Here is a 144179-nt window from a genome sequence, read left to right as displayed (position 1 = left end):
TGGGCGCGATCCCTGCTGGGTCGGCCGGACTCCTGATTCACCGTTTTTGGTGATGCCCTTCGGACTTACCAATGCTCCAGCGACCTTCGTCATGCTTATGAACGATTTACTACGTCCGTATATCGGAAAGTTCGTAGTACATTTTATTGACGATATCTTGATATTTAGTAAAAGTATTACTGAGCATCGTGAACACTTAAGGATAGTGTTCAGTACTTTGAGGAAAGCCAGTCTTTATGTGAATAAAAAGAAAACTATACTGCGTATGGTTAGGCTTGAGTATCTAGGGTTCATAATTACTCCACAGGGGGTAGAAATGGATCCGAAGAAAGTGGCTGCGATACTAACTTGGCCAATCCCTCAGAGTCTGACCGCGTTGCGATCATTCTTGGGATTTGTCCAGTTTTATAGAAGGCATATCAAAGGATATTCCGAAATAGTATCGCCATTGACTGATCTGACCTCATATAAAGTACCTTTTATTTGGGGACAGAATCAACAGGAAAGTTTTAACACCATAAAACAAGCTGTGGTCTCAGGACCGGTGTTAAAAATAGTTGATCCCCAGAAACTGTTGTTCCTAGAAACCGATGCAAGTGGCATTGCGGTAGGAGCAATCCTCCTTCAAGAGGGAAGGCCAGTAGCCTTTGAAAGCAAGAAGCTTTCTCCCTCTCAAAGGAATTAGCCAACTCATGAATTGGAGTTGTATGCAGTTCTCTGAAACATTTTTGTAAACAACCTGACTTGAGGGGCCGCCAAGCTAGGTGGGCAGAGCTCATGCAGGAGTTTAATTTAACGATTCGGTACCGAAGAGGAAAAGACAATAAGGTTGCTGATGCGTTGTCTCGCATTATGCACAATCTGAGTTTCACGGTATTAGAGAGTGCTCTAATGACCGAGATCAAAGAAACTCAGAAGGTGGACGAGTTTGTCCAGAGCTTATGGCCTAAAGCTCGTGTGTTAAAACCCGGGGAAAATGAAAAGGATGACCTGGCATCCAGAAAGGGCCAAACTTATGCAAGATATACCATAAGGGATGGTATGCTAGTTAGAAATGGCAAGGTTGTAGTACCTGGTCAGAATGATCTCAGGCAGAGAGTCATTCGACAATGCCATGATAGCCCGTGTGCGGGACATCCAGGTGTCGAGAAGACATATGATCTCGTGAAGCGAGATTTCTTTTGGCCAAAGATGAAAAAGCATATTCATGAATATGTGACACGGTGTTTCTCGTGTCAAGTAAGTAAGGCCGAGCGGGTGAAGCCACCCGGACTTTTACAGCCCTTGGAAATACCACTAAGTAAGTGGGAGAGCATTTCCATGGACTTTATTGTAGGGTTACCTGCAACACAAGGAGGGTATAATTCTATCCTTGTGGTGGTTGATCGTCTAACCAAGATGGCTCACTTCATTCCGACTAGAGAGTCTATTAGTGCCCCGCAAGTAGCGGATTTGTTTATTAGACATATATTTCGTCTGCATGGATTTGCCTAGATCCATAGTGTCAGACAGAGATGTCAGGTTTACCGGTCACTTTTGGACAGCGGTATTTGAGACACTAAGGACTGAGTTGGGAATGAGTAGTGGGGATCATCCTGAGACGGATGGTCAGACGGAGAGAGTCAACCAGACTTTAGAGGATATGCTGAGGGCATATGTGTCATTGAGGCAACATACATGGGACAAGTGGTTGCCATTGTTGGAGTTTGCCTACAATGATAGAAAACATTCATCTACTGGGTTCAGTCCGTTTGAACTGAACTATGGTTATAGACCAGCCAATCCGACTATAGTTGGAGTACCTCAGAAAGTGCCTAGTGCCGCGAACTTTATAGTTCAGATGCGGGAGATGCTAGCACTTGCGAGAGCTAACATCCGCCAGGCTATGGATAGAGCCAAGGTGTATGCGGATGAAAATCGGTCTATAAGAGTATTTGAAGAAGGAGAAAAAGTTTTTCTCAGAATTCCTTCGCACTCGAAGTCGTTGACTTCAGGAGAGTGTGCTAAGTTATCACCTCGATACTGTGGGCCGTGGTTAATTCTGAAAAGAATAGGCAGTGTAGCCTATAAATTAGAATTGCCACAGGGGTGTAAGGTGCACCCGGTTTTTCATGTTTCACGTTTAAAGAAATTTTTACATACTGGTGACTCACTAATCGAAGGTGTGGTTTTGTTTCAGGAGATAGAGGATATTGCAAGGCGCAAACCAACAAGAATCCTGGACCGAGGAACAATGCAAATACGAAATCGGAAGATACCCACGGTGTTGGTTGCATGGCATGGTCAGCCTCTATCCGAAGCTACTTGGGAATCCGTATATCAGTTGCGGAGAGTGTTCCCAGACTTTATCATCGAGGACGCTGATGTCTGAAGAGGGAAGGAATGTTACGCTCTAGCCGAGGTAGCATGACCTCGGAAGAATCAGTCGACATTTCCCTTATAGGATCTATCTTTGTAATATGTGTGTTTGCGCTTTATGTAAATGATCGGGAGGGATTAATGTCAAGGTCCTAGGTGAGGGCTGATAGCACCAGACTAGATAGATCTGAGACCAAGGGCCTAGTGCAAAGATTGTGCCTAGGGGCAAGGAATTAAATGCATCCCAAGAGAGGGGTGAAATGTTGCATTAGGAAGGCCCTATATGGATGACATGTGGCATCTAGATCTATCTAGGGATTTGGGGTCTGTCAAGGCTAGTGAGAGAAGATAAGGATGTGGATTTTTACGTGATTTTTGTACAGCTCCGTCTCTCTCTTGCTTAGCAGTCTTGGCAGAGTTGGCTGGGAGGAATATGAAGGTGCTACTCCCGTGATTAGGCAGGGGAGAACAGAGGGGAAGAAGAAACGGTGTTACATAATGGAGCGCAGATGCTTTTTGAGATAGACTTAAAGTGTGCATAGCATCATATTCAGCACCGCGAAATAGATTTTGATAGAGAGGTGCAGTATGAATTCATGATCATGCCTTGTGGTTTCAGAGGTGCACGGGCCAGTTTTAATGATGTCATGGGTGTTCAAGAATCCCATCGGCAAATGATCTCTGTGTTTCTTGATGACACTATTATTTCAAAAGATCCCACTTAACATGAGCATCACCTTAGGCAGGTCCTCTAGCTCTTGGAAGAAAATCAGCTGTATATCAATTCCAAGAAGTCCAATTTCGTTTTGGAGGAAGTACACTATTTCTATTATTAGTCTCTCTGGTATCCAGTTAGACATTGTCAAGGTCAAGGACATTGTGAAATGGGAGGTTCCCACCAGGGCACAAGGGTACGCATGTTTATTGGTATTTGCCAGGCCTACCGAAGCATATCGAGGACTTGGCAAAACTTGCAGTGCCTATACTAACCTGCTGAGGAGCGACGGCCAGGAAAGCAGCCCATCTGCTTCACTCCAGAAGCACTTATGGCCTTCAATTTATTGAGGGAAGAAGTAACCACACCCCATGCTTGGCTTTGGCTCAGTGGGATTAGCCATTTGATGTGATGACCTATGGTAGCGACTATGCCTCCTGAGCATTACTCGAGCAACATGGTCATCCCATCATGTTTAAAGGATGCAAGTTGATACCAGCCGAAACTTCTTTTTTATTCATATCCTTAAAACATGGAAGCATTTCTTGTTTGCAGAGAGAGAGAGAGAGAGAGAGTTTATAAATGCATTACTGTTATGCAGAAGCTAGAGGAGGACGAAGATGACTCGCATACAAACTCTTCATGGTCTGACCCTAAGGCTCTAAAATGTCAGTTTCAGGGCACGTCTTGCATACGCTACAAATGAAGACAGGAGTGAATTTCTCAAGGTAACAATACCCATGACATGCCTTAAAACTATTATAAATTGGACTGTTGTTTGTAGACTTTTATGTTGGAAGCCAGAGCACATTCTATTATACGATTGGATAGAGTTGAGTACTTATTTCCTCTCTATCTCTTTTTTCTCTCTTTTCCCCTCTCTTCTCTTATTTCCTCTCTATCTCTAGCATATATCTTGAGAGGCTCGAGTGACTGAAAACTAGCATCTACAGTAATGAATCACTGTTTACAATATGCTGGTCTATTTCACTTTTTACAAATTTGGTCCAAGTTACCTGTTCATGTCTACTCTTATTGCTATAGTTCACGACTGCATTTGATCAATGCGGATGTTTGTACAGATGACCTCTTCATATGTCTCATCAAACAGTTGGTTAAAAATTAAACCTGGTGAACAAAAGAGGCTATATTCGTCTCATCAAATAGTTAATCAGAAAGAACATGGTGAACAAAGATGCTCATATTTGTACTTGGTCTCCCTATGGCATCAGATGGTTTTTTTTCACTTTCTTAACGCTGTAGGGCGACTCCAGTGCTTGCTAGAGCCCTTCAGTACTTCTGAACTTGCCTTTCTTTATAAAGGAAAAACTAGTCTAATTTGGAGTAGCTGATACGATCATAACAATGCAGCAGCAGCAGCAGTGTTACTTATGAGGCATGGTTTTTGACTCACAAAGCCCCCGTCTTGCTTGAAACTTTCAGTTGACCTGTAAGATGCCCAAGGAGGTGTTTATATCCAAAAAAACCTTACCAAACTATGTTTTGTCATTTATGAGTGAATATGTCGTTCATATGATAGTAGATAAATTTTCATATTTAATGAGAGTACTTTTGAGCTATTTTTATTGTCAGTAAGGCAGGCAGCATGTCTCCTCAAACCTATTCCAAGAAAAAGAGCTAGGTTTTCCGAAGTTACAAGTCTTAAATTTTTCTCTTTGTAGGGGACCTCCACAAGAGATAAGCTGCCTTTCTCAAACTGAAAACCCTATAACGATACATTGAAAATTTTCCGTGACTTTAAGTAGAGTATGAGCTGCTGTTAAATGTTCAGTAACTGGATGGAAAATAGCTACCTTTCACAAGTGCAAGTTGTATATCCAGATTTTAGTATGGACTTTCCACCAACAAAGCTATGTGAACTGTTTGTCTTCTCAAAGAGAACGTGTACAGTTAACTATATGTTGAGGTTTCAAATACATGTGTCATTGATGCAATCCTGGTCTCCACACAGCTTGAGACATGCATTTTCATAACTTGTTGAGAATTTGTAAGGTATATCTTCCAACGAATTGCTTGAACTGCCGTGATCCTTACTCCTTTTGCTTAATTTGATTTTGTTATAAAGTCCGATCAAAGCAAGCAAGATCTAGTGAGAGCAATAGTTTGCCAGCAGTCCCTAAGTTATGCTTAGACCATTGTTATATTTTCATTTCTAACAGTGTGTTCTTTGTGTTAAGACAAGAGGGTGAGGTTGCATGCATGAAAGCATGAAAACTTATCGAAACTTGCTAGTGATCTTGACAGTGGTAATTGTATGAGTGTAGCACGTGAAAAAACTTGCATAAGTTAATTTTGCCTTAAAGTTGTAATGAATATTGTCAGGAGTTCTATTGCAATGTGCTTCCGAACATTTTAAAGGTATATAGCTTGCTGATTATGTATGTTTTCAAGAATAGAAATGAGAATAAACCATTATATGAAAAAAAACAAAATGGTTTGATAGAAACCATTGAAAAACGTGAAATGAGCCTTCAGTTGCTTGGAGAAAACCATTGTGATATGGAAGCTACTATAACAATTATATGCAAAAAGCCACAATGGCTTTGATAGAAGCCATTAGAATATGAAGATGGAGAAAGCCATTAGAATGAAGACGGATAGTAATTTGAGTGCCGTGGGGCGAAAGTAATGTGAGTTGGGAGTTATCCTCTTCTTTTGAAATATATGTATGCAAGTGTGTGGATAATTCCAAGTTGATGTTATGCATGACATCCATTCATTACTTTATTGGTTGCCTTCAAACTTACACTTATTTTATTGGAACACCATGAGGGGCCTTGAGGTATCGTCTAGTGATTTTGATGACATTTAAGAATCACTTGAGAGTTTTGTCAACCTTTGGTGTGGCCACGAAAATTGGTGTTTGACTATTAAGGAAGGGCATGTGCTAAAGCAAATGGGCAAATAAATATTATCCATAGCATACAATCAACTTGGCTAGGGGGTTGAGACAATTCGTTGTTACTTTACACGAAATTGGTTATTGCATCCTAGGGAGTTGTAGCATGGTTCTCCTAGATCCCTGTCCAGGTTCATGCTACAAATAGCTTGAACACTCATTTACTTTAAGAATAGCTTGTCGCATTCCCCCCAAGGTGCGGATGTGGCTTGTTGTGATGTTGCATGGATGGCCCATATAGAAGGGTGGAGATGTTGTAAGAAGGGTGAAGGCCCTTATGTCAAAGTTCGACCTTTAAACATTGTGCCTCTTTGATGGTGATGTTAGTTGATCAGGTCAGTTTAATATTTCTTGTAGTGTGGCCAAATGCAATTGAAACACATCACTGCTATTGATGAATCGTAGGAAAGACTAGCAGATATCATCTTCATGTGCCTTGTTGAGTACTCATCCTATTGTACAATGGAGGTGTCATTATGGTTTTCAACCTTGTGAGTGACTATCATGAGATTGAAACTGCACTATGTTGTGTTTTTAGAGGTTGAGTTTGGGAATGTTCCTAGATTCATCTAGGTATATGTCATTAAGTGCGAGTGTGGAGGAGGAAGAGTTTAAGTACTCGTACTTTTGGGTTGAGGGTCCAGTCCATGCCAAAAAGGCCCACTACTTTGATCCTCTGTCACTCGAGCAAGTCCAAAGCCCCATCCAACTCTGGTTACCATTTGTCTTTGGCTGTAGAGGCCTCCTAGCTTCTCTTTCTAGTGCTTGGAATGGAAGGATCCATTGGCATGGTGCAGATATTGAATCCTCAAGGACAGCCTTGTCAGCCTAGAGAACTATCTATACCAACAGCGATTAAGACCTTGTGCAAACTCTTCATGCAGACTCAGGGATGGTGGAGTATATCTCTAGTGTCCACGTGCGTACCCCCCTCAGATGGGTGAGGGCTTGTGCTCATGCCTTTGTCCAATGGAGAGAGGGCTCCATGTTATGAACTATCTAGCTTGGCTACTATCCCATTACACCCAACCAACGTGTGTTCGTTGCCTTAGCATGAAGCCCTTCTGATCTCGAACTTGTGGATGTAATAAGAGGGCTACCGCTCAAACTCCTCACAACACTTGAGGGCTGGCCCAAATAAGTCTCCTAGAGAAACGCAGTCAAACGCTACCTAGGCTCCTCATTAGTGGTGAGCCCTTCCTTGTGAGGGGGGCTCTAAGAAGATCCATTGATGAGACTGTTGCCATTGGCCTCTTCTGCGGGGGGGGGTGTTCCAAAGAATCCCTCTCTGATGTAGGAGCTTCTAAGGCTCCAAACTTGGGGTGAGACCTAGCACTACCAGCTTGACCAAAAGGGCTCTACTTTGCATCTCTAGGTCTATGATACCAAGTCCTCCCTCACTTGGGGCAAGATCTCCATCTGCTAGGCAACCTTGACTCTAGTGTTCCTCATGATATCTGATCCTGTCCACAAGAAATTGTGCACCAAGAACCTGAGCTGTTCCATGCATCCCTTTTGAAAACACTAGCACAAGGCTACGTACCAAGCCATGGCCAAGAGGACTTGGTTGGTCATCAGGGCCCTCCTTACAAGGGGGAGTTTCATCAAGCTCCAATACAAAATCTTGCACCGCACACTATCTAGCAATAGGATCCACCGAAAGACAAGAGTGGCCCCTCAGTCCAAGATTTCTTGAACCTCCTTAATTGTTGTCACAGAGTTGGCGAATTTGGTCCAATTGATCTTAGCCCCAAATGCGAAACAATACTCCTCGGACTCCCTCTAGACCCTATGCCATGACCTCGACAAGAAGTGTCATGTCATCTGCAAACTCCGAGTGCAATAGCTCCTCCTAGTGGATTGAGAGCCGCATCCCAATGAGGCCAGCCACCTAGGAGTGTAGGAAATAGCCCAAAGCCTTTGGAGGAAAGGAGCAAGAGGGAGGCCTTGATGTACAGAATGGGAAAGGGAGAAGGCCCCTCTGGTGTAACCGCCAATAAGCATCTGGTTCACACTCCCAATATACAAGGCAAAGACACTCCAAATCCATCTATCTGAGAAACTCATCTGTCGCATGGTGCCCTCCAAACAAGGCCACTCTACACCTTTCGTAAGCCTTCTCAAAATCCAAGAGAAAGGCTATGATAGGTTAAGACTCCTCTCCGGGCCAATCCACAAAACTCTCAAAAGGTGTATATGTTGCCCATCACATTGTGTTCATGAACAAAACTTGTTTGAATGTCATGAATGATGTTATCAAGATGGGGCCCCGGCCCAGACTCAAAATCTTGGCTAAGATCTTGTAGGTTGTATCTAGCAAGGTGATTGGGTGCCATGATAGAATCTCTTGATCTACTACTCCCTCTCGAGATTAAACAAATACAATCTTGACACAAAGATGAGGGAATTGAGCCAAAGTCGAAGATCTCCTGAAAGACTAGATGGAAGGGTGCACTCCTAGAAGCACCTAAAGAAAGTGTCGATCTATCCTCATCAAAAAAAATTTACAGAGGGAGAGAACATGAGCTCACATCAACCGCCGCTGGACCTGATGACAGTTTATTCGACTTCTGGATGTTTGTGCATGCAAGTACGACTAGTAGGTGTCTACAACAACCCTCCTCCTTGAATTTGTCATCCACAATCAATGCAATCCGCTTGGTCCATACAATCCACATCATGGTTAATCGACATTGTGATGATGGTGACCTTGACCTTAAAGTAGATGGATATTTTTTATATAACTATTGCACCACTTCATCAACAAATTAGCATTGTTCAACAAGGACATCACCAATTGGACAATTTTAGCATCATGACAAAATGAGAGAAATGGAATCTTCATCCTTATGTACCATAAGCTCATGCCAAGTTTAATTCAACTGATTTGGTGGTACCAAACTATAGTTCAAGGAACTCATGCAAGTCAATTGACCATTCAATTGACACTTTAAGAATTTTGACAATCCATTATGAAAAAATTGACAAGCTATTACCTTGGCTATCATGATTGGGTCAAAGGTCAACTAGTATTGAATACAATCCTGGTACTTCATAACCCTCTTACAAGAGAAATCCCCAAATAGTGTAAAAGCTCACAACGGGACCCATATGGAATTAGATTCCAGAAGACGACCCCCAATACATAGAATCTATGTATACCAACAATACAAGGGACCAAGTCAATCCCACCAACATTTGGCAGGCAACATGATCCCCTTGCATATATGCCTATGTTCTCATGCCTAGGTCATCCTAAAGAATTTATTACCTCGTTTGAGAAAAAATGGTTCGAAGACACCTTAACTTTCAAGATAGGAGCAAGATTATCTAGTACTTCCACAAGCTCTCATGGGAGAAACATTTGATTAGTACCTCAAAATGGGTTTGGCAATACAAAACTCATGGCCAATGCTACGATAATACTTTATACTACACTTTGTAGAACGTAATGTGCCATCCACAAATTTTGACAATCTTCAAAGGTCAAACTACAAGATTCAAAAATTGGCATTGCTAGGGGTAGTTCAAAGAATGGGTACATAGTGGCAAATTATTTTAACAAGCTAGAAATTGCTATCACAGAGAGAAACTTTTCTCCAACAGAGAACTAGTTAAATAAAAAATTTGTCAAAGAAATGCATGAAGAATTAGCAAGCAAATGGATCACTATAGTTGCAAAACTATAACAGAGATATGTGATGTTGCAATGGTGATTGAAGAATCAGTCATGAAAGATTGAGAAATGTCTGAAGAAGAATTGGAACGATAGGTTTTTAAACCTAGATGTGATACAAGTGGAACCATTTCTAAATCTCTAACACGCATAGATCAAAGCCTATAGAATCATTAAAGGCATTGAATAGTACTGCGAATACTCTACCAATGTGTTCAAAAGAATCACCTATCAACTAACATGTGCTCAATGACCAACAATATTTTAAAAAAATAAGAAGGAAGGAGCTAAGAAACATACTATGAATGTATAGTCACTTGATGACTGTGAACTGTGCACACCTAACACAAGTAGATTGCACAAATGGGGATGCAACCCAAAGGGGAGCACCATAAGGTTCTAACACATATTTGTCCACGGATGCAAAAACCGCATGTGGCATTGAAGAACATCTCTACCACCTAGGCTTTTCGAATACAATGCTTTTGCATGAAAATGATATTGGAAGTATTCTCTTGGATAAGTCTCAAATATGGATGCCAGCCATGGAAGAGGAGGTACATCTTGCCCATATAATAGAGGATTTACTAAGGCTAAATACAAAGATAGAATAGTTAGAAGCACTCTCTTATCAACATCCTTGATTACCAACTCTTGACACATTGTTGTAGAAAGGAGAACAAAGGGGAATAGAACAATTACAAAATCTACAAAAATTCAAGGATGTCTTCCACGAGCAAGTACACCTAACGCATGAATTCCAAAATTGTTAGCAACATCAATTGACATAGCTCACGCAACAACAGGAGCGGGATCTAAAGGAAAAACAAACTTCATGCCATGAGAGCAAAACAATGAGGTACAAGATGTAAAATAGAAGCTCATTAAATTCAAACAAATGCTAGCAATTGACACAAACCCATATCAAAGAACTACATCATTTTTCAAAATTCAGAATAGAGAGTAAACAATAGCAAGATGACAAGGAGACATGCAATTCAAGATCTATTCAATAGGCATCAAAGAGGACTCCAAAGAAAACCACTCAAGAAAATGGAAACCCAACAAAATATTGACAAATGGGAAAGGAAATGCTCATTCAGCAACAATGAGTATTCATACAATCGAATGCAATCCAAACAATAAGGCTGAAATCTATCTCAATACAAAAGAGATATGTGCATTGCTTTGTACCCACCAATAGACATCCACACTTGGATAAAAGATTAATGTGGGAACAGATCCCCAAAAGATGCAATTGAGAACCCCCCTGCACCAACAAAACTTTGTAGCTATTGATAGACCATGAAATGATCTAAAAGAAATATGGTCATCTTGATGGCGATATGCAAAACCTTAAAAGAGTGACTCGATAACCACAAAAATGGAACATAACCAAGCAATTTTTCCAAATGCATATCCACATACGAACTCAAGCATCCACTCTATATACTATTCTAGCTTATCCACATGCCTATCGACTCAATTACAAGACTAGAAATGCTTCAAGAAAATCCAAATGCCAACATGAAAGAAGTTTCTCCATGAACCATTTTCCCAATGTTGATCTCGGTCAGTGAAAAGAGAAAAGATAAAAACAAATAAAGAAGTGGCACTTGTTAAAACTCGATTTGGGGACAACACACAAATAATAACATGGTTTCTCAACCATTGTACCAATGAATGAGATTTGCACAAAAGACTCTCTCAAATCATACAACTCCATAAGTCCATCATACCTAGAGACATAGGTTAGGTCCACCGAAACACACAAGCTTTTTCACTTTAGACATGATATCAGCTAGATGCATAAATAAAACCCCATTGAATAGGGAAGGGCACCAACATGGCAAGCACTCAATATCAAAATTAAGGCATACCCTCAAATTCCATAGGAGAATAGATGATCATATTGAATATCTACTTTAGGCTGCACAAGACACACACATAGCTCCAACTATGCACTCTAACAATCTCTAGGTGAAAATAGAAAGTTGTTAAGAGTAAAATACGACAACAATAGAAATCAATACAAGAGGAAGGTACATTGAACTCAAATTTATTGACATTGTCAATACCACAAATCCACCCATGCCTTCCAAAGATATGCATACAACTTCTAAGCCTCATCATCAACTACCTCATCTCTTGATAAGATTCCTCTTGACAAACAATGCATCATGATCAAAATGCACAATCTAGCACACATGGGATTCATTACTCTCAACAAAAAGTACCTAACATAGTGCCACATCATCAATTAATAACTTCTTCTTTTTTATGTCTACAAAACAAGAGAAGCTCTAGAAGCACTCAACAACAAGGCAAAGACTAATGTGACACAAAAATTTCCATGGAACAAGCATAGTTTAAAATATTCATAAATCTGTGATCACAATAATCCATAACTTGAGGACAAGTAATGAAATTGACTCGGGGGAATGATAACGGTGTGTTAAGGAGGACTCGGTAACCTATGTCAACTATGTATGTAGAGTAGTAGCAATGCTCCGCTTGTAATTGTGTGTGCCTACGAGCATTTTAAAAAGATCTAATAGGATCGGCACAATCAAAACTCTCTCTAAGAAATATCTAAGCATTCTTTTATAAAATCTAATTCTATAGAGAAAGAGACTAAGTCTAGTGAGAGAAAAGTGCTCACTATGAGGCTAATATCTCAAACTCTCAAAAGGACTCTACGAATACTCTCTGATAAATCTCTTTTACAAAACCCACTTAAAATTCGATAGAGAAATTCATATGACCCCTTTGTGGGGGAGGGGCCTTGTACTGAAGGAGGAGAAGGTGTGAAGGTTAGAAGGGGATTGAAGGGAGTAAATATATGTCAGCAGGAAACAATCACTCCAAGAACCATGGCTAAGACGAGCAAAGCGATTAAACAAAGAAGTGCATGGGTAGTGCATATGTTATGAAGGAACAAAGGAGTCCATGGGTGGTGAACATGTTATGAAAGGGAGGGTTGTGGGGATGGCGGGTGATTGTTGAGTGTGTATTTTGGCGGCTAAAAAATAGTGTAAATAGTGATTGCCTTAAGAGGAGGAGTTACACCTTAGATGCTATGAGCACAATAGTGCAAGATTCTATTAAGTCAAGTAATGAATAGAAGTATTGCAAAGAGCTAATGTGTATATAAAGGAGGTAGAGAGGTAAGAACTTTCGAATCACACGTATGTGGGCGGTGGTGCCATGCACAAAGAGAGGTTGATAGTGCTTATAGGAAAGAGTAGTAAGAGGGTATAAAGAGCGAATAATTACTTACGAGATACTATGTGAAGGGAGGTGGGGTACAAATACTGGGAATTTGTGTATGTGTGTGCATGTGTGTGTGAGAGAGGGAGGAAGACATAACAAGGGTTATTGTAATTAAAGAAGAAGAAATAAGCAACTAATTAAAAAGTGACTTATCAATTAGCAATGAAGAATTTATCTAAATTTTGAAAAGGAGGAAAGGGGGGGGGTAAGGGGGGATAATGAAACTCTCTAGTACTTAACCATATTCAATGGTTCATATTAGAAGCAGATATCACTGTTACCCCCAAATTGAACAGTCTCAAGTTTGAGGGTTCATTTGAAGCTAAAGATAAAAGCTTTGAGAGGGCTTTCAAAGGAAAATTGAAGCTCTTACTAAGCACTATTTCCAAGAGAGAGGAATGGCAAAATTGCATGTTGTGTCACCGTGGAGAGATGTGCTTATTCCGACTGGTTTTTTCACATTTTTTCCTCACTCTAGCAAGAATTGGTTCTCAAACTTCATCAGCACCTTTCTTGTACTATCACCCACTTGTATCTAAGAGGAACTGAGTAATGGCTACTCCTACAAGCCGAATTACACAAAAGTTTATCGGATAGAGAAGCTGTCGGCATGCACGACTAGAGCAGTATTTCCTTAATTCCTTGGACTTGAAGATTTGCCCTAACCTAAGGAAGCTATAGGTTAGAGGGCTTGGGAAATGATTGTTTATATAGGGAGAACAAGCACTTGGAAAAATTGGGGAAAGAGGTGGAAGAAAGCATGAAGGAGGAGAGAGATGGAAAAGATGATGACATGGCAGTTTTGGAAGCTCTAGATGCTCATGGAGGTCAGAGTGGCTCTGATACCAAATGTTGGAACTTGGGGAGATAGGATAGCTTCATCATGGAGGTGAGTGAGAACACATGAGATATTCAAATGGGTGTTCTATTCATTGTGAGAGGGAAGTCCCTCTTTTATAGAAATGGAGAGAGGGTGGCCTAAATCAATGGTACCTCTCGTACATCAATGGAGGTAACTCCTAAATCATAGGAACTCCACAATCATAGGCACCACCCTGCCTTTGCATTACATCATCACGTGTGTCATGGCCTATGGCTCTAAGTCTACCTCTTCTACACGCGCACACACACAACCATATGACTCCTAGTGAATGCACACATGCACCTAGCAAGCCCTTGATCACACATATCCCAATAGTGACCATGCGATGTCCGTTCCAATCTTTGAGAGCATGTCAAATGGTGGTTGTTTGTGTGTGTATGTGTGTGTTTAGGGAAAATAGAGCGTTAAGTAAGAAGAGGGGTAAAGCAAGCGGGTCGTGCCAATGATGGCACTGCAGTCATTTAGGGTACAAAAGGGAGGGAAGGACATAGCTATATATATATATTAGTTCCTTATTTTGAGTTTTTAAGGTGCAAATTTACTTTTAATCAATCTTGTTTTCTAAAATGCCGAGGGAACAGAGTTATTGGGAACTACAATTTGAGTTTTAGGGTGTGTAGGGGTATACTTTGTAATAATTCATATAAAAGCTTTTTAAAAAATAAAATAGGGTAGGGGGGGAAATAATAGTTCAATTTAAATAAATTTGTGTGTATGGGTGTGTGTATGTCTATGTGTGTGTGTATGTGAGTGTTTGTAAAGTATAAAAAATGTGTGTGTGTGCGTGTGTGTGTGTGTGCGCGCATGTGCATGTGTGTGTGTGTGCGCATGTGTGTGCGTGTGCATGTGCATGTGCGTGGGCATGGGCATGGGCATGGGCGTGTGCATGTGCGTGCACGTGTACGTGTGCATGTGCATGTGCGTGTGTGTGTGCGTGTGCATGTGGCCCACCCCCAACCCAGAGGGTAAGACCACATGGTGGGGAATAAGCCCACCATATGGAACTTACTCCCCACCTAGGAGTGTGTAGAGAAAAAATGGATCATTATGATAAGTGTCAAAAAGTGATGTCACTAGTATAAGCATATCCCAGTTCCATATTACCTTGTTTCTGCACATAAAAAGTAATAATTAGTTCTCAAATTAAATGGAATCAAAACATTACCTATTGAAAAATTTTCATCTCAAGCCAAAAATTATCCAGTGATAACATGACTACAAACTATACATAATAAAGAGTTATCCAATCAATGTGAATTAACTGTATAGCACTAGCCCGCCGACCAAAGGCTAGTTGGGAAATCAGTGTGTGTGTTTAGATTTAATAGTCCCATCAATAAATGAGCCATACAATTAATTCCACTATTTGGATAAAAAGTTATATATGAGGCAAGTACAAAAATATATTTACGACAGCTAAGTTGGGAATTGCAAAAAATTGAGAGTTTGCCAAAATTCTGACAAAATTGAGAATTCATAATCATATTGAGTTTGAAATAAGAACACAAGATTGGAAAAGGGTGTCGAATCCATCAAGTAGTCTAAGTTTCAAGGTCAGGGTCTACTTACCTCTGCCACCATCCAAACCAACCAGTTGTAAGAATAATGAATTTGAATTTAGGTAGACAGGTAATGCCTGTATCCCCTGGCTTGTTATCACTTTACAAAAGACCATGAACAAACCTTTCAGAATTCTAAGAAAAAAAAGGAAGCCCTAAAGGAATTTAAGAACATGGAGGTTTACATCCTAAGGAATTTTGATAAAGTGAAAAAACTCTTGAGGGGGAGGTGAGAACCTCTTTGCTAACCCTAATTAAAGAGAAGGGAGCAAAAATGGGAACTAGATAATTTGAATCAAAGAATTTTGCAAATTGAGAAGACATTAATTTATTATATAAGTTGCAAGGAGCAATAAGACACCTACAATATGATACAAGAGCACTACCTTTAGAAAAGTTATGAGTTCTAAATAAACAAAAAAATGTGAATTTTTAACTATTGTAGGGGGGTAATCCACATCCCAACGAAGACGTAAAGGACTAACCGAATTAAATGAGTTAGATCATGGGCTAAGTCCACATCCATGCTTGGCAATTAAAGAAATTCTTAAATGGTGCAGAGCGTTATCCATGTCCCTGAATGCCAAATTAAGGCCCAATCAATTTCCATGGGGGGTATCCTACCATCCAGAGCTACAACCTTTGGGGGGGCATAAGAGAAGAAAAGGTTTTAAGTACGTTATACCAATAATAACATCAAATGAACCTTATAAGATATTTAAAAAGGGGTTAATAAATGATGAAATAAAGCTTTATGACACCGTTAAAGGCAAAGAACATTAGAAATTATATATCATCCCAAAATTTTAAGGCATAAAGAAAATTTTTTTTTTTTAGAATAAATTTGAGAAGAAAAGTATAGAAAAAACTGTTTTTCTTAACAATCTTGTCGAGTTTTGGAAGAGTGAAAAGAAAAGCTACCACCTAGTGAAGAAACAAAGTCAAAAATTAAAAACCATATGTAGTTTAAAGGTAAAGCTAAGATCAAGTATAAAGGACAATGAATCCATAAATAGAAAATAAATTAAGTAAATGAAATTCCAATCTTTGAGAGCATGTGAAATGGCGATTGATTGTGTGTGTGTGTGTAGGGAAAATAGGCCGTTAAGTAAGAAGAGGGGTAAAGAAAGCGATCGTGCAAATGATGGCACTAAAACTGTTTAGGGTACAAAAGGGAGGGAAGGACCTAGCTATATATATATATATTAGTTCCTTATTTTGAGTTTTTGAGCTACAAAATCACCTTTAATCAATCTTGTCTTTTAAAATGCCGAGAGGACAGAGTTACTGGGAAGTACAATTTGAGTTTAGTGTGTGTGGGCTTATAATTTGTAATAATTTGCATAAAAACTTTTAAAAAAACAAGATAGGGTGGGCGGGGGAAATAATAGTTCAATTTAAATAAATTATATATTATGAATGAAAGAATAAGCATAGGGTTAAAGAAATTTTTAAGGGTTAGTGATGATAATAAGAAGCTTTCAAGTGGGGTGGCTCATTTAGTGTAAATCATAAGTGGGAAGTGAGGGCGAGGGCATGAGGACCAATAATTTAGGGGTAAAAATTGTGCCAAAGAAAGGGAGTTTGTCTGTATGGGTGTGTGTATGTGTGTGTGTGGTCATGTATGTGTTTTTAAACTTAAAAAAATGTGTGTGTGTGTGTGTGTGTGTGCGTGTGCGTGAGCGTGAGCGTGCATGTGTGTGTGTGTGTGTATGTGTGGCCCACACCCAACCCAAAGGGTAAGACCACAGGGTGGGGAATAAGCCCACCATGTGGAACTCACTCCCCACCTAGTAGTGTGTAGAAAAAAAATGGATCATTATGATAAGTGTCAAAAAGTGATGTCACTAGCATAAGTGTATCCTAGTTTTATATTACCTTGTTTTCGCACATAAAAAGTAATAACTAGTACTCAAATTAAATGGAATCAAAACATTACCTATTAAAAAATATTTATCTCAACCCAAAAATTATCCAATGATAACATGACTACAAACTATGCATAATAAAGAGTTATCCAATCAATGTGAATTAATTGTATGGCACTAGCCCCAACCAAAGGCTAGTTGTGAAATCAGTGTGTGTGTTTATATTTAATACTCTTATCAATAAATGAGCCATACAATTAATTCCACCATTTGGATAAAAAGTTATATATGAGACAAGTACAAAAATATATTTACAACACCTAAGTTGGGAATTGCAAAAAATTGAGAGTTTGCAAAAATTCTAACAAAATTGAGAATTGATACTCATATTGAGTTTGAAATAGTAATACAAGATTGGAAAAGGCTGTCGAATCCATCAGGTAGTCCTCCAAGGTCAAGGTCTACTTACCTACCACTATCCAAACCAACGAGTTGTTCAAACAATGAAGTTGAATTGGGGTAGACAGGTAATGCTTGTATCCTCTGGCTTGTTATCACTTTACCAAAGAACATGAACAAACCTTTTAGAATTCTAAGAAAAAAAGGGAAGCCCTAAAGGAATTTAAAACATAGTGGAGGTTTACATTTTAAAGAATTTTGATAAAGTGAAAAAAATCTTAAGGGGGAGGTGGACAACCTCTTTGCTAACCCTAATTAAAGAGAAGGGAGAAAAGATCGGAACTAGATAATTTGAATCAAAAATTTTTAAAAATTGAGGAGAAATTAATTAATTATATAAGTAGTAAGGAGCATTAAGACACCTACAATATGATACAAGAACAATGCCTTTAGAAAAGTTATGAGTTCTAAATAAACAAAAAAATGTGAATTTTTAACTATCGTAGGGGGGTAATCCACATCCCAACAAAGACTTAAAGGACTAACCAAATTAAATGAATTAGGTGTGTGTGTGTGTGTGTGTGTGTGTGTGTGTGTGAAAAAAACCTAAAAACAAATAAAGAGCCAAAAAAGGATAAATAAAGAGCCAACTAAGCCAAAGTCAACAAGAAGTTGACTCGACAAAAACAAGAGACTGTCATGCAGGTAACGCGACAACTTACAAGAAGTGTCACGGTACCTAAGCTTGAAGAAAGACCGGAAGGGGTCTCCTAGAAGTCAAGAAACCTCAAGTAAGAGCTGAGGCAATCGGCCCTGGAAGAGGCAAACAAAGGCAAATGAAGAGGCTTCCATGCAATTGGCAACCCGGTAATCACAAAAGGTGGTAAGGTTTGAATAGATAAGGGAGGAAAAGAAAAATGAAGGCTAAGAACCGCAATATGCAAGATTGTCAACTACAGATCATAGTCACGTAACTAAAGCACTAGAGGCAAACCAAGCATAAAGTCGACCACCATGGAACAATAATGTAGTCCATAGGACCACTTGGCAAAAGTAGTAAAGCTCACCACATTGATAAGAGCCACTAAACAACTAACTCCTCAAGTGAGAAGGTGAGATAGAGTGTTGAAGGCAAACCTGCGAGAGAGGGTTGGAAACAAAGGCATAAATGAAGATTAAGGTGCAAAAGGTGAAGGCACTAAAGCAAACAAAGAGATCCATCAGAATTGAAAGGTATCCAAGGAAAGGCACGCTATGAATGTAAAGGCGAAAAGGTTAAGAACAAGGTGAGCGAAGGCCGTGACCATGCGACGTCCGTTCCAATCTTTGAGAGCATGTTAAATGGCAGTTGTTTGTGTGTGTGTGTCTAGGGAAAATAGGCCATTAAGCAAGAAGAGGGGTAAAGCAAGCGGGTCGTGCCAATAAGGGTGTTGATGCCATTAGGATACAAAAGGGAGGGAAGGACCTAGCTATATATATATATATATATATATTAGTGCCTTATTTTGAGTTTTTAAGGTGCAAAATCACTTTTAATCAATCTTGTTTCACAGAATGCCGAGGGCACAGAGTTATTGGGAGGTACAATTTGAGTTTTAGTATGTCTAGGGGTATAATTTGTAATAATTCGTAAAAAAGCTTTTTAAAAAACAAGGTAGGGCATGGGGGGGGAATAATAGTTCAATTTAAATAAATTATATATTCTGAATGAAAGAATAGGCATAGGGTTAAAGGAATTTTTAAGGGTTAGTAGTAATAATAAGAAGCTTTTAAGTGGGGTGGTTTAGTTAGTGTAAATCATAAGTGGGGGGTGAGGGCGGGGGCGTGAGGACCAATAATTTAGGGGTACAAATTCTTCCAAAGAAAGGGAGTTTGTGTGTATTGTATGGGTGTGTGTATGTGTGTCTGTGCATGAGTGTGTTTGTAAAGTATAGAAAATGTGTGTGTGCGTGTGTGTAGCCCATCCCCAACCCAAAGGGTAAGACCACATGGTGGGGAGTAAGCCCACCATGTGGAACTTACTCCCCACCTAGTATTGTGTAGAGAAAAAATGGATCATTATGATAAGTGTTAAAAAGTGATGTCACTAGTATAAGTGTATCCCAGTTCCATACTACCATGTTTCTGCACATAAGAAGTAATAACTAGTACTCAAATTAAATGGAATCAAAGCATTACCTATTGAAAAATATTTTTCTCAAGCCAAAAATTATCCAATGATAACATGACTACAAAATATACATAATAAAGAGTTATCCAATCAATGTGAATTAACTGTATGGCACTAGCCCGGACCAAAGGCTAGTTGGGAAATCAGTGTGCATTTAGCTTTAATAGTCCCATCAATAAATGAGCCATATAATTAATTCCACCATTTGGATAAAAAGTTATATATGAGACAAGTACAAAAATATATTTACGACAGCTAAGTTGGGAATTGCAAAAATTTGAGAGTTTGCAAAAATTCTAACAAAATTGAGAATTTATAATCATATTGAGTTTGAAATAGGAACACAAGATTGGAAAAGGGTGTCGAATCCATCAATTAGTCCAAGCTCCAAGGTCAAGGTCTACTTACCTACCACCATCCAAGCCAACCAATTGTTAGAACAATGAAGTTGAATTTAGGTAGATAGGTAATGCATGTATCCTCTGGCTTGTTATCACTTTACCAAAGAACATGAACAAACCTTTCAGAATTCTAAGAAAAAAAAGGAAGCCCTAAAGGAATTTAAGAACATAGTGGAGGTTTACATTCTAAAGAATTTAGATAAAGGGAAAAAATTCTAAAGGGGGAGATGGAGAGCCTCTTTGCTAACCCGGATTAAAGAGAAGGGAGAAAAGATGGAAACTAGATAATTTGAATCTAAATTTTTGAAAAGTGAGAAGAAATTAATTAATTATATAAGTAGCAAGGACCATTAAGACACCTACAATATGATACAAGAGCACTGCCTTTAGAAAAGTTATGAATTCTAATAAAACAAAAAAAATGTGAATTTTTAACTATCGTAGGGGGGTAATCCACATCCCAACGAAGACTTAAAGGGCTAACCAAATTAAATGAATTAGATTAAGGGGTAAGTCCACATCCATTCTTGGCAATTAAAGAAATACTTAAATGGTGCAAGAGTTATCCATGTCCCTGAATGCCAAATTAAGGCCCAATCAATTTCCATGGGGGGTATTCTACCATCAAGAGCTACAATTTTTGGGGGTGAATAAGGGAAGAAAAGGTTTTAAGTACGTTATACCAATAATAACCCAATAATACCATCAAATGTACCTAATAAGATATTTTAAAAGGGGTTAATAAATGATGAAATAAAGCTTTATGACACCGTTAAAGGCAAAGAACATTAGAAATTATATATCATCCCAAAATTTTAAAGCGTAAGGAAACATAATTTTTTTTTTTAAGGAGAAATTTGAGAAGGAAAATATAAATAATTTTTCTAAACAACCTTGTCTAGTTTTGGAAGAGTAAAAGAAACAAGCTACCACCTACCAAAGAAACAAAGTCAAAAATTAAAAAGCATAAAAAAGTGGTTTAAAGGTGAATCTAAGATCAAGCATAAAGGATAATGAATCCATAAAGAGAAAATAAATTGAGTAAATGAAAATGAGAAAATATAAAATAAGGAATGACCAAAGAAGAATAAATTGAATAAATCAATTCCAAATTATCTACCTAAAGAACTAGCAAAGGGAAAGATAGTCATTTAATTACATAAATAGATTTTAATAAGCAATAGTTTTTAATGAAATAAATAAGTTTAACTTGTAAGAGTGTGTGTGTGTGTGTGTGTGTGTGTGTGTGTGTGTGTGTGTGTGTGTGTGTGTGTGTGTGTGTGTGTGTGTGTGTGAAAAAGCTAAAAACAAATAAAGAGCCAAACAAAGGATAAATAAAGAGCCAATCAAATAAAGAGCAAGCCAAAGTCAACCAAATAGTTGACTTGACAAAAAGCAAGAGACTGTCATGCAGGTAACGCGACAACTCAGAAGAAGTGTCAGGGCACTTGAGCTTGAAGAAAGGCTAGAGCAAAGCAACACGAGTTTTTAAAACGACAGTTTATCTTGTAAGTGTGTGTGTGTGTGTGTGTGTGTGTGTGTTTGTGTGTGAAAAAAAGCTAAAAACAAATAAAGAGCCAAACAAAGGATAAATAAAGAGCAAGCCAAAGTCCAGCCAAATAGTTGACTCGACAAAAACAAGAGACTATCATGCAGGTAACGCGACAACTCAAAAGAAACATCGTGCACCCTGAGCTTCAAGAAAGGCCAGAAGTAAAGAAATACGGGGTTTCCTAGAAGTGAAGAAACCTCCAATAAGAGATGAGGCAATTGGCCCAGGAAGAGGCCAAAAAAGGCAAAGGAAGAGGCTTCCATGCAGTTGGTGACCCGGTAATCACAAAAGGTGGTAAGTTTTAAATAGCGAAGGGAGTAAAAGAAAAATGAAGGCAAAGAACCGCAATATGCAAGATTGTTAGCTATAGATCGTAGTCACATAACTAAAGCACTAGAGGCAAACCAAGCATAAAGTCAACCACCATGGAACAAGAAGCTAGTCCACGGGACAACTTGGCAAAAGTAGTAAAGGTCACCAGGTTGATAAGAGCCACTAAACAACCAACTCCTCAAGTGAGAAGGTGAGGGACAGTGTTGAAGGTGAACCTGGGAGAGAGGGTTGGCAATAAGGGCATAAATAAAGATGAAGGCACAAAAGATGAAGGCACAAAAGGTGAAGGCACGAGAGTAGACAAGGAGATCCATTAGAATTGAAAGGTATCCAAGGAAGGCATGCTGTGAACATAAAGGCAGAAAGATTTATAACAAGATGAGCGAAGGTGGTGACCATGCGATGTCCATTCCAATCTTTGAGAGCATGTGAAATGGCGGTTGTTTGTGTGTGTTTGTCTAGGGAAAATAGGCCATTAAGCAAGAAGAGGGATAAAGCAAGTGGGTCATGCCAATGATGGCGCTGAAGCCATTTAGAGTACAAAAGTGAGGGAAGGACCTAGCTATATATATGTTCCTTATTTTGAGTTTTTAAGGTGCAAAATCACTTTTAATCAATCTTGTTTCTAAAATGCCAGGGGGACAGAGTTATTGGGAAGTACAATTTGAGTTTTAGTGTGTGTGGGGGTATAATTTGTAATAATTCATATAAAAGCTTTTTAAAAAACAAGGTAGGGCAAGGGGGGGAAATAATGGTTCAATTTAAATAAATTATATATTTTAAATGAAAGAATAAGCATAGGGTTAAAGAAATTTCTCACACCAATAATTTAGGGGTACAAATTTTGCCAAAGAAAGGGATTTTGTGTGTATGGGTGTGTGTATGTTTATGTGTTGCATGTGTGTGTTTGTAAAGTATAGAAAATGTGTGTGTATGTGTGTGTGTGTGTGTGCATGTGTGTGTGTGTGGCCCACCCCCAACCTAGAGGGTAAGACCACATGGTGGGGAATAATCCCACCATGTGGAACTTACTCCCCACCTATAAGTGTGTAGAGAAAAAATGGATCATTATGATAAGTGTCAAAAAGTGATGTCACTAGTATAAGTGTATCCCAGTTCCATATTACCTTGTTTTTTAACATAAAAAGTAATAATTAGTGCTCAAATTAAATGGAATCAAAGACAAGGAGATCCATCAAAATTGAAAGGTATCCAAGGAAAGGCACGTTGAATGTAAAGGCAGAAAGGTTAATAACAAGGTGAGTGAAGGCAGTGACCATGCGACGTCCGTTCCAATCTTTGAGAGCATGTGAAATGGCGGTTGTTTGTGTGTGTGTGTGTGTGTGTGTGTAGGAAAAATAGGCCTTTAAGCAAGAAGAGGGGTAAAGCAAGCGGGTCGTGCCAATGATGGCACTGAAGTCGTTTAGGGTACAAAAGGGAGGGAAGGACCTAGCTAAATATATATATAAATTAGTGCCTTATTTTGAGCTTTTAAGGTGCAAAATCACTTTTAATCAATCTTGTTTCATAAAATGCTGGAGAGACAGAGTTATTGGGAAGTAAAATTTGATTTTTAGTGTGTGCTGGGGTATAATTTGTAATAATTCATTAAAAATATTTTTAAAAAACAAGGTAGGGCAGGGGGAAAATAATAGTTCAATATAAATAAATTATATATTCAAAATGAAAGAATAGGCATAGGGTTAAAGAAATTTTTAAGGGTTAGTAGTAATAATAAGAAGCTTTCAAGTGGGGGTAGTTGATTTAGTGTAAATCATAAGTGGGGAGTGAGGGCAAGGGCATGAGGACCAATAATTTAGGAAGAAAGGGAGTTTGTGTGTATGTGTATCGTGTGTGGGTGTGTGTGCATGTGTGTTTGTAAAGTATAGAAAATGTGTGTGTGTGTATGTGTGGCCCACCCCAACCCAAAGGGTAAGACCACATGGTGGGGAGTAATCCCACCATGTGGAATTTACTTATCACCTATTGATAATGAGTAAGAATAAAAGTGGATCTTTATGATAAGTGTTAAAATGAAAAAAGAATGCCAATAGTAAATGCATAAAACACTTCTGCAAAATAGACACAAAAGTTAGTAAAAAATAAGGTGGATCACAAAATGACTAGGGATTATCTATGCTAAAGAATTATCCAATGGATTTGAATTAATGTTATGGCACTAGCCCGACGAAAGGCTAGTTGGGAAGTTAAAGTGTGTGTTTGGAATAAAATGTCCCATGAATTAGAGAGCCATACAATTAATTCCATCGATTGGATAAAAAGTTTTTAAAAAAAGGAGAACATATAAGGAAAAAATGTTTGAGGCAAAAATGCAACAACTAGAGTTCGCAAAAAAATCCACCAAAATTAAGAATTTTTAATAATATTGAGTTTGACAAACACAATACTGAAAAAAGATGTCGAATCCTCAATCACAGTGCAGGTTCTGAGGTCAAGGTCCACTTACCTACCACCATCCCAACAAACTAGGTGTTTAGTTATGTTTGGGTAGATAGGTAATGCCTATTTTCCTCGGCTTGTTATCACTTTACCTAGGAATATAGACAACCATATGGATTCTTAGATTATTTATGTATTTTTATTTTAAAAAAAAGTTTAAGTCAAAGTAAGAGTGAGTGCATGGGTTAAGAAGGGATTAGTGGAGGTATGGGAGGATTAGTGTGCATGGTTTGTGGGGTAGTAAAAAAGAGAGTGTAAAGGGGAGATTTCATGGGGGGTACATAAAAGAATAACTCATAGTTGGGGAAGTGTGTGTGTGTGTGTGTGTGCGTGCACGCATGGGCACACACACACACACACACAAGGATCAAATTCTTTGAAGTGGCAATCCTCAAGATTATTTTTGGTTGGGTTTACAAGGACCACATTCTTTGAAGGTTTATATTGTTGCATGATGTCCCTAATATCATCAAGGAAGTGCATGTGATAATGTGAGGTGGCCATCCATCTTATAATATAATAGCAAGTAATAAGAAGTAACAAGAAAAGAAGACATTGGGTCTTTAAACAAGGTGATTATATTTTTTTACAAATTGAGAAAAGGAGACTAAAGTCCATTGAGAAATGGGTATTATCAAGATGGTGTTAACACTTTTATGGACCATTCAATGTTATTTAAAAGATAAATGATCTTATTATAGATATGAATTACCAAATCATCGGAAAATCCATAACACATCACCATCTTATATGTGAAGTACATGGATGAGGGAGGAGGTTGGGATGATAGTGCTAGAGGAGAGGATGCCAAGACTGAGAATTATAATAAGATACCAAAATGATTGATAGAGGGATCATGTCTCATTGAACTTGGATTGTCCCCATGATTATTTACTTTGCCATTTATGGAGTATATTTTATAATACATCTACCCATCTCTCATTAGTGTTAGCAACTATTGTATGCTCTATTTTGCACTAAATGTCATACTTGTGTCTAAGATGGACTAGAATGGCTAGTTTTTCCATCACTTTTGGGGGCTCAAATTAATAGGAATATGGGTTTTTGCCTAGAGCTAACCATCTCCCATGTTTGCCTTTTAAGTTTTCTATGCACATAAGAGAAGCATTTTAAAATTATTGATAAGCCAATTGCTCTAGTCGAGATAATGTTTTACATATGGCCATATTGTAATAGCCTGTATGCTTAGCAAAATTTTATCCCAACGTTGCAAATTTTGAGTATGTACATTAATTTTAACTCATGTTACCTTTGATATGTTTCATGGTCCCTGCACAAGAAAATATAGGACCTTGGATTGTAATTAGCACCGTTGAAAGTGAGTCACTAATGCATTGCTCAATCAAGTGTGATCTTATTAAGGGTTAGATTGTTGTGAGTAGCTCTAGAAAGAGAAGATATATAACCTATTGGAATTTACAAATGTGATGTCTACAAAGTAATTTTTAGTGGACATACACTTGTTGTAAGCATAAGTTAGTTCACTTAACACATGTGAATCTCTCACTACAATAATCAAACTTTGATAGCATGGTCTAATCTCTATATGTATTCTTGTTTCACATGCCTTTTCAATTATCACACCCAACACTTTGCCTAGCCATGTTGTAGTTTGCACATGATGATAATATAGGAAGTGGGAAGTTATATGTAGTAGGTGAAACCCTACTAAATACTTAAACAGCCCCGCAAAGTGCCACTTCAAAATTAGAAAAGCAAACACAATATCATAGACATGGTAACAAAGGCCATATATACTCTCCTTTGGCTCTAGATAAGTGGCTCATGCTTCCCCATTTAAAGTATTTATAATACTTTACTAAGCACCAAATATAATGACAAGATATCTCCCTTTGTCTACAAACACAAGCGATACACATAGAGCTCAAATTACAAAAGGATTTAATCCCTCTCAACAAAATATTACACATGTCATAAAAATATGATACAATTACAAAAACTAGCCCACTGCATTTTAAAAACATTTTTAAAAAATATATGCACAACCCCTTACATTACTAAAGAATTATGGTTGCACAAGGCTCCCCCCTTTACCCTAGGCTTTTATGCCTTGTCTGGTACATTCTAAGCATTGTTCCTGGTAAATGACTACAATGTCTTATACTTTTCATGCCATCAAAGTATCTTCAGTAGGCAAACATTTATTTCTACTCATCCATCGTGTCATCTTCAGTAGTGTGCATTAGTAGGAAGCATCTAAAAAGCAACTGAGTTTCTTTACTTCTCCTTAGACTACAAAACCATGTGAAAAGATTACAACAACATTCAAAGGCTCAACGCTTCTCTCAACTCAACACATTGACATTTTCCTAAGGCTAGAGCCCTAGAGCTTAGACATTTGCTAGAGAAACAATTCTTTGTTCAACTCTCCAACAAAAGTTATTTTTTCCTTTCTAGAAGTTTTACTTCATCCGCTTACTTTTAAATTGTGTTTACTTTAAAAATAATTCTTGAGAAAGGGTACATTACATACTAAGTAGATTGAGGATATCCCCCATAAAGGTAGCTCCAATTTCTTATTGCACCCTCAAAAAATATAGCCTTGTTTGTAATTCTTTACTAGCTACTCAATTTTCACCCCATGCTCAGTTTATGAATGCACACAATTAAGCATTCTCTTTTACAACATTTCCACAATGAAAAAATATTCAACATCATTCTATTGATAGAGCCTCTCAATGACATAGACTGGGTAAGTATCCATTTCAAATGGTAGTTTTAGTAATGATATCTAGTCATGAAACCACAAGAAATTTGTGCTTGGAAAGAGCAACGATGGTAAAAAATTTATGTGAAAGATTATAGAGTCATCCACTATACAAAATTGACTTAGTCTTCACTGCAATAATGCCTATTGAAGTAGCCTACATTTTAGAAATCTTTGACAACCATGATGATGAACAACCATTACATGCTTGATGATTTAGGCTTCATCTTTGACCATGTTGATTTGCATGTAGTACGTCATTTTTAGGTCCTTCAATTTCCTAAAGATTTTAAAGATTCATGCCATGGTGCATCCACCTTCCAAGCTAAATTATTCTTGCATATCCCTAATTTCTTCACCTCTTTTTTCAAGCATTTTACATTCTTATATTTAGTTTCCTATTCCACTCTAGATCAGCAAATTATTACTCAACATTAGGACATTTTAGCATCATTGTAGTCCTATCGTAACATGGTTAATATTATCTATCAATCTATCAAAACCATTTAAGGGATCTTTACCTACATGTCCTATTTATGAAGAAGCACCAATCATATTTGATGAAGAGGAAATAGTTGCCCAAATGTATTGTGGATCTTCAACAAATTGCTAAATGAACAAGAAATGTATATGTCAAATATTTACTATCCATAATGCATTTTATATCATCTATTGAAACCATTTTAGGGACCTATTTATGAAGAGGCACTACTCATAGTTGATGAATCAAAAATACTTGAACCGAATATATTTTGGATCATCAACAAATTACTGTGTGAATAGAAAATATATGTCAAAACTTTTTTGAAACTCAAAAATCAATCAAGGGAGGATGCTTAGGAGATGGGTAATATATTTTTTTTGGGCTATTACTACAAAACTCACGAACTCCTATAATCAAACACACAACTGAGGTTATAAGCTAGAGGGGTGCTACATAATTTCTATTACTTACTTAAGATAATTACAATGATATCCTTGCTTAGGTATGACCCACAATGGGAGACTATGGCAAGTAATCCATGCTCAAGCCATGGAAGCACACCAACATGGCAATAGTTTTGGATGATGCTATGTGAGGTTAAGTTAGGTATGCCTAACTAATCCCATGTTTTGCCACGCTAGATGATCAATATTTTGGATGATTGCATGTATTAATATGTCAATTGTATTTTGTTTGATTATTGTATATCAAGTGTGACACACTAGGATTGATTGATTTGGTTGTTTATTCAATTTATTGTTAATAATGCAATTGATTCTTTGCATCTAGGTGATGGAATATATTATGAAAATTAGAATTAATACAAGGGATTGGGTATAGGAATTACATGAATAACCATAGAAAGAGAATATATTTTATTTAATTTTTTAAGAGAGAAAAAATGAGCTTGGTGAAAAACTTAAGTACCCACTACCAAAGGCATTATTGGGCCACTACTATGCCACATGTTGACTGACTAAATTTTTTAGAAGAGCTACACACATAATTATATTTGACCTTTTTCATGCCTCTTTATTGGGTCTTACCATGGAGTAAAAAGGGTGGCTACTAACATTTTAGAGGCACTCACCTCTTTACTAGCCCCTTTACTTTATAAGTTAAAGAGGATCTAGGGCAAATTTACAAGACATGGTGGGCTTGAAATCCAAGAGGCATTATCAAAGTTGAATTTGGAAGACACATGATAGCCTAACACAATATGTCATGTGAGTCAGAGCACACTATAAAGAAGAATCATTCAAGAAACAGGATTCCAGTGATAAGTTAATGGATCTCAACTATAGTTTGAGTCTATGGCTAGAATTAGAGGCTAAAAATGGGCTTACAATATGGAGAGAGCTCAACAAGACCCTTTCGGTATTTTGAAACAAAGTCCATAGAGGGAAAGTTTCATACATCGAGACTTGAATAGTGGAGATGAAGCAAACTATCAAATCTATGCCAAGAAGAGTGTAGCTATAGGATAAGAATATAATCAAAGAATTTGGGTTTCAACTAGGAGATAGCTGGGATTACATTAGAAGTGAAAATTGTGAATTGATACTCTTCATTGAATGTCGGGAATCTTGTGCATCAAATTATGTAGACATGGCAGTAGGCTCAAATTACTAATGTGTAGTGTGATGACTACATCAAAATGGTAGTGTGTATTAGAATGTGCACCAAATGTGTTGATGGTGGCACTAGAAGTTTTGGTGAAATGGAATGTAGCATGTGTAATTGGAAGTTGAGATCTAGGTATGATGACATGGATCAAGCTCCAAATGCACTAATGTGGAACTAAAGTTTAGAGTTTTGAAATGAGGCTAGAATTGAAGATCTAAGACTGTTCCTCTAGATTTGAAAATTGAAAACAAAGGTCAAAAAGTTGATGTGGAATTAGAGTTTAGGATTCAAGTATGATGTGGAATCTAGGATCCAAGAGCTAAGGTAATCTAGGATTCAAATTAAATGAATCTTGAGAATTGAAATAAATGCCTCCAAATCAAGAAACTAAAAATTTGGTAACGTGCCTTTGGAATGTTTGAAAACTCATGCCAAATATGTGCCAAGGACTCAATTGAATCAAGAATGTGTGTGCCAAACTAGATTTTGAATATGCATAATATTGGAAAGGAATCTTAAAATATATATAAACTGTGATCTAGAAGCTATGCTAGGATCAGAGCAAAAGACAATCCAATAGCCTAAGTTCGAGGAATAATCTGGTCATTCAAAAAATAAAATTGAAATCAACATTTAAGAGCCATGCCAAGATCTAGATGATGAATAAACCACAAAGAGAATTACCCTTGGGATGTGATTCAAGGTCAATGATTTGATTATTAATTTGGCATTTGTATTACTGGTAATGCAATTGGAGAAGAGGATCCAAATAGATTATGGGATCCAAACTAATGGCCTTGATTATGTGTACCATCAAAAGGGACTTGATATGGCAATGTCACTTTGATGATGTGGTCGCATTTGCAAATAGAGATGTCAAAACAAATAATTCTCTGTGTTAAAATCTTGGTTGAATTTAGTAGGATATCATAGAATTAGAACCAAAAATTGTGTATTAGTAGAACTATGTTGTATTTCAAAATGGACAAGGATTCTAAGCTGTGGCTATGGGTAAACAACCAATAAACTATTGTAATAACTATGAATAGAATAGGAAATGGATTTTTAAACTTGCAAATGGAACATTAATAGAATGAAAATGTTATTTTGAATATGCAAGCTTTGTTGAATAATTAGATAATATTACTATCACATGTGTAGCAATGGAATTGATCTCGAGTGTAAGTCACTAAGGAATAGAATGCTTTTGGGGAGTGTGCCAATAGAAAATGAAGTTTAAGATCTAGATATGGAATCGATGTTTTGTAAAAAATGGATTTGTGTTGAAACCTTGGTTGCTTTAGCAAGATATGAAGCTCTGCTAGAACTTACAATGCTATATGACTTCAATCTATAGCTAATTATTGAATTGTGGTAGAACAAGAAGGATATCTGGTACCTCGAGTCTATGCCAAATAACCTTGTACTTGAATGGAATTAGATTCTATTATTTGGCTAGATTGAGGACAATGTTGTGTAGAGCATTTAAATGTGGGAAAAAGATAAGGCATTGAATTACTCTCTTTCATATCATGGATACATAGCATCATTTATGGATGGAAAGGCCTCAACTTGGCTAGAAACATTCACAAAGAATTCCTCATCCTCTCAAATGTTAAATTTTAGGATGATGTGCTCTAGAGAGTCATATGTTGCCAATGTTGCTAAGGTTCACAGGGCTTGTTTTTCGGTGCAAGTCAAAGCTAGTCTTGTTTTCCGGTGCAAGTCGAAGCTAGTCTTGGACTCTAAGTTGTGTCCATTGGATGGGTCTTATCACTTTTTTGATGCTAGAGTGGGGTTCCTATGACCCTATGGATTTGTCAGGATGGGGCCTTAGGGGCGAGGTAGATTGGTTGGGTGTTTGTCAATTATGAGGAGGCAAACTTTGACTCAAGAGTTCATGAACATCTGCAATCCTCCTATTCAATTCAAGTCCCTTGACTTGGAGCTACTTAGCTATTGTACTGGTCGTGATGCTACCTTGGTCTAGATGTCGTAGCTTTTTTGAACGCCTTGCTTTTTTTATGGTAGTGCATTACTTTGGCCTTAAGTGTTTGCCTTTAACTCTTGCATATGGCATGTTTAGCTCAAAAATCTTCATGTCATGCCTTATAGGTATGAGTCTTATTCCATAGAATGTGAAGCCCTTCTACCAACTCCATCATCCAATGTTCAAACCTTGCCTCATGCTACTTGGCTCAAATCTTGATGAAGTGATGATCTCCCTAGATTCCTGCTCCAACTATGTAACAAGCCTTCTTGTGAAAAATAGAAAAAGTTGGGTATGTTGAGCTTCTAGTGGTAAAACAGATGGAAGCTTGATTAAGGGAGCCTTGCTACTCCATCTACTGATGAACTTCCTCTTGTAGTGGTGGCTCTGGGCTACTAGATTGCTTGGGTGGTAGCTAGGGGTCCTTCATAGAATGATGTTTTCACCAAACAAGGTTTCCAAGTGATCCATTTGTTAACAAATGAGGTTGTATACAAAACCTACTCTAATTCTGGCTACTTTCCTTTGACCAACTTGCTACTAGGTCCTTTGCCTAGCTTAGTTGCTACCACAAGTTCGTCTTGGGACTCCACGGCTTTCAAAGTAAGGGTTATGGAATGGGGGCAAGTGGCCAATGCAGCTCTTTGCTTACAAGAGTATGTTGCAGGATGCAAAGGTGGGTGCCAAGATTGTATTGAGTTTGGGATTTGCACACCCTTGGATATGCATCAAAAAGTTGGAGAAAAAGGGGTTTCTCCCAATTGAGATTTTCCTCGAATTTGGCCATGATTGACTTGGTCACAAAGGCCGTTGGAACTTTCTTAGTGCTCTTCTTGAATCCTATATACTCATACAAAAATTTGAAGAACGTATGCATCACCTCATTTAGCATGTGGTTGATGAGTACCCTTCAAAAGATGAATAGCTCCAATGTGCAAAAAGGCATCACATTGGGTTGGCATTAGATGTGGATGCTTGTTTACTATGAGAGTAATATCTATCCTTGTAAGCTACTATTGTCGATCAAAGCTTTTGCATTGTTGCTATCGAAGTAAGCTTCCCAAGGAAAGTGCAAGAATTTCTCTAGCCCACTGCTATGTAACAGAGTCTCACTCTAGTTTCAACTCAATCAGGTGAGGGGAAAAATATGAGGCATGATTTTTCTTTAAATGGATCAAAGAAGGGGTAACTATCTATAGATGCCAAGGTGAAAGATTAAGATAGTTCTTGAAGCATGCAAATGAGTAGTGGATTTTATGTGGGGAAGATTACAGAGAGGTGTGTGCCAAAAGAAGCACATGCGGAATAGAATAGCAAGGAGTTTTTGCTGTTGTTATTTGAGACCTTAAGACCTCTAAGAATAGCAAATGGATTTGCATTTGAATTCAAGTATGATGGCTAGACTACGTGGCTAGTTGAACTCACCTTTTGCATGTGTGGGTGAGCGAATCATTGGTTACTTATAGATGTGTGGGGGTTAAAGGCCGCTGTGCCTTAGCCTCGATTATGTACAATACTCAAACACACACATATATATATATGGATGACATAGAAGATTAGGGTGTTTTGCACCCACCAAAACTTCTGTGGCTCTCTTTTGGCTCTCCCTCTCTCTCACCCTGTTCCATTTTGCTTCCGTTGAGAGCACTCTCAACTGGTATCAGAGCCTGAGTGGTCTATCTGATGCTTGTGGGTGGTCTAGCTAAGCCTGTGTGTGTGCTTAGAGCCTGGAGTCTGCCTTTTGTAGCTCTATGGGAGGATGGAGCAAGCCTATGGGTGCTTGTTTGAGTTGCCCAGGTGATATTTGAACCTTGCAAAATCCTGCAAGTGATTTTTGGAAGTCTATGTGTGGTTTTTTGCAAGTGTACAGGTGTAATTGGAGCAAAAATATGTTTTTTTACGATTCCCTTGTTCCTTTCAATGATTGGCTGAGAGGGGTGTGATTTTTTGGTGAGCTTTTTGTCATGAGCTTTTTTTCAATTTTCATGAATATTGCGAGCTTTTCATTCACCTGAGAGAGAGAGAGGGGGGGGGTCATGGAGTGGGGTGGGTTGAAAGTTTGGGTTGTGGTTGCAGTTAAGAGGAGAGAGGGGGGGGAGGGGAGATAAAGGAAAGGGGGAGGGACGGGCGCATGGGTAAGGTGGCATGGAGAAGGGAGGGGAGGGGAGTTGGAACATATATTCATTATCATAGTGGAGAACGTAGAGGGGGAACTTATAAGGTATGCAAAGAGGAGTGCAAGGAGGAGAGAGAGGATGAGGAATGTGAAAGTTATGTTCATCTACTAAATGTAAAGGGGAAGGGAGAGCATGTGGGAAATTTGTTTATTTTCAAAGTGTATAATTTGACAGATTTGACCTCATATTTGGATTCCTCGTCGAATTCCGGTCATTTTGAGTACCAACATGACCATATTCTGATAAAAATTGGAAAAATGGTGTTTTTGTCATTTTGGCCTGTTTGGGGCTTGTTTTGAGTCTGCGCAGACTCAAAACAAGCCCCAAACAGGCCAAAATGACAAAAACACCATTTTTCCAATTTTTATCAGAATATGGTCATGTTGGTACTCAAAATGACCGGAATTCGACGAGGAATCCAAATATGAGGTCAAAAGTTTCAAATTATACACTTTTAAAATGTACATATCTCCCATAGTTCCTCCCTTCTACTTTGAATATGGACATATCTTCCATAATTTTTTGCCTCCTACTGCCACTCATATCCTCCCCCCCCTTGTGCATAGTATACACTCTTCCACCCCTCCCACATGCTATGAAAATGAACATATCTTATATTCTCTCCCCCTCTTTCTAACCTCCCCATCTTTCTTATAACAAAAACATGTATGGATTTCTAAAAAAAGCTCGCAAAAACAAAGGAAATGGTAAAAAAGCTCACATTAAAAAGATCGCCAAAAGATTTTCCCCGGCTGAGAGTTCGGAATGACTTGCAGAGGCAACCATTGCTTAATTTTGGTGTCAGTTGCACTTTAAGAGTTCCAAAACCCCTTCATTCTTGAATTTGGGATCATTTCGTTAAATTTTTGGCTCATTGTCTCTGCTTCAACGTTTTTCTGCCAGTGTGTTGGAACTCAAGTTTGAAGCAATAATTCGCAGATCTATCAGTTCCAATGGACTCAGAAGGTCCTAAAATTTCTATGCTGCTTATCATTTGCACTCTGATTGTGCTTACAAATATATCAATTTACCCAAAAAAAAAAAAAATTTCGTGTGTTGGACTCGTTGAATGGAACCACGGTTTCCAAAACCATCTATTCCATTGTGTTCCGGAGGCCCAAAAACCCCTATCTGTTAGTTCTTGTGCGATCCTGTGGAGATTTGGTGAAGTTCTATCTCTTTGAGACGTCGAATCATCTTGTTTTTTCTCTCTATCAGAAAACCATTCAAAGGTTCAATTTCAAGTCAACTACAAGGGTTGATTGGCTTTTACTCCCTCAATGAATAAGATTTTGGAGTTGCAGTAAAAAGGAGAAATGTGCAGATTGCATCATCGAGTCTGGATATCGCGTAAATTTCATGTTTTGAGGCATATCATGATTTATTTTACAGCATCCGTCATTGCTATAAGACTGTGATTTTGGGCATACCTTATGTAGATCACTATGGTTGTAGTTTGAGCCGTGTGCGCTCATTCGTGGTTTGCATTGGGTTGCTTTATAGGCCATTTGGATTGGGTTTGCATTGGGTTGGAGTGGATTCTTTATAGGCCATTTGGATGCATTCCAGTCCTTATTGGATGCACTGACAGGCTCAGATTGCCTTGTGGGATGCTATTTTGATGGACGCTTTGCACATGGATGTTAATTTATGCTGAGGGACAGCTTTAACACATTGCAATTGATGCACTAATAGTGCTATCCTCTCTTGGATGAGATATTATTGATGCTTATGCCCATGGATGGTGTTTATGCTTGAGGCATTTGGCTCTTATTGGCATTGGGTTTGCCATTATTTTGTCATTGCATGTTGACATTTTCTTTTGGGCGATATTTGCTCATATGGATGCATAGTATATGCACATGAGTTAGATGCATTTTGATGCTTTGAGCTTTGAGTTTTCGGTGATATTACCATCCATTGTGGCAGACATATTTGGGTGCACCTAGCATTGTAAGAAAATAATACAACATCTGTGCTCAACAGATAATAGGATCTCGTACGCAAGAGAGAAAACAAGATAGTATGGAGAATCAAAAATTTGATTACTGTAAAGCTGATATAATAGATGGCGCTACCTCTCAACCGTGCGCTCTTGTGAAAGAAGCTTCAATGGCATGCTGGAAACAGTAGAAGATGGAGGCTGGATGCTAAGGAATCAGGGTTGCTGTAGCCAGTGATGAAATGGGCTTCACGGGCTTGCTCTTATATAGCCACCAGTCGTAGTCGGTTAGGCTCAATTGGGTGACTGACCCAGTCTGCCCAAAACGGTCGACTGGGGGTTAGTCCCAAAATAGGCCACCGACCATATGATAGAACCGGTGCGCAAAATAGAGCAACGGAGCTACGGTTGCCATTCGACCCAGAGCCATTCAGGATCATCTGAGGCTCCAAATGGGCCCTGCAACCTGAGAGTGGGCTGCCCCGAGAAATGCTCCATCTACCCTTTGTGCGGTCAGTCAAGGGATGCCTTCCCACACTTGCATGTAGTCTAGTTGGCAGTGTGCCAACTCTATCTAAAGCCATCTAGCCATCAAGCCACACATGGCCCCCATCTGGTGTCCAAACCAAGACCTATCGGATAACCGAGCTACTCAAATGCCTTCTCCTCATATGGGGGGCTTACAAGTAGAGTTAGCTGGTTCCCGCATAGTTACACGAGAGTGGAGCATTGATATCTAACAAGTATTTGGTGTGATTCTTTCTTGCAGGCACTAGCATTTGGAATTTTGCTTTATTTTCATCGTGGCATCCTCTTCCATGTCTAAAAAGGAGAGTTTTAATTTTAAAAATTTTGATGGGACAAAATTTTCTCTATGGAAATAATAGATAAGGGATGTACTTATTCAAAAGAAGTAGATTAAGCCCTTGGAAGCGATTGCAGCTATGCTTACAGCTCTGTGTGAGGATGATTATGGATGCATTAGCAAAGTCTACTGTTAGAATTCATCTTACAAAGTCATTTTATTTCACATTAGTAAATGAGTAGACTACGGAAGATTTATGGAAGAAATTACGTGCCACTTATGAGAAGGAAACTGCCTCTAATAAAGTTTACCTCTTGAAGAGGTTGTTTGAGCTGTAGATGAAGGAAGGGGTCTCCATTGCTTCTCACTTGAATGAATTCAATATTATTTTCAGTCACAACTTCAGGCTCAGAAGTTGAATTTTGATGCAGAGACTAAGGCAATATTCCTTTTGTGTTCATTGCCATCGTCATGGGATACCTTCCGTACAACTCTCGGTAACTGTGCACCTACTAGACTACTGAAGTTTGATGATTCTGAGGGTAGCTTGTTGGTCGAGGAGATTAGACGAAAGTCTATGGATAGCAATAAGCAAGATGCAACCTTAAATGTGCAAAGGGGCAGATCATAAGTTCAGGGGGAAGTCCCAAGAAACAGGGAAGTCTTGTAAAAATCCAGGGCACGGAACATTGAGTGTTACCATTGTGGCAAGAAGGGCCACATGAAAAAGGATTGCTACAAGCTGAAAAGAGAGCAAAAAGATAAGAAAAAGAATGCAAATTGGGGTGCAAATAAGAAGGAAGAGATTCCAGGGGAAGACAAAGGAAAAATGAAGATCGAGGAGATCAATGCAGTCACTAATGATAGTGACAATTCATGTCTAGTCTACCTGCAAAGTTGCTTACCACTTTAGATGATGCATATTCCTAGGATTGGATTTTGGATTCTGGTGCTTCATTCCATGTTACTCCCCATAGGGAATGGTTCTCCACTTATGACAATGGAAAGACCAATTGTGTGCATCTTGGAAATAACTATGCATGTGATATAATGGGAGTAGGTGACATATAGTTTCTTTTGTAAATGGGTATGCATTTTTTTTAAAAATGTGAGACATGTGCTATTAACTAAAAAAGAAATCAAGGCATGAGGCTAGACGCTCGAGGGCCATGGGGGAGAGGGAACGTGACGGGAGAAGCATTAACATGGGTGGGGAAAAGGGATTAATAGGGGTGGGAATAAAGAGGGAGACCATGGCACAAAGAGGAAGGGAGAGGGGGAAGAGGAGCATGTACATGATGGGAGGTGGAATGTAGGGATGGAGACATCAAGGGAAGAAAAGAGAGTCATGCTTTATTTGAAAGGAAGGATGGGGAAAATCAAGATACTAGCATGATGGCTTTACAAGAATGAGCATGTCACATCAAGGAATAGCCCCCTCCTTTTATAGCCAAGAGAGGGGGTCTCTCCCAATAAATGCATCCTCCCACATGCATGGTGTATGTGGAGGAATCTCCCATGTGAGCTAGATGGGTACGCACTCTCAATTGTGTGCGACAACCCTTTGCCTCATTTTTCCACATAAATCAAGCCCCACATCCCAAGTCTAAGATACTCCCTTGGTCTTTTCCGAATTTTATAATACGTTCAAACATCTAGGAGGACAGGGTTGGCAGAGGGTTGGCACAAGGAATCTTGCCACCTCATCCTACTTTCCCCATTATTTAATGTGCATTCTTGGACTATCTACACCCCCCCCCACATGGGCCTATCATACATGGAGGGAATAATCCAATATAATATCCATCTCCACCTATTTTATATTACTTCTCCCATGGTCCTTGGGCCATGTCTCACTAAATGCAAGCATGGGATGCCTAGGTGGAGGGGTGGCACATGGAGGAACCATGCCACCTTAACATTTTATAATATTTCTACCATGGATTATGTACAACACACCTATGGGTCCTCTTACGTGGAAGGGTGGCACATGGTCATGCCCTGCTACCTCAACCCTGGGTCCTATGCACACCATATTTTATTATACTATTGCCACACATACAAGCACACACATATATTTATGCCTTTTACCTTGGTCAAATTTATCCATAATAGCTCCCCCCCCAGGCAGGGAATGCATAGCATTTCCATGCTTGGGACCATCATGCACAAAGAAGGGCTTGAGGTAACGCTTGTTGATCACCTTCTTGCCATATGGCTCATGTAGCTCTTGAACTTGTACAGACCCATTGCTACATTCCTTGATGACTTTGTATGGACCGGTCCATAGTGGAAGGAACTTTTTATCCATTTGGTGGTCCAATCTTTTATCAAAGCATAGCACAACATCCCCCTCAGCAAAGTGTCTTTCCCATCCCTTGCGAATCTTAGCATCCAAGCGGGCCTTTTGTTGATTCTTTTGGATCTCTATTTGATGTAGTGCAAGGCATGAGGTTTCATCTAACTTCTCAAGTTGTACCAACCTGGCTTCTACATGTTCATCTTCTGTCATCCTCTGTTCTTGTGCTAATCCGGAATCTCTATCTCTAGTGGTAAAACTGCCTCAGTACTGTACACCAACTCAAAAGGAGTGTGACCTATAGACGTTTTATGAGTGATGTTATAAGCCCACATGGCTTCAGTGACCTTCTGATCCCACTGGCTCCTATACCCTATGGCCATTTTTCCCATGGATTTACAAAGGAGGCCATTGGTCCGCTCCATTCATCCCATGGATGCTAGATAATAGATGCTAGAAGTGCGATGATCAATACCCATGTGATCCATGAGCAACTCCACTGCTTCATTTAAGAATGGACTCCCAAGGGCAGATACTATTTCCATGGGTGTCCCAAACCTTGTGCAGATACGTTCAAATATGAAATTTGAAACTGCCTTACCATTTGCAGTGGGGAGGGCAATAGCTTCAGCCCACTTAGTGACATACTAAGTGGCTACCAAAAGATACTTCTTTTTGCAGGTAGCCATGGGCAAGGGTCCGACAAAATCTATTTCCCACTTCTGAAACGGATGGGTGGACATCACTGGATGATGTTGCCCAGGACACAAATCCCTCCTACCAAATAATTGGCATGGTTCACAAGTTTTGCAATACATAGTGACATCCTTGAACAAGGTCAGCCAATAGTACCCAGCATGTAAAATCTTCTTAGTTGTATAGTCACTGGCATAGTGGCTTCCACAAAATCCATCATGATAATGCTTCAATACCTTAGGTACTTCATCTGCATCAATGGCCTGTCTTAGTACCCCATCCATGCCTTACGGTACAACACCCCATCAAAGAGAGTGTAGTGCCTACTATCTCTATGGATCTTCTTTCTCTCATAGCTAGTACTTTCCGGAGGAAAGGAGAAAGTGGTCAGAAACCTATAGATACCACCATACCATGGATCCCCAACTTCTATGGCCACTACAAGGGTTACATCAAGGCACTCTTCTAAATCAATCAAAGGATTCTTCAAGTTGGAACAACCCCCCTTTACAATTTTGAAAGAAAAATCATATTCTTATAGAACTACCAACCATTTGGCCAACCGGCCCATGGGATTTGGTGATTAAAGAACCTGCTTTGCAAGACCATTGCTAGAGATTATAATGAAGTACTTTCCAGCCACATAATGCTTAAATTTCTCAATGCAAAACACCAAAGACAAGGCATGCTTGTCAACCTCAGAGTAGCGTCATTCAGTTTCGACCAAGGTGGCGAGTCATCGACGATCTGCTACCTTGATTTGAGTGGAGGAACACCTTGTACATTTCAAATTCAACTTCTTCATGATACGAGGCACCATGATATTACATGCAACTCCCCCATCAACACACACACTTTTGATACCGCAATCATCTATGATGACATCTATTGTATGCGGTGCCGATCAACTTCTTCAGAGCTAGAAGAAATCTCTCGTACCTTTTCCTTTTTCTTGCTCCCCCTTGTTGAGAGCCCTTGCTATAGCTCACATCTCACCTTAGGGCTTAATGCTATTAATTGAGAAAGCATGATGCTCAAAGACCGATGAGCAAGGTCCTGAACGACCGAATAGTCTTCTTGCCCTAAGCCAATAGGAAAATCTGAGGGCGACCACTTACTCCTGTGAGATCTTTTAGTCTTCTCTATTGGTGGGTCTACCATCTCAGCATCTGAGGGCTCTGAGAAGGACACCTTCTACCTGGGCGGCCCAGTGGTCCATGGTTTGGAGAGAGGTCTGAGGTAGCATGACTTCTCTTCCCAAGGTTAAGGACCTCTATGTCACAATTCTCGGTGCTTGATTCACCTAGAAGATTCATGCTTGGAATATTGGGACATTCGGTGCGTTAATGACCCTTTTGGTGGCACTCGTAGCACACAACATTAGCACGTTCTCTTGGAGGGTGATTGGCTTTATTTTTGATGCCCACCATCTCAAGCCAAAGATCATCCCACCATCTCAAGCCAAAGATCATCTCTTGGAGGGTGATTGGCTTTATTTTTGATGCCCACCATCTCAAGGCCTTGGCAAGGTCATTGACTCCAGGTTCTTTAGCAGGAGGGGTCAGGGGAGTAGGAAGGAGGGGGGCTAGTGGGCGAGGCTGGGGAAATTTTCCAGGCAGAGGTTGAGGATATACACCTTGTTGAGGGTAAGCATCTAAGGGAGGACCATACATTTGGAGGTGGAGGTGGTGGATACATCCTTGATGGGTGGTGGGGGTATGCCCCTGAGTTGAACCCCCCAGGTTGTTGTTGCAAGAATTGAGGGGGTTGCAAAGGGACAACCGTCTTCTTTGAAACGGGGTTAGACTGAACTTTATCAAACTTTTGAGCAATCTCTTGTGCTAGCACCATGGTCTCTAGATTCTCCCATTTAAGCTTGAGGCAGAATTCATCCCTTGCTCCTAGCACATGTTGAGTCATTCCAGCTTGAAATTTGACATTGTCCTCCTACATGGCAATTAAACAGTCCAAGAGCACAGTTGCTCGATCTACATATCGATGCGCCGTCTCACCTTCTTAGTGCTTCAAGTTTGTCTCCTGCAGGTACACATTCTTCGGCTCATCTTCTTTGCCAAAATACTTGATCATAGCTACTGTCAACCTCGGCCAACTTTGGTGAACGTCCTCGTCCTGCTTCTTATACCACACTTGAGCCAAACCCTCTAGAAATGTGGAAAGAACCAACAACCATCTATCTTTGGTAAGAAAGTTGAGAGAAACACAACGGCGCTTGAAGGCCATAAGATACTCATTTGGATTTTCTTTAACCCGACCACAACCATGCTTGGAAAATGGAAAAGAGAGAGGCGAAATGAGGCTTATCTATTGGCAAACAATGGAAAGAGATAGCTTGAACTAAAAATCAGGTGAAGATACATCCACAAAGCACACATAGGCAGGGTAGGGTGTGACTGGTGTATTGTGAAACGCTATACAGGAAGAATCTTTAGCATAGAATAGCTCATAGACAATCTTAAAAGGACCAACCCTTATTGGTCAAGGCATGATATTGCATCCATCTTTACAAGCGAGGGTTAGAGACATGGCATTGCATGGGGTTGTTCATCAAGGCAAACAAGAATGCCATGACAAATGTCAACAGTTGGAGAGCTTGCACATCACCTTCAAGTTCTTTCAATTCTTGTAGTCGCCATGCTATTTCTTCAAGGGGTGTGCGGTTTGGCATCCTTCTTTTGAGCAATGTCCTTAAGGACCTTTTTGATGATGTTCTAAAGTCGGTAAACTCGTATCAAATATGCACAACATTTAGTTTCATGATGACCACAATCTTTGCATTCCTTACAAATGATCACCCTCATTCATGGCTTGCGGCTTTGTTGAGGTGGTGCTTCCACTCGTTTCATGCGTGATTGAAGTACAAGCTTCACGTGCCAAGAAATCAGCAACTAAATTTTGAGCTCAAGGGATATGTTGAATTTTTACCTCTTTAAATTGTTTGCAAAGTTCAAATGCTTGTTGATGCCGTGGAACCAAGCCTTCACTCCCGCACCTTCCACCTTCCACTAACTTGTTCACACATGAGTTGAGAATCTCCTCGCACCTCAAGTTACTTGATGTGATGTTCTTGCACCTTTTGTAGCCCAAAAATGGGTGTCGAGTACTCAGCTTGGTTGCAAGTACTTGCAGGTGCAGACTTAACAATACACCTTACCCCCCGGTGAAGTGAGCTTCACACCCACACCAGCAGCCTTGGTCGAAGGTTTGTATGCTCCGTCAAATTGAAGGATCCAAGATGTCATTACACCAAGACTAAAATCTAAACATCCCAGGTTTCTCGGTAGTCCAAGGTAGGTAGAAGGACAGGGTGGGGAGAATTTAATACTTGAGCAAGACATTCAGCACTAAACAAACTTACAATCCTTTGTTAATAGTTTATCTTTCGACCAAAAAGAATTACAACATGAAGCTCAAAATGTGGCTCAAAGGGTTGATTAGGTACAAAGGGGTTCCTTGGTCAAAACATTACCATAGCCGAGCCCCAGAAACCTTTGTAGTGAGGTTGAGAAGAAATCATTCAAGACGAGCTTATCCATATAAATTAATAAGCAGATGCACCAAATCTCCCCCCAAGCTTGTGGATCATCCCACCCTTGGAAGAATGTCATCCTTTTAATTACCTCCGATGTAGCAAGTAGCTCAATCACCACACAATGAGTAGGGTTGGAATCAAAGCCCTCCCAGTGTATCACTAGTTCTTCACCTTGAACCATCCAAGTTGTATTACCCCACCCATCGTCTTCTCGAGCAATGCATTGTACAATCAGTTGTTGAAGATCGACATGAAGATCAAGAAAGAGATCTCGCCAATTGGTAGCCATAACGAGCAGAGGACCCAGCACCAAATCCTTGAACTCGTCGAGAAGTGACATAAATATCCACCCTCCTCATGTAGCATGGGTCCAAGGAGTGAACTTAAAAAATTTCAGAATCTGCAATCTAGTATGAGATATGAATAGAGCACATGAAGTGTACTTTTGCTTTTTATAGCAAGAGGAAACTCCCCACGGTTAGAGAGTTACAGTTCATGAGATTTCAGCATATAAGCAATGTCATTACATTTTGATCACTTCCTATTTGCTGGCCCATTGGTAAGTCTTCTTTTTGTGAATGGGGAGGTCTTGGGTTCAATTCCCACTCCTTAATATAAGGAGAAGAGAAGAGAAAGAGAAGAAGATAGAGGGGCGTGAAGTATGTTGCAGGAGTTTTGCAGCCATGACCAGAAGATGCGTGGATGCACAGGAACCATGAGCATGAGTTTTGCAACCATGAGCAAAAGATGTGCGGATGCGAACCGTGAGCAGAAAATGTGCGGATGCGCAGGAACCGCGAGCAGAAGACACACAGATTGGAGGCATAGAAATAGAGAAGTTTTGTAGCCACAGAAATGGAGAACCGCGAGCAGAACTTTCTTGTCAAAGGTGGGATTAAAAAGAAGTCTACATGTATGTCAGTTGTAAGCTAGCAAGTTCTTGATAGAAAGGCACTAGGAATGATATGACTATGTTTGGCAACATCAGTGGATTTCATCTTCTTAAATAAAACACAAGAAAGGACTTGATGAGCATGTTAGATACATTGTATGAAAAACCATCAGCTTCTCACAAGGAATTTCTTAAGAAGTGTATGTTCAGTTTGAAGATGCCAGAAGGTGGGTGTATAGATGATCATTTGGAGACGCAGAAAGAGAGAACCACATGCAAAAGATGCCGTAGACTGCACACACTCGTAGGAGTAACGGATGTTGACGGATTTTATGCCACTAGCCGCGAAGATTTCGAATCCTAGCAGCCACACCAATTCTATTAACTAGAAAAGAAATCAAGGCATGAGGCTAGATGCTAGGCATGGCGATGCTCGAGGGCCATGGGGGAGAGGGAACATGAGGGGAGAAGCGTTAACATGGGTGGGGAAAAGGGATTAATAGGGGTGGGAATGAAGAGGGAGACCATGGCACAAAGAGGAAGGGAGAGGGGAAGAGGAGCATGTACATGATGGGAGGTGGAATGTATGGATGGAGACATCAAGGGAAGAAAAGAGAGTCATGCTTTATTTGAAAGGAAGGATGGGGGAAATCAAGGTACTAGCATGCTGGCTTTACAAGAATGAGCGTGTCACATCAAGGAATAGCCTCCTCCTTTTATAGCCAAGAGAGGGGGTCTCTCCCAATAAATGCATCCTCCCACATGCATGGTGTGTGTGGAGGAATCTCCCATGTGGGCTAGGTGGGTACGCACTCTCAATTGTGTGCGACAACCCTTTGCCTCATTTTTCCACATAAATCAAACCCCATATCCCAAGTCTAAGATACTCCCTTGGTCTCTTCCCAATTTTATAATACGTTCAAACATCTAGGAGGACAAGTAGAGGGTTGGCACAAGGAATCTTGCCACCTCATCCTACTTTCCCCATTATTTAACTTGCATTCTTAGACTATCTACACCCCCCCCCACATGGGCCTATCATACATGGAGGGAATAATCCAATATAATATCCATCTCCACCTATTTTATATTACTTCTCCCATGGTCCTTGGGCCATGTCTCACTAAATGCAGGCATGGGATGCCTAGGTGGAGGGGTGGCACATGGAAAAACCATGCCACCTTAACATTTTATAATATTTCTACCATGGATTATGTACAACACACCTATGGGTCCTCTTACATGGAAGGGCGGCACATGGTCATGCCCTACCACCTCAACCCTGGGCCCTATGCACACCATATTTTATTATACTATTACCACACATACAAGCACACACACATATTTATGCCTTTTACCTTGGTCAAATTTATCCATAACAGTGCCTAAGTTTACCAAGAGTTTCATTTCAACAGGTCAGCTAGATGATGCTAGTTTTCATACCATCTTTGGTTTTGGGAGTTGGAAAATTCAGGAGGACTCTATGCTTTTAGCCAGGGGTGCCAAGTATGGCACTTTGTATCCTTACATGTATCAAGGGTGTCTGATCATGTTGTTGCAATAACCGAGAAACCAAGTACTTCTTTATGGCATTACCGGTTGGGCCATATGAGCTAAAATGGAATGAAACTCTTATGCCATTTGGGTTATGTACTGCATTTGAGTTTTTTTTACTTTGAATTTTGTGAGCATTTTCTCTATGGGAAGCAAACTAAATCAGCCCATAAAAGAAGGGGAAAGAAAGAGCTTAAAAAGCTCGATTTGGTGCATTTAGACATATCTGGTCCCATGCCTACGTGATCATTAGGCTAGGTTGAATACTATGTGACATTCATTGATGATGCAACTAGGAAAATGTGGGCTTATGTTATGGCTCAGAAGAGTGATGTGTTCTAGGTATTTCAGAAATGGCTGGCTTTGGTTGAAAATTAGTAAGGTAGAATGCTTAAATGCCTATGGACTGACAATGCTGGAGAGTATCTCTCTCATGACTTTTAGCATTTTTGTGATACACGTGGGATCAAGAAGGAGCTCACATCCCCTCGTACTCCAGAGCAAAATCCAGTTGTTGAAAAGATGAACCGCACCATTCAGGAAAGGTTGCAATATATGTTTTCCAATGCAAGTCTTTCTAGTGGTTTTTGGGCTAAGGCAATGAAGACTGCAGTGCATGTGATTAATAGATCACCTAATAAGAGTTTGGATGGTGGTATTCCTGAAGAGGCATGGATTGGCAAGAAGCCCTCTTACTCTCATTTGCATATATTTGGGTGTGAGGCATATGCACATGTGCCAAAGAGCTTCGGAAGAAGCTAGATCCTAAGTCTAGAAAATGCATCTTTTTGGGTTATGGTGAAAATGAGAGATAGGCTATCATCTCTGGGATCCATAAGCAAAGAAAATCATACAAAGCCATGATGTGGTCTTCAATGAAAAGATGCATAAGACACCCATGAGGGATGTGGAAATTAGGAGAATCACTTCTTAGGATGTGAATCCACCTACATACATTGATAGACAACAAGTTGTCCATGCACCGAATGTGAAGGAAATGGTGCCACCAAGTACTCCCACAGGTACACAATCAAGGGCAAATGATGGATCATCTATTGGTGGAAATAATGAGTCCAATGAGGCTGATATGTAGGTGGGAAAGCAAGTTGAAAGGCCCTTGAGAAGATCAGCTAGAGTGTAGAGATTTGTTCCAGGGGTAGACTATGTGATGCTTATTGATTGCAGGGAGCCTTCTTACTATAGAGAGGCTATGATATGCGAGTATCAGTGCAAGTGGGAGTATTCTATGCAATTCGATCATGAATAATAAGACTTGGGACTTGGTTTCTTTGCCACGTGGAAAGAAAAGGGTTCAAGCAAGAGAAGGGTGTGGACTTCAATGAGATCTTCTCTCTAGTTGTGAAGTTGACCACACTTGGATGTGTATTTGGACTTGTAGTAGAAGAGGATATGGAGCTTATGCAAATGGATGTCAAGATAGCTTTCTTGCAAGGGGATCTACATGAGGGAATTTACATGGCACAGCCAGAAGGCTTTGAAGAAAAGGGCAAAGAGCATTTGGTTTGCAAGCTGAAAAAGAGTCTCTATGGCCTTAAGCAAGTGCCTAGAGAATGGTATAAGAAGTTTGATGCTTTCATTCGGTCCCAGGGTTTCAGAAGAAGTGAGATTGTCACTGCCTCTATAATAAAAGGGCTAAGGATAATAGCCTAATACTCCTAGCACTTTTTGTGGATGATATGCTATTGGGGATAGCAAGAACTCTTATGCGCTGGATGCATTGAAGGACAAATTTGGGACCTGTAGGTCATATTCTTGGTATGCGTAGAAGGAGTATGTTACAAAAGTGTTGCAACATTTCAATATGTGGTGGGAATGCAGTAAGTACTCCATTGCCTCTATATGTGAAACTGAGTCAGGAAGATAGTCCCAAATCAGATGAGGAGAGGACCATGATGGCCAAGGTTCCTTATGCATTAGTGGTTGGGAGTCGTATGTATGCTATGATAACTACTAGACCGAACATTGCATTTGTAATGGGAGTTATTAGCCAGTATATGGCTAATCTAGGAAAGAGGTATTGGGAGGCCGTTAAGTGCATCATGAGGTACATGAAGGGTACTAAGGAGATGTGCATCTGCTTTGGCAGAGGAGAGATGTGTATACTTGGGTACACAGATTCATACTATGTAGGGCATGTGGATAGCAGGAGATCCACTTCTGGTTATGTGTTGGCCTTTGTAGGCGGTGCAGTGCAGTTCATGAATGTCTTGTGCACAAAAGTGCATTACTTTGTCTACCACAGAGGCCGAGTATGTTGCAGCCACAAAGGGTTGTAAGGAGGCTATATGGCTTGATCAGCTACTGGGAGATTTGGGGATTCGTAAAGTTGTACCGATATTGCATAGTGACTCCATAAGTGCTATTCAGCTTAGCACAGAATCCGGTCTTTCATGCAAAGACCAAACACATTGAGGTCAGGTACCATTTCATCAGGGAGGTACTTCAGGACAAGTGCATAGAGCTTGTCAAGTTTCATACAAACGATAACCCTATAGATAAGAGTCTACCTAGTCATCAATTTGAGTATTGTCATGTATTGATGGGCATTGGATAATATGCTCACTAGCTGTTCTCCCTTAAAGGCACATTGGCCTTTAAGTGGGAGATTGTGGGAGTTAAAGGCCATTGTTCCTTAACCCCCGTTATGTACAATACTCAAACACACACACACACACACACACACACACACACACACATATATATGGATGACATAGAAGATTAGGGTGTTCTGCACCCTCCAAAACTTGTGTGGCTCTCTTCTGTCTCTCCCTCTCTCTCACCCTCTTCCGTTCCACTTCTGTTGAGAGCACTCTCAAGATGTGTGACTTTAGTGCTAGTGGCACCTTAAGACCATTAAAGGACTTGAGATTCCTCTTTCTTGTAATATGACTAGCTTTTTGTTAACCCATTTCCCAGGTTAACACATTGGCCATCCATGTCAGATTCTAGCTAGGGCTTATGTGCACATTTGCACTACATTGTATTACATTTATTTGTGCACGTAGCACATGGTTTGGACCATATGTTAGGAGGATTATATCCACCTCCACATCCTATTTGGAACCTCTCATTCTACAACACATGGCACAGGGGGCTATCCCCTTTTGATCAATGTATTGAGAGCTAGGTGTGGGGCTTGATTGGAATCCACTCGTGTGCTTGCTTGCATGGAGTGTGTACATAGATGGGTCCTCTTCTGCTTATTTCTTTCTTGTAGTATTGTGAGTGTGCAACTCTTTTATGAGTGTGAGAGGCTTGTTGAGAGCTCTTATTCTTGTGTTACTTGGTTGAGGTTCCTTCTTGTGTAGGCACTTAAAGTGGCATACCTTCCCTCTTTTCTAGGGTTGCTTGAGTGTGGTGATGGTACCTAGCCACACTCAAGTGTAATATCTCCCCATTATCAACAAGCAACCACAAGCTAGTAGTAGTGCTTGCATGAGAGCTTGTGTACCATGAGGTATCTAGAGGCCCATATACTCATGTGTCGAGTGTGGTGTAGACAAGAAGACATTGAGGGAGATGAGTTTGTATTTTCTTATTCTACATTATTTGTTGATTTGCTAGGGTACGTTAGGCTATGTACCTATAAGAGAAGAACCAACCAGCTCAAACCCACGGAGCAAAACCCGGAGCAACCGACAAAGAGGTGGCAAGGGTTGGGGCTGTAGGAGGTGACTCTTTGGGCTTCTTAACTTAACCCTAATCCCCCTCACTCCACTTGTACCAAATTTCCACCTTACCTTATCTCACCTCTACTATCAAAGGCTTGGGTCACAAGAATTTAAATCATGACTATTGGATCAAAAAATTATTCATAATGGGAATCTACCTCCTTTAAATATACATATCTAAACTATCCTAATTGCACACATTGAGCTCCCCAAGCCTTTGGCCATTGGGAAAGGTGCAGAAGCCCTCCTTTTCCACTTGGAAAATGGCTCATGGATTGCTCGTCCACTCGCCATTTTCCAAGTGGGAAAAGAGTCCCCAATGCATCTATCTCCTTTGTGTTTGAGGTCTTCCATTTTGATTCCTCCATCAAAGATTACATCTCTGGAGATAATGACCTTTCGGTTGATGGGATCATACAACTTGTATGCTTTGCTTTATTCACTGTAGCCAACCATGATGAATTTCCTGCGATGATTATTATGTATGTGGGCATATGCTATGTAACCAAATATGCGAAGATGCCCAATGTGTGGCTTATGTCCAGTGAATGCTCCATAAGGTGTCATATCTCGAATTGGTTTGGTAGGAAGCCGATTAAGCAAATAGTTTGCAATGGCTATTGCTTCTGCCCAATACTAATTTGGAAGATGCTTCTCACTAAGCATTGCCATTCTAGCACTGTCTGTGAAAGTTCTATTCTTCCTTTTAGCTCTTGCATTCTGTTGAGGAGTATCTACACAAGTGAGTTGTCTTCAAATGCCGTGACTTCTGCAAAAGTTCATGAATGCTAAAGACATGTATTCACCTCCTCTATCTGGCACACATCAATAAGTGACAAATTTATCATTGGCATAGATTTGTTTTCATGTACTGGACTGGTTTTCTTTCAAATCTACCAATTTGAATCTAGTTTATTAGATCCTCGGTAATTGCCACATCTACTACAAGAAGCACCATCAATCGATATCTTGCCACAGTTCAAAATCAGTTCAGGCTTGTCATTTTTTTTGGCACTTTACTTTGGAGTAGATCTCCCCCAAATCGCTGCTTCAATTGGTAGTTATTATCACCTTGAAGAGATATCACCCAATTTTTGAAGAAGAAAAATGTCCATAAATTTACACGATGTTCTCTAATTCTACGTGTGCATTCTTTCTTGCCTAAAGCAAACCAATTTCATTGATGGATTTGGCTTTCTTTATCATCTCTTGTTTGATATTTTCTTCTTACATGTATTGCAAGAAGGTGATAACACAAATTGTGGACCATTCTCACTTGATGCCTATTATAACCCTGCCTATCCCTGCATGAACTCCAGCTACAACGTCTCTGCATCGACAATGATTTAGAGACCTCCACCCAGTCCAAGTGTCCTATGCAGGAAGGCCAAAACCACTCCCTTGGATCCACTGAATGTCACATAAGGGTGCCCTCCCATATCCAAAGGCTCCAAACTACTCCCTTTGAGGTTGATAGGACTATGGAGGGATCAATGTACCAAATCCTGCCCAAGAATGCCACAATCCTGACCCTCTGCCACTCCAACTCATCTAAGTCCACTTCTGACTCCTCCGTCTCCATCTGTAGTGAGCCTCTTAGTTCTACCCGATAAAAGCAAGACTGGGGGAAGCCAAGAGACTCCCAAAAGAAGTGGATCTGGAGTAGTACCCCAGTTTGTGAGAACTATCATGACCAACAATGGGGGTCCAAGGACTCTGTAATCCCTCCCACCAAGAGTTTGGGATCACCTCCTCAATCTCTCACATCCTGATGCCTACTCCTTGGAGATAAGAGAGAGCTTACTTGCGGTCCTCTGTCTCCCTAGGAAGGTGTCTCCATGTCCCAAAGGATTTGGTTGGTCCATTGTCCCACTGTGCCTAATTGAGTCCGCTGCCTGAGCATATGTCCCTTTGAGGCTCTGACCTCCAGGTGCCAAATGAGCGGCTATCTCTCAAACTTCTTTCTACAGGATGGCCTAGGTCCTCCTTACAATCTATTCCATACTCTGTAGAGGCTCCACATCAACGGAGAGCCCTTCTTTGTCAACAGAGCCCTTGAGAAGATCCACCTATGGGATTACTGCCACTATCCACCGATGCGAGGCGTATTCCCAAGAAGCTTCCACTGAAGTAGGAGCTTCTAGGGTTTCGCCCCTGGGGTGAGGCCTTCCCCTACCAACTTGCCCAAAAGGGCTCTGCTCTGCATCTTTGGATCAATGATGCTAAGTCTACCCTGAGCATGGAGCAAAATCATTGTCTGCCAAGCCACCCTAGCCCTGGTGTTGCGTGTGCCATCCGATCTCGATCATAGAAAATTCCAAGCATTGTAGCTACCCCATGTAGCCTCGATGAAAGCACCAACAAGAAGCAATGTACCAAGATGTGGCAAGAAGTACATGGTTCACCACTAGTACTCAACCTGCAAGCGAGAGCTTAGTGGAGCTCCAGTACAAGAGCTTCTGCCCAACACTCTCCAGGACCGGGCTAAACTGATGCTATGCCATGATGTCAATGCCTACTTGACAGCCCAGGTACCTAGCCATCTCTCCTTTTGGAATCCATCGAAAGCCAAAATATGTTCCCCAACCTCGAATATCCTAGCTCGCCTCTGATCCCTTGCCGGCATCTCCACGAAAGAGGCTCCTCCCCACTTATCCTCATGAACTCAAGGTTATTGAAGTCTCCCCCCACAATCCATGAGTCCACTTCTGGGAGACAATCTGTGAGCTGTCTCCAAAAAGCTGGGCAATGCTGCCTGCAAGCGGGTGCATACACATTCAGGATACTGATCCGGGCCTCTCCTGCCTGAAGGCCCATCTAAACTGCACGGCCTTCGCCTTGTGCAAAAATCTCTGGGGCTAGCACCTGAGATATTGAAATGCATACCCCTCCAATCCTACCAATTGCTGGGGACTAGATCTCTGAGCCCCTCCCGGGGAGGCATGCTATGTCTCTTGCCGAGAACATGTGCTCTTGAATCAAAAGAAAATCAATTGGCCTACCTACTAGAGCCCGCTGCTGCAATTCTTGACGTAGAATCAGGTATTGTGGTTGGCTACCGTCCACATTTCAACTCACCACCATGAGACTCAAGGAAGATGTGACAATAGTGAACAAGGCTCGCTTATGCGTGGGAGCCTGCTCTAGAAAGATGGATTTTAGTGACTTTGTCGAGGCTTTAGAGGGCGAATAATCTGTGTCCTGAACCAGCGTCACCACTGGCTTCGAGCCCAATACTACATAAAGGAAACATCAACACAAAAAAGGCTAGCGCACTGCTGGAGTGATTAATAGTGAAGTAGTGTGAAGACCGTCTCTAGTGGCAAACTGATCATAGCTATGACCAAACATGGCCCAGGATTAATTGAAGAAAAGCCAAGCTACAAATACGTGGAGCTACCATGGACCAACCAGATCCATACCCTGAGGTCCCATCCATTCGTCCATCATCTGATATACCTGATGCTCCATCATTGTGCCGAAAAGCTCTAGAGTCCACTTCTTTGCACAAAGTGGAGGATCCAAACTGGATGTGTGCATGAACCCAATGTGTTGATGCCCCCTTTCTGAGGTTGTATGATCAAAATGGTCAGCTCCAGGGGCATAGGGTACGAATTAGGAATCTCCAAGTAGTTCAAAGGTCCTAGTTGCGCCAAAACTCCCTCGGCAAAGGGTGACCCGCCCACATGTGGAGTTCTGAGGACTTAGTCTCAGAACCCCTTGCCTCAGACAAATGCGTTCTCTTTGGGTTTCCATGAGGTAGTTGATGCTGCACTCCTATCAGAGTTAGCTTGAGCCCCCTTGTGCCTTGTGGTCCACTCGAGTTCATGTTGCTATCAAATCTACTCACTTTGGGCCTCTACTTTCCAATCCTAGGTTTTGAGGTCACCTCCTGTAGTTCTTGGTTATTAGATCCATCCTACCATGCTCTAGGTGCTTTGCCCAACGAGCTACGCATCTTTGGCATCATTCAATCTTACTATTTGACATGTATTGGTGACAACTAATCTTTTAGTTCCATGTCTACAATCCTCTGTCCATATGCCAATGACGGCACAGTTTTGAAGAACACACACATCCTCCACCTGCAACAAGTGTGAACTGATGGAAATAGGATGTAAATCCAAACCATGAACACATTTCATGCTCTGACAATATGGCCAATTTGTGCAATCAACTCACAACTGCATGGTGGGCTTGCATGACTCACTCACCATTCTTTGTGTAGGGTCCCATTGTGATCACCAAATGTTGACAAAAAAATTTCCCTCACATATTTCAGCATTCCAATTCCTATGCGTTGTCCTAAGAGTGCATACTACTCACCTATGAAAGAAAGTGTGCACTCATGAAAGAAAGCAATCACCAACATTACTATCGTTCGTGCTGCAATAGAAGGGTGTGAATATGGTAGTTGACATGTGTGGAGGATTTATAGGACTAGACAAAAAAGAATTACATGGTGGACAAAATGCTCTTGTTTATATTAAGGGCCATCATGGCCTAGAAATAATCTTTGTGTTGAACATCCATAACATAATAATCTTTGTGCATGCATGTCCATGTGGGGAAACTCTTGACTTTCTCAATATTTTAAGAGTCTTGAGCATCTTTTGATGGGACACATGGCAAGAGTAGCCAAAACAGACATGGATGGTGACATACGGGCTTATGTGATTGATGGGGAAAAGAATCTACAAGCAACAATTGTAAATGGGTGAAGGAGGGTGACAAAATCTCTATTGCCCCCATAACATTCTCTACTTTGCGCATATGCTCTACATGTTTGGAGTACATGCTACTCATTTTCTACTTCTCCTGTGGGGCAGATTTTACATACTCTTTTCTCTCTTGGTACCCTGGGTCTTGCCCATCTTCCCCTCTCCACCTTGAGATCATGTGAGCTCGTTCTGATTTTGCAGATTAGATGTCTTTTAAATATTGATATGTCTTCCCCGAGGTATTTCTACAATCCATAGCTATCCATCGGATTGATTTCGAGCTTATAAAACTGCATTTTTGCCCCCGGTTCTTGCCATAGCTTCTATAGCATTCTCTGTGTCACTAACTCCCTGATTTCACATGCATCTTCGGGGATATCAGCAGCGGTTCTACCCCATAATTCCATCCATTTCAGCCTCACTTTGTGCCATCCAGCGATTCACATAGCTTCCATTGCTCTGTGTGGTATCCTATTGGCGTCCATCTTTCCAACTTTGTTGAGGTATGCCATGAATTGGCACAATGCCTCTCCCAATGAGAGAGAGAGAGAGAGAGAGAGAGAGAGAGAGAGAGAGAGAGAGAAGATTTGAAGGGAAGAAATTAGCAATGAGAGAGGGAGAAAAAGAAAGAGAGGATTTAGTGTGGCTCCACGGGGCGCCAATCCCTCAAAAACATGAGCTTACAGGTTCTATTCCTCTGGATCTTCCACCCAGAAGGGCCGAACGGCTAACTTATTGCCCACCTCTTCACCCTGGAGCCCCCACAATCTTTCCCCCTGGCGCGGTGTAACGCATCTAGCAATGCTCAAGCATAGGGAGCTAACCGGTGAAAAGCTGTAGCTTTCGTTTCTTAAGGAAATGGGGCAACAACATGCTCCTGTGATGGAAAAGTTTGCACATGTACCCTTAGAAGATGCCCGGGTTGCCCTAGCCCTTGATTGGGTTGATGCAAATCATATTGCAAGGGAGTGTTTGGGAGGGCGTTTTCCGGCAGGAGGGGACTTCTACGAGTTTGCAGTAAGCCTGGGAGCGAACGTGCGGAATCATATCGCCGAAGCTATAACCGGGGGGTACCCCTTGGGGCCGGAGGAAACGCGGGAGATCTAGCACCTTCTAGAACAAATCGGGGGTATGGCCCCAACGTTTGCCCCCGACGTACTTTTCCCCCTAATCTGTAGCTTCTCTGAATGCACAGGGGGTGTGGATACGGCGAATAATGTGCTTTCCGGTCGCACCGGGGCGGCAAAGCCGGAAGAGCTTGCGCAAGCCCTGCTTGAGGAGGTTGGAAGCTCAAGCCCTTCCTTCCTTCGGTCTTATTACTCAGGACGGATAGCCGAGTATGCGAGCCTGCTAGCATACTACCACGGGCTTTATAGAGGCAGAGAGATCTTATATGAGAGGGATGGAAAACAACAACGGATCTTTATCGTGGTTGGCTTGACTCAAAAAGAATTGGATGGGCCTTTATTAGAGGCTATAGGACAGAGGCTACATATTCCTACTCAGCTCATTGAAAGGTCGTGCCTCTATCGATTAAGGACTGTCCACAGTAGGGCAATGCTTGGCATGAGTTGGCTCTTCGCCGATTCAAAGGTATGAAATCACTGGAGCTGAAGCTCCGGTCGAGGGCCATCTACTATAGGAATAATCGGGAAAAGCTTGAGCAGACCCGAAGGATTCTCCAAAGGAAAGGCTTCATGACAAGATGATAGATAAAGGTACAGTCCGATCCATACAGAGATACATGTTTAGAAAACCCTATCATTAAGAGTGTGACTGCGATGGGCAACGAAAATGAATGGGAGGTAGTCGTTAGTGTAGATAGGTTGAGTGAAATCCGTTGGGATTGAAGTTTCAAAAATAGTTCCAGGGCTGATTATGAAACCGTTCACATTTGGCAGGCCAAGAGATAATGAGACCCCTCCCCTAGAGGAACCAGAAATGGCCAAGCGAAGCTCTTGAAAAAGCTTCGAGAGCGGGGCATTCTATTTATGAAATTTCCCGAACTAATTTATGCTTCAGTGTAATCTTGTTAGGCAGCAAAGCCAATAAGAGCAGCGAAAATGGCAGAATGGCAGACGCGCTGCCTTGAGGTGGTAGTGAGGCCACTTGTGGGGGTTCAAGTCCCCCCTTTCGCACGCTTGGGAAATGTGTTCCTCCCATTTCGAGACCCCTTCTAGCTGCTGATCTGATCCCAAGCCCTAACCACATTTCCCAATTTATCGATCAGTAATATGGTTTAACGGGTTCACGTATCAAAACAAACCCCAATCTTGGCTCAGAAAGTCGAAGCGGAGTGGCCAAATGAAAAAAGCGTTTGATTTCATTTCAGTAAATCCGTTGAATTTCGAAAGAGAGATTCGAATCGTACCTCCCTCAATGCCAAAGTATACTCCATATTCAATAGAGAAAAGCGAAGCACAACGATAATAATAGCGCTCGACCTCCCATGCAATTAAGAAATTCTACGGCAATAGTCTCGCGAATCCGAAAAGTTATCACTAGAATGGCCAGCCCAATTGCGGATTCCACAACTGCCACCGTTAACACTAGTAAAGCGAGTGATTAACCCATCGTATCATCCGAATAAACAGGAAATACCAGAAAGTTCGAATTAACAGCCAATAGCATCAACTCAATTAGCATCAACATAAAGGGAATCATGGAAAATGTCAAATATTTGACCATCAAATGCAATCGGCTTCACTTAAGCCTCCGTATATATGGCCCAAAACTCATCTCCTATTAGGGCAGGGATGCGTGTGCTAAGTAAGGGGTCTAGAGGTTGAAAGAAAATCAAGGGTGGTAAGTGCGAAAAGGAGGAAGAAGAAGAAGATGAAGTAAAACAAGCAGCTGCAGCAGCAGAGAACCAGCAGAGCCAGCGCTTTAGTTCGGTTATCCAGCATGCAGGGCTCCTCATGATGTTTCGACATTTTGTATTGTTCCTGCACCAGGTTGCCTTCTCAAAACACAAATTTTTTGCTCATCTCCCATTAATTATCCCACCAATTCCTCTTTTGGAAGCCCCCTGCCGGAAGACGCCTCGTCAGGTCTTCTGCACAGACTGGAGCGGCACGCTTTCTAGATCATAGAAGGATTCTTAGTACCACAGGAATTAAGAGCACGAAAAATTATTGCCGGCAAATTCGAAAAATCCTATCTTTACAGAGAAATTGCTCCTTCAGTGCTTGCATTCTTCTCAGACTTTGTGCGGTGCGTCGTTCTGCCATGGCCGGTTACGAGGACAACGGGGGATATTATGAGAATAGGAAACACGGCGATTATGGGGCTTCCAATGGAGTTAGGCATCACGAGGTGAGTTTTGTCGCTTTCAATGGTTTGTGTTTGGCAGGCTGAGGCCATGGCTGTAAGGAATTTGCATAGAAAACCTCTCTACGGGTTTGGTTGTTCGGTCTATGAATTGTTCGTCACGTGATTTTTTATGGCTGCAATTTAATCAAGCCATACCTGTGCGCCAAGAAACAGTCGTATATCGTTTATGATTGAGGTGCTTGCAGAATTCAATGATTACCGTGTATATCTATAGATTAGCTATCTGTGTAAACTAGGGTTGGCAAAATTCCTGGAGGCCGCACTATATTTAACGTAACTTGTTCGAACCAAAGCAGCCTTTGCCTTTCTATTATTTGTCTGTAGATTGGCAGGATGTCCTTATGTCACGAAAATGTTGACAGCACCATGTCTTGACAGGGAGATCATATCTGATGGTCCCCCCTGTCCTGTTCCCCTCAATTCCTACCTACTCGTGGGTGACTACCCCGTCCATCCCCATTTCCACGTACTACCTGCACCCCTGACCTGCCTGCAATGTTCGTGGGCACTGTGCACCTTAGCTCTCCTGTGCTGCCCTAGGCAGCCCATTGCTGCCTTCAGGCTGAAGGGAATTGCCCAGCAGCCCGGGGCCCACCTGACGGGACCACATTGGCCTTTTATGCTTAGTGATATTCAAGCAGCCTTACCTGCTTGGGGAGATATGAGCATTTATTAAACGTTTTGCAAGTCCTTTTTGCTCTTTGCACGTCTTCCTTAGTCTGCTTCTGTTTTCGCCAGTGAGCTCATGATGGCTTCTTGCAATTTTGCAGTTGAGACACATGAAATGAGTATCAAATGATGTTTTGTGAATGCCTCTTTTTTTTGGTGCCAATTCCTTATATGAACTATCTGAAACTTTGTTCAAATTTATGACAATTGCTGCAGCGTAGCTCTCATGACTCCCATGAGTCAAGGGGAAGGAGTCATAGGAGGGATTATGAGCGGGACAGAGATCATGAACGTAGAGATGATAGAGGCAGGAGTGAAAGAGACGAGAGAGACAGTGATCGCAGGCATCATAGAAGCCGTGATCGTGAAAGGGGTGACGATTGTTACAGGTAGTCATATTGGAACTGGACTTTGATCATGATGACATGCCAAAGTCACATAAAGAATTGTTTGTCTTATTTCTTTATAAGGATTATATGTAAATTTGCTTGTTCAATAGAATAAAGCAACAGTAATTATCGTTGCTTAGCATCACTCCACAAAATAGACGTTTTGCAGCTTCCTGATCTCTTCTTAGCAGCTACTCTACGCCATCCATTGGATGCAGGCATAGTCATGAACCTGACGGTGATCGAGAGAGAAGGCATAGACATAGATCTCGATCCAGGTCAAAGGGTAGGCCAATGGAACGTTCAAAGTCGCATTCACGGCATTCACGCTCGCAGTCTCGAGAGAGAGACAGAAGGTATATGTTGTGCTTTTTTGTTTTTTGTTTTTCTTTTTTCCATCCTTTGTGCGTTTGATTTGAAAGTTGGCAGTCCAAGCGTGTGATTGTGGCTTCAGGTTCCTTTCAGTCTTCTTCAAAGTGATGTTAGAATATCAAGATATCAAAATGCATAATTTCTTTTGTATTTCTTTGAAGAGCTTGAGAATATAGAATAAATGCCTCGTTAGGGATAAGTCATAGAAAAAGTTGAAACACTTTCCAAAGTTTGTTACACTGAAGGTCTTACCTCTCTCTTGCAACCTCATACAGCTGCAATGCCCTAGCCTTTTGTCCACAAATGGCTAGTGTCTCTCACTCAAGTCTCAGACCCTTTTTATCCTGTGTGTGTGTGCATCTGCTTCAATTTTTCTCTGAGTACTGTGCGATTGTGTTTGTGTTTCTGACTATGAAGTGACACAGGCACGACATGAATTGCTAAGCACGTCTGTCTGCCGTTTGTTGCGGTATAATGCTTTGGCTCTTGTTGATCCTGATAGCGTGTATGAGTGTCGAGGCCAGCTGCATGTCAGCTGGAGGGTCTGTAAGCTGAGCTCTGGCTTTTTCTCGAAGTGCTGCTACCTGGCGACGATGAGACAGGTCCCTAGGATGGTGTCCTCTGAGTTCCAGATCTCATTGCTGCCTCTTTATCTCCTCAATGCATCGTGGGCTGGACTCAGTGTGACCTGCATGGAGGTGTCTCCAAACCCTTATTAAGCTTCTCATCATCCCTTAGCCCTTCCTAGTGTGGGGCCCTTAGGAAATCCTTGTGTAAGGGCTGCGATATCCCCCCATCCTTGGGTGTCGTGAGGAGACCATGCTGTAACAGAGCTTCTGGATGCCTTGAACGATAAGCTTGCTGAATAGGGCCCGACTCTGCATCTTTGGATTGATAATACTGAGTGTCCCTTCAAAAAGTTAGCATTCGTTATCTTTCTGCATAGAATTAAGCAAAGACAACAACAGCGCAAATCAACGAGTAAGTAAACAAATACCATTGAACCCATCCAAGAATGTGCACACATGACCTTTTCCGCCCTTGTAAGGATGTGCTCAAAGAAAACTTCGTCACTGATTATGTGTGAAAAGCCTGATTGCCAGAGGGGATGGAAATTGTTGTTGCATAACCAAAGAGCTACAAACTACGTTCAGCTACTTACACTTTATGTCATCTGAAATATCAGCACTGCATAAAGTGTGTAGCTTCTCTCAACCCCCATGTTAAATCATTTGTCCATGCTTGATTAAGTGGTGACAAGGCGAAAACCAATCATCTTCAAACTTAGCCGATATAAATTTTCCAAGTCTTTCGCAGCTTGTTTTACTTCTTTGCCATTGTCACTTCTCTTCACAAAACACATTCCCTTGCATTAGAATTTCAAGTTCTTTACATTAGAATGTTTGCCAAAAGAATGCATATGTTTTCCTACTATTCAGTTAGGTAGTAGTTGGTAGGTTTTAGCATTTGAGGGTCGACTTGTCACGAAATTGCACGTTCCTAGAGAAATCTTGACTCTGGCCAAAGAAAGTTCACTTTAGTCAACTAGCTCAAGTTTTCTTTCCTTTATTTTACATTGCATAGTGGGGATGCCCACAAGGGACTAGGATTAGTCCAAGAACTAGAATGTATTCATTAGCTAACCTCTAATAGGTTAAAGTCTGTTGGATATTGTTTATTTGTTATGAGACCTTGGAGACTAGCCTACTTAGGATATCTCGTACACCTAGGACATTAGGCTAGTGCTATGTGCACTACTAGCCCCTAGGGGTCACTTAAACCCTCTAAATAATGACCACTATCTTGTCTCCTATTTTTCTAACACCCCTAGCGGTAATCACATCATATTACTATTGCTATAATAGGAGGCCTGTTGGGGTGGAAGGGGCAAGAGAGGTGCTGTTGAAACCAGCCTTCAGGGAAACCAAAGGGCGGTGAATGAATATTAACCACTAAGTAGTATTATTTCAGCCACTTAGAGAATGATTTCAGCAACGCAAAGAGAACACGGGGAGCTAGAGTGCTCCTGCTCAGAAACCAGACACTCGATTGGCCCCAAAACTTGGCGCCGCTTTTGGTTTTTCTTTATTCTTTTATTCAATAGTCAAAGATACAAATACAATATTACAGCAAGGATAAACTCCCTTGCACCTGTCATAAACCAGCTCATCTAACTTCCATAACTGGCAGGCATCCAACTATCTGAAACTCTAGCCAATTCCTGGTGAAAAGAGCATCCACTTCCAATACAGAAACTCTAGCAAGATGCTCTGGAAATCCACAAGAACCTTCAAGGCATAATCACCCTCTTCGGGCTGTCCTAGCATCAATTCCCAGACACACAAGGCCTGCACACAACCCGGAGCTGTTACTAGCAGCCCAACTCAGCCACACAGCTCTCACGGGCCGTCACTAATGCCAAATTTCTTGCTGTCCACCTGGATACTATAGCTGAAATTCAGCCCTAGACTAGATGACCATCGCTGAAGTCCTGGCAGAATAAGAGTCCAAGTTTCTCTATCCTTTCCCAAGTTGGCCAGCATCAACCCAAAAGCATTTGAACAGGCACACAATCCAAAGTTTACCCAGAGGAATTTGTACAGCCAGGAGCTGTTACTAGCGGCCTACCTTGGCCACACAGCTTCCCCTGCAACTATTCCTGGGGCTCCCTCAAGCCTGTGCACAACCGGCCAACAAACCACAAGGGAAATAGACAAAGGATGGCCTTTCCTGAAACCCACTGGCACATTGGAACAAAATCAGCCCACGGGCAACCATGGAATCAAGTCGCTTAGCCTTAGGCGAAATCCTTTTAGCAGTTTCTGGCAACCCGCAGTAGATGGTGAATCTTCCTGGCTGCATTAGGTAGCCTTGCATCAGCAACGAATCTTCTTGGCTGCACCCAGCAGCCCTACAACTGACTGCGAATCACCCTGGTTGCTCCAGGCAGCCCTACATCTGATTGCGAATCACCTTGGCTGCTCCCTGCCTGAAAACAAATTGCCCTGGCAGGTTGCTGACTGAAAGACGAAATTCCCTGGCAGGTCTCTAACTGAAAAACAAAATTCCTTGGCAGGTCCCTGACTGAAAAACGAAACTCCCAGGCATGTCCCTGACTGAACAACGATATTCCCAGGCAGGTCTCTGACTGAAAAACGCAATTCCCAGGTAGGTCCTTGACCGAAAAACGATTTATTCTAGAGCCTCCTTGGCACAAAAACGAATTCTCTTGGAGGCTCTTGGCACAAAAACAAATTTGCTTTGGAGCTTCTAGCAGCCCTGGCAGCTCCCTACCAGCCCATGGACTGATCTGGTATTCAATAGTTGGAATATGGAAAAAGAACTAGAACTAGAAACTGGAAATGGAAATGAAATGACAAGACTAAAAGACAAGAAATACCTTGAGAAGAGTGTAGACAAGACACAAGCTAGACTGATACATTAGAATGATGTGACCCATTGAATATATGGGCCAAAGTACAAGACATAATGCAAGAGTGTTTATGGGATAATTGTAGAAGTGCCACATGGCACACACTCAAGACATAAAGACTAGACTTAGACTTAGACTAGGAAATAGTACACTTAGTGTGCACTTATCTCCAACACCCTCCTTAAGTGGACACTAGGAGTAAGACAGAAAGACAAGACTAGAAGACAGACATAAAGACTGATAGACTGAGAGACAAGATAGAAAACATGACAGACAAAAGATCCTGAGACACCCCTCCTCAAGTGATATCCTCATATGGGTCCACAAGGGTAAGGACAAGATGGATCTAAAACAAAACACAGTCAGATTGATAGACAGATAGACAGACAGACAAGACTAGATAGACAGAAGACTGACTGTAGACAAAATAGAAAGACCAATGACACTAGAACCCCTTGACCTACATCATCGGTGGTCAAGGTGGTAGACAAGACATAGAAGTATTCAAAAAGCCCACTTCTCATCATGTAAGGAAGGAACAGCAGGATCAGCTGATGGAGACGTTGCAGCAACATGGGCTGAGGTAGATGCAGGAGCTGATGTAGAGGTTTTGGAGTAGCAGTCCCTCTCCCGGTGATTATCACGGCCACAAATGGTGCATGGATGAGCCTTGAAACAGTCCTTCTCCACATGATTAGTTTTGCCACAATGGGTGCAAGGCTTTCTTACCTTAGAACTTCCTTTCTTTGCTAAAAATGCAGTGTCAGTTACCTTTCGTAGTTGAGTTCTTTCTTCCTCTTGGAGAGCATTGATGATACCCTCAAGAGAAGGATTATTATGATACTTGAAGGTAGTGACAAGAGTATCATAGGAGTCAGGTAAGCTTTTGAGAAGCACAGCAATAGCAATATCTTCGGAGATGGGAGACTTAACTGACGCAAGCTGAACCATAAGACTGCGAAGATAATTAACATGAGAGGCTATAGTAGCTCCTTCCTGCATATGTAGATCAAAGAATGAGATCATAAGTGCAATTTTAGAGTTTTTAGATCGGGCTCCAAAAAGAGTATCCAGAGTGATCCATGCTTGAGGAGCAGACTGTATGTCGGAGATGTGATGAATGTAATCATCTCCAAGGCCGAGCAATATGATAGCATAGGCTTTGTCGTTCTTGGCAGCAACAACTTCCTCAGATGGACCTTCGGGAGTACCACGGTGAACAATGTCCCAAAGGCCTTCTTTCATAAGATGGCACTTAATTTTGATTTGCCAAGTATGAAAGTTGGACCCATTGAATTTGTCGATAGAGATGAGAGAATGAGAGGAAGATGCCATGTGGGAAGGTCTTACCGCTTGCTAAGATGCAAGGGTAGTGTCTATTCCCTTACAATATTGCAAAAATAAATGAAAGGAGAGATGCAAGAAGCCGGTTCTCTCACCACTTTGTCAAGGCCATAGCATATGACAGCCCATCGAAGCAGGAGGAACCAGCAAAAAAAGGAACTGCTGAGTAAACTGATGCTGAGCAAACTGAAAGAGGCAATGCACAGTACCTTAATCCCAAGGCAGAGGCAGAGGCGCAAAAAAGAGCGCGGTCCAGGAGATGCAGGCAGCACGAGCTTCAAGACAGTCACGAACAGATGGCGCAGATCGCGAACAGCAGCTGGAGAGGTGCGGATTCCGTACAGGTACGGATTCCGTACAGTCGTACGGACTGTACGGACAGTCTGGACTGTACTTCGAAATGTTCGTTTGTTGATGCAGGTGCAGGAGCGATAGCAGGAGCGGGAGCTGCAGCAGTGACAGCAAGAGCAGGAGCTACAGCAGCGCCAGATCTGTGCAGATCTGACGCGCAGATCTGGCAGAGAGCAGAACTGCGCAGCAGATCTGGCAGTGTAATGGCGTGCAGATCTGACGTGCAAATCTGGCAGAGAGATGGCGGGCAGATCTGCAGCGGCAGCAGGAACGGCAGCAGCGTGGCAGAGAGATGGCGGGCAGATCTGCAGCGACAGCAGGAACGGCAGCAGCGTGGAGAAGACGGGCAGAAGATGAAGATGGCGACCAGCTGAGCGGGGGAGAAATCTGAGAAGAGGCAGCTATGGCTACAGCAGACTTAGAGGAGAGAAGAGGGATCAATCTAGCTCTGATACCAAGTTGGAATATGGAAAAAGAACTAGAACTAGAAACTGGAAATGGAAATGAAATGACAAGACTAAAAGACAAGAAATACCTTGAGAAGAGTGTAGACAAGACACAAGCTAGACTGATACATTAGAATGATGTGACCCATTGAATATATGGGCCAAAGTACAAGACATAATGCAAGAGTGTTTATGGGATAATTGTAGAAGTGCCACATGGCACACACTCAAGACATAAAGACTAGACTTAGACTTAGACTAGGAAATAGTACACTTAGTGTGCACTTATCTCCAACATCAATATCCAGCAAGGTGATTTGTTAGAACAGCCCTGGGGCACTTTTCCAGCCTGTGACTTGCCTCTCCCTGTCTTTCTGTGGTCCCGAATTGTGCCTCCAAGTAAATTTCGACTTTTCTGCTTGCTTCCCAAGCTACCTTGCCTGGCCCATGGAGCTGTTTTTAGCAGTGGGATTTTTACCCCCTCTTGCCCTTCAGCTGCACTGGATCAGCCTTTTTAATCAATAAGAGGCCAAGGGTATTCAGATGTCTAGAAATTCACGCCGGTGGTGGGAGCAGCCTAGTGGAGGGTTTGTGGCACAAGATGCTGCAGTGGGTGGAGAGAAGAGGGGGGGGTGGGAGCGGGGCGAAACAGAGATGTAGGCAGCTCAAGGGAGAGAGGATGAGCTGTGGGGCCAGAAAGGCAGGCATGGAGGGGGAGAGGGGACTGAATGCAAGCTGACAGGGAGAAGAGGGAGGGTGGAGAGTTGAAAGGGAAAAGCGGTAGAGAAATGCTGGCCAAGCTTGTGAGAGGGACACCAGGGAGGGGCAATGGGCACGGAGGGAGGCCAGGCAGGTTGTTGACTTCAGACCCACCTTGTAGCTCTCTAAATTGTTGGATGACACTAGCCGAATGCTGCATAGTTCCTTCTTTACCTCAAGAAGTGCCATGAATATTACGATTTCTGGATGTTTTCTAGCTGCACTTTATTTTGAAGTTACTGCTCTGACCTTGCTGTTTTCCAGATCTTCGAAGAGGCAAAGTGGATTTGATATGGCTCCTCGAACTGCAACAGTTGCCAGTACTGCATTGCCAGGTATGCTATCAGATTTGGAGTGAGTTTGCATGGCCTCCTCGGTGTGAGCAACGCCTTTCTCTTGGCATCAATTTCTGTTTCGAGTGTCAATGAATTTGTAAGCTTATCAAACATCTAATCACACAAAGTTGAGAGAGTGAGATTCATGGTAAATCAAGTGATGTTGTTCATTACTTTTTGAGGTTCAAAATGGGCACTGAAGAAGATCATTTGTTGGTTTGCTTGTGGTTGTCTGGTTGTTTGTCGTCTCTTGTTGTTGTTGCTTGTTTTTTAAGTGCGGAAGGCATGACGAGCCATCTGGCCTTTACACCGGTGTTCCCTACCATGGTTCATATGTGCAACGAGGATTAAAGGCAGACATGTCAGTTTATTCATCATCATATATACTCTGCAACTTCTTCCTTTTTGGCCTTTTAGTTTCCTAATGTTTATGCACAATCGAAGGAACTTCTTAATTGTAACCTTTAATAAATAGCTTTGCAATTAGTAGGAGATTTCTTTGTTCTTGTTATAATACCGTTGCAAAACTAATCTTGCAATTTCTGCCAGGAATAAAGTTGTGCTACCTTGCTTACATACAGATTTAAGGGTATCTGTACTTTATCAGGCAGCATATATTCTTTGCTTTGGATAAAGCAGTAGAGATTGTGAAAATTTCCATATTTCTTGTATAACCAAACTAATGGATATGAGCCCATGAAGTGCAGGCCAGCTAGCAGGGCTGCCTCAGGCCATTCCTGGACTCTTTACAGGCAGTTTGTTTCCCTTTGCTGGACCTCAGGTATACATGTGGAGCTAATGTGACCTCCTGTGTCATATAATATATCGGTGTGTTGATTTATAATAAAAGGGCTCAACACTGTTAAGGATTCCATGTTTGAGGACTCCGTTTGTAAACTCAATGATCTTCTGTGGAAAAATATCTTGTATATGGAAGTTGTCTTGATGGAAGGGAGCTCTTAGTAGCCACCCAAGTAAGGAATTATGAAACCATAGCTACCATATATTGCATAGGAGGTAATTGTTATTAGTATCCAATAAGGTAGCTACCAGCGAATGCTGTTCCCCCTTTGTAGAACTTAGGAATTGTGTCCCAGAAAGTCTGCATTCGCGAAACACCATTACACCCTTAAATGTCGGGAATACACTCCGGATCATTCTGGAACATTCAGGAATGCCAGAACACCGTGTTTCGCCCTACAATTTGTACTTTCCACTCCCATTTCCTACACTACTCTCCAGCCTACTCAACTCTCCCTTCGGCTCTTCCAGCCTCTCCTACCCTGCACTCTCCTACCTTGGTCCCTTACTAAAGGTTAGAGTTGTAAAAGTGCAAAACTTCTGCATGTTGGTATATTTATCATATAATGACATGTCATATGACATGGTGTTCCAGGCTGACGTCCCCCTTTCCTGAAACATGGCATCCCACCTTCTCGGAGCATTCTCGATCCTTGGTAACTGTTCTATTAAACACATCAATTTTAACTGGCCACCTTGTATGCCAAGCCTTCAACTTCTTTGTTAACCTGAAAGATACTGCCACTCTATTGTTGGGGTAAAGGCACATTGCCAACCCTTCATTAAAGATAGGACACCTATGACTGTCTTAAGATAGTCATAGGGTAAACCTAATCCTAATAAAAACAAATGAGTTTGTGGTGTGGCTCATCACTTCACACCCGCACACCTTGAGTCCTCTCTCTCTCTCTCTCACTCTCTCCCTCTTGCTCTCATTCCCCCTTGAGTCCCTTTCAACTAGTATCAGAGCCACCTTTTCCCTTCCCCCCTTCGACCTCTACATAGCCAGCGCCGTACGGACGTACGACGTCCGTACAGCCGTACGGACGGACGGACTTCGAGCGGCTGATCAAGGCGCAAACGCGGGCATCGAGCGTGGGCACGGGAGCAGCGCGGGCGCGGGCTGTGGCGTGGGCACGGGCGCAGCTCGGGAGCGGGCACGGGCTGTGGCGCGGGTCGCGGGCTGTACAGCAGCAGGGCGGCGCCGCATCAAGCCAGCAGCCAGCTAGCAGCTGCTACTAGCTGCTAAGCCCTTTGGGCGTCGCGCAGTCTACACAAGGGAGACCGTACGCAGTCGTACGGACTGCCGTACGGTCGTACGGACGACGCCGTCGTACCTGCAGGGAACTTCAACAGGGCAAAATTTTCGAAAAAATTTTTTCCCCCCTTTTCTGGGATTCCGTACACTGCGCAGGTACAGTAAGTACAGCAGGTGCAGATTGGTTTTTGTTTGGGGAAGAAAGAGAGGTGAAAGCGCATTCTGCTCTTCATTCCTCTTGATTCAGGGTCATTTTTCAGTTCACAAAACTGTGTTATCTTGACAGTACAGCAAGTACTTTCATTCATCTTGTGCTTGAGGTGAAGAGAACCACAGTGTGTGGTTGATTGCACAGCTATTTTGTTCTGGGAAGGTAATGCCTTGATTTTGCAAGAGGACATATGCTTTTACTGGGTTTGAATCTCAGTTTCCGGGTGAGCAGATCATAGGGCTTTTGACCGGAAGGTGATGCATTGTATGCCTTGAGGCAGTGTGGTGCCAGAGAGCACACATTTGTCTTGATTTCCGCAGTGTCGAGGTGACATTTTCTTGCAGGTCACATTTCTTGTGCAACACTCAGAGAACCTCAGTTGAGCCACGCTTGGCCAGGGCGCATCGAGTTTACTCGGTCCCTAACTGTCCATCGTTGACAGTGCTCAAAAGGTTCCTCATTGAGTGTTTGTACGTTGGGATCTGTGTATGTCATTTCTACACAGGGCAGTATATGCATTACACTGGTGGATGATTTTGTCAGAGAGATTTTCATATTGCATGCTACCTCAGTGTTGAGGTGTTCTTCACTTGGTTCAGGTGTCAGATCAAGGGGCTTTTGCCCAGATGTTGTTTGATAGCACTTGGGTCACCGACAGAGATCTTCAGATGCATTTTATCCCCTTGGCAGAAGCCTTGGCAGAAGGGTGATTGCTTGGGATTTATCCCATTTTTCTGTTGCAGGTTTTGTGACAGGCTGAAGTGTCATTTTTTTTTTGGGTGTTTGCCAAGTGGTTTATGCATATTAACTCAGTGCAATACCTCATCTGAGGTGGGAGAAGTGATCAGTACAGTCAGTACAGCAGTGTTTGTGCTTTGTCAGATGATTATGCACTGTTAAGCACTTGTTGAGCAGCTGCAGCAGTCTGAAATTACTGTTTTTATGCCTCTTTGAGCTCGGTACAGTGTGTCAGAAGGTACAGTATTTGCAGGGTCATTTACTGTTTTGCTGCAGATTTTCCTGACAGTAAAAAACAGCACCATTGAGAGTGCTTCTGGCTCTTGAATAGAGCAGGTTTTTTCTGAGAAATCAGAATTTTTTATTCAGTCTTTTTTTACTTCCAGGGAGTCAGGTACTTTCCTTATCTGATATGGCATCAGGGGGAAGTGATTCTTCAATTCTGAACATAAAGAAACTGGAAGGAGCACACAACTATGCATTATGGGCAGAACAGTGCTTGAATGTACTTCTGTTAAAGAAGATTGCTAAGCCCATAAGGGTGAAGGGTGTCAAGCCATTTGACATGGCAGCTGATGACTGGGAAGAGCTTGATTTGTCTGCAAGGGCAGCTATCATGCTCACTATTTCAGACACTCTTGTGTTCAATGTTCAGGCTGAAAAGACCTCTTATGGTCTATGGCAAAGGCTAGAAGAATTGTATGCCCAAAAGAGCTTAGCCAGTAAGGTTTATTGGCTGAAGAAGCTGGTTGATCTTCGCATGAAGGAAGGTACAGCTATGACCTCACACTTGAGTGAGTTCAATGCCATCTTTACACAGCTGATTGCACAGGGGTTGAATCTTGATGAGGAGTTCAAGGCTACTTTCTTGTTGTGTACCCTCCCTGAGAGTTGGGACACTTTCAAGACCACCCTGTCTAATTCAAATGTCACTCTTATATATGCTGATGTAGAGAGCTCTCTCCTTATGGAGGAGATGAGCAGGAAGAATAATGCGGGCAGCAAGTCTTCAAATGCTTTGCAAGTACAGGATAGAGGCAGGACTCAGCAGAAGGGGAGATCTGCTAGTAAGTCCAAATCCCGAAGTCAGTCCCGTGGTAAAAAGGAAATTGAATGCTTTTATTGTGGCAAGAAGGGACATGTGAAGTCTAAGTGCTTCAAGTTCATACGGGATCAGAAAGCCAAGAAGGCTGAAACAAAGGATGCAGGAAATGCAAGCAAGGCAAAGGCAAGGCCAAGGCAGATGACTTGGATGCAGTGAATGTTGCAGCAGAGGACAGTGACAGTGACATACATGATGTTTTATGCTCTTCTGCTGTAATAGCACATGCCTTGGTTATTGATGGTCACGACATGCACACCTGGCTCTTGGATTCAGGTGCCTCTTTTCATGTTACTCCTCATAGGGAGTGGTTTACTTCCTACACAGGTACTCATGGAGTTGTTCATCTTGGGAACAACTATGCATGTCAGATTGCAGGGATTGGCAGTATACAGATAGTATTTCCTGATGGACGCATATTCATGCTTGATGGTGTCCGCCATGTGCCGCAAATCAAGAAAAATCTGATTAGCACTGGCTTGTTGGATGACAGTGGTTACCACACCACATTTGGGGATTCCAAATGGGTGATTATTGATGGCCAGGTTGTAGTGGCTGAGGGTTATAAGAGTGATACCTTGTACCCTCTTTATGTTTCCAGTGTGGGTAATCATGTTGTTGCCATAACCGAGCTGCCAAAGGTTTCATTGTGGCATAGCCGGTTGGGACACATGTCTGTTAAAGGAATGCAAGAACTGTCACGTTTGGGTTATCTGCCGCCTCTTTCTTTTCCAGATTTGCCTACTTGTGATCATTGTATATTTGGCAAGCATTCTGTGACTCCTCATAAGAGGAGAACTCCCCAGAAAAGAGCACCACTTGATCTAGTGCACACTGACTTGTGTGAGATGCCACAGTTATCACTAGGGGGTGCAAAATATTTTATTACTTTCATTGATGATGCCACACGCAAAGTGTGGGTCTATTTCTTGAAGCATAAGGGAGATGCCTTAGATGCTTTCAAGAAGTTTGTCGCTCAGGTTGAGAATCGGGGACAGGTCGCAGGCTGAAATGCCTCAGGTCCGATAATGGGGGTGAGTATGTGTCACATGCTTTTGTGCAGTTTTGCCAAGCTAAGGGCATCAAACAGGAACTCACAGCCCCTCATAATGCATCTCAAAATGGTGCAAGTGAGCGTATGAATCGAACTATTCAGGAGAAGGTTCGATGTATGTTGTCTTATGCTGCAATACCCCATGGCTTTTGGGCAGAAGCCGTGCAAACAGCAGTTCACATTATTAACAGGTCGCCAAACAAGGCTTTGGAGTTGAAAGTGCCAGAAGAGGTGTGGTCTGGCAAGCCACCTTCATATAAGCACTTACGTGTATTTGGCTGCGAGTGCTTTGCTCATGTACACAAAGAACTACGCACCAAACTGGATCCAAAGTCTATCAGATGCATCTTTATGGGTTATGGTAACGAAGGTGAAATGGGGTACAGATTATGGGATCCCGTTAAACGGAAGATTATACGCAGCAATGATGTCATCTTTAAAGAGGATAGTGTACACAAGGAACCCGTGCAACCTGTGGAATACAGGAGGGTTATTTATGATGATGTTGGACAGCAAAGAATGCCCATTTATATGCAGCAGCAGCCTGCTGCAGATAACCCTGTTCAAGAGGGTATACAGGCTGAAAATCAGCCAGATAATTTTGCCAATGATGCACCACTAGATATGCCAGCAGATGGGGCTGTAGAACAGCCAGATATAGTGGTACAGCCACCCGTCATGCATGAAGAACAGGCTGCACAGCAGCCTAATCTGGAACATTTTGTTAGGAGGAGCACCCGTGTACAACGGCCTCCTGCCAGGTTTGTTCCAGGAGCCAATAATGTGGCTGATTTTATCATGCTGACAGATTGTGGTGAGCCTTCCAGCTTCAAGGAAGCTATGGGAAGAACAGAGAAAAAGAAGTGGGAGAAAGCCATGCAGTCAGAAATGGACTCCCTACTTCAGAATGATACATGGGACTTGGTGCAGCTACCTGTAGGCAGAAAGGTTTTGCCATGCAAGTGGGTTTACAAAGTCAAAGTGGATTCAAATGCTTTACCTAGGTATAAGGCCAGATTGGTTGCCAAGGGATTTAAGCAGGAGAAGGGCATTGACTTTGATGAGATCTTTTCCCCTGTAGTCAAGATGACTACTTTGAGAGCAGTGTTAGCTCTTGTTGCTCATGACGACATGGATTTATGTCAGATGGATGTGAAGACAGCCTTTCTTCACGGAGATCTCCATGATGAGATCTATATGAGTCAGCCAGAGGGATATGCTGTTAAAGGGAAAGAGCAGCTTGTGTGTAAGCTCAAGAGGAGCTTGTATGGACTCAAGCAGGCGCCAAGAGAATGGTACAAGAAGTTTGATGCCTTCATGCAGTCCCAAGGGTATCATAGGTGTGAGACCGATCATTGCTTGTACACCAAACGGGCAAAGGATGGCAGTTTGATGCTACTCATTCTATATGTGGATGACATGCTTATTGCCAGTAAATCTCAGCATGAGATTAGTGCTTTGAAGAAACAACTGCACAAGTCTTTTGACATGAAAGACTTGGGTGATGCAAATCATATTCTTGGCATGCGGATTACTCGTGACAGGTCCAAGGGACTTTTGTTTCTGTCACAAAAGGAGTATATTGACAAAGTACTGCAGAGGTTTAAAATGGAGGGAGGGAAGTCTATTAGTACCCCGTTGCCTCCACATTTAAAACTCAGCAGTAAGGACAGCCCCAGATCAGATGATGATAAGGCTGAAATGGCCAAGGTTCCGTATGCATCTGCAGTTGGATCTTTGATGTATGCCATGGTTGCCACTCGTCCGGATATTGCTTTTGCGGTGGGAGTCATCAGCAGGTATATGGCAAATCCAGGCAAGCGGCACTGGGAAGCAATGAAAGGTGTCTTGAGGTATCTCAAGGGTACCAAAGACTTGTGCATATGCTATGGTAGGCAGGATGCATTGGTGCATGGTTTTACAGATTCAGACTAGGCAGGGAATGCAGATAACCGGAAGTCTACTACCGGTTATATTTTCACATTTGCAGGAGGTGCTATATCATGGGTGTCTCGGTTGCAGAAATGCGTTGCACTGTCAACCACTGAAGCTGAATATGTTGCAGCCACTGAGGCCTGCAAGGAAGCAATATGGCTTACTCGGCTGGTGGGAGATTTGGGCATTACAGGAGATATGCCAGTTTTGCATTGTGATAGTCAGAGTGCTATCATGTTGGCAAAGAATCCGGTCTTTCATCAGAAGACCAAGCACATAGAAGTGAAATATCATTTCATCAGGGAGGTACTGAAAGACAAGCGACTTGAGCTTGTGAAAGTGCATACTGATGATAATCTTGCAGATTTGCTCACTAAGAGCTTGCCTACAGAGCGGTTTGCACATTGCCGCCACATCATGGGATTAGGATGAGACCATTCTTATTTTATGGTCTTGTATACAGTAACTGTATATTGCTGTAATTTTTATTCTTTTCTCCCCTCTAGGCACATTGGCCTTTAGGTGGGAGGTTGTTGGGGTAAAGGCACATTGCCAACCCTTCATTAAAGATAGGACACCTATGACTGTCTTAAGACAGTCATAGGGTAAACCTAATCCTAATAAAAACAAATGAGTTTGTGGTGTGGCTCATCACTTCACACCCGCACACCTTGAGTCCTCTCTCTCTCTCTCTTACTCTCTCCCTCTTGCTCTCATTCCCCCTTGAGTCCCTTTCATCTATGACATCCACGTATCACTCCATTAGTGTGCATGTCTGTCTTGTGCACAGATGCTCACATATATCATGTACTATAGGTAAATCTCTCTCTGGACTTTAATGTGTCTCTGTGTATACCACGAGGTCGTTCCCTTGGAAGGTGCCACGAAATCCGGGTGCCAACAAGAGGCATGTAGACTGCCACGTGCCTATGGCCCTAGCTTCCATGACTTCCTGGAGTCCCGTTTGGTACACTCTATTTTCATGTGTGTCAGCTCTTCATTAAAGTAGACAGGGGTCCCGTTCAAGCTACCCCTCCTTGGTTTTGGCATCCTCAAACTTGATTTACCATATTTTCAAACTCCATGTCTCTTTGTTGTGGTGGGAGAGGGTGAGGGGGAAAAAAAGGGCCGGGGGGGGGGGGGGAGGTGGGGAGAGGAGGGGAGGGGGTGTGGGAGGGAGGAAGGAAGCAGGGGAGGGAGCAGGACGGGAGATGTGAGCAGGGGCGGGGTGGGGGGAGGGGGAGAGGGAGAGGGAGGGGAAGGAAGGAAAGAAATAACATCTACTGAATTTGTGACCATCATCAGGTTGAAATTTGTTATTTGGAGTTGTTGCTTGTCCACTTGTTTTGATTTTTGGACTCCAATGCCTTTGAAAAAGAGAGGGAGGAAGGAGAAAGAGGGGGGGGGGAGACGAATTTCGTTGTGTGTGTGATGATGAGTTGATGTAACTTGTATTGGTTCTGGACTTCAATTTCTTTTGAAAATTTTTTTTGGAGGGGGGGGGGGAAGTGGTTTTGGGGGGGATTCGGTCTTTTAATACATCTTTTCTAAGGTGTTTATTTATGCTCTAAAGTCTTACACAGTTTTAGTATTTGGCCTTTAACCTTGTTAAAAATTGGCCTTTCTTTTGAGGTTGCGTTTTAATTGGTTCTATACTGCAAAATTATTTGAATTGGAGGCTTCTAATTAAGCAGTGCTAGAGGAGAGCCAGAAGGGGTGTGTGGAGATGGAAAGTATGATGTGAAATTTGCAAGTAAATGAAGCTGTAGCTAGAAGGTGTCCAGGCAAAAAGGGCTGTGGATAGAGGCTGCCAAAAATAAGAGCTAGAGGTTGAAAAAAAAATGTTTGCATGCTCTGGCTAGGGCAAGAAGCATTGTGAATGCACGAATGCCCCTTAATGTTAGAGGCACCTCAAACCAACCTTGCTATGGAGTTGTGTTTTTAGAGGATGTTGTGTTTTTAGAGGATGAGTTTGGGCGTGCTCTTGGATTCATCTAGATTGTAAGAAATCCTAGATTTACTATATTTAGAAATGTGCTAAGGAACAGAAAGGAGACTGAGATAGCAGAGAACAAGGAATAATTGTATTGCTTGAATGTCTGTAGTGTAGATGTTGTGTGTCATCCATACAATTGGGCCTCTCTTTTATAGAGAGTGAAGAGTCACACATGAAAAGGTGTGTACTCCAAAGGGTATGTGCATAAAGAGGTGTGTACCCCTTGTGAAGGGTGTGACCCTTGATGAGAGGGTACATTACAATAGAAATGTCTCTTCAATAGAGTGTCTCTTGTGAAGGGTTGTGCCTCATAGGAAGTGTCCCGTCGAAAGGGCATACCCTTCCACAAGTGTCCATTCATCAAACCATCCATAAGTCTGGAAATAGAGAAAGGAATACGTCACAGATCGTGACATCCCCTCCCACTCAAAAGAAGACCCTGGTGGAGATAATGAATGATGTAGAAAATATCACTGTAAATTCTGAAAATACTGCTGTAAAATGTCAGGGTACTGCTGTAAGTCTTCATCAGATTGCCAAGTAGCGTCGGAGTCGTCCAGATCTCGCCAAAGAACAAGGAATTCCGTGATAAGTCGATGTTGAGTCTCTCGTTGTCGATGGTTCAGAATACGCTCAGGAATAAGGAGAACATAATCGTCTTCGATTTCTGGGACATAATCACCTGCAGGAGGAACTGCTTCATCGCCTGGAATGTACGTCTTTAGCCAAGAAATATGAAACGTTGGATGGATTTTACCCCATGATGGTGGTAATTCCAATTTGTAACTTAAAGATGAATTTTTCTTGACGATCCGGAAAGGTCCATAGTATCTTGGTCGCAACTTAGGAAACACAGACTTAACCGTCTTATAGCGATGTGGGGCTACAAATAATAGCACCCTGTCACCAGTGTCAAATTCCAAGTGACGTCTATGTTTGTTGGTAGACCGTTGATACCGCTCTTGCACTTTTCGCATATGATCCCTGACTTGGAGTAGAATGTCTTGCATTTCTTGAACCAGTTGATCAGCTAGGGCCACTCGATATTGAAGTACAAAATTCGTTGGTACAATCGGAGTGTGTCCATAAGCTGCTTGGAATGGAGTCATGCTGATGGCACTATGGAAAGAGTTATTATAAGCAAACTCAAGGAGTGGTAGATACTCTTCCTAGGTTGCGAGGCGTGACTGAATATAATGTCGAAGCATTTCTTCCAGAACTTGGTTGACTTTTTCAGTCTGGCCATCTGATTCTGGGTGGTAGGCTGAACTGAACAGTAGAGTTGTACCCAAAGATTCGAACAGTGAAATCCAAAAGTGACTGGTAAACTTAGGATCTCTGTCGGATATGATATTCTTGGGTAATCCATGGTGTCGGAAGATGTGTTGTATGAAGAGTTTGGCTATGTCCGGAGCCTGTGCACTGCTTTTGCAAGCAACAAAGTTTTCCATTTTGGACAATCGATCAACAATTACCATAATCTGAGTGTTACCTCTAGAGGATCATGGTAGTGTTGTAATGAAATCCATGGAAATACTTTCCCACCTTTCAGTTGGAACTGGAAGAGGCTAAAGAAGTCCTGTTGGAAGTCGTCGGCTTGCTTTCATTTGTTGACAAGATAAGCAAGATGTAACCATTTTGATGACGTCGCTTTTCATCTGAGGCCAGTAGTATGTTGCACTGAGTAACCGATAAGTCTTATTGATGCCTGGATGGGCAGCATAAGGAACTACATGATGCTCTTTTAACAAAAGACGTCGAACATCCTTGTCATGTGGTACACAGACGCGATCTTGATAGTACAGAAGGTCGTCCGTATAAGAATAGGATGAGAAAATCTTCTGTTCGGAAGTCGAAGGTTGATCTTTTAAAAGAACTTGTACTGCTGTGCCGAAGTCTTTATTATTGAAATACTTCCCTTTGAATGAATTCGGAACATCCACAGATAATGTAGAGATTACCATAGCTGATGCGAGAGGTAACCTGCTGAGAGCATCTGCAACTACATTGCGTAGTCCTGGAATGTACTCAATGGTCATGTGGAAATTGGCCAGAAACTCAACCTAGCGTGCTTGTCGAGCGTTCATGACTGGCTGAGTAAAGATATACTTTAAAGAGTGATGGTTTATTTTGACCACAGAGTCGGCTCCCATGAGATAATGTTTCCAAGAGCGATCAGCATGTACAACGGCAAGAAACTCCTTATCATAAACCGGGTATCGGGTTTGGATATCAGAATGTTTATGGCTGTCAAAAGCAATAACTCTGCCTTCTTGCATCAAGATTGCTATTGTAGCGATGTCGGAAGCGTCGGTCATGACCTCAAATGGAAGGTTTGGGTCAGCAATAGCCATAACTGGTGTGGTCGTGAGTGCTTGCTTGATTTGTTGGAAACTATACTCTGTTTCGGGAAGCCATTGAAAAATTGCTGTGCTTTTCAATAACTCGGACATAGGAGCTGCGATTTCGGAAAACTGATACACCTTTGTATGGTAGAAGTTTGCCAATCCGAGAAAAGAGCGGACATCATGAACATTCTTAGGAGTAGGCCAGTTTCTGATTACCTCGACCTTCTTGGGATCCACAGAGATGCCTTGAGCTGAAATAACATGTCCCAAATATTCGAGTTGGGTTTTGAAGAACTCACTCTTCTCAATGTTGATGTAGAGAGAATTTGCGCGGAGAACTTCAAAAACTTGGTGAAGATGTTGTTTGTGCTCAAGTAGGGATCTACTGAAAACGAGGATGTCGTCGAGGTAAACGATGACGAACTTATCGAGGAAAGGCGTGAAGATGTCGTTCATTAGTGTCATGAATGTGGCCGGGGCATTGTTTAACCCAAAAGGCATGACCAAACATTCATAGTGTCCATACTTTGTTCGAAAAGCTGTCTTGTACTCATCGCCTTCTCGTATGCGAATTTGATGATAACCTGAACGAAGATCAATCTTTGAGAATTGTGTTGCATGTAGAAGTTGATCGAAGAGGTCATCGATGCGAGGCAATGGATACTTGTTTTTTATAGTGAGCTTGTTGAGGGCTTGGTAGTCGATGCAGAGGCGCATTGACTTATTCTTTTTTTCCACAAGTAGTACAGGAGATCCGAAAGGGCTGCGACTGGGCCAAATGTGACCTTTGTCGAGTAGTTCGGTGACCTGTCTTTGGATTTCTTCATTTTGAGTGTGAGAAACCTGATAAGGAGGTTTCGACGGTGGATTACTGCCGGGAATAAGTTCAATTGGGTGATCCACTAGTCGTCCAGGTGGTAATCGCTTTGGCAATTCCTGTGGAAAAATATCCAGGTAAGGCTGGAAAAAAGGTGGTATTCAGGAGGATCCTTAGTTGGTGTCTCCTCTACTGCCGTAACCAACAGAAGTGAAGTCTTTACTTGGCGTTTACGAACCCACTTCTTTACTTGTAGGGCAGAGGCAACTGGGGTTGAAGGAGAGTCCCTAGAACCAGTTAGCTCAATAAGTTTTCCTTGGTGGACAAATTGGATAGTATGGCTGCGAAAACTGATTGATGGATCATAGTCGTAGAGCCACTGTTGTCCGAGTATGACATCGTACCGAGAAAGAGGCATGATGTCGCAGTTCAACTTGTCCGTATAATGTTGGATGCGAAAAGACAAGTTTTTGATTCTGGTGTTGCACAAGAAGGTAGTTCCATTTGCGAGTTCAATCTAATAGTCCGTGAGACTAGGACTGGTGGTCAACCGAAGTTTGTCGACCATAGAACTAGCTAGGAAATTATGAGAACAGCCACTGTCGATGAGGATAGTGACCATTGTGCCACGAATCGATCCTTGAACACAAAGTACATGAGTGGCCAGGGAAGGTTCGGGGTTGCTGGCAAGGCTCAGGTGAATGGTATTCGCCATTCGAACAGCTTTGCCTTTCTTGTCTTGTGCTGGGGTAGCATCTTCTCTTTGGGAAGTGCTAGGTTCCATATTGGAATTTTGCTTTGGTCGCTTGGGACAATCGAACCATCTATGGTCCCCTGTACAGATGGTACAAAGTCCTTTTGTGCTAGAGTTGTTCTTCTTGTCAGTGGCCGCACCTTTATGTTGGGGATGTCGGTAATGACTTTGTGAAGAAGAAGAGGCGCGATCCTTGGAGCAGTGCTTCTGTTGGAATCCAGCATATGATTTCTGAGTCTTCTGGGGATCTTGAGACCGTCGCTGACCTTGATTATCGGAGTTTTTTCGAAACCTGGTGTTATCTTGAGGGCGAGCATCTTTGGCTAGAGGAGAGTTCTGTGTGCGATTAGCACTCTGCTTCCCTGTATTTTGGAAATCTGTAATGCGCTCTGCGTAAGCAATAGCGCCAGCTATGGTGGTGATGTTTGCTTTAAGGACATCAATGCGTAACGAGGGATTGAGGCCTGAGATGAAAGCATGAAGGCGATCATCCTCAGTTAAACCATCAATCTCCAGCACCAATGTGGTGAGCTGAGAGATGTAGGAAGACAGGGAGCCCGTTTGCTCCAACTGTCGGAGTTTTGAACGTGCTTGGAAGTCCGCATTGGCAGGTATGAATTGCTTGCGGAGCACGTGTACAAAACGTTCCCATGTTAACACACTTTTGCCGTCCTTTACGCGTCTTTGCCACCATAGAAAAGCTGTATCCTTGAGGAGGGAGGCTGCCAAGGCGATCTTTTTGCCTTCAGTGAGGTCAACAGTATCAAAATACATGCGCATTTTTGCGAGCCATTGGTCAACTGTTCGACGATTGCGTTGACCAGTGTAGGCTTCCGAAAGTTTGATGTCAAGTCTTTTAGTTTTGGAAGCTTGAAGTAAACGGTAGAGGGCACGTAGTTCAGTGTTTTCTACCTCTGGTGGGAATGAATCCGCATAGTCGTCTGGTTGCGTCACGTCATCCTCTGTATGTGTGGTACTGCGAGACTCTTGAAGTTGTTGAACTTTCTGGACCAAGTCGGAGATGCTGTCCTGAAGCTGGGAAATTCGCAGTTGCAATAGTGATTCGCCTTGTAAGTTGACTTCAGGGGTTTTTTTTGGACTTGATTCTTTGATCTCTGGAGAGGCTTCACGCGAGCGTTGCGACATATCGGAGATCCCTGTGAGAAAAGGGCGAACTTGCACTCTAGTTTGTACCATTCCTGGAAGAGGATTCGGGCTGCTCCCTGAGGTTGCTCATGTTGGAGGGGGCAGGCGAGGCAGGATGGAACCACCCGTGGAAATCTGGTAAAGGAGGTCCTATCTGAGGTAACATTGGTAATGCCGAAAGTGGTGTTACTGCTCGTGAGAGGACAGGAGTAGGTTGCAGAGTCCACGGATCTGAGAAGGGGTAAGGAGCTGCTGTCGGAAATGGAGGATATCCAGGAGAAGGAGTGCCTTCAGAGTGTAAATACTGACTTGGAGAAGGTACAACCTGTAGAGGAGGATATTTGGGAGCTGAAGGAGGTGGAGAGTGGAGATGCCGAAGGTGAGGGGTAAAATTCTCTCCAAAGATGGACAGCAAACTCTTGAGGAATATCGGGTTCAGGATATCTTCGTGTCTCGTGGAACACAACCTGTACTGTGCTAAGGAAGTAATGTAACTGAGGTGCCTCACGCAGAAGGTATAGGATGTGGTCCAAATCACTAGGAGGGCACGTGACACAGAAGACCCACGATGCAAAAGCTCCGAAATGGGCTGGTTGTGCAATCTGAACACGATATTGTGTGGTAGATGATGCGTGAGGTGTCCTTGAAATGCCGGGTGAATTACCAGGGGTTTCCATGCTTTAAGGGAGATTCTTTCATTTGCTGTAATTTGATAATGACAAGAGAATCCTTAAAAGCAGATTGAAAAGACTCCACCTGGCAATGATTTAATCGGCCAAATTGTTGCGTAGAAGAAGGCTGCAAATCGCTGTCCGGAGATCCATGTTGCAGTGGTTTGCGAGGAGCGGATCGAGGCTTGTCTGGTCCGGGCTGTTAACAGGCTGTCTTCATCGCGACAGGAGGCTGCTACTGTTGCTGATTTGGCAGGAAAAGATGGCGAAACAAGGGGGGGGGGGCTGCAGGCTGGCAATGGCGAAAACTGTTGCAGTTCCCAAGGCTGGATTTCGCAGATAAGGCAGTGCTGTCACGGATTTTAAGCTGCAGGCTGGCAGGGAAATAGCAGGTAACCAGGGCCGCAAATGGGCAAGGCTAGGTTGCCTATGGCGAGGGGGCTGACAGCGTAATTCAATTGCAGGGCTGGCAGCGCAAATGGGAATGCAGGGCTGCGCAGTTAGGCTGGCGTGGCTGGCAAGGCAAATGACTGCGCAGGGGGGGCTGCGTGCTGGCGAGGCAAATGACTGCGCAGGGGGCTGGCGTGCTAGCGAGGCTAGGGCTGCGCAGGAAGGCTGGCGTGCTGGCGAGGCTAGGGCTGCGCAGGGGGCTGCGATATGGCGAGGTAAATGACTGCGAACCTGCGTGGAGATCCGTACGTACGGAGATCGTCCAAGAGGTTCGCCTCTTTTTGTTGGGGCTGCCTAAAATGGGTGGTTGCCCAAAAATTAATTTGGGGGTTTGGTTAACCCTAGGGTAGCTAGGGTAAACCTAAGGGTAGGGGATGGGTTTATTTTTTTCCCTTTTTACCCCTCTAGATACCCTTTTATAGGTGCTTGGTGCCTAAAAGGTGTGCCTATTCGAAGGGGTGTGACCCTTGGAATAGGTGCACCTTTTCATGAAGGGGTGTGTCCCTGTTTTTAAAAGGGGTGTCCCTACATGAATAGGTGTGTCCTTTTGTCCACGATGGGGTGTGTCCCTTGAGTGAGGAGTGAGACTCTTCATCAAAAGGTGTGTCCGATGGTGGAAAAAGGTGTGTCCCTTGGTTTTGGGACAGCCCAAGCACCTGAAAAGACACGATTTTTGTCGTGTCCATTCACATCAACTCGTGATGTGTGGGAGATGGAGAGGCCATAGATGACTTTAGGCAACGTTGGCGCGAAAAATTTTTACGCTCATCCTCTCCATCTCTTCCATGCACAATGTGCACGGATATCCTTTTAGCGGAAAAGATGTATCAGATCGGCGCTAGAAGGTGGGGGGCATTTCCTACAGGCAGGAGCGAATTTTTGCTCTGATACCACTGTAAGAAATCCTAGATTTACTATATTTAGAAATGTGCTAAGGAACAGAAAGGAGACTGAGATAGCAGAGAACAAGGAATAATTGTATTGCTTGAATGTCTGTAGTGTAGATGTTGTGTGTCATCCATACAATTGGGCCTCTCTTTTATAGAGAGTGAAGAGTCACACATGAAAAGGTGTGTACTTCAAAGGGTATGTGCATGAAGAGGTGTGTACCCCTTGTGAAGGGTGTGACCTTTGATGAGAGGGTACATTACAATAGAAATGTCGCTTCAATAGAGTGTCTCTTGTGAAGGGTTGTGCCTCATAGGAAGTGTCCCGTCGAAAGGGCATACCCTTCCACAAGTGTCCATTCATCAAACCATCCATAAGTCTAGAAATAGAGAAAGGAATACGTCACAGATCGTGACATAGATAACGTGCTTGCTATGGAGTTGCTATAGAGTCATTGAATATTTTTCAGAATTCTTCTATTGCCACCTTTCCATGTGCGTTGTATATGAGCACTTTTAAAAATCTAGCAGATGGATATTCCGTGTGATTATGCTCTTTTTTTTTGTTCATTACAGTTTGGAGGAATTCCAGCCATGTCAATGCAATCTATGACACAGCAGGTATATTTAGCATTCAGTTATTTTGACTTTTAATGTATTTTCCTCTCTTCATTTAAAAGTAATGGCTTTGGGCACCTAGTCATTATGCCTTAACTTTGACACAGGCGACAAGGCATGCCCGACGAGTTTATGTTGGGGGTCTACCGCCATTGGCAAATGAACAGGTATCCAGCGGTGTATCCTTTAGGTGCTTTCTAAGACAAATTAAAAGTTAGCATTGTATCCTTTAGGTGTCTAGTAGTGTATCCTTTAGGTGCTTTCTAAGACAAATTAAAAGTTAGCATTGCTTTTCAGTTTTATCATGCAGTCCAAATATGCCTTCCCATTGTGTGCATGCCTCTCTTTTTCTCTTTAATGTATTTAAATTTGGAAATTATCCAATTTTTACAAGAGTATCCAAGTAATGAGACAACTGTAGGTACAATTTAAACTAGTGAACCTTAAAACATATATTTATATAATTAAATATTCCGTGCTTATTGTAGAAAACTTTCAGAACCTCCCCTCCCCCCCCCCCCCCAAAAAAAAAAAAAGAACTTAGAGAAGAAAGGTGTCCACACCCACGCATGCATGCACAACACACGGCGCCTTTCTTCTCTCTCTCTCTCTCTAGAGAGAGAGAGAGAGAGAGAGAGAGAGAGAGAGAATGAGAGTCTTCTCTCTCTCATGCACGCACATCTTTTTTTTTTTGGGGGGGGGGAAGGTTCTGAAAGTTTTCTCTCTCTCTCTTTCTCTCTCTCTATATATATATATATAGAGAGAGAGAGAGAGAGAGAGAGAGGCGCCCACACCCACGCATGCACGCACAACACACGCACATGTTCTTTTTTTTGGGGGGGGGGAGGTTCTGAAAGTTTTCTACAATAAGCACGGAATATTTAATTATATAAATATATGTTTTAAGGTTCACTAGTTTAAATTGTACCTACAATTGTCTCATTACTTGGATACTCTTGGATACTCTTGTAACAATTGGATAATTTCCAAATTTAAATACATTAAAGAGAAAAAGAGAGGCATATATATATATATATATATGTATAGAGAGAGAGAGAGAGAGAGATGTATTAACATCCTCGGGAGGCCGCGCGGGCCTATGATACAAAGTACACCAAAAAGGAAAATCTCATACAAGCCTAAAGGGGCAAGAGCGAAAGGCACACTAGGGCCCTTGTTGAGTGCTAAACTAATCTACGGAGCTTAATAGGTCGAACAAAAATAGATGCAAATATATATGAATCCAGGTTGAAAGCTGGGACTCATAACCCGGCACCATGGTGGCACATCTGTGGGCCGGTGAGGCCAACGGGCCCGTGACAAGAGGATTAGGCGCCGCGACAGGCTGGAGCACTCCGGCGAGGGGATGGAGCGGGTTGGCGAGCAGGGAGGAGGCTGGTAGAGAGAGAGAGAGAGAGAGAGAGAGAGAGAGAGAGAGAGAGAGAGAGAGAGGTATCAGAGTAGCACATGCCCATACAAGCTGCTACGGGCTTAGGCTAAGGGCTCACTAAGACCCTTTGCTAGGTACTATACTAAAACTCAAAACACAAATTCAAAGTCAAAACTAGGGACAAATAGGGAGACTCAAACTTAGAATCAGAGTCAAAAGACATAGTTAGGTGCCATGGTGGCTCTCCTACTAAGAAATTATTTGGTATCTATGTTTGTCTGGTCGTCTCACGTTGTGGCGAGGGGACGTGGTCTCCAAGATCTTTGTATCTTGTGGGCCATATCAATAGTGACACTTCTATTGGAATTGGTGCTTGCGATCCAAAATGACAACATATACCATGAAGAACTTGACTCAAGACAATAGACCTCGACACACTATCCAACTCATGCCTACGGGCCTTGTTACTCGTTACAAAGAAGACTCAACACAACCATGGACCCTATCAGAGATTTGACTCAGCTGAGAAGACCGTAAGACACTATATTAGCCAGTCGTGAAGTCCCGGCAAAGACAAGGAACCTACAATCGACTCTCATGTGAGAGGCTAGACAAAGAGGCATAATTCCATCGACAACATGATTTGTAGAAGCCGCATCACCGCTTGCAGTCACCGCCTCACCATGCAATGTCTGGCAGTTTCCTCCAAACTGCCAAGTGTACGCCACGTCCTCCAAATTTCAATCTTCTTGCACTTCATGCATGGGCCAATCACAGCATGTCGGCCATCACATATACACCAACCATCACACACAAACCTTAGTCACTCAATTGCCCCTCCCCATGAGGGTGTGCCATAAGTAGAGAATACCTCCAACAGCTTCTGGTGGGACGGTCTCCACCGAGCAGAGTTGTGATAGGTTGGACCTCCATGGTGCGTGCTCTGGTCCGTCGTCGCATTGTGTCGTTGGGCTTGATCTACCCTTGTCTCCAGCGGCACTAACCTCTTCTGCTCTGTAATCTGACGCAGAAGGATCTCTCTATGTCGTCTCATCTCCATGAGATAGAGCCCATCACAGATCTGGTCTTGGAAGTGAATCAGTTGGGAGACTTGCCCGAAGCCATGTCCCTCCTGGAAGAGGCAAGGGTAGCATCCTTGGATCTCATAGTAGGTCGGACAAGTACATAGGAAATGTTCTTCTATCTCTAGCTCCCCCAAAGTGCATAATCAGCAAATCCTCTACTTCTTGGGTGTGCCTGTGGCTCTCCTTGTCTCAATACTCAGCTGATGGGATGAGACCCACATTTGTCCAATGGCAATCCTAAGGGCATTTGAAACTTGTCTATTCTCTAGGTATTGGGGTCTGATGATCTTCCATCCTCCGACATTCTCAAGAAACGGTTGCGGTAGAACCGGGTCTTGGTGTGGAACTTTTGGTCCCCTCCCCAAGTCTGTGATATATAAAGTTGGAGCATTTCCAACAGTATAATACGGTCGATCTCATCCCGAGAGGCTAGGGGACCAAGAGCTTCCAAGCTGTATTGAAAGGGGGGGAGACGATCCATTTGAATGCCCTGCCTATCAAACCATTTGGAAATGCGTGCATACCAGGCCTTGTGAACCCCACTCTCGGCTAATCATATATATGACTCCAGTGGCACCCTCGGCAGCCTCCCTCTAGGGAAAGCCCATCCTTGGGAAGATAGGTGACCGTCTAGAAAATGGCATCAATCTCTAGCGGTGTCATGGCAAACTCTGCTTGTATAATCTTGTGGGGGACTGAAGGCTTGCTTCGAATCATCCTGGATCCCATAGTCACCTACAACATCTCGAAGCGTTGTCACACCTCCAAAAAGGTGCCGCTTACATGGCTGTCAGCCTCACTAACGTGTCAAATAGCCACCCCTTTGTTGGGGGGTCTTGAAAATGTGCTTGAAAGCACTGTTGCTCTAGTCGAGCTAGAGCTCCTTGCCCTCGTGTAAGATGTTCCCTAGTTGCATGGGTCATCGTGAAAACTGGCCCCGCAAAGATTGTCCCTAAGTAGGTGTAGGACTATACGATCTCCACTGGCTCTCCTCGGTAGGTGAAGCTATGTCAATCAAGGGCTGGCCCTAAGGTGTTAAAAACCATAACCTTTGTCTTGCCATGGTTAACTGTTAGGTCTCTTTCTCTCTCTCTTTGCAAAACCCCTCTAGGGCATCTAGATGTCTCTGTAGGCCTGCCGCGGAGGAGGATAGAAGGACTATCATCTATGTACAATAATATCTGTATCATCAGGTCGGCCAGGCGCGATCCCTCACCTCCTAGGTGGTCAATGAATTCGTGGTCTCATCAATATATAGCTCAAATAGTGTCGTTGAGAGAGGGCATCCCTGCTTCACCCCTATCGTGCTCTTGTCTCAACCTAACAAGCCTCCACGAACACGTGCTCTCCCTTTGACTGACTCATACAGACTCACCACCCCCAAATCATGACATCTGGAATCCTCCTCTCTTGTAGTCGTCCAATCAACAGAGCTCGTGGAATTGTGTCAAAGGCCTTCCGAAATTCTACACAGTGGAGTAGAGAGTGAGTGAGAGAGAGCAAGAGAGAGTGTGAGAGCTAGAAGCTTGGAAGCTGAAAGCTTAGTTGCAATAGAAGAGTGTAAGAGTACAACACACTGAAGGAAAGATAAGGTTTTGTCCTAGTGACAAAACCTTAGTAGTCACTGACCATAGTTAGTGAACTAACTGCGGTTAGGGGGAAAAACCTCTTAAAGAGGGAAAAGTGCCCCTAACTAGCTTATTATATTACATTGGTCACTGCTGAATTATATCTATAATTCTAACACCCCCCTGCAGTGCCAATGTCATGTACAAGGCTGATCAATCACCAAACGGATATAAGTTCAGGGCACTGCGAAATGCCTCATTATATCTATAATTCTAACACCCCCCTGCAGTGCCAATGTCATGTACAAGGCTGATCAATCACCAAATGGATATAAGTTCAGGGCACTGCGAAATGCCTCAAACTTTTCACGTGGTAGTGCTTTGGTGAAAATATTTGCAACGTTGTCATGTGTGGACACAAAGATCATACTGATCTCTCCTGCATGCAACTTCTCTCTGACGTAGTGATAGTGAACCTCGATGTGTTTCGTGCGAGCATGAAACACTGGATTCTTTGCCACTGCAATGGCACTCTGACTATCAGTGAGAATTGGAGAGGGACCCTCCAAAGACAGATGAAGACCAGCAAATAGACGTCGCAGCCAGACACATTCAACTGTTGCTGTGAAAGCTGCCTGCCCTGGAGGTCTTACACGACCGGATATGCGGAATGATAGATTTTTTCACTGAAAGAGAGATGCATGACAAAGCTAAGGCATCCCGTGAATCCCATCTCTTCTGCTCTGGAGTATTGACTGTAGCTGCACCAACAACTTGTCCTGCAGCTGCACCCTGTGCACGACCTCTTCCACCTCCTTGCTGAGGAGGGGTAGCAGGTGCAATATCTGCTGGTCGGATCTCATCCCCATTGACATAATCCCATAAATTTCGAGAAATCAGAATATTACGTACCATGAAACTCCAGAGGGAGTAGTTGGTACCATCCAACTTGTCTTCTTGTGAAAGACCACCAAACTGGAACTCATTCTGATTTTGATGGGCCATATCTGAGAAAAAGATTGAAGCAGATACAAAGCTGAATTCCCTTACTGGGAATGAAATGCACAACTCCCAAAAACACAGCCAAGCACGGGCTGTAAATGCAACTTAGATTTCTGTACTTGCACTGTCAGAAATCTGTCCAAGCATCAAAAACTCTCCAAAATCTGCCAAAAGTGCTTCAAACACTCCAAGAAAGGCAGTGTGAACTGAATACTCCAAAAAATGCTCTCCCAACACAAAAGCCCCAATTTGTGGCTTGAAATTGCAACCAGAAAGGGGCAAAATTACTAAAAGCCCCAAATCTGCAATTTTTGAACAAAAGCCCCAAATTTCAGACCAAATCTGCAGATCTGCCTGTAAAAGCCCCAAAATTTAAACAAAATCTGCAATTTTGCTCCAGATGTAGCTCTGAAACTACACAATGATTGCAATGTCTGCAATATACAAAATGCCCCAAATGTACTCCCAAACAATTGAACCAAACTATGGTTTTCTGCAAGATGTGCCTGCCAAAGAACACCTGTGGCTGAAGGAAACCCGTGTAAATCTGCAAATACAGATCTGCAAGTACAGATTGTACGGATGAACAGATTGTTGCCACACGTGTGGTACTGAAGGACTGCACACAGATCTATGGAAAGTACAGTTGGTACGGTAAGTACGGACTGTACGGTACGGCACGCACGGATTGTACGGCAGGTACGGAAATGACAGCGCAGGTACGGGGCGAATCTGTGCAGAAGTTGCAGCACAGGTACGGTGATCTGTACGGCGCTGTACGAAAGCTGTACGGCGACTGTACGCGAGTTGTACGAAGATGGTACGGAAGCTGTACGGCGACTGTACGCGACTTGTACGGAGGTAGTACGGATGCAGTACGTCGGGATTCCGTACAGTCGTACGGACTGTACGGACGAGTTGAAGCTGGCTGAAGCTTGAGGCAAAGGGTTGGAACTTGAAGGGAGCAGGGAGCCCGAAGCTCTTGAACCTGCTCTGATATCAAATGTGAGTAGAGAAGAAGAAGAAGAAGAAGATATCGTCCTCTGAAGACCAAAACCGGCCTATGGGACCTGAGCAATACAATATCACAAGTACATGAAAGCTCCTCCCGAAGATGGGAGGGTGGAAAGAGAAACCACCTTCTAGGATTCAGGTGGATTCCTATGCTTGAAGAGCTTATACACAAATGTTCCTAAAGCTGAAGGTGACCCTTTATGCAGCAAATCAGCCAGTTTGTTATGTCCCTCAAGGAGGTGATTGAACTCTTCCCTAATGTGTGCATAGTGAGGGCATATCATTACCATGTGTTCTTCTGTTTCAACCATACCTTGATCACATAGTTGGCATATTCTACTCTCCCTTGGCATCTTTTTCCATCCCCCTGTTTCTATTTGCAGCTGGTGTGATCGGGTGCGAAGTGAGGCTAAAGCCCTCCGTTTATGCACTGCTATAGGTGTACATATGTACTTCTGCGTTGTTGTCTCCCTTCCTGTATAAATTGACCAATATTCGGGGTTGATATATGTGCGATAGTACTCAAATTTATCTTTGTTTTCTGCTGTTTGCCATTTCCTGTGTAGTGCATTCAGCGGGTCATAATGAAAAGCCTCTTCATCAATCTCCTCTGAAGAGTAGTTTAAATACTCTTCTACTTCCCACTTCTTGAACCATTTTTTTAGGTCCTGTGCCCATCCGGATGTCAAAATCTTGCCCTTGTTTGTCTTTTGAAGCTTCTAACTTTCATTCCATGCTCTCTTTGGTAGCCTTTCATTATCCATGCACTTGACCTTTGTGATGTATCTGAGTACTCTCTTCAGAGCATGTAGCTCTATGGGTATACATCCTGTCTCTAGGAGTAACAAAGAGTATGGTGTAGTAGCCTTGATGCCCAGGTGCCTCCTAATGAAAGACTTTTGCATTTTCTCTATCTCATTCCACGTTGATGGAGATATACTCCCACCCCATACCTCTACTCCGTAGAGTACTGTCTGTATCACATATGCCCCAAAGATCATATTTCGTACTTGCCACCTTCTCGTATTGCTATTGTTGCACTCATTTTCAAATTGGAAGTATTTTGCCCATCCTGCATCAAGTCTCCGTTGCACACAGCTGTTCCATCTATTATTGGCGGGGATTTCAATACCCAAGTATTTGAATGAGTGCACTGTCTCAATGGGTTGTCCTTTATATAAGATTTGGAGGGGGCTGCTTGGCTGTATAGTCTTGACTATCATGAGTTTAGTTTTGTTGACATTAATAGCCATCCCACTCTCTGCACAAAATATGCTGAAGATATCCATCATTTTTTGCATCTTACTTTCACTATCAGTGAAAACAACCACATCATCTGCGTAAAGAAGCAACCAAATCACGAGACCTGCTAGATGAGGGCTGTATAACTCATCTTTACATGCTTCTTCATTCACCAACTCCTCAAGTCTATCAATGCATAGGCCGAACAAAGTGGGTGAGAGCGGACATCCTTGTTTTACCCCCATATTACTATAGAACTCTTGTGACATCCCATCCTTACATTTTAGTTGACATTTTACTTTCTCATAAAGTCTAAAGACAGCAAACCTTATTTCCTCGGGCACCCCTATGCATTCCATTCTCTCCCATAGCACATCCCTAGGCACTGTATCAAATGCCTTCTTAAAGTCAATGAAACAACAGAAGAGTGGCTTCCCCTTGAGGCGGCTTTCCTCCATCAAAACTCGAAGAGTGACTAGGTGATCCACTGTACAGTGTTTTGGTCTGAAACCAGCTTGTCCTATTGCTCTTTTATTTTCTTTCTCTGCCCAAGCACTCAATTTTGCCTCTACTATTGTGCTATATAGTTTGGCTAGAGTGGAACATACCATAATTGTTCTGTAATTTGTTAATTGATTGCGGTCACCCCCTTTGTAGATTGGTTTGATCCAATTCTCTTGCCATTCTGTTGGGAAACCATGCATCAAAGCCTGATTTAGTGCCATTGCTATGTGCCTTTGCGTGTGCTCATTGGTCCACTTAATGAGTTCAGCCACTAGGTGTAGAGTGAGTGAGAGAGAGCAAGAGAGAGTGTGAGAGCTGGAAGCTTGGAAGCTGAAAGCTTAGTTGCAATAGAAGAGTGTAAGAGTACAACACACTGAAGGAAAGATAAGGTTTTGTCCTAGTGACAAAACCTTAGTAGTCACTGACCATAGTTAGTGAACTAACTGCGGTTAGGGGGGAAAATCTCTTAAAGAGGGAAAAGTGCCCCTAACTAGCTTATTATATTACATTGGTCAGTGCTGAATTATATCTATAATTCTAACACAAAGCGATGTAGACTTTTTGGGATCTCGATCTCACCTCCTCAATGACTGCCCGCAAGTGAAGGTATGATCCAGAGTGGAATGCTGTCTCCTAAAACCAACCTGTCCCAAGGCTCCTTGCCCTCGTGTCTCTATGTGGGAGCTGATCTCTCTCTCTAGTAGTGACCCGTCGATCTTGGCCAGTGTATGACCAATCATGAGAGTACGGTAGTTTCCAGTATCCAAGGGATCTCCTACTTTGTGTGTCGGCACTCCAAGTAGGAGGGAAGCCATGACATATAGCATGATTGAACATTTGTGCTAGGATCGGGGCCAAGACCTCTTGTCCATGTGCGATGTGCTCAGTCCGTAACCCCTCATGGTCTCAAGCTCTTCGGTTGTGGAGTCGGCATAATGCAGCGCTCACACTTTGTGAAGTGAATAGAATGCAGGAAGGTGGGCGTGGGGGGTGCGGGCAAATCGGATGGTACCTGAGCCGGGACATTATCGAGGGATGACGCATAGGTGTGCCAAACACTTGGATTTGTGATTGGTGTTTTCCCTTCGGATAAGAGCTCCCATGCAAAGGTGGGATCACCTCCATGAAAAGATCGAATCACGTCATCCAAGAATGCTTGTCTCTTACACCACGCTAGATGTCGTGAAATCTGATGTGCCTGAGATCTTGTTAAGTGTCCCAAAGCCTGCTCCTATATGAGGTAGGATCTCTTCTCTCGGCACTCATCGTCAAACCATGCATCTTCCCAGTTCAGGGGCGAGCTGTAGATTTAATTGTAGGGAATGATCTGATGGTGGCATCATGAATCACTGACACTAGCATGCCTGAGGCAAGAGCCAGGTTTGCGTCATCTCTCATGGGGTCGCTAGGCCGCCACATAATGGCTCATGGATACTGCATCAAGGGCATGATCGATATGTACCCAGACCTGGGTGGGGACAGGTGGATCACATACTATGTCTGGTAGTGTAATCAAGACAGGAAATGACAAGTATGAGTGGTAGGTGCCAAGAGGGGGGGAGGAACTATAAAGTCATGTACCTTCGTCATGGCTGAGCTTGCCCTTCACCTCCAAAGTGCCGACAGAATTCAGTACTAAGACTTTGTATAAATGGATGCTCAAGTATGTGTGGGTGTGTGGATTCGTATGTGTGAGAGCATATTTTTATACTATGGTCTACAGTTGGGTGTTGATGACGTTAGTGGGGATGTCATAGTAGCTAGTCCCTGCTATGCGTGATTGAGTTTATGGTTTTCAATCTTATGAGTGACTATCGTGAGATTGAAACTGCAATATGTTGTGTTTTTAGAGGATGAGTTTGGGAATGTTCCTGGATTCATCTAGGTATATACCTATGTCACAAAAGTCGGTGTACCCATCAAATAGTCTACAGTACTACTGCCCCTTGCATGTGGGAAACATGTAAGCCCTCCATACAATGGCCATTGCTGAAGACCATTGGATATGATCAGGTCGTGTAGAGTCTCACTATCCCGATCTCTAGTGGGTCTACCTCTGGCCTGACTCAAAGTCAAGCAGCTCCGCCAATCTATTGCTTATGCCCGCATTGAAGTCATGAAGGAGGACTACCTCTCTTTGTCTAGAAGACTCCACAATGTCCTCATATATCGTCTCATATGGGCTATGACCCTCTGAAGTGGCCTCATGCGCATAGGATGATGTATCTAGGGGAAAATAGCATATTGCAATACAGAGCGGTGGTGTCAGGCGGCTGGAATCATATCCACACATGTCGTGCATGCGCCTCGTTCCGCATCACAGAGACAAGCGGCCTCTTGTGTGATCTAAATAGGACTGCAACATCTCTAGAACCTCGTATTCCACTATCCCTCCTTGTCTCCTTTCTGAACGCTGACTCCCAAGTGTATCCAGTGACTGTGGGTAGTCCCCGCTCAAGACTTTCATGCATCTCGGTGTAGAATATCATCTCTCTGTTGGTGTGTGTCTCTGAGAAGCCCCCTAGGTTTGACCATAGGGTGCCATTGCAATTCTATACTGCTATCTTCAATCCATGTTCCCCCTAACCCTATGGTCTTGGCACCGGAGAGAGAGAGAGAGAGAGAGAGAGAGAGAGAGAGAGAGAGAGAGAGGGGCTTGTGGACACACACACACGCACGCGTGCACACACATATATGTGCACAACTTTTTTTTGTAAAAGTTTGTGTGCATGTGCGTGTGCGTGCGCGCGCTCGCACACACATACACTCTATATATATATAGCTGCATAACTAGTTTCTGTTCCATATTTGTCTTGTTTCGTGTCAAACTAACACTTTTTTTTGGGCCAGACAATAGCTACTTTCTTCAGCCAAGTTATGGCAGCCATTGGTGGAAACTCTGCAGGGCCAGGTTGAAATTGTCTTTACCTTGAAGGGTTTCGTTTCAAACTTTTGTTTCCTTTGGTGGAAGAATATTGTAAGCACATGCTGCTACGTGAGATGTATGTTAATGATGTGCTTTTTTATTCAGGAGATGCCGTAGTAAATGTGTACATCAATCATGAAAAGAAGTTTGCTTTTGTGGAGATGCGAACTGTGGAAGAAGCAAGTAATGCCATGGCTCTTGATGGCATCATTTTTGAGGTAAACTCTACTTCTATTCGCATCATTGGATGCATTTTTGGTTTTGTTGTGGTTTTGTGCTTTAGTTGATTTTATTTTTCTGTTTCTTCTTTCTGTTTGAAAAGGGTGTTGCAGTGAGAGTTAGGCGACCAACTGATTACAATCCTTCAGTAGCTGCTACTCTTGGCCCAAGTCAACCAAGTCCTCATCTCAACCTTGCTGCAGTTGGTCTTACTCCAGGGTGAATACACTGTCTTACATTTATCCATTATCATAATACCACATTGTTTGGTCTCCCTACATGTGAAACCTTACCTTTTCTGTGTCTTGTGTCTGCCAGTGCTGTGGGAGGTGCTGATGGACCTGACAGGGTTTTTGTTGGAGGCCTTCCATACTATCTCACAGAAGCACAAATCAAAGAATTGCTAGAATCATTTGGGTATATCTAGCATTACCATATCATTTGAGTAGATTTTGGTTAAGAGTTTTGCGATTATACTGACAGAATATTTTTTATCAGCCAGCCATGTTCAGAAGTGTGAGTCTTTGATGATTAACAGTGCCATTTATCCCTAGCTATGACCTGTGTTTATTGCAACTACGAGGTGCCCTCCATTGTGGAGCTCTGATAGATATTGAATACGCAAGAGAAAGAAAGATATAACCGTAAAGCTTGAGCAGGTGTGATCCAACGCACTCCCAATATGTGGGGCAGAGATTGAATCAAGTAGGGCCAGGCATACAGATTCGCCAGCCGTCTGATTTCATTGGTATCAATTCATTGGTACTCCAATCAAGTAATCAAAGGTCCTCTTTGATGCCAAGTACACACTCAACATCGAAAGTACACGACAGATAGATATGGCTCCTTCTCCTGATCAAGTTTCTCCACAAAAGTGTTGGCAGTGCTGGCCAAGGTCAGCCAAGTCTTGCAAAAGGCAGGAAATTCATAGATGAAGACTCATACAGGGAACTTGTAATCAGCCCTGAAACCCTAAAAACAAATCTGTAATCAGCTTGGAAACCCTAACACAGCACTTCCAAGAGAATTCGCAGCAGCTAGAGATCTCAATTCGCAGCAGATAGAAGCAAATCGTAGTGGTTGAACAAAATTTGTACCAGACTGGTGCAATTCACAGTAGATAAACACCAGGGAAAAGTTGAATTTCAGCTCTCGTGGAGCACACAGAAGAAGCTACAACAAAATTGCTGTTACAACTGAGCAGCCAGCTCCAAATTCGTCTTTCTCCCTACTAGAGGCGAGCTGATTGCAATTCTTGCTAAAAATAGCTATCTTGAATGTGGAACTTCCATTGGCACTTTGGACATGCAGTTTGCATGCCTTTTTCATTTAAAAAGTAGGTATTTTAGCCCTCTCCAAGCACCTGCACATAAATAAAACACCGCCAAGCACATTGCACCCGTTAAAGGTTAGCCAATGGATTCATTCTAATTTTCTGGACTAATCCTAGTCCTCTGTGGGCATCCCCACCATGCAACTAAGCAAACTCAATTCAAAAGATAGAAACGTTTCTAGTTGACAAGAGTCAACTCGCTTTGACCGAAGTCAACACTCTTTGACCGGAGTCAATAACCTTTGACTAAAGTCAAAATAAAATGTTATCCTCTTTATTTTTGGGGAACCCCTCGGATTCTATTCAGTTGTCCCCAATTGAAAGTTTGCCTTATACATCTATAGGGTTTGTGGATATTCTGTAAAGTAATCTTCATCAACCCATTTGGCATCAAGTCTTGAATAATTTTTAAACTTAACAAGATAGCAGCGGAAAACTGTCTCTAGGTTCTCTATTTCTATAGGATAGACCATCTGTTCTAGTTGAAGGATTTCCTCCAACTCGTCCACTTCTGATGGCTCTTCCAAAATTTTTTAGTTAACAAAGGTGTATTTTTCTATCACCTTAGCGAACGTGCATATTCTTTGAATTTTCGTCCAAGTGGTGATCAATTGTTCCACCTTTTCGAAATATCTTACACGTGTGTGCAGAAGCTACAACAAAAATTTGAATTTGGATATATTCTAGTCTTACAAAGGTATAAGTGGGATGGGATGTGCTCGGTGGTGGGAGTGGGATGGATAAGCTAAACCGCTCCAAGAGGGAGCAGGGGAATAGAGTAGTTTGTCATGTGAGAAGCGAAGGCAGGGTATCCCATGAGATTGGCAACTACGCTGGTCCCTCCTCCATGTGGGAAACAATTGAGCCCATCAGAAGAGGGCTATTTCTTCAGACCATTGTGATAGTGGGTATCAACACCCGTGACGGATACAAACAAAACCCATAATCGTAACAAAATAAAAATAAATAAATATATATATAGAGAGAGAGCACATGCTCTTGGAGTCGTAGAACAGAATTATTGAGTTGCCTAAACACTCAATCTTATCCTTCTCGATGAGGAGGCATGTGGGCTGGTCGGTTCGTAGAAACAATACTTGAATGTAGCACCCACGTTCTTCTTCTAGCTTTCCCTTTCCTTGCATTTCTCACCTTATAGTACTTGAGCATACTCCATGAGGTTGACAAGCGATATAAACAGATTGCTTGTAAAGAAGCAGCCGTTGCACACACTCATTCAGAGAGGTGGTTCAGTTGGTGAGTCCCCTGCTACCTTGGCTCATTGATTTATGTAGCCTACCCCAATCGCCCCATCCGTTATGGACTATTGATCAAAGATTTCTCCTCTGAGTTGCAAGAGGCATGCCTCCTGATCTATTCACTTTCAAGAAATAGAGAGACTCAAATAAAAACAAGTGCCATGCACTATTCAAGATGATACATGCATGACAAAGTGCATGTTTGCTTTCTGGTCTTGTAAACCAGGAACTTGTTTGCTTGCCATTAAATCATGCCTGGCCAGAAGATTTTACCATATTGGACCATGTGCTTGTGAATCGCAAATGGTTCGAATTGGCAGAGGGTTTACTTTCCCAAATCCACCCCCCCCAAGTTTAGTATATCATGCAGTTGCTCCACCAATGAAATTGAGAAATGGTGCGAGGAGGGGAAGAACGAGCATGGGGGTGACAAAACAAATTAATAGCAACTGTTGTAAGGCATGGAGAGACCTGTTGTGATAAGAGAGATACAAGGGTAATGGGTTTAACCTACTTTAAGGAAAAGGTGGTTTTTTTTTTGGGTTTGAGGGGGTGACAATACAATTTTATTGCAACAATTGTAAGGGATGGAGAGTATTGCAGCAACAAGAGATGATTGAAGGGTAATGGGTTTAACTTGCTTTTAAGCAGCAGGTGTTTTTTTTTTCCTTTCTTTTAGGGGGGAGGGTTTTAAGAGCGGTGAAACATGGAAGGCTAGTGAAATGACTGAAGGCATCATCATCAATGGCTGTTCACAGTTTGATCCGTTTCCAAGGTTTGAACCACCCCGCCTTTCCTTCGTTTCTCCTTTCTGTCCGAAGCCTCCCATTTTTTGTTCTACTACCATAAAATGGCAGTCTTATGGTCTGTGCATCTGCATCTTTCCTACCCATTCTCCTGCTGACCTACTTAAAACAAGAGGCAAACTTCTGTCTTATGCTGCCAACCTCCTTTTCCAGGCTAGTCAGCTTGCATTTTAAAATCTTTTGTAGAAGAATTTGTGAAGAATCTTGGTCTGAGTTCTCATTGCAGTCTTTTTTGTATTTGTTTCTGCCTTTTTTTGGGTGTGTTTCCATGATCTCTTTGCAGGTTTCGCCTCCTACAGGATTTTGTTATGTGATGCTTTATTAAAACTCAAGGAACAGAGGATATCTGTAGGCTGTGTCTAGCAATCCATTGCTACAGAGAAATGTGCATATTTGAAGTCTTTCCTTGGTGATGTCCAGCTAGCTGCTCTTGGCAGATTCCTTTGTTCCTGAAACACACAGTGTTTACAACAAGGTTACACTTGACTGTATGGGTGTCCAGTATGCACTATTGACAGGAAAATTACTTTCGAAGTCTCCCGTGGGTCTGTAGTATTTTGATCTTAACGCCATAATGGTCTCATTGCAAAGATCATTACCACAAAGCATGATCCAACCTTGGTCCCAAACATTTGCAAGCATTTGGTCCTTTTCCTTAGCGCAGGGGTCTTGGCTGGGCAAGATTGCTGGACTGAAGGGGCATGACAGATTAACATTTCTAGAGTTAGAAGCATATTTGAATTGCAATGATTAGTGCATACATGGGTTTTCTCTGCCCCCCGCCGGCCGCGATCAGACCCCTTTTCAAGATGCTGAAATGCTTTATCCAAAAAACAAAAAAAATAACTGTTTGAAAGACCTTAATGCTCGGTTGTAATCATATTGCAAATGTGTATGCAATGCTTACACGGCCTCTTAATTCTTGTTGCATGTGGCTAGATAATTACTCTTTTTCTCCTTAGCAGCGTTGTCAGGTTATTGCAGCAGAGGACACACTATCACGAGATCATGCATGACTAAACTCACATGTATTATGTGCTATGGCTGTTGACTTTGAAAGGCAGATGTGATTCATGTTTATTACTTTGGGTTGCAGGCCTCTCCGTGGATTCGACCTTGTAAAAGATCAAGAGACAGGCAACTCAAAAGGCTATGGATTTTGTGTTTATCAGGTTGTTGCAAAGTGAAGTTTCTTTGTTGGCTTTTTGACGTAAATATATTCTTGTGTTGAAGAGGTGTTAAAAGGAAGTATTTGTTTACTGATGTCAAATATTAATTATATGTCAGGATCCTGCTGTAACTGATGTGGCATGTGCAGCACTGAATGGGCTAAAAATGGGTGACAAGACCTTAACAGTTCGAAGAGCAACCGCAAGGTATAATTAGGTGTCTTTTCAGAGTTCCCTCAGCATCTCTCCTCACAAAAGACATTATATGAAAACCATAGGAGGGCCTAACTGCCTCAACAATGATGTGTAGTACAACGAGAGCAGTACATCTGTCACCCAAGATATGAATCCAATCACATAAGAGATGGAAGTGGGTCAAGCACAGACTGGTAATCTTGAGAAAAACAAGTGCCTCCACCTATGAGTTTGTGAAAGGATCCAAATCTCGCCTGCATTCCTTGCATACATCCCTATTTGATGTTTATCATGACACTATTTTGTGTTTTTAGAGGATGAGTTTGGGCATGTTCCTGGACTCATCTAGGTATGTACGTCCCTATTTGATGCTTATCATGTAGGTGACATTTCTCTGCATCTTTTAGAAATGTCTTCCCGTTGCTTCTGCTGCCACACTTGCTGACGAATATTGTAAATTGCATTAAATAAATTTGAATCAGTGGTTTTACAAAAAAAGTGTGTGTGTCTCCCCCCCCCCTCAAAACGCCCTCAGATCCACGGGGTCACTTCTACTCAGGTTCATAATCTACTCTTCTAGGATTTTAAAAAGTCGTCGTGAAATTGATTGTTCTGGTTGATGACATTTGCCAATGTGGTTATAGTCGAGGCATCAATGGTACGGGATATTGTGTACACCTTATTAGTACTGCCATGTGATGAATTGTAATATTGACATTATTATTGGGATGGCCTTATTATGTGGCCTTGGTCTTGATCGGGTTTTTGACAGAAACCTCAAGTCTTGATGGGACCAAGTGGTGCCCATAATTGATGCAAATTTTCCCAATGTTTATGAATAAAGATGTGCGCTCATTTCTCTAGGTCCCCAGAGGTATAGGACATTTTGGTCTATTAGTCATAGTTTAATGTTAGCCTTAAATGGGAAGGTCATCCATGGTGGTCATAAATGAAAATATATCCCTCTTCATGTGTCTACGTGCTTCCTTTCTGAACCACTTTGCATGCATATGCATCCTCATATCTCTCTCACTTTGCATGTAGGAATCATCATAGTAGCAGCAGATTCTCTAACTGGGTTGCTCTTCCATGATTGGAGGGCCAATCTGCATAATCTCATTTAATGATTCTGCATTCTACCCTCAACAATTTGCTGCATTTTGTTTTATGTGGAAGAGAGGTTTATGACTTCTACTTGAGAGTAATGATGAGGAGAGAGTGTGAAATAGGTGCAGCTCCTAGTAATGCAAGGAGCTTTTCCTACAAGAGGCGATGTCAGATAGCGAAGCACGGCACAGTTTTTGACCTGTGATGGAAAGCCCGAGGTGCAAAAGTCTGGCTGGAAAATGTCAAGTTTTGGAATGGAAGAGAAAATAGCTAGGCAAGAGACCGTGGGGAAAGGGTAGTATGTAGACCTCATCTGTAAACTACTCGGTGTTTTCTATCAATTCAGACAACGGATTTTGCAGAGGCGTTTGAATGAAATGATTGCGAGTTGCCAAACACATATACTTGAACTTAAGAGTTTGCAATTAAGCTGGAATTAAGACTTATACAGCTTAAACACAAAGTGACATCATTGGAAATTGCAATATGATTGAGGGGCCAAGACGCGCCCCCCCCCTTATCCAGGCTCACTTTATTCTTGAAAATGGAGATACAAGACCAAGGTGCAATGCACCTTCCAAATTGATGAACTCAGTGAAAACCTAGGACCTAGATACAAGACTCAAGAGCATATGTACAAGGTAGACAACAAAAAAGAGGACTCCAAGCTCAGGTTTCAACTCTTGGCTTGCCCAATCCACAAGGAAGAAGCCTGCAACAATCACCACTTACATCCAACATTAGAGGCAAGCACTAGTTTCTAGAAAGATAGTAGAAACAACATGAAATAGTGCTGTAAATGAGATAAACTTGACAATACATGCTCCCTTCGTGACTTGACCCTTTTGTAGATGAAGTCCTTGATGCCTCTGAAGCTACCTTGGGTGAGGAGAGTGTGGAAATGGGGCTGGAATGAGAACAGCTTAGAAAAACAGCCTGTAGGCTAGAGAGAGAAAGCCTTTATGGAGTGATAGATGTAGAGAGAGAGTGCCAATGCTGATCCCAAGGGAAGGGATGTAAGAGAGGAGCTGTTGCTGTTCCAGAGGTGCACAGAAAGGCAGATTTCTGCAAGGGGAATGGGCTGGAACAGTAGAGAGAGAAATTTTGTAATAGAGAGAGAAAGACTGTAGCAGGAGAGAGAAAGGGGCTGTGCCTGCTCCAGGCTAGGAGAAGGAGAGAGGATGCTGCTGCTGTTCCAGAAGAGCTGAGGGGGCAGATTTCTAGAGAGGAGGGGCTGGAAGTGTAGAGAGAGAATGTGCTGTTGTAGCGAGAGAAAGTGCTGCTGAGGTGAGAGAATGGTCTGGGGAGAAGCTGGCTGCATCCAAGGAGCTGGAGAGGTTCTGCTGCATCATCCAAAAGGAGGGAGAAGAAAAGTGACGAATTTTCATGTATGGAATGAAGGGGAGAGGCCTTCTTTTATAGGCTCAGCCCCCTCCCCCAAGGCCTAGAGTGGAAGATGGACACTTGTCCCAGATTTTTAGTGGGCTGCAGTCCCAAAGAGGACAGTCCACAACCTGCCCCAAATCTACCAGATTTGGGGCCAGACACTTGGCCTGCATGCCCTGCCACTTGCCATGCATGCTGCCACATGTGTGGGACAGGTGGATTGACCTGCCAGCTCAGATTCCACGTGGCAGTCTGCCACGTGTCACCCCCAAAAACCCTTAAATTTTAAAGTTGTGAGAATTCAGTTCTGATCGCACCCACGGGTTCCTAACAGCTTGGACTATCTATTGACGTACTCTAAGGTCATAATTGAGCCATACTGAGCTCATTTGTTTGTTGTCTTATATTGTATCTCCATTACTCTTGGCATGCTGCCAGGCCCACACCCAAAGCTCAGGGAACATTCTCTTGAATGGTTACTAGGTCAGTATGCAATCTATGCATTTGATTGGTCCCATGTTTGGGTACTCAGGTGGGGTGTGGTTTCCAAATGTCCCTCTCAAAGAGAGGCCATCACTCTTGTGGGTCACTAATTTCCATAACCCCAAGCAAGGGGGTCCACCCTCAAATGCTAGACCTAGTCCCCATTGTCCGTAACTGAACAGTAGGAAAACATTTCATTTCTTAATAAGCATACTATTGAAAGCAAGTGGATACATGTTGAAGCATGTTACATCCAACTTTGCGGAAGAGCACTATGCCTTTTTGTCTTGCATTTCAGATTCATTAGTGGGTAGTTCAGATGCTACAACCACTACTGAGGATGATCCTTATGCTTTCTTGACTTGCAGTTATGATCCTTCAAAGGGTGCATGCTCTCTCAGTGTCAATGAGACACTGAATACTTGGTGTTTTGATAATGGTGCCTTTAAGCACATCACTTCTAAGAAGAGCCTTTTTGCATCTCTGCATTCTCCACCTACTAAAAAGAAGGTGACTTGTGTAAATAATTCTTCTTATTCAGTGTGTGGAGTGGGGGACATTATCCTCACATCCACTGATGGCACAGATTTCAGAATTTCAGATGTTCTCTATGTGCCAGGTATAAAGAAGAATTTGCTTTCAGTATCCTCTCTCAATAGAGGAGGATTTGAGGTTGTATTCGATGATGCTAAGTGTGCAGTCAGAGACAAAGAGAACGACTATGCTTTGATGTTGTCAGGCACTTTGTATGGGGGTCTTTTTCAGCTTGATATATATGAGAAAAGATCTGATCTTGAACTTTCGGTGAGTACTCCCACTGCGGCGATGCAAATTGCGGAGTTATGGCATGCCAGGTATGGACACATGAGCTATGGCAGCTTAATGACACTTCAGAAGCATGCAATGGTTGGTGCATTGCCTCCTTTGGAGTCACCTCCTCCTCATGCATGTGAGGGTTGCATCCTTGGCAAGATGCATAGATTTCCTTTTAAGAAGGATGGTGCAGTGAGAGCTACACGTAAATTACGGCTCATTCACAGTGATGTCTGCGGTCCCATGAGGACACCTGCTTTTGGGGGTTATCTCTATTATGTTACATTCATAGATGACTTCACCAACTACACTTGGGTCTATGGTCTTAAGGCAAAATCAGAAGTGTATATGCATTTCAAACACTTTGTGGCTATGGTTGAGAATGAGATAGGACTCAAGGTGTAGACACTTCGCATAGATAGAGGGGGGGAGTATGTCTCATGAGTTTGAGGCATTTTTGAAGGAGAAAGGCATCAGCCATCAGCTTACAGTAAGGCTTACACCTCAGCAAAATGGTAAAGCTGAGCGCAAGAATCGAACTCTTATAGATGCATGCTTACTAGTAAAAAGTTGTCTCACAGGTTTTGGCTCGAAGGCCTCATGTGTGCAAACTATGTTTTGAATCGGGCTCCCACAAAGGCTTTGAAGACAATCACTCCCTATGAGTCATGGCATGGGAGAAAGCCTTCAGTGGATCACTTTAGAGTTTTTGGTTGTGTTGCATATGTCCACGTGCCTGTGGAGTTTCGACATAAGTTGTCAGATAAGGCACTTAAATGCATTTTTGTAGGTACAGTGCACAAAACAAAGGCTATCGTCTCTAAATCTTGCTTCTCGCAAGATTTTTGTGAGTAGAGATGTTATATTTTCAGAAAATTCACCACATACATAATGAATTGCAGTCCATTGAGAAAAATCGACTTGGGATGTTGTGGATTTGCCACCAAGTAAGCATGCCATTGGTACCAAGTGGGTTTTCAAAGTGAAAAGGAAGCCAGATGGGTCCATTGTGACAAGTACAAGGCAAGGCTCGTTGCCAAAGGCTATACACAGAAGAAGGGCATAGATTATGAGGAGACTTTTGCTCCTACATCTCGGATGACCACCATAAGGTCAGTTAGTGCCATGGCTGCAAATTTTGTTTGGAATGTCCATCAGTTGGATATAAAAACAGCTTTCCTTAATGGAGACTTGCAAGAAGAGGTTTATGCCAAACAACCTCTTAGATTTGAGCTTTCTGGCAATGCACTTTAGGTTTGCAAAGCTTAACAAAGCTTTATATGGGCTGAAACAAGCCCCACGTGCATGGTATGCCAAGATTAATGCATTCCTGACAAGTAAGGGGTTACATAATGAGAGGGAAGGAAAGGGGGAGAAGTACAATAGGGAGAGAGTGAGAGAGAGGAGTGACACAATAGATGCGGGTGTGAAGTGATGAGCCACACCACAAACTCATAGGTTTTATTAGGATTACGTTTTTCACCCTATGACTGTCTTAAGACAGTCATAGGTGTCATATCTTTAATAAAGGGGTGGCAATGTGCCTTTACCCCAACAACCTCCCACCTAAAGGCCAATGTGCCTAAAGGGGAGAAAATAATAAAAATTACAGCAATATACAGTTACTGTATACAAGACCATAAAATAATAATGGTCTCATCCTAATCCCATGATGTGGCGGCAATGTGCAAACCGCTCAGTAGGCAAGCTCTTAGTGAGCAAATCTGCAGGATTATCATCAGTATGCACTTTCACAAGCTCAAGTCGCTTGTCTTCCAGTACCTCCCTGATGAAATGATATTTCACATCTATGTGCTTGGTCTTTTGATGAAAGACTGGATTCTTTGCCAACATGATAGCACTCTGACTATCACAATGCAAAACTGGCATATCTCCTGTAATGCCCAAATCTCCCACCAGCCGAGTAAGCTATATTGCTTCCTTGCAAGCCTCAGTGGCTGCAACATATTCAGCTTCAGTAGTTGACAGTGCAACGCATTTCTGCAACCGAGACACCCATGATATAGCACCTCCTGCAAATGTGAAAATATAACCGGTAGTAGACTTCCGGTTATCTGCATTCCCTGCATAGTCTGAATCTGTAAAACCATGCACCAATGCATCCTGCCTACCATAGCATATGCACAAGTCTTTGGTACCCTTGAGATACCTCAAGACACCTTTCACTGCTTCCCAGTGCCGCTTGCCTGGATTTGCCATATACATGCTGATGACTCCCACCGCAAAAGCAATATCCGGACGAGTGGCAACCATGGCATACATCAAAGAACCAACTGCAGATGCATACGGAACCTTGGCCATTTCAGCCTTATCATCATCTGATCTGGGGCTGTCCTTACTATTGAGTTTTAAATGTGGAGGCAACAGGGTACTAATAGACTTCCCCCCCTCCATTTTAAACCTCTGCAGTACTTTGTCAATGTACTCCTTCTGTGTCAGAAACAAAAGTCCCTTGGACCTGTTACGAGTAATCCGCATGCCAAGAATATGGTTTGCATCACCCAAGTCTTTCATGTCAAAAGACTTATGCAGTTGTTTCTTCAAAGCACTAATCTCATGCTGAGATTTACTGGCAATCAGCATGTCATCCACATATAGAATGAGTAGCATCAAATTGCCATCCTTTGCCCGTTTGGTGTGCAAGCAATGATCGGTCTCACACCTATGATACCCTTGGGACTGCATGAAGGCATCAAACTTCTTGTACCATTCTCTTGGTGCCTGCTTGAGTCCATACAAGCTCCTCTTGAGCTTACACACAAGCTGCTCTTTCCCTTTAACAGCATATCCCTCTGGCTGACTCATATAGATCTCATCATGGAGATCTCCATGAAGAAAAGCAGTCTTCACATCCATCTGACATATATCCATGTCCTCATGGGCAACAAGAGCTAACACTGCTCTCAAAGTAGTCATCTTGACTACAGGGGAAAAGATCTCATCAAAGTCAATGCCTTTCTCCTGCTTAAATCCCTTGGCAACCAATCTGGCCTTATACCTCGGTAAAGCATTTGAATCCACTTTGACTTTGTAAACCCACTTGCATGGCAAAACCTTTCTGCCTGCAGGTAGCTGCACCAAGTCCCATGTATCATTTTGAAGGAGGGAGTCCATTTCTGACTGCATGGCTTTCTCCCACTTCTTTTTCTCTGATCTTCCCATAGCTTCCTTGAAGTTGGAAGGCTCACCACAATCTGTCAGCATAATAAAATCAGCCACATTATTGGCTCCTGGAACAAACCTGTCAGGAGGCCGTTGTACACGGGTGCTCCTCCTAACAAAATGTTCCGGATTAGGCTGCTGTCTAGCCTGTTCGTCATGCATAACGGGTGGCTGTACCACCATATCTGGCTGTTCTACAGCCCCATTTGCTGGCATATTCAGTGGTGCATCATTGGCAAAATTATCTGGCTGATTTTCAGCCTGTATACCCTCTTGAACAGGGTTATCTGCAGCAGCCTGCTGCTGCATATTAATGGGCATTTTTTGCTGTCCGACATCATCATAAACAACCCTCCTGTATTCCACAGGTTGCACGGGTTCTTTGTGTACACTATCCTCGTTAAAGATGACATCATTGCTGCGTAAAATCTTCCGTTTAACGGGATCCCATAACCTGTACCCCATTTCACCTTCGTCACCATAACCCATAAAGATGCATCTGGAAGTCTTTGGCTCCAGTTTGGTGCGCAGTTCTTTGCGTATATGAGCAAAGCACTCGCAACCAAACACACGTAAGTGCTTATATGAAGGTGGCTTGCCAGACCACATCTCCTCTGGCACTTTCAACTCCAAAGCCTTGTTAGGCGACCTGTTGATTATGTGAACTGCTGTTTGCACGGCTTCTGCCCAAAAGCCATGGGGCAATGCAGCATAAGACAACATACATCGAACCTTCTCCTGAATAGTTCGATTCATCCGCTCACTTACACCATTTTGAGATGCATTATGAGGGGCTGTGAGTTCCTGTTTAATGCCCTTAGCTTCGCAAAACTGTACAAAAGCATTTGACATATACTCACCCCCATTATCGGATTTGAGGCATTTCAGCCTGCGACCTGTCCGATTCTCAACCTGAGCGACAAACTTCTTGAAAGCATCTAAGGCATCGCTCTTATGCTTCAAGAAATAGACCCACACTTTGCGTGTGGCATCATCAATAAAAGTAATGAAAGGTGCGCACCCCCTAGTGATAACTGTGGCATCTCACACAAATCAGTGTGCACTAGATCAAGCGGTGCTCTATTTTGGGGAGTTCTCCTCTTATGAGGAGTCATAGAATGCTTGCCAAATATGCAATGATCACAAGTAGGCAAATCTGAAAATGAAAGAGACGGCAGATAACCCAAACGTGACAGTTCTTGCATTCCTTTAACGGACATGTGTCCCAACCGGCTATGCCACAATGAAACCTTTGGCAGCTCGGTTATGGCAACAACATGATTACCTACACTGGGAACATAAAGAGGGTACAAGGTATCACTCTTATAACCCTCAACCACTACTACTTGGCCATCAGTAATCACCCATTTGGAATCCCCAAATGTGGTGTGGTAACCACTGTCATCCAACAAGCCAGTGCTAATCAGATTTTTCTTGATTTGCGGCACATGGCGAACACCATCAAGCATAAATGTGCGTCCATCAGGGAATACTATCTGTATACTGCCAATCCCTGCAATCTGACATGCATAGTTGTTCCCAAGGTGAACAACTCCATGAGTACCTGTGTAGGAAGTAAACCACTCCCTATGAGGAGTAACATGAAAAGAAGCACCTGAATCCAAGAGCCAGGTGTGCATGTCATGGCCATCAATAACCAAAGTATGTGCAATTACAGCAGAAGAGCATAGAACATCATGTCTGTCACTGTCACTGTCCTCTGCTGCAACATTCACTGCATCCAAGTCATCTACCTTGGCCTTGCCTTTGCCTTTGCTTCCACTGCCTGCATCCTTTGCCTCAGCCTTCTTGGCTTTCTGATCCCGTATAAACTTGAAGCACTTAGACTTCACATGTCCCTTCTTGCCACAATAAAAGCATTCAATATCCTTTTTGCCACGGGACTGACTGCGGGATTTGGACTTACTAGCAGATCTCCCCTTCTGCTGAGTCCTGCCTCTTTCCTGTACCTGCAAAGCATTTGAAGACTTGCTGCTCGCATTATTCTTCCTGCTCATCTCCTCCATAAGGAGAGAGCTCTCTACATCAGCATATATAAGAGTGACATTTGAATTAGACAGGGTGGTCTTGAAAGTGTCCCAACTCTCAGGGAGGGTACACAACAAGAAAGTAGCCTTGAACTCCTCATCAAGGTTCAACCCCTGTGCAATCAGCTGTGTAAAGATGGCATTGAACTCACTCAAGTGTGAGGTCATAGCTGTACCTTCCTTCATGCGAAGATCAACCAGCTTCTTCAACCAATACACCTTACTGGCTGAACTCTTTTGGGCATACAACTCTACTAGCCTCTGCCATACGCCATAAGAGGTCTTTTCAGCCTGAACATTATACACAAGAGAATCACTGAGAGTAAGCATGATAGCAGCCCTCGCGGACAAATCTAGCTCCTCCCACTCATCATCTGACATCCCAGATGGCTTGACACCCTTCACCCTTATGGGCTTATAAATCTTCTTAAGCAGAAGTACATTCAAACACTGTTCTGCCCATAATGCATAATTGTGTGCCCCTTCCAACTTCTTTATGTTCAGAATTGATGATTCACTTCCCCCTGATGCCATATCAGATAAGGAAAGTACCTGACTCCCTGTAAGTCAAAAGAGACTGAATAAAATTCTGATTTCTCAGAAAAAACCTGCTCTATCAAGAGCCAGGAGCACTCACAATAGTGCTGTTTTTACTGTCAAAACATCTGCAGCAAAACAGAAAAAATTTCCCTCCAGTTACTGTACCTTCTGACACACTGTACCATGCTCAAATAGGCATAAAACAGTAATTTCAGAATGCTGCAGCTGTTCCACAAGTGCTTTAACAGTGCATCATCAGCTGATGAAGCACCAAACACTGCTGTCCTGATCACTTCTCCCACCTCAGATGAGGTATTGCACTGATTTTATATGCATAAACCACTTGTCATACACTGTTTTGTTCACTGAAAAAGAGGCTCCAGACACTTCAGCCTGTCACAAATCTGCAACAGAAAATGGGACAAATCCCAAGCAATCACCCTTCTGCCAAGGGGATAAAAGGCATCTGAAGGTCTCAAACAGTAACCCAAGTGTTCTCAAGCAAAATCTGGGCAAAAGCCCTCTGATATGACACCTGTACCAAGTGAAAGACACCTCAACACTGAGGTAGCATACAAAATACAGCGCTCTCCTGGCAACTTTCACCTGACAATGCAATGCATAAACAGCCCTGTGTATACAATAACAACACAGATCCCAACGTACAAACACTGAAGAGAAAATCTTTTGAGCACTGTCAACGATGGACAGTTAGGGACCGAGTAAACTCGATGCGCCCTGGCCAAGCGTGGCTCAACTGAGATTTTCCAAGGTGTCGTACACAAAATGTGACCTGCAGAAATGTCACTGAATACACTGCGGAAACAAGACCAATGTGGGCTCCCTGGCTCCACACTGCCTCAAGGCATACACTGCATAAGCTTCCAGGCAAAAGCCCTTTGAAAATGTCACCCAAAAAACTGAGATTTGCACTCAGCAAAAGCATAAAAGTCCTGTGCAAAATCAAGGCATTACCTTCCCGAAACAAGATAACTGTGCAACCACCACACACTGTGGTACTAGTCACCTCAAGCACGAGGGACAAGGGTGTACTTGTTGTACCTCAAACAACACAGTTTGAAGAACTGAATAGCCGGGAATGCTCTCTCTTTTCCTTCTCTCCCCAAAGAAAAAAAGTGCTGTACTTGCTGTACCTGTGTACTGGTAGCACTGTATCTGCTGTACCTGTGTACTTGTGCAGGGTACGAAATCCGAGAACAGAGAGAGAAATTTTTTTTTTGAAATGCTCTTCCCTGACGAAAAAGTTCCTGACGCAGCTCCCTATAAGTACGGCGGCGTCCGTACAGTACGAACGCCTGTACGGTGTCCGTACGGCGGTACGGATGGTCGTACGTCCGTACATGCGCGCATGCTCTGCCTACGCGCCGCCCTGTTCGAGGCCCTGAGGCTGCGTAGGTGCGCACCGGTGCTGCACACAGCTAGCTGCTGCTGCTGTTGCAGCTGCTGGCGCTGTTCCGCGCCGCCCTGCCCTGCTCGCACAGACGCTGCCCCGCGTTGCTGTCCCGCGCTGCCCCGCTGCAGCCCGAGCTGCCTGCGCAATGCCAAGGGCACAAGTCCCGAGGGGGTAGAGGGAGAGGTAGGCAGGGGTAGGGAGGGAGTGAGGCTGGCTCTGATACCAGTTGAGAGGGAAGGAAAGGGGGAGAAGTACAATAGGGAGAGAGTGAGAGAGAGGAGTGACACAATAGATGCGGGTGTGAAGTGATGAGCCACACCACAAACTCATAGGTTTTATTAGGATTAGGTTTTTCACCCTATGACTGTCTTAAGACAGTCATAGGTGTCATATCTTTAATAAAGGGGTGGCAATGTGCCTTTACCCCAACACATAATAGTTCCATAGAAAGCACCCTCTACATCAAGAAGGATGGGGGGGATATTTTGGTCATCATTCTTTATGTAGATGACATGCTGCTCACAGGGTTAAATGAGGAAATAATTGCAGATTTTAAAGCTGAGTTAAAAACTGAATGAAATGACAAATTTGGGCATGTTAAATTTTTATTTAGGGATCCAGTTTATACAAGACAAGCGTGGCATCATTATGTCTCAATCCAAATATGTGCAGAAGGTCTTGGATAGGTTCAACATGCATGATTGTAAGCCTATAGCCACCCATGGAGCCAAGGCTGAAGCTTACTATGTATGAAGCAGGTGAATTAGTGGATGTCACACTTTACAGCCAGGCTGTTGGATGCCTCATCTATTTATGCAATACATGGCCCGATATTCAGTATGCAATATCTCAGTTGAGCAGATATATGCACAGCCCAAAGACAACACATTGGCAGGCTGTAGAACGCATCTTCCGTTATTTGCAAGGCACAAAGTCTTATGGCTTGATATTTTCCGGGGGGGGTGACTTGCAGATGCATGCTTACAGTGATTCAGATTGGGTTGGAGAGTATGATACCAGGTAGTCCACTAGTGGTAATTGTTTCTTTTTTGGCAAAGCTTGCATTTCTTGGCTGAGCAAGAAGCAATTTACAGTGGCTACTTCCTCATGTGAAGCTGAGTACAGGGCAGCTTTCATAGCGACAGTTGAATGTGTTTGGCTGCAACGTTTGTTCGCTGATCTTCGTCTCTTATTGGAGGGTCCTTCTCCAATTCTCACTGATAGTCAGAGTGCTATAGCAGTGACTGAATCCTGTGTTTCATGCTCGCACGAAGCACATTGAGGTTCATTATCATTATGTTAGAGAGAAGCTGCATGCAGGGGAGATCAGTATGATGTATGTGTCAACACATGACAATGTTGCAGACATCACTTCCATGTGAGAAAGAAAGAAAGAAAGAAATAAATTTTATTAGAGTCTTTGGAAGGCCGATGGGTCTATGAGACTGAAAGAAAACCTGATACAAATCACAGTAAGGGTGGAGCTACTGAAACGAGCATCATCACCTGTGCCGAACCCTAAGTCTAATCATACATAATCAAATACATTTGGATGTAACAATGAAAAGAAAAGAAAAGGACTGAAGCGGAGCGGAATTCTCCGTATGTCATGTCGCCTTGGATGGTGCATAGTTGGTGATGGGATGCTGGCGCCCGTCAAGGTGTGCCATACGTCTCGGTCTCCTAGAGCCATCGTGACTCCCATGGGACGTATCCCGGGTCTAAACAATGACGAGAGGTCCCTCAGAGTGATCTGTCCCCCCCCCTCGATGTCTCGTGTGTCGTGCTGCGTGACACGTCCCAGCACTCCTGAAACCTATGATCTGCAAGCAAACACAAGAACACACACAACGTGAGTAACTGAGCAGGCTGCTCACCACCCAACCATGACATCTACGGGATGTGATCCCGAATCAGGAGATGTCCCCTTCGAGCCACGAGCTGAGCTACTGGCACGAACTCCCAACCAGATCCAGACCAACCTGGTGTCCCATACCACTAGGTGGCGCTGTGAAGCCTGGGATCTACTACTGGGCCTTGGACTACGCTATGATGCAGGCGCGCGTCCGCGACTAATCCAGGATCAGACCTAGCACTTGGGAACGAAACTTGCTCCCATCGGCTCACTGAGAACTGAACTTCTGGGCCCCTTATATAGACTCGGGCCCCAAGCGCCAAAAATAGCGAAGACCCCTAACTGGTTCGTACCCTTGCCACTCAACCCAAGAATCAAGCCTGCCTAGCTCTAAGCCTCCCCAGGCTACCTGAGCTAGTCTTGTGTACCCAGTACACGTGAGATACCAATCCGTGTAGATGACATACTTCCCCTCCTCTAAGAACTCACTCCTGAGTTCGCTAAAAAGCCCGGAAATGTTCTCTGGAGGTTTTGTAATGTCTCCCATGTTGCATCCTCCTCAACACGATCCTTCCACTTGATCTTGTATTCCGTGATAGTTCTATTTTGAATCTGTCTTTCACGAAATTCAAGAATACACTCAGGTTCGTGTGGAATAAAAGTCAAATCTGTAACTTGTATTATCTCGTGAGGAGAAACAAGTTGATCATCCGCACCCAATACTTCTTTCAGTCTACTGACATGAAAGACTGGATGTACTTTAACATCATGAGGCAATTCTAGTCGATATGCAACTGGTCCAATTCTTTTAATGACCTTGAACGGACCACAGTATCTGGGGGATAACTTCGGAACCAAACTTGTACTTAGGCTCTTGGATTCCTTGGGAATTCGCAAATATACGATCGTTCCTTCAGAGAACTCTCCAGGTGAACGATGTCTATTAGCATAAAATCTGTCCCGATCTTGGGCACTTCTAATAGACTCCTTGGCAAACTGCAACATTTCCTGGGTGTCTTGCAAGAAGTTCTTTGTAGCATCATTTTGAATCCCTTTTAACCCAACCATAACTGGTGACTTAGGTTGAAACCCGTACATAAGCATAAAAGGATTGTAACCAGTACTGGAATGCTTTGCATTGTTATAAGCAAATTCTATCATAGGTAGATAATCTTCCCATGAAGACTGTCTCTTAGATACATATGCCCGAAGCATATCTTCAACCAATTGGTTAACCTTCTCTGTACTGCCATCGGATTGTGCATGATTGGAGGAACTCATACTTAGAGTAGTTTCTAACTTCTCAAAAACAAGTGTCAAAAAGTTACTTGTAAACTTTGAGTCCCCGTCACTGACTATGTCTGAGGGTAAACCATACAGCTTAAACAAGTGGTCCACAAACTCGTGAGCCAGCTGAATAGCTGAAATAGTTGTTCTAGCAGGTAAGAATCTAGCCATTTTTGTCAGACGGTCGACTATGACCCAAATGGAGTCATGACCCTTGCGCGTTCGAGGCAAACCAGTAATAAAATCCATGGAAATACTTTCCCATTTATTACCTGGAATCTGTAATGGCTGTAATAAACCCGCGCCTTTAAGGCATTCTGCCTTAGTAACCTGACAAACCCGGCAACCTACTACATAGTTTTCAATAAATGCATGCATCTTAGGCCAATAAAAAGTATGCTTCACAAGAGACAGAGTCCGATGTATACCCGGATGTCCAGCACTAGGAGCATCATGACACTCCCAGAGAATCTTGGATCTAAGTTCCAGAACATCTGGCACACAAATCTTTCCATTCCGGAACAGCAAGCCGTTCCTAATCATCCACTGACCTCGCACCGCCTGTACTGTAGGTGGCACAATCCCTGAGTCCTGGTCAACCATGGAGCTCCCATCCTGGACTCTCTGCCAATAAGAACTGAAATGACTATCAGTTGCGTAAAGCCCTCTCAAGGATTGAAATAGGTCTGAGGATATTTCCATAAATGACATAGCATTTACAAACTTGACTCGACTTAAGGCATCCGCCACACTATTCAACGAACCCTTTCGATAACGTATTTCAAAATCAAAATCTTGCATTAATTCTGCCCATCTAGCTTTCCGTCCCCTCAATTTAGAACCATCACACACATACTTAATTGACTGATGATCAGTCAATACAAGAAACTTCGAACCATACAAGTAGTGTCTCCAAACCTTAAGGGCATACACTACAGCATAGAGTTCCTTTTCTAGTGTGGGCCAACGATATTGGGTGTCGTCTAGCTTCTTACTCTCAAAAGCTACAGGTCTGCCCTCTTGGAATAGAGCTGTCCCAATCGCAAAATCACTCGCATCGGCCTCTAAAACATAAGGCCAGGTAGGATCGGGTAATGCAAGAACGGGTGCTTCCTTGATAGAAAACTTCAAGGTTTCAAAAGCCTTGTTCAATGCATCATTCCAAGAAATCGGCTGGGTAGACCTGCGTCCACGACCTTTCAATATGTTTGTCAGGGGTGCCGTGATATGTGAATAATTACGCACAGACTTCCGTAGAAATACCGTAAATCCTAGGAAATAACGAAGTTGTTTCACAGTCTGAGGAATAGGCCATTCTTAAGCCTTCTGGATACGATCCAGATCAATGCTAATACCTTCAGAAGAAATCTTGTGTCCTAAGTAAATGATCTCCTTCATAAAGAAGTCACATTTACTCATCTTGGCATAGAGCTTATGCTGTCTTAGAATAACTAAGACAATCCGGAGGTGTTCTATGTGATCCTCAAGCGTTCGGCTGTATACCAAGATGTCATCTAAGAACACTACAACGAATTTGCCCAGAAAATCTCGGAACAAATCGTTCATCATTTGCTGGAAGGTGGCAGGAGCATTGGTCCAACCAAAAGGTAATACAAGAAACTCGTAGTGGCCACGCCTAGTTCGGAATGCGGTTTTATCTATGTGTTTAGCATAGATACGGATTTGGTGATGACCCGTACGCAAATCAATCTTAGTGAAATACTTCGCTCCGGCCAAACGGTCTATCAGATCATCGGAACGAGGTAGAGGGTATCGATTCTTAATTGTCACTTTATTTTATCGTTTATAATCTATACACATTCTCCATGTAGAATCTTTCTTCTTGCTTAAGAGGACAGGTGCTCCCCAAGGTGATTTACTTGGGCGAATATAGCCCAGATTCAGGTAATCTTGTAGCTGTGAAGCTAGCTCATCCTCCTCAAGCTGGCTCATCCTATAAGGTGGTACACTAATAGGTTGAGCCCCAGGTACTAAGTCTATGCGATGATCTACTGCCCGTTCTGGAGGTAAGCCTTCCGGCAGTTGAGCAGGGAATACATTCTTGAAACCATCTAACAACATTCTCAATTCACGGTGTTCAAACACACTTAAATCATTCTTGTTATTTACAGAGACAACAAATGAACTTGTACGAGTCAGGCAAACCATCCACAAAGAAACCTAACAAGGTCACTGGATCCATCTTTGTAGCTGTGGTCTGCAAATCTCGAAACCTCTGAAGATAAACCTCAAAAGTCAAGTTCAGCTTGGACATATCGAGGGCTTTGAGCTTGCCTACGATATCATAATTGTCCTCCTTCTTCAGAAACTCCTTCCTGAAGACCCCTTCGAAATCTATCCATGTTGCAGGCTTGGGTTGGAGTTCCTTCCACCATAGTAAAGCCTTTCCTGACATGAACCCGGCTGCAAGCTGTATTTTCTTGTCATCTGGATACGGGTGAAACTGGAAGTGTACTTGCCACTTGTGCAACCAAGTGTCAACAACCTCCTTGGTACGAGACTTCTGATCTCTGGGAAAAGGATCTGGAGTGATGTTCGGACCTAACACTGAAGCCATGGCATCCACATGCGTGAGTGCTTGAACAGTGCTAGTCAGAAGTGTGAGGGTAGTCTGAATCCCTTGGAGTTGCTGTGTCAACCCCGTTTGATTCGCATTAACTTGCTCAAACTTTCCATCAAGAGCAGTGGTGAATTCACTGAAGGCTTTCTTCGTAATCAGATCGTCATAGAGACCCTGGTCTTCCTCCGCAGGGTAGTCCAAATCCTGGTCACCCATGGCAAACTCAGGATTTACAGAATCAGCCATGTCTGAAATCCGATTTGAAAAGAGTAGCGAACTGAGAGAAGTGACTGGTGGAATCGAAGCTGGAAGGAGAGTGGAGCAGAGAGAAAAAAACCGTCTCAAGAGGAGGTGACGAAAGAAGAGAAGCTGGCCGAGAAGAAGGGGTACTAAGCTGTCGATCAGCTCGAGTAGGTGAACCCGGAGACTCCCCCTGCTGGTTTCGCTGCAGGCTGTACTGTACGGAAATCTGCTGCGACGAAAATCTGTAGAGGTGTGGAGAGGTCTTCTTGCGCACACGTGCATAAGCTGTGGCTGAGCTTGGGATCTCGCCAGGCTATAAAGGAGACGGTGCAGCTAATCTAGGAATCTCTACCCCCTTATCGCCCCTATTCTCTCTCTCTCTCTCTCTTGCTCGCTCGCTCTCTCTCCCTCTCTCACTCTCCTTTTGGTGATTGATCACTACCTTGTACACCACATTGGCCTTGCAGGGGGGTGTTAGAATCATTATCATATTCTAGGCAGTGGCCAATGTATTGTAATAAGTAGGTTAGGGGCACTTTTCCCTCTTTGAGGTTTTTCCCCCTAACCACAGTCTAATCCATAACTACAGTTAGTGGATAAAATAGGGTTTTGTCACTTAGACAAAACCCATCACTTCTTTTTTGTACCTACTTCATTTCAGTCCACTATTCAGCAGACTTACGTTCAGCTCACTCTCTTGCTCACTGTTGCTCTCCTTTTGTTCACAGGAACTATTTTGTGGGCTTTTTGAAATCGGCTAGCCTTAGTCCATTCAGTGTAAAGAGAGCCCAACCAGCTAGCAAGAGGGAAGAGAGTGATGTGATGGGGGGAGAGAGAATCCATTTTATATTGTGATCTCAATAACAAGCAACATCTTTTTTCTAGATGATGATTAAAGGGCCCGTTGGTCTTCAAATAGCTTTAGACTGTGGCAAAGATTCAACAGTGCTTGTGGCATTATAAAACATATGACCATGACTCCCATCATAGAATTACAATGTGTATGCCACATGACAGTTCTACAAAGCACTGTATAAGAATAGCTTATATTTTGGTTCTATTGCTCAGAAAACTAGAGCTATGTACAAGAAAAGCTCTATATAACTAGCTATATAGAAAGGTTACTGCTGCTATGGTCCATCCCTACTTGGAGAATAATTTTGCCACTTAAAATGGGAACAAGTTATACAATAAATACTGTAACATCATTCCCAAAATCAGCATCAAAATAATTGGAATATGAACAGATCTGCAGCTGCTTGTGTGTACTGAAGAGCAGCTCCAATATTAGTCAAAGGCTAAAGCATGGGCAGTAGATGCCAGATGGTCGCCCTCGTGAAGGCAGTTGAGCAGGGTATTTGATCTGCAATGGAAGAGGGTTCTGATGTGCCCTCATCCTTCGGTAAGCCCTGCCACTTACTTTCGCACTCTGTCATAGTTTTACCCTTAAGATATATACTGAATATGTCCATCATTTATCCATGGATGGAAGCTTCTAAAATTGACACATCAGGCCTAATGTGCTTCTTGAGGAGAGAGACATGAAATACATTGTAAATTCTGGTTGTTGGTGGCAATCCAGGTTCTAATAGGGTCTATAAAACTTGTGACCTAGGTTGGAATTAGTGCCGCCCTTTAGGGATGCATATCTGTGCTTATGTATCTTAATATAAACCATGTCCCCTTCTTCAACTCCACATGCAGCAACCTCTTATCAGCATTTCCCTTCATCCTCAGCTGTGCCTTGGCCATATTTTGCTTTGCTTGCTGAATGCTTCTTTTTCCATTTCAATCATTTCCTGCATAGGAGGAATGTCACTGGTTATGCTGATTGTTGTTGGGGAGTGGGAGAAAAGATGGACATCATGGAGAAGAGTGTGGGAACCACGAGCAAAATTGTTCCATTGAGTTGAGAGGAAGTCCTCTCTTCTATAGAATGGGAGAGAGGGTGGCCTAGATCATAGGCACCTCTCTTACATCAAAGGAAATCATTCCCTACATCAAAGGGACTCCTAAATCTAAGGCACCTCCCCATGTGGGGGCCTTTGCATTACATCATCACTTATGTCATGGTCTAGACACATCATAGCACTTAGTGTGCTACACACACACACTCACACACACACACATGATCATAGGACAAGCCCTTGATCACACAATTCCCAACATATCCCCCCTCAAGTGTTTATCTCTTGCTATGTCAAGGATACATCTAGTCACATAGTTTCACAAGCCATTTCATGGTGGTCAAGGATAAATCTATGGCCAGGATCTCATGCTAGCAAAGGTGCCCAAGGGTCAAGGTTTACAAAAATGGGATAGACCTCCCCAAATGGTTATCTCCCCTGCATGTACAAGGATTAATTTTAGGCCTTTGTGTGGACCTAGTTTCTCATGTCTGTAAGAGGTACCATGGGGGCAAACACATATCTCATGGCCTACATTATATGGTGACCAGAGGTGATTTACAAAAGACACAACACATAACATTCTTTTTGGAGTACTACTCCAGGCAGAGAACCTTAAAATTGACCAAGTGATGATAAAAAGCTCAAAAGATAAAGTCTTTAGTTTCTTCTATCACAAAGTTTGTGACTTCATTTGTTGATGGAGTTCTCTTCAACCAGATTTGCCACGCTTTTCTTTTTCTCGTTGCAAAAGTTCTCTGAATGATTGTTCTTGCCACAATAAGTGCTTGTAGCAATCTTTTTCAAGATGATTGGTTTTTCCACAATGCTTGCATGCCTTGTACTTGCTCTTTGATGTAAACTGTACTAGAAGTGCTTGTGTGTGCGTCTTCACCCATTCTTGAAGTCTTCTTTCTCTCTTCCTCTTGTAGAGCACTGATGATGCCCTCTAATGTGAGTTGGGGAAGATTATTCAAGGTAGTCACAACATAATCATAGTCTTGAGGCATACTCTTCAAGAGCACCATAGTTACTAGGGAACGTGAACAGCAACGGAACGTCGATCCCCTAGGGAATGGGAACGCCCAAATCTCAAGGAACGTGAACGGGAAGGGAATGCCAGGTCACCATACCCATAAACAAACGTACGATTCTATACATTAGAAAGCTTAAACTTAGAATCCAAGACTCAAAAACGTTGAAATCGCTTTTGGAGTAAGGACTCATGACTCAGGACATAAAGTCAATACTGAATCTTATAGATGAATCATGATTCATGCATAATCATTGATAATAGAATCTAGATTAATCATTATAGCTTGCCAATGGCATACAAAAGCAAAGTCCATCAGAGACAAGGCACAAGCATATGAGATTATCTTGAGTCTTGGAATTTTGAATCTGGATATAAGAAAAGGAGACCTCCGACTACTGAGGCTCCTAGAACTTAAATCAACATCAATGATCAATCTAAATCTGCAGCATTGTGGTTGCTGCCCTCTTCTTCCTCTTCATCATCTCCATCATCTGGATAATCTGCATGCAGGGAACGTTCCCTAGACGTTCCACAAGGGATGTGGAACGTTCCATAGCCGTTCCATAGACGTTCTCTTCAAGCTCAGTGAAGAGAACGCCATTCCAACGTTTCATAGCTATGGAACGGCGTTTCGTGACAACTATGAAGAGCACAACCATAGCATCATCTTCAGTAACTGAAGAGTTGATTGAGGCCAATTGTGTCATAAGACTCCTCAAAATATTAACATGAGCTGCAACATTGTCTCCATCCATCTTAAGTTCAAAGAACTTAATTTTCAAATCCAACTTACAAGTATGAGAGCTAGCACCAAATAACACATCTAAATTATGCTAGGCCTCAGAGGGGGATTCCAAATCAGAAATATGATGCACTAAATCATCTCCCAATCCTAAAGCAATGAGTGCATAAGCCTTCTCTAGCCTTTTAGCATCTACAGGTGTAGTTGAAGAAGAGTTACTTGCCTTCCCTTTACCTTTGGTTATGATTTATTCTTCTTCTTGAGATGATTGATTCCCTGACTTGACCAAGTCCCACAAATTCTCTTTCATAAGCACAAATTTGATTTTCATTTGCCAAGTGTGAAAACCTTGGCCATTGAACTTATCTATCTTAAAGGTGGCCATTGAGAGGGTCTTACCTTTATAATGAGGCAGTGTCTACTCTCTTATAGATGGTCAATCTTTATGAACAAAGAAGTCTCCCTCACCATACAAATGCAAGTTATTTGCTATGTACTCAGAAAATCCCAAATTCTTGGCATAGAAATATCCAATAGGTTTTTCCCAAAGTCTCTTGTAAGGAGTTTTCTTTACCTTGATCTTTTCCCTTCTTGTTGACTTGGACTTCTTCACATAGTTCTCATTAGAAGAACCACAAGAGCTAGTCATGATTACAACTCAAGTACTCATAAAAAATCATAGTGCATGTGTATCATCTTCAAATCCAAGAAGATACTTACAATGAAAAAAACACTATAAGTGAGTATTTGAACCAAACTACTAGCATTTAACTGAGAATCTTCTGTCAATGATTTGTCCCAAAGCTTGCATCAAGCATTCAATCAACCAAAAAATGCCCAAAATGCAGTGTAAAACAGAGTAACTTGGAGGCCTTGATTCCAGCTCTATGAAGCATATTTGAAAGGGCTTTTTATGCGCAATTAACACTCTTATACCAGAGAATGTTCACCTAGGAGGACTCCCAAAAAAACGCGCAAAGTTTCTCATGAGAACAACACCTTCTTCTATTGGTCTTTGTGTGATTTCTCCTTGTTCCAGCAACCATTGGTCCTGAAACTTGGACACAAGATAGCTTGTAGTGTCGCCCACCCGTGGCTAAGAGGAATTAGAGTATAGTTGAGCACATCGTCGGAATTACGTGACAAATCGGTGCACTGTATTCGTATCGGCACACACAGTAGAGATGACCAAAGCTTAATTCCTCTGGGTCATAGTTTCGCTCCAAGACAAGGTATCTCCAGCTCAAAGGGTTTGGCAAATGGCGCAGAAGACGAGGAGAACAAAGCTAAGCAAAATCTGGAGAGAAAGAGGACAGAAATGAAGAAGAAGGTGGAGGGTGGAGAAGAAGATGATGAGGTGGCATTTTGGAGCTAGAATAGGCTAGGGGCTCAAGGAGGCTCTGAGACGACATGTTGGGGAGTGGGAGAAAAGATGGACATCATGGAGAAGAGTGTGGAAACCAAGAGCAAAATTGTTCCATTGAGTTGAGAGGGAGTCCTCTCTTTCATAGAATGGGAGAGAGAGTGGCCTGGATTATAGGCACCTCTCCTACATCAAAGAAAATCATTTCCTACATCAAAGGGACTCTTAAATCTAAGGCACCTCCCCATGTGGGGGCCTTTGCATTACATCATCACTTATGTCATGGTCTAGACACATCATAGTACTTAGTGTGCTACACACACACACACACACACACACACACACACACACACACATGATCATAGGACAAGCCTTTGCTCACACAATTCCGAACAATTGTTCATCTTGGTTTGCAGCCATACAAGATCAAAGGACTCATACCAATTGATGTATGATTAGAGTGTGTCAACAAGACCTTGTGAAACATGACCATTTATCCTTTGCCCTTTTGAGTATCATGGCAAAAGAATTTGGCCCCTTCAAGATGGTGATAAGTGTGAATGGTAAGTCTGGTGTCCATTTTGACAAAGTAGCTCTTGCCAAAAGTTTCCCATAATCTTGGCATCTCTATCACTCACAATAAGCCATACATGTCACGAGGTCCAAGACTTCCAATAGGGGATATACAGCAGCACAGTCGAAGTTCACTCCCCCCTCGTTCACCTCAAGCCAGGCAGGCTGACTCATTGCTCAGAACTTCGTCAGAAAGTCTCCGATTTTCAAGAAGGGTGCTCTCACATGTACAACAGTCCACATCGTTTGAGTCACCTCTACAGCTACGCATGCTGCAAGTTGATCATGGCCAAAAGGTACTAACAGGGGTGCCTTGAGTCATAGCCAATTTATTTCCTTACGGCAACTATAGGAAAGGAGCTGGACTCCTTATTTCTTTTCAGTTTTCTGTTTGCAGGGCCTTACTGCAGGCCATGTAGCTTAAAAGAAAAATCCATGAACAATGCGTCAACCTGTGAGGCAGAATAAATAGTTTTGGCTGGGATGAAATGAGCAGCTCTTGTCATCCTATCGACCTCTATCTATTAGAAGAAACCTAGACTAGTTTCCACATCCACAGACACCTGTAGATAGTTCCCACAGGGATGCCAAATCCTGCAGCCTTGTACCGCCCTGGATGCTCTATGGTAAGCACATGTACTGCTTCTATGGCTCTCCTTCCACTTCTCAGGTTGCGTGATCCTCTGTGAACTTCAGCGACCTTCTGTAGTGCGAGCTCCTCAGACTGCACCCTCCTGCACAAGTGTGATCTCCTGCTGGCTGTAGTAGGTATGCACCGGGTGATGATTCCCCTCTATATAGGGCTGGAAAGCCCCCCACAGACTGGGCAACCCAGTCTGTGAGTGTGCTGAGACTCGCCACGACCAGCGTACCCATGTCTGGGGCCTATAAATGCACCAGCCTATTCACTGCTTGCCCCTTTCCTGGGTGCAGTCTGACACATCTGTGATCTCCCCTACTCCCTGTAGAACCTCTGTGCCTGCCGCTCTTGTTGCTTGCGGCTGATCAGCAGTGCATTTGGTAGTCTACGATGATGCCCACATGGCTGCGATGTGGGTGTCCTTCTCCACTCTGATCTGGCCATGTGGCACCTTCTTCTCATGCCCACATAACAGACTCTCTTGCCACATTCCTACACTGCTCTCCTTATATCGAGGCTTACAGGTGGGGCAATGGGCGTACTATTCCAACAGCCCCTCTCACTATCACACAGTGGGCCACACAATGACCCAAAGACATATCCATTCCATCTGCTCCCTTTCAGAAGCTCTCAGAAACAGATTGAGAATTGTTTGAAATCCAAGTCCAATATTGGCATACCATGACTCTTCGTGTCCAGCTCCGCTTATCCTTGCTCTCCATGAACCAAGCCGATACACAGGTATAATCACAGTACCTATCCTTTAATGGCATCTGTCATGAACTGTTGGGTATACCAAACCACTCAGGTACAATCACTAGGTACATCCAGCTATCCCCCTCTGAATTTGAGAACCATTCAGACCCTAAAAAGTACATAGTATCCTAGGTCTGTTTCAAGCCACTATGCGACCTACACGGTCCCAAACACACATCTAGAAACTCTGGAACTACTCCTAGATGTCTCATGACACCAGCTCGAAATGAGCTCCGTTCAGGTTCAAACCCAAAGCCCACAAACATATAATAATACTCTCGATCATATGGCTTCTAGGTCTTTGACACATAGTTCTTGACGAAATCAGCAACCCTCATGCATGTGGTCCTCCTTGAGAAGTCTTGATCGTCAGCAACACTTGTAACAGCTCCGCAGAGCTAGCTACACCAAACCAGGTCCACCAACCAATAGAAGGTTTCGAGTGTCTCTATCAAAAGATAGTTGGAGCAGTACTTCAACCATAATTTACTACTAAATACTGACTCTCTATCAAAATTCGGCTCATCATCTGATTAAAGATAGCTTCAGCTTTACTTAAACCAAAATGTTCTACTTGATACTTTGAGGAAGATGCTGATGAATTTTGAGCACCAATGCTCCAGTGGATGAGGAGAAATCAATAAAAAACCAGTTGGGCTTGCTTAAGCTCTCTTGGGTGACATTGTGCGATTTTGCACGTATACTTGCTGGTGGCCCTGGGCTGCTATACAAGCTCCACTTTGGCTTCAAAAGCCCTCTCAAATTTGCTTCAGGGTGTTTGAATTGAGGTCTTTTTTCTTTCCACTGTCATACCCAGATGTATTTGATTATGTATGATTAGACTTAGGATTCAGCACGGGTGATGATGCTCGTTTTAGTAGCTCCACCCTTACTGGGATTTGTATCAGGTTTTCTTTCAGTCTCATAGACCCATTGGTCTTCCGAAGACTCTAATAAAATTTTTTTCTTTCTTTCTTTCTTTCTATTTTGACACTACAGTTTTGGACAGTTTTGGTGATTGGATGCTTGATGCAAGCTTGAAAGAGTGTTGAGGATGATTTACTGTTAGTAAACTTTCAGTTAGTTATGTTTATTCAAAATGGCTAGCTCTTGTTGCTCTTCTAATGCTTCATATGTGAAAGCAAAAGAAAAGAAGAAGAAAGAAGCATCTAGATATGTCAATACAAAGCTTGTGAAGAGAAAGCCATATTATTATTCTAATGCAAAAAGACTAGGATTCTTTGATTTCATTGCTTGCAATATGCACTTGTATGGTTGAGATTTATAGCCATTTGTAAAAGAGCAAACACTGCTTAATCCTAAAGGTAAGACCCTCTCATGGCTACCTTTAAAATAGACAAATTCAATGGCCAAGGCTTCCATACTTGGCAAATGAAAATCAAATTTGTGTTGATGAATGAGAACTTGGGGGATTTAGTCAAGCCAGGGAATTAGTCATCACAAGAGGGTGAATCCACTACTACCAAAGGGAAGAAGAAGGCAAGTGACTCCACTTTAACAACACAACAGATGCTAAAAGGCTAGAGAAAGCTTATGCAATTATTGCCTTAGGTTTGGGAGATGATTATGTGTATCATATTTCTGATTTGTAATCTCCTTATGAGGCTTGGCATAAGTTAGATGTGCTATTTGGTGCTAGCTCTCATAACTCTTAATTGACTTTAAAGATTAAGTTCTTTGAACTCAAGATGAATGGAGACTCTGTTGCAGCTCATGTCGACACTATGAGGAGTCTTATGACACAATTGGCCTCAATCAACTCTCCAGTCTAACTGAAGATGATGCAATGACTGTGCTCTTGAAGAGTATGCCCCAGGATTTTGACTATGGTGTGACTACTTTGAATAATTTTTCCCAACCAACACTAGAGAGCATCATCAGTGCTCTACAAGAAGAAGAGAGAAAGAAGACTTCAAGAAAGGGAGAAGATCAAACTCAAGCACTTACCATGAAGTTCACATCAAAAGACAAGCACAAAGCATGCAAGCATTGTCGAAAGGCCAATCATCTTGAAAAAGATTACTATAGGATTAATCCATGCACTTATTGTGGCCAAAACAATCACTCTGAAAAGTTTTGCAAGGAGAAGAAGAAAGACGAAGCAAATATGGTTGAAGAAAGAACACCATTACCAAATGAAGCAACAAATTTTGTGGTAGATATAGATAAAGATTGGACCTTCTAAAGTCCAACATCTTTGAACTTTTGTCACTTGGCCATGTAGTCAATTTTGAGGTTCTCTGCCTAGAGTAGTACTCCAAAAAGAATGTTATGGTTATGTGTTTAGTACTTATGGTCTTTGTAAATCACCTCTGGTCACCATATGATGTAGGCCATGTGATATGTTTTAGCCTCCATGGTACCTCTTGCAGACATGAGAAACTAGGTCCAAACAAAGGCCTAAGATTAATTCTTGTACATGGAAGAGAGAGAACCATTTGGAGGGGGGTTTATTCCATTTTGTAAACCTTGACCCTTGGGCACCCTTGCTAGCAGAGATTCTAGCCATAGATTTATCATTGACCACCATGAGATGGCTTGTAAAACTATGTGATTAGATGTATCCTTGACATAGCATGAGGCAAACTCTTGAGGGGGGGTATGTTGGTATGTTGGGACATTTGTGATCAAGGGCTTGCTCTAACTTGCATGTGTGCATCTAGTAGCAGTCACATGTTTGTGTGTGTGTGTGTGTGATGAAGCACACTTATGATCTAGGATAGGTGCCTATGATCTAGGCCACCCTCTCTCCCACTCTATAAATGAGAGGCTAATCAATAGAACACACTTTTGGATTCTTCTTGTGTTCTCAACTCTTGTCATGATGCATCTCTTCTCTCCCACCACTTCCCAACAGTGCCATCCAACTTATCCTCTTGGGCAAGTACACCAAAAACATCTCTTGCATTCTGGACCATCTCAAACAAATACACAATTACGACAAGCTTTGACGAGTTCACGTTCTGTGAACACAATGCAGAATGCACACATTCAAAGCCAATGCTTGGCTTGAGGATGCACCCCAAGGATCTGTCCCTGACTGTTAAAACCGGACAGCAAAGTTGACTGTTTGAACAGTCCCGAAATTCCCTGATGCAAACTTCTCATATGTGGCTGAGTTGCAGCACCAGATGTGCTCTAGACAATGGACTTCTCAGCCTGAGCAAAAGCTGAGATTTTCTAACCTCTTTAGGGGCTGAAACAGGATGAATACTCCTCCAAAAATGACGATTTCTGGTACAGCAAGTCCGGGAAGAGTAGATCATCCACAAAGGCTGATTGGGTTCAACACACCACCAGAGTTAGGCTAGTTTTAACCCCCACGGGCCAATCTTTGCTGAGGTGTCACCCAAACTTCCTTGTTGTTAAAGGAAAGCTCCCTATGAAAGAATGATGCTGGGATGTCAGTGGGGATGTCATAGTAGCTAGTCCCTGCTATGCATGATGGAGTTTATGGTTTTCAACCTTGTGAGTGACTATCATGAGATTGAAGCTGCACCATGTTGTGTTTTTAGAGGATGAGTTTGGGAATGTTCTTGGATTCATCTAGGTAATGTTCTTGGATTCATCTAGGTATATTGTTCAGTATGTATGCTACAATTGTTTACAGCCGCACTCACTACATGTACACGCACATATACACACACTCTCTCTCTCTCTCTCTAATTTTCTGTTATTTTCCTTTTTGGGGGTTGTTTGGCACACAGTGGACAGCCAAAACCAGATCAAGCAAACGTTCTTGCACAAGCCCAGCAACAAATAACCGTGCAGGTAGGGGTGCAGGTAGGGACTAGTACATATTTTCATTTTTTATACAAATACGTGACTATGGTTAAGTGTTAACTGCTTCATACATCCCAGAATCCCCAGCTTCTTGATTGTTTTGAATATTTAATTTTTTGATTCCAGAAACTGGCTCTGCAAATGAATGGTGGTGCAGCAGCTCTAGCTGGTTTTCCGATTTTGATGTCAGGCTTGTCATCAGGATTGATGCCAGGGGTCTTGCCTGGGATGACAACCGGAATAGATTCAGGTGTAGAGGTGCCAACCAAGGTGGTGTGTTTGACTCAGGTGTGTGTTTCAATGTTGTTGTCTGCATCACATCTGCAAAGCCTTGCAATGGCTGTAAGGAGTATGGTGTAGTGTGAACATGGTTTGATGGTTTGTAGGCTTGCGGGCTTTAAGTTCATCTTATGCATGAATTGCTTTCAAGTGGTCTTAAAGCGTGGCTATTCCCTTTGTTTCCATGATCAATCCTTATGTTACCCATGGTGGCTTCTTCACAATACGGCTCATACTTGTTACAGGTCCCCGTAGGGCACCTGCCCCCTCCCCTACATAGGGAAGCGGGGTCTCTGAGACTCAGATATCTGAGACCCTGTCCTGCACCATTAGGAACTGTAATGGTACCTTATGGTCTGAACCAGGGAACTTCTCGGAATCCTATACAGGCCACGACATAGTCTTTTATACAGAGACACATCAGAGTCCAGAGCGCCCTCTTCCAATATTCAGTAGGTATACATGGGAGTCTGCCTACAGAGATCAGATGAGGGGTACAGGAGGAGTTTGAGGTTCAGGTGGAGTTTCAATCCTTTTCAGATCCACACTTCAAGGGACCATTTCAGTAGAGCAGAGAGATACATATTCCAGATTTCTTTGGATCCGGATTCGACACATGGACAGCCGGGATCTGTTTGTCGCAGTTTGCTACTTCCCCCCTGAGACCTCCCACTTTGCTAGAGATATCCGAGGTGATGATGAGACATCCCCATTTGCTGTCCTTTATCGGTCCATTGTTGACTTCTCTAGCCACGGAGAAGTCCTTCTAGTGGGGGACTTCAACGTGAGGACAAGGGCCCGTCAGGTACCACTTCTTGACTTCAGAGATGATTTCACTTGTGAACCAGGGAACTTCTCGGAATCCTATACAGGCCACGACATAGTCTTTTATACAGAGACACATCAGAGTCCAGAGCGCCCTCTTCCAATATTCAGTAGGTATACATGGGAGTCTGCCTACAGAGATCAGATGAGGGGTACAGGAGGAGTTTGAGGTTCAGGTGGAGTTTCAATCCTTTTCAGATCCACACTTCAAGGGACCATTTCAGTAGAGCAGAGAGATACATATTCCAGATTTCTTTGGATCCGGATTCGACACATGGACAGCCGGGATCTGTTTGTCGCAGTTTGCTACTTCCCCCCTGAGACCTCCCACTTTGCTAGAGATATCCGAGGTGATGATGAGACATCCCCATTTGTTGTCCTTTATCAGTCCATTGTTGACTTCTCTAGCCACGGAGAAGTCCTTCTAGTGGGGGACTTCAACGTGAGGACAAGGGCCCGTCAGGTACCACTTCTTGACTTCAGAGATGATTTCACTTTACTACCAGATATTGACTTTGAGGAGGCAGGTATGCTACGGGTTTTGGCTGACAGGCGAGGTCCATTCTCATCTTATGGGCAGGTCCTATTAGACCTCGGTAGGATACATGATCTCATTATCTATAATGGTCTTGACAGATGGCCTGCTTCAGGTGGTTTCACATGCTTTCCACATGGGGGGGGCTCCAGTGTTGATTACATCATGGGATCCCCTGTCTTCACATCTCGCATTACTGACTTCACTGTAGCACCTCTCCCCCCAGGGGCTGATCATACATACCTTTTCTTTACCATCTCCACCTCCCTTCACACAGCACCTTCCACTCCACTCAGTGTTTACTCCACCTACCACGATATACGCTTTGATCGGGATCACTCACCTTCTTACTCTGGCCGTCTGTACATACTTCACTTATATTGACTTCATACCCCTTTTAGAGGATCGTGCTGCCCTTGTCACCTGCTCACTACACGAGGCTGCCATTCACGCTTTCCCCCACACCACCCGCTTCACCCGTCCACCACCCCTTGGAACCGTACCCTGTAATAGTTGGTATGATGATGAGTGTAAGGCTTTACGCCATCAACTCAGATTCGAAACCAAAAACAGTCTTCCGAGCGCACCAGATATGCTACGTGAATACTACGTAGACCGGTACAGAGGAAGAAACTAGACTTCGTTCATCGGAATGAGAAGCTACTGAACATTTTGTTTAGTAACAACTCTAAGGACTTATGGCGGAGATTTCTAGAAGGACGGTTCCCTTCACCACTTATTGACACTCAGATCTGGTTTGATTATGCACGTACACTTTATGACATTCCAAATCAGCCAGTCCCTAACCTCTCACACATGCCTCGTTCTGCATCCTGCACCCTCTTCACTAGAGGAGGGGTAAAGGATGCCGTAATGAAACTTCATAATGGCCGAGCGAAGGATCATGAGGGGCTATGCATTGAGTTCATTGCATATGGGACTAACCTCCTAGCCCTGATCTTAGCAAAGCTTTTTAATGAAGCTGCTTTTTGGGATTTCCACACACTTGGACCATTAACACTATCTCACCCATCCACAAGGCAGGGGATCCCATGAGCCCGGAGAACTACAGGACCATTATGATTGGACATGTTCAATCATAATGCATCAGTACTTGACTTCAAGGTTAGCAAACTTGCAGAGTGTCGAGGACTTAAAGCAACAGGACAGGCCGGATTGTGGCGTCATCATGGAACCATGGACCACATCCTCACACTCAGATGTATCATCGAGGAGGCGAGGTCACGAAAGCAGAGGGTTTATTGTGGCTTTGTGGATTTTCGCAAGGCATTTGACACGGTTCCGAGAGCCGGCCTCATACGGTGCCTAGAGGACTTGGGCTATGATCAGGAGATCATTTGGGCTGTCATGGCACTTCATGAGAGAGTTTCTGGCAGAATCCGAGTGGACAGACGAGATCATGAGCACCATCGGGGTCAAACAAGGGTGTCCTTTGTCGCCTACCTTGTTTGGCCTCTACATTGACAAGCTTGAGACAATGATGCAGACACAGGGGGGTGTAGGTTGCTCTCTTGCGGGCACGTTGATCCAGATTCTGCTCTATGGAGATGACGTGGCTCTTTTGTCTTCTTCAGTAGAGGGGCTTCAGAGACACCTAGAAGCATTACAGTCCTCTTGTGAGTCTCATGATTTGAAGGTCAACCTGGGTAAAACCAAGGTCATGATCTTCAATACATCTCGAGCCATCATGCATCAGGAGCAGTTCACATTTGCGAGGTCATCTGTTGAGATAGTTTCATCATACAGTTATCTTGGGGTTATCTTCTCCGGACCCAGCTTCACTATGAGACCCGCGATGCAGGCACGCTTGAGTAGAGGATATGCTTCATTGGCCAGACTAGAGAGGCAGTGCTTCCGCTCGCACTTTCAGAATCCACGCACCAAGGGGTTGCTTTTTTACTCCTTGGCTCTCCCAGCGGGGAAGTACGGCAGTCCTTGTTGGGGACCAAACTTGTTGGATACAGAGTGGGTCCATGTGGAGCGGGTACAGGTTCTCATGTTATCACAGATGATTCGTGGTAAGTCATCCGTTCCTCACCAGATCATTCAGGTTTAGTTTAGGTCACCCCCTTTATAGCTAGATGCTGCATTTTAGGTCATCACATATCTGTACCGAGTTAGGGAAAATGGGGATTATACCTCGGGGCGTAGCAGGCTACCATGGATAGCTCTATCCTCTTCTATGACACTTGCAGCAGGAGGAGACCAAAGGTGCTGGTATGCACATACAGAGAGATGGTTTGAGCGATTGGGGCTCCACATGGATAGACTACCTCCCTTCCTGTACACCATGGATGCTCCGTTTTCTCCCCTCTTATCACACAAGGTCAACTAGGTTATCCGTGAGGATCTACTACAGCTACACATATTTCGGACCTGGTTGGGACTGAGTGAACTCCCAGTGAATCTTAGCTTCTGTAGAGATCGCTTCTATAGAGATCGCTTCTTACATATCACAGCGGAGGGTTTTATTGACCCACCAGGATACATGTAGATTCACCTACCCCACTCGTTGAGGATCTCTCTTGGGCAGTTCCAAGCAGAGTGACTACCCAAGGAGAGGCGCATATGCACACTGTGTGACATGCAGGAGGTTGAGACAGAGGAGCATTTCATCTTCAGGTGTCCTGTGTACTATGAGATCCGAGGGCATTTCCACTGCCTCTTCAGGGATAGTTACGGGATTTTGGCCTGTTTCCTCTCCCACCGCGACCAGCGGTGTTTGGCAGGTTTCATTCATGAGGCACTTAGACACCGTGAGAGGATACTTTGAGCACGGAGACAGGAGCAGACTTCTTCCTCGGCTGATCCCTCTCAGAGCTCTATCACGGAGTTCTTTCAGCTAGATCACATGGACCCCCACGAGACGAGGCCTCGACATGACCGTGACCCGGAGCCTGTGACCCGACAGCTCAGACAGAGGGTCGACACACAGATCACACTTGGGGACATCCCCTCCTTCTTTAGGGTCGGAGCCCGACCGACGGGGGTCATAGTAGCCCTGGTCAAACGAAGAGCTACGACCAGGAGACGTGCCAGGACCGCACCTTTGAGTGGCCAACAGCACTCTATCGCCGACCTCATGCCTCCACTGCCTCATCCATCCTGATATCTTGCTGCTGCCGATGATCATGATGATGTTGATGACGATGCTGAGACTGATATATAGTCGACCATCGACATGACTATGTTGTACTTAGGACTTAGTACTGCCATTCTGCATTTTTGCATTTTGTATTGGTATGGACGCTCGTTTAGTAGCTCCACTACCACAGCTTGTTGTATTAGGATTTTCACAGTCTCATAGACCCATCGGTCTTCCGAAGACTTAAATAAACTTTCTTTCTTTCTTTCTTCAAAATATCTCTCATGTGTTGTGAAATAATAAAGGACCGCCCACTATGCATCTATTGGCCTGTGCAATATTTATTTGTCCAATTGACATGAAATGCCTCTTTTTTAATGACAAGCATCAATACAGTATCAAATCAATTAGTGAGCCTTTCAGCTAACAAACTGTGGCTCAACCCCTTAAACATTCAAAGTCTTGAGCCAACTAGCTCTAGAATTTGATACTTCATTCACCCTTTGAGCACTCTTTTCCTGGAGACATGACAACAGAGATTAAACGTGTTCTGTTTCAGTTTTACAGCAGCAGTCCCCAAGACAGTACCCTTTTTTGGCCACTCATTGCACTGTTAATGTGCACCATGGTGACATGTTTGGGAAATATTCTTTCATGAATTTTTAGATCTGTAAACTCTGGCACCATGTTTGGTACATGGTGACATGTTGAGGAAAAATTCGTTTGTGGATTTTAGATAACGTAAACTCTGGCACCTCCCCAATGTGCCGCCCATTGGTACTAGTGTTGTCGCCTTCCCTCCATTGGCACTAGTGTGTTGCATGGATGATGGTGCATTGATGGATGGTTACATTTGGGCTTGGTTCATCGTGGAGATTGAAAGATTTTCAGTGGATATTTACTACTAGTGAAAATTTTGTGGGCTTGTTGTAGTGGATTATATATTGTTCTAATGATAAACCATAGATGTGTGCTTTAATGAGCTTGTTAGACAGGTTGTGACACCAGATGAGCTGAAGGATGATGAAGTGTTCAATGAGATATATGACGACATGAAAGAGGAATGTGGCAAATATGGTTAGTTCAGTGGGGTTCTTAGTTGACCTCGTATTACTCCTCATTTATCTTATGTAACGTCTTTCTAATTGCAAGTATGGTTGCAGGCACACTCTTAAAGCTTGTGATTCCTCGATCAAGAGGAAATGGAGAGGTTGTTCCTGGAATTGGGAAGGTAATAAGTAAGCTACTTTAGGATGCATGTCTTGATATATAAACCTGCTGTGATAAGGAAGGACAATGTGACAATGTGATTGTTATAGCAGCTGGGTCTTTCCTCGTTGTGGCTTTGTTCTCTTTACCATGTAGAAGTGATCATGCTTGTCTGTGTGTTAATACGAGAATATTGAAACACGACAAATATTCACACAAAGCAAAGCTGAACTTTTATAGCATGTACTGCATTCTACGATCCGTTCAAGTTTGTGATTGCAGCATTAGGCACTCAGAAGTATGACCCTATTCATTTTGCTATTCCTATGACGCTATGTGGATAAAAACCTGGGTTTGTATGAATATTACGTCCCAGGTTTGATCACATCTGCAAGATGGATGCTCTATGCTTATTGAGTACATTTGCAGGTTTTTCTGGAGTATAGTGATCCCAAAGAAGCAGGCATGGCCAAAGCTGTTCTGCATGGAAGAAAGTTTGCGGACAACACAGTAGTTGCTGTATATTTTTCGGAAGATAAGTTTTCAAGAGGGGAATATGATAATTAAACATGTGTATGAAGTACTTGGTATTCAGAATGAAGTGTGAAAACCTCAGTCAAAGAAATGGTATTCAGATGCAGCAAAATCAGACATAGCACATCATATGATTTAGTCTTGAATTAACTGGAATATGCCCCCTAGGTTAAAAGTTATTTGGTGAGCCCTCTGGAGGATATATTAAGGCATCAGTCAGCATGTAAGGAACCAGAGAAATACTTGGATCGATGTTTTTGTAGCTAGCTGTTGTTGTGCAGGAGATGTACCAACAATTAGCCAAAGGCAGTCCACTGTATGCTTCTCAGTAGGAATTTACAAGAGGATCTGTTGAATCTGGTGGGCTTGTCAAGCTGTAGGGTATAAATTTCTTCGAGTTAGGCTTTAGACGAGGTGAAGACTGCAGTATTGTGGTCAATATTTTACACATAGCCAAAGCTGAAACCCTTCCACAAATATTGTGTCAATGTGAAGGCCTGATTCGTATGGGGCTAACAGGGCTTTGTGCTTATTTTTAGTTGATATAGCAGTTTTGAGGGTTGATATTCCTTTATACAAGTCTGGAAGCAGTTATGTATCAAGTATGCATGGGAAGAGAGTGAACCTCTTGAATTCTCAATTGCGAGCACAAGTTCTAGTTTTGACGTTCCTGGAAGACAAGTGCTCAATGGGGGTTTGGTTTGTACCTAGTGCATGCTGCTCACAGCAGAATTGATACTATGTTGACCTACAAACTGCATTAAGTTGAGCCCAGGATTTATGAATCATGGTTATTGTCAGGCTTGGAGGATAAGACCAGTTGACATGGAAGAGACGCTTTTTTTTATAAACTCCAAACGCAAAAGTGGCGCTTTCATGTAGTTGTAACGTTAGTCAATCAAGCAAGGTTCCAGTATGTGTAGAGCTCACATTCGAGCTACCTGTCAAGCTTATACTGGAGTGTCCTCATGTAATAGTGACAGTCAAAGCTTTGTAATCAGAAGAGCTTTGTTGGGCTCAGCTTCAACTTCGATTGATATAAATATCAGTTGAGTGTTTTCTCTCCTTCTCGTAATTCATGTGCTGTTACTATCACAAATTATTGACTCCACTGTACTTCTAATTCTGCTCAGTTTATTTCTCACTCTTAGTCTCAATTGGAGTATTGATAATTCTGCATTCTGTAATATTGAACTCGTTAAGTATTTAGTGAATGGATAACTTGTTTACCTGAATATACAAAGTGTTCTCCTAGATCTCTCACGTTAAACTGCCCACACAATTCTGCCTTGACTTGAACTATCAAATCTGTGGTGTGCTTACCATGACTCGATCATATTAGAGCATTAACATAGGTTGCAGCGATTGTCAGATTTTCAGGTGGTTTTTTTACAAGTCCTCCCTTAAAACCTCGTGTTGGTTAAATGTAGACTTTTCCCTGTAGATATCTACTGAGAGAATCCCATTGGACGTTCATGTAATGAAGATACAAGTCCAATTTGTGTGTAATTGACAATAGTAGTTTGATTAGAATTGCAAAAATTCTCTTGAAAATTACTCTTATCTATTGAGAGCTACTAACCTTGTTTTGTGTCTTTCAACTTGCCTTTGCATTTGAGTTTGGTTTTGGAAATCCTTAGTAACCAGCAACGTTTTTATTTGGAGGTGGTCTGTAGGTTTGCATTAAGTTTTTTTCACAATGCCTTCATATTCTTTCTCCATGGCCCCTACACAATGTTTAGATTTTTTTGCCTCTTTAAAAGATGCTTGTTTTTCAACATTTGAAAAAGGCCAACGTAGAACATGATGTCTAGTTTTCTTGTCAAAGTCTGTTGCATCTTCTATCATTTTCCTTTACCCATCTCAGGGAAGTTGTTGCAGGGCTATCAACTCTTCTCTATTGAGGAGAGCTTGATACTTAGCTTGATGCTCATGTCTCAGGTTATTCAAGACTTTCGTTTATTTGAAAGTATATACTCATACATCTATTTGATTATATTAATTATGTCTCCAATTGCATCATCGCGTTATTCCAAATCCATCATGGGATTTTAAAATCAATGTGATCATGATGCCATGGGCTCCCTTTTGTTATTCTTTAAAGATAACACCTTGATACAAAACACCTTGGTTTCCTTTTTCTCATATGATTATCCAATGAATATGCATGTCGTTCTCTGTTTAAAATTCTCCCTTTCATCCTCATGGATGTGAGCATATGCTATTGAAACAACTCTGAGGTGTCTTATTGTCATCCATGCTCTTTGCTTAAAGTTCTCTCTTTTGTCCTCGTGATTGTGAGCATATGTTATCAAAACAATTGTAAGATGTCTAGTTGCGGGCTTGATTCCCTTCCAAACTTTTAGTGCCACATTATCTCCCTTCATTAATGCATGTTCAATTGGCTATCTTTCAGATGCCTTTTCTCAATTCTACATTGTGACTTTGTTGTTACTCTAAAATAGTAATGCATGCACCACATGCAATTAATTTTGACCTTTAAAGTCTTGCAAGGAATTTGCTTTTAATGATGGTAAACCCTCATCACAAATTGCAAGATAAACTTTAGATTGATTGGCCTCACAATGTTTTCACATTTAAAGTAAAAGGCACACATGGGTTTGTACCACTTAGTTTTTGTGAAATGGAGCTTTGATCATGGTAGGTAAGTTGCATAGATTGTATAGCTCATGGAAAAGATTATATTCTCCCAAAATAAATCCGTATGCTTCGTAAGTATGAATTCATTCTTAGAATGATTTTCTTGGTTCATCTTTACATTATGGCAATGCATTTGTCATTGCTTTTCCACTGATGTTTCTCACCAAGTTTACTGATCGTTTTTCAATAAAAGTTCTTAAGTATGAGTGATTTTGGCATACCATCGAGTATTATGTTGTGAGTTAATATTTTTTATTTCATCTTGAAGTACGTATGCATGCATGTACATGCACGCACGCACAGAGGCGTGCGCATGCGTGTGTGCAACACTCGCATGCGCACATGCTCGCTTTCAAAGGCAACACGCACGCACGCTCTCTCTCTCTCTCTCTCTCTCTCTCTCTCTCACACACACACACACACACGTGTGCACAACTACATATATGCATGTATGTATGTATGTATGAATGCATGCATTTATGCATGTCAAATAACTCACTACCAAAGTGAGGTTAATGCACTTGATTTGCCACACCGTGTCGTCAACCTACCATAGGTGAGTTCTCATACTCCAATATATCCTCTAGTACTCAAAATCTTGGCTTTCAGTAGAGGAGTGCTCAAAACCTTCTCATGATCACCTCGAGGATTCCCCCTGTTGAGTCTCCTTGAATGTATCTCCAGAATAGCTTCACTTTAAGTGTCAATTACTAGTCTATGATCATCCTTCCATGTGCATGGCCATGCCGCCTTCATCCTCGAGCTCTTTATTGCTGGTGACCCCTTGCTACATCCACTCATTCCCGTCGATTGTCCATTCTCAGTTTATAAATTATTATGGTTTCTAGTTGGCGAGATTCTGCCAACTTCTTTTGCCTTGATGCAGGTGCTCCTCCCCTCTTGGCTGGGTACCTTTGGCATCTCTCTGAGTGTGTGTCAGACATTTGTTAAGGCTTGGATGATCCTGTCGGTTGCCTAAGTACAAGCCTCTATTCAAACACTGGTTGTCGGATAGGTCTGCAAGATCCTTAAATCATCAATAGACACATACATATCTTTCCCAAACCAAACAACTATCATACCTCATCGCTTGTCAAAATGAACTGCTACTCTCAATGTATGTGCACTTGGTTCTACAAACTACTATTCTCAATCCACTCAATTCCCCACTCTTGCTTCCATCATGTCAATTCCTCAATAAGATCGTCAAATGTTGACTGTCTTTTTTCCTTCACCCCTCAACTAACCAATGAATTGGTGCTCATTGTGAGTGCATAGTGCCTAGCATGAAGATGTCCTCTCTAGGGTTGCTTGGTATGCAAATCCTACTCGGTGCTCGCAATGCAGAGTTACACATCAAGAGTTCTATCACGAGGGTGTGCGGTGTGAGCAAAATCGTTTGGAGACAGGTGAATAAGCATGTATATAGTAATAGAAGCATTGTAAGAATTCGAAATGGAAACTATAGATATAAAACAATAGTACTTGCACTATGAATAGAAACCAATCAATTACAAATAGCCGTAGTTGTAGACCCAATTCTTAGACAATCTCTCTCGACTCAGCTTGAGGATACGCATTCACTTCGTACAGCAAGACTTAACTCCTTCTAGCCTAGATTGAGCTTAACAAGGCAAAACTAGAGTTAGAGTACGGAAGCAAGCCCATTCTAACTCGGACTGTACACCTAAATACCTAAACTTTGGACATAGGTGGTTGCGTTGTATCGCCCTTTGAATCAAGACCTAGGAATTCGTAGAACCGCTGCTACTAATTGGTTTCTTAGTGTAGCTTGCATTGGCCTTTCTTGGTAGCTCAGGGCCGCGCACTGCTTGGCTATATGGAGTTAGCTCGGTTTTACCCATGCTTGCATGCATGGTCTTGATCTGAGCTGGCTTGCATGATCTCAACCTAAGTTGGCCGAAGTAACCTAACATCCTCTTTCTCCATAACTTCATTATTTACTTGCCATTCAAGTTGGTCTTCCTTGCCTCTTTTGGGGCACTTATACCCAACCGTTAATATATATGCATGGGCAGAGTCAGTTTGTGATTTTCAAGTCGAATCTATTCAAGTGTGGTAGGTTGAACTACCACATTGCCCTTCCATTGCATGGGAGTATCATTGTCATGCATTTGTGCAATGTGGCATGATAATATGACTTAAAATATATCTACCTTGACATGGTAAGCATATGAGGCCCATTGACACGATGGCCACTTTGAGTTGAGGGTGGTTGTAAACGTTGCATAGAGTTGTATGCATCTATGTACATAGGGAATTCAAAATGCCGCACTAATGCTCATTGTAGCTTGCATTCTTTTTTATGCATTCTCTTAAGAAGTCCCCATGTATGTTCACAAGTACTTCCTGCTCTCATTTTAGCATCAGTCTCTTTAGACCTTCTTTAATATACTTCTTGTTAGTGTAAGTTCCACATGTAGGGATGGTCAATTGTTCAGGTAATAACAGGGAGGTAGATTCTCTACACTAGACTCAACTAATAGATGTAAAACCCCATTGTGATGTGACACGTGCATCAGCCTAATGTCAAGCCAACTTACACACCCCATATCATCTTAAGATGTTGTATTTGGTATCACACGCACATGAAGGATATTCCCATTAAAGGGGTGTGATGGAATGTACTATTCAATCCTTCTTCGATTCCCCATAATCAACATCATGAAGTAGGCCTTCCCTCAAGATGATGATTCTGGGGAATCAAAGAAGGACTGAACATTATATTCCATCACACCCCTTTAATGGGAATGTCCTTCCTCTGCATCAAACCAAGAGCTTGTCGGTGTTTCTCGAAAAGCTCTTTCAGCCCTCCATGCAATTTGGGTGAGCATAACTTTGTACTGGAAGTAACCGCAAGCTTTTCTATGAATTGAGAATGTTGTTAGATGAGTTCATGGATGATTTCTGGCTCAAGTCTTTTGCATCAATATCTTTGGACCTTCTGTGGGGGTTAAAGGTCACTGTGCCTTTACCTCGGTTATGTACAATACTCAAACACATATATAAATGAATGAAAAAGAAGATTAGGGTGTTCTGCACCCACCAAAACTTGTGTGGCTCTCTATTTCTCTCTCTCCCTCTTTCGTTCTTTCTTCCGTTGAGAGCACTCTCAACTGGTATCAGAGCTCGGGTGATCTAGCTGAGCGTACGTGAATGCCTGGAAGCTCAGTAGCTTTGTGGGAGGAAGGAGAAGCTCTGTGGGAAGCTTTATGGGTGACTTTACTTACATCCGAGTGTGCAGAGACCTTGGAGGAATCTTTGGAAAAGTCACTTTGGTTTTGCGAAGTGGTTTTGAGAGCCTGTTAAGTGTTTTCAAAGAAAGTCATTTTTTGAGCTTTTCCCTGTTCCGTTCGATAACAGAGACTCCATATTGACTTGTAGAGGCAACTATTGCTTGCTTTTGGTGTCCACTTCATTTCAGGAGCTTGGAAACACCTTCATTCTTGAATCTAGGATCATTTCATTGGATTTTTGACTCACCGTGTCAGTTCCTACGTTTTTCTGCCCGGGTGTTGGAACTGAAGTTTGAAGCAACCATTTGCAGATCGAGATCTGTCAGTTCCGGTGGACTCAGGAGGTCTAAAACTTCTATGTTGCTCATCATTCGCACTCCGGTGGAGTTTACAAACAGCTCTGTTTCCAAAAACATTTTTCAGTTTGTGTGTTGGACCTAGTGATTGAGACCATGATTTCCAAAACCATCTGTCCCATTGTGTTTCGGACGCCCAAAAACCCTACATATCAGTTCTTGCGCGATTCAGTGGAGTATTTTCAGAGTTATAGATCTCTGTGTATTCGATTTTGTCTCTCTGTTATGCATTTTTCATTCTAAGGTTTTGAAACCTTAGATTTATGCCACATGGCAGTGGATAAGTGTTGACTCCTATTTCTCACTCATCCGTTGGGATTTTGGAGTTTCGGCAGAAGAGAGATATTTGCAGATTTTCTTGCTGAGTCCGATTATGCAATGGCGCCCATGTTTTGAGGCATCTCAGGTTCTATTTTCAGTAGTGGTCTTTTCTGTGGGACCATGTTTTCTTGAGCATACCTTATGCGAATCACTTTGGTTGCAGTTTGAGCCATGTGCGCTCATTCGTGGTGTGCATTGGGTTGCAGTGGATGATTTATAGGCCATTTGGATGCATTGCGATCCTTATTGGATGTGCTAATAGGCCCAAATTGCCTTGTGGGATGCTATTTTTATGGACGCTTTGCACATGGATGCTATATTATGCTGAGGGACAGCTTTGACACATTCCAGGTGATGCACTGATAGTGTTATGCTCTCTTGGATGAGATATTATTGATGCATATGCCCATGGACGGTGTTTATGCTTGAGCCATTTGGCACCTATTGGCATTTTGGATTGCCATTGCAATTTGCATTTTCTTTTGGGTCATATGGATGCATAGTACATGCACATGAGTCAGCTGCATCTTTTTTGATGCTTTGAGCTTTGAGTTTTGGTGATATTTCACTCTATTGTGGCATACACATTTGGGTGCACCTAGTACTTGGTGTGATTCTCTCTTGTAGGTACTAGCATTTGAGATTTTGTTTCATTTGCATCATGGCATCCTCTTCCATTTCTAAAAAGGAGTTTTTCAACATTAAAAACTTTGATGGGACAAACTTTTCTTTGTGGAAAGAACAAATAAGGGATGTGCTTATTCAAAAGAAGCAAATTAAACCCTTGGCAGGTATTGAAGCTAAGCTTGCAGATATGTCTGAGGATGATTGGAATGAGTTGGATGCATTAGCAAAGTCTACTATTAGACTTCATCTTGCAAAGTCAGTTTATTTCACAGTAGTAAATTAGCGGACTACGGAAGATTTGTGGAAGAAACTGTGCGCCACTTATGAGAAGGAAACTGCCTCTAATAAAGTTTACCTCGAATCCAATTAGTCACAAAGCAGTTTATCATGGCTCTAGCCACAAAGCATTCTCAAAGCAATCTCAAACAGCCACAAAGCATTCTGAAAGCACTCTCAAATAGTCCCAAAAGCACGTTTAGTTAGTGCTTGGGGGAGTTTATGTGGCCCCTAGCTTGGGGGGTTCACATGACCCCAAGCAATTCCAAAGTAGTCCAAAGTCACCAAGAATTGGTAGCTTTATTGTATGTGATCTTCATTATGGCCCCTAGTAGCCACACATCATTTTTAAAGTAGTCAAAAAGCACCTCAATCCAAAGCAATCCAAAAATCCATAGAATTCATGGGGGGACAAAGAATTTGTAAAGCATTGTAGTGTCTATTGGAAGTACCTAATAGCACTCCCATGAAAGCTATAAAGCAGTGAGTGCATTGACCTAAGGTTCCTCGCGAAGATGGAGAAGATGGAAAAATTGCTTCACATAGCTTTTCTTGTGTTACCTCTTTCGACATACATCTTTCAAATTGGGGGACACCCTTCTTTCCTAAGTCCAAAATGCAAAGAAAATATCTTGAACTCCTATGTAATGCTGCTACATCATCGTTGTTGTATTCCACACACGGATAGCAACAATAATCCCTGATCTTCGATGAACAAACAAGACTTTGCAAAGTAAAAATTCCTTCTATGGACCCTCAAAAGCTTCGAGGCTTTTGATGTTAAATTCCTCGTACTTTGGTCCATTAGAATTCATCACCATCATCAAGGTAGACCTTTTAAAGAAAACTTCATCAGAGGTTTGTGAGCTGCAGATGAAGGAAGGGGTCTCCATTGCTTCTCACTTGAATGAATTCAATATTATTTTCAGCCAGCTTCAGGCTCAGAAGATGAATTTTGATGCAGAGACTAAGGCAATATTTCTCTTATGTTCATTGCCATCCTCATGGGATATCTTCTGTACAGCTGTCAATAACTCTGCACCTGGTGGAGTACTGAAATTTGATGATGTTGTGCGTAGCTTGTTGGCCGAGGATATTAGACGGAAGTCCATGGACGGCAACAAGCAGGATGCAGCCTTAAATGTGCAAAGGGGCAAATCACAGTTCAGGGGGAAGTCCCAAGAAAGAGGGAAGTCTCGTAGCAAATCTAGGGCATGGAACATTGAGTGTTACCACTGTGGCAAGAAGGGCCATATGAAAAAGGATTGCTACAAGCTGAAAAGAGAGCAAAAGGATAAGAAAAAGAATGCAAATTGGGGTGCAAATCAGAAGGAGGAGAGTCCAAGGGAGAACAAAGGAAAAGTGAAGATCGAGGAGATCAATGCAATCACACATGATAGTGACAATGACGTTCTCTTCTTGTCTAGTTTATCTGCAGAGTTGCTTACCACTTCAGATGATGCATATATCCCAGGATTAGATTTTGGATTCTGGTGCTTCATTCCATGTTACTCCCCATAGGGAATGGTTCTCCACTTATGACAGTGGAAAGACAGGTTGTGTGCATCTTGGAAATGGGGGACGAGCATTTTTCGAGCGAAATCTTCCGAGCATCCGAGCGAAGGAAAAAAAAAGCTTCTAACTATGCAAAAATATGACAAAAATAGATAAGAAGAAAACATAGTTTCACTTAGAAATATGAAAAGTATTATAGGAATGCCTATTTTATACATGAATATTTATGTGAATCTTTGGGAATGGTGAGAACATAATGGGATGGCTTTTAAAGAAACCCACATGTAGAGTAGACTTCTCTATGAAAATTCCCTTATGATCCTTCTTACAACTTTTTACTTAATAGGGGGTGACATTGAAAAACCTCTCTCAACCTATCTTCATGAAAGGGTTTCTCCAAAGAAAACTCATTGAAGCAAGCCATCAAGGTAGTTTCGCCAGCGAAACCCCTTTGAACAAGGTCTTTCAAGGTAGTTTCGCTGGCAAAACTACCTTTGGACAGCACTTTTAAAAGTGACATAACTTTCACATCCAATGTCCAAATATAGTCATTCAGCCACTCAAATTGATCGAAAAACCCCATTTGAGCACATCTATGGGGTTATATTTTGAAAAACCTTGCATATATAGTATTAAATATTACATGTATTTTATGAGAGTGATATATAAGCCCAAGTTAATATACTTTTTAAAGGTAATAACAAGGGTACAAAGGGATGTCTATGAATAGGAAGATTTATGTTATGTAAAAATGAATGAGTGACTAGTTTGTATAATTTTATGATAAAGGGATCTAGTTCTAATGAAAATAAAAGTGTAAAAACCATATTTCCTAAAGAAATACTATTTTTAAAATCTCTTGAAAAACACGCTCGTATAAACCTGCTCATAGGTTTTTGCTCGTAAAATTGACGCATCCGAAGAAATGACTATGCATGTGACATAGTGGGAGTAGGTGACATAGTTTTCTTTTGCAAATGGGTCTGCATTTATTTTGAAACATGTGAGACATGTGCCTAAGTTGACCAAGAGTCTCATTTCAGTGGGTCCGCTAGATGATGCTGGTTTTCACACCACTTTTGGCTTTCAGAATTGGAAAATTCAGAAGGGCTCTATGCTTTTGGCCAGGGGTGCCAAGTGTGGGACTTTGTATCCCTTACATGTATCAGGGGTATTTGATCATGTTGTTGCAATAACCGAGCAGCCAAGCACTTCTTTGTGGCATTGCAGGTTGGGGCACATGAGCCAGAATGGAATGAAACTCTTATGCCATTTGGGTTATGTACCGCATTTGAGTTTCTCTGATTTTGAATTTTGTGAGAACTGTCTCTATGGGAAGCAGACTAAATCAGCCCATAAAAGAAGGGGAAAGAAACAGTTTAAAAAGCTTGATTTGGTGCATTCAGACGTATGTGGTCCCATGCCTACACGGTCATTAGGCGGGGCTGAATACTATGTGACATTCATTGATGATGCAACTAGGAAAGTGTGGGCTTATGCTATAGGTCGGAAGAGTGACGTGTTGTACGTATTTCAGAAATGGCTGGCCTTGGTTGAGAATCAGTCAGGTAGAACGCTTAAATGCCTACAGGCTGACAATGGTGGAGAGTATCTCTCTCATGACTTTCAACATTTCTGTGATACACGTGGGATTAAGCGGGAGCTCACATCCCCTCATACTCCAGAGCAAAATCCACTTGCAGAAAAGATGAATCGTACCATTCAAGAAAGGTTGCAATGCATGCTTTCCAATGCAATTCTTTCTGGTGGTTTTTGGGCTGAGGCAATGAAGACTGCAGTGCATGTGATCAATAGATCACCTAGTAAGAGTTTGGATGGTGGTATTCCTGAAGAGGCATGGAGTGGCAAGAAGCCCTCTTACTCTCATTTGCGTATATTTGGGTGTGAGGCATATGCACATGTGCCAAAAGAGCTTCGAAAGAAGCTAGATCCTAAGTCTAGGAAATGCATCTTTCTGGGTTATGGTGAAAGTGGAGAGATGGGCTATCGTCTTTGGGATCCAGAAGCAAAGAAGATCATACGCAGCCATGATGTAGTCTTCAATGAGAAGAAGATGCATAAGGCACCCATGAGGGATGTGGAAATGAGGAGAATCACTTTCCAGGATGTGAATCCACCTGCATATGTTGATAGACAGCAAGCTGTCCATGCACCAAATGTGCAAGAAATGGTACCACCAAATACTCCCACAGGTATACAATCAAGGGAAGCAAAGAAGATCATACGCAGCCATGATGTAGTCTTCAATGAGAAGAAGATGCATAAGGCACCCATGAGGGATGTGGAAATGAGGAGAATCACTTTCCAGGATGTGAATCCACCTGCATATGTTGATAGACAGCAAGCTGTCCATGCACCAAATGTGCAAGAAATGGTACCACCAAATACTCCCACAGGTATACAATCAAGGGTAGATGATGGATCATCTATTGGTGGAAATGATGAGCCAAATGTGGTTGATATGCAGGTGGGACAGCAAGCCGAAATGCCCTTGAGAAGATCATCTAGTGTCTAGACCGCCTGATAGGTTTGTTCTAGGGGTAGACTATGTGATGCTTACTAATTGCGGGGAGCCTTCTTGCTATAGAGAGGCTATGATGCGCGAGGATCAACACAAGTGGGAGTATGCTATGCAATCAGAGATGAGTTCACTTATGAAGAATAAGACTTGGGACTTGGTTTCTTTGCCACATGGGAAGAAAGCATTGCCATGTAAATGGGTCTACAAGATGAAGGTCACAAGTGACGATGTGCCTAGGTACAAGCAAGAGAAGGGTGTGGACTTTGATGAGATATTCTCTCCGGTTGTGAAGATGACCACACTTAGATGCATGCTTGGACTAGTAGCATTAGAGGATATGGAGCTTATGCAGATGGATGTCAATACAGCTTTCTTGCATGGGGATTTGCATGAGGAAATTTACATGGTGCAGCCGGAAGGCTTTGAAGAAAAGGGCAAAGAGCATTTAGTTTGTAAGCTGAAGAAGAGTCTCTATGGTCTTAAGCAAGTGCCTAGAGAATGGTATCAGAAGTTTGATGCTTTCATTCGCTCCCAGGGTTTGAGAAGGAGTGAAATTGATCACTGCCTCTACACTAAAAGGGCTAAGGATAATAGCCTGATAATCCTGGCACTATATGTGGATGATATGCTATTGGCTAGCCAGAATACTTATGAGCTAGATACATTAAAGGCCAAGTTGCATGAGGCCTTTGATATGAAGGA

At 42.6% G+C, this 144179-nt stretch overlaps 2 protein-coding genes across 9 annotated transcripts in view; both read left to right on the top strand.

Annotated features, from left to right (window-relative positions):
- LOC147905486 (uncharacterized) overlaps window positions 1-4484 on the top strand; it is a 21506-nt gene extending 17022 nt beyond the window's left edge. Inside the window, exons 7-8 of one of the 4 annotated variants that reach the window (XM_087380187.1) lie at window positions 3747-3801; window positions 4156-4484. In XM_087380187.1, coding sequence (XP_087236313.1) covers window positions 3747-3779 — 33 coding nt within the window. In that variant the 3' untranslated portion in view covers window positions 3780-3801; window positions 4156-4484. Of the gene's footprint in view, window positions 1-3674; window positions 4092-4155 lie in introns of those variants that run through there. The other 3 variants (XM_087380170.1, XM_087380179.1, XM_087380166.1) reach the window with 3 other exon arrangements.
- A 51955-nt stretch (window positions 4485-56439) lies between these two features.
- Window positions 56440-132973, top strand: LOC147905485 (splicing factor U2af large subunit B-like). 5 transcript variants are annotated; one of them, XM_087372915.1, is made up of 18 exons: window positions 56441-57059; window positions 57968-58135; window positions 58354-58491; window positions 65105-65175; window positions 65883-65956; window positions 81920-81964; window positions 82069-82128; window positions 92617-92677; window positions 92798-92910; window positions 93015-93130; window positions 93230-93328; window positions 97406-97481; window positions 97597-97685; window positions 125359-125422; window positions 125561-125722; window positions 131175-131256; window positions 131343-131410; window positions 131818-132972. In XM_087372915.1, the coding sequence occupies exons 1-18, from the start codon at window positions 57004-57006 to the stop codon at window positions 131953-131955; spliced, it is 1680 nt and encodes a 559-aa protein (XP_087229041.1). In that variant the 5' UTR covers window positions 56441-57003; the 3' UTR covers window positions 131956-132972. The 5 variants fall into 5 exon arrangements, with proteins under 5 accessions (XP_087229048.1, XP_087229041.1, XP_087229034.1 ...); XM_087372908.1 differs by having other exon boundaries at window positions 56442-57059; window positions 57963-58135; XM_087372929.1 differs by lacking the exon at window positions 57968-58135 and having other exon boundaries at window positions 56442-57059.
- Window positions 132974-144179: the final 11206 nt, after the last annotated feature.

This window comes from Dipteris shenzhenensis, chromosome 1, assembly GCF_047967505.1.
Source record: "Dipteris shenzhenensis isolate YYH24624 ecotype China chromosome 1, Dip_SZ_1.0, whole genome shotgun sequence".
In the NCBI taxonomy this organism is placed as follows: domain Eukaryota; kingdom Viridiplantae; phylum Streptophyta; class Polypodiopsida; order Gleicheniales; family Dipteridaceae; genus Dipteris; species Dipteris shenzhenensis.
The sequence above is the reverse complement of the archived record's forward strand: the minus strand, read 5'-3'. Positions and strand labels throughout refer to the sequence as shown.

Excerpts from the sequence above, each read along its gene's own strand:
- LOC147905485 (XM_087372908.1), top strand. The coding sequence starts at position 56,973 with ATGGCCGGTTACGAGGACAACGGGGGATATTATGAGAATAGGAAACAC. Across the intron at positions 58,492-65,104 it reads TCTCGAGAGAGAGACAGAAG|ATCTTCGAAGAGGCAAAGTG; the intron begins GTATATGTTGTG and ends GCTGTTTTCCAG. Across the intron at positions 93,131-93,229 it reads GCAGTTGGTCTTACTCCAGG|TGCTGTGGGAGGTGCTGATG; the intron begins GTGAATACACTG and ends TGTGTCTGCCAG.